The sequence below is a fragment of the Electrophorus electricus genome, chromosome 3, assembly GCF_013358815.1.
Source record: "Electrophorus electricus isolate fEleEle1 chromosome 3, fEleEle1.pri, whole genome shotgun sequence".
Taxonomy (NCBI): Eukaryota; Metazoa; Chordata; class Actinopteri; order Gymnotiformes; family Gymnotidae; genus Electrophorus; species Electrophorus electricus.
The window spans coordinates 8,917,418-9,055,665 of NC_049537.1; the positions used below are offsets into that span (position 1 = coordinate 8,917,418).

Genomic DNA, 138,248 nt, shown 5'->3' on the forward strand with positions numbered 1-138,248 from the left:
GTATATAGATTATTTTGTCAAAAGTAATTTATATCCATTTAGGTCAATTGTCAAAATTAAATTATTTCTTACTCCTCAGGATTTGGAGAAGGTTATACATGCCCTTATTTCATTTAATCTCACTTGGATTACTTCAAGATTCAAGATTCACGAGATTCAATATTCCAGATCTTTATGTGTCACGTGTGCATTTGTAGCTGGCACAAAAAGTGAAATGTGAAATGTACAGTGAAATGTAAGACAGCTGCTCCAAAGACAGTGTGAGAGGTAGATAAAGATAACAATCTTTTTGTAAGTACAAGTACATTTAAAATAAATTAAAAATAGGAATAGTACAGTATAAAAAAATATGGTTTTAAATGAACATGTGAACATTTTTAATGATTCACAGGTAGAGTGTAATTGTAAGACAACCATGTCTGCATTAGGACAATATTTTTTTCATATCCAATCTGTGTAAACTTGTAGCTTTTACAGCTCATGAATTAAAAACTTACCAAACAGCATTTTTCCACTAGTAATTTTTGTCACAGAATAGTTTATTACATAAAGTAAATAGCACTTTAAACGAATTTATGTGGAAGTTCAGGTTATTTAAAATAAAATATGATACAGCAAAAAAAAAAGAAGTAAATAAATAAATAAAATCAAAGTGCCATTTGTAATCCATCTAATTTTTTAAAGGGACTGCTATGTTTTAATCAAGGCAGTAGGTGGCAGTGGTGGCTTAATTGGCAACGCTGCAACTTATAGATACACAACCATAAGCCTTAAACTATAGGGTTTACATCTATGCTGAATTTTACACTCAAAGCTTTCTATTGTTCATGAACTAATTTTAGAGTGCATTTGAGCCCCATTTATACGGGTACATCAAATGATCATGATTTTTATTCACCAAAATCATAACCTCTATATTAATCAAGGATAAATAAATATGCAGATGATTCTTTTTTAAGAAGAAACTTTTAAACAACATTTAAACATTTAACAGCCATTTAATTGCACATCAAACTCTTTCGGCAGGGTATGTTTAAGACTCTCTTAGTCACATGAGAAAGACAATATGCTAATATTACCTTCTTTGTTTGGTGATTCAGGCTACTTTAATAGTTACAGCAGTTAGTCCAAATTAGGCTTGCAGTGTAAGGTAATCTAGTGGAAACATTTCTAAACAGGTAAGAGTACACCTGCCGAAGTGCAACGGAAAACAACCACAAAGACAGTGCTGAGGAGAAGAGGAGATGCCCTGTTTAGGTGAGCCTACCGAGTGCCATCTGAACAGAATTATTCAACAAAAATAGAAACAGTGTTTGCATTTCCAAGCCCTTACTCTCATCACAAAGGCACATGTTACTTGTTCCATATACACATAATGTATGCAGGCTGCATTTATTTTCAGGAATAGAAGAGTTGATCAAAAATTGGATTGCCTTAAAAAGGACTAGATGGATATGATTACTAAAATAAAATTCAATTGTATTTTAAAAAATTTGATAAATGAGTGCTTATCATTAATGTATCTACAAATGAGCCGTTGTGAATTATCTGGTCATGGCCAGTAAGATGGAAGGGAATTGCTTCATAAATAACCCGCATTTGAATTCAATATATTGTTAATTAAGAGGAAATCAATATCAGAAGCATTGCTTAGGGAATCTTTTATTTAAGGACACTGAACATAAAGAAATCAAAGCAACTTCTTGGGTAAAACATGAGAAAGTATGAATCCCAAGAGTTGAGGGATAATAGATTACCATAATTCTTATATCTAGATCAATTTTAAACTCAAACTATTTTTGGAGATTTGGAAAAAGAGCAAACATGAGAAAGTATGAATCCCAAGAGTTGAGGGATAATAGATTACCATAATTCTTATATCTAGATCAATTTTAAACTCAACTATTTTTGGAGATTTGGAAAAAGAGCAAAATTAAGATGAGTAGGCAGCATTTCCACGCACGCACGCACGCACGTACACACACAAGGAAGTCGAGGGTGTTGAGGATGCACCATGTGTATTTGGATAAAATGGTGCTGTAGTCACAGTTGTCCGTTTTCAGCAGAGAAGTACAAGCTCTGGTAAATTACAGGTGTAATATAAAAGGGTTGTTACTGAATATGCAGTTATTAGTCAAACAGAGTACACCGTACTTTAAGTTTGACGTTATCGACGCTTTACCTTTTGACCACGCGGAAACTGGGTTTTAATATCCAATTCCCTGATATGGAAAGCAGATTTCTGAAAAGCGCTGTAGTGAAATCGTTCTTTTGGGTTTCTTTAAAGCAAACGTGTGCCCTTTCACTGATGTTGACGAAGAAGGCGGAACAAATTTAAATTCGAAATATACTTTAACGCTAAGACGCTACGAATCCAAGGGATACCATTTAAGCCCTATAATGATGTATCGTGCTTTTTGGGATACGATATTTCTCATTGTTGGTAAGTGAATAGGCTACTTACTAGTTTGTCTACTCCGGTTTGAGGCATTTCAGTTGCATGTGATTTAACAATCCAAGTCTTGAGTGAGAGTCTTGAGTGGGGGAAGTTCAAGGCTTCTTGAATTTGTCCACTAGTGTATATGTTTTTATAACAATGTTCCATTTTAAACTAACTGTCATTAATGTTACTAAATGTTACAAACATTGCTAAATGTGTATGAAAAACCTTATTTATTTATTTATTTTTAATCTCAATGCTTACGTTCTCCTCAAAAAGCCTAAATGTCAATAGTTGCTTGACATTTTTGTTTTTCTAAGGGAAAAATTCTAAGGGGTTTATCGATTGTTTTAAATATATAAAACTAAATAAGGTGTACGCATGTGTTTTCGTCATACACATCTGATATGCAAGGTAAGGGTTTTGAGCACTTGGATGATCTCTGCTCCATGTGTGAAACCGAACCGTGTTACCATAACTCCTTTCTTGTGGTCAATGAATGTATGAACAAATTAATTAATTAATTAATTAATTTTCCAAACATTGGGCGTTATAAAACCCGAATGCTCTAATGCAGCTATCATACAAAACGCCTTCTCGTTTTATCACACTAAATATTATTTGGTTGGGAAGTAAAGGGACTCAACCTTACTGAGTCTTGTCTAAAGATTGCAATAGAGGTATGAAATAGTTTTTACCATGTCTAAACCAGTGTCTTGACCTAACATGATTCTATTGTGATAACCTTTCTGAGAATACGGATTCATAATTCTGCTCTCCCACGACGGATTTGGAAATGTTTTTTTTTCTTTCTTTCATCCTACATGCAAGGGTAGCACGACTGACAACTTTTTCTTGGCCTATCTATGAAATAACGCTGTGGTTAACTGGGCTAAGTGTTAAATTATACATTATACATGATATTGCTTATTCTGTATGATAAAACACTCTGACACTTAAGATTATTTGTGTCTTTGAGATGGTTACATGAACAATTCACATTCAGTCAGGTTTGCGTTCTCTATGCAAAATATAATGTCTAACATGTAAAAGTAGAACCCTAGGGTACAGTGTACCTAGAATAAACATGGTGCTTTATTAATTTAGCTACACTCTTAAGGGATCAATCCACTCAGTCATCAGAAAAGTTGAAGGTGCCTAATGAAGTATTTGTCCACTGGGGGATACAAATTAGCAGAATGTTTATATAATGCTTTTCTTGCACTTTTTCTCTGAATTCCATTGTGTTATAGTGAAAGGTTTAATGAACCCTAAAATTAACCAGACCAGTGAGCGCTCTCTGGTTGTTCACATATGAACCACCGCAACAAGCTCAAGAAGTATCACAGTTAGGCAAACTGAAAGCAGTGATTGGAAGAATTTCTGATTAACACTCATTCACCAGAACAGTTTGGACCTGCTGAGAGCTGGTTTGCATTGAATAAAATAAAATAAAGTCTAAAAAACGTAGGGGAGTGGAACCAAAGTCCCCCAAAAAACTGGATATAATATCACCATTGATTACTCTCAGCAATCCAAAAAGGCCTTTTCTACCACCCGCTGAAAAAATACAGGAACGTTATTGTCTCTGGCGCCATCTGCTGGATACTTGATTTGACAAACAAGTTAGCTGTAACCAGTATAGATGTGGTTCACAATCCAGAGTTAATGGGTAAAACTAAAGAAACAGTTTTGTTGGGTCCACTGTACAAAATCTGAAAATCTAGCTATTTACAGAGATTCTCTTCTGAACATTAGTACAGCCTTTTAGTCTTGGCTGAAATATTTTATCAGAAAATCTCATCTTTAGCATATTATATTAAGTTATATTGGACTGGAGCAGGTGCGTGTTCTTTAATCCCAAAAGGTGTTTGTCTAGCCATGCAATGAGTTGCTTTTGAGCTTCAGTACAGTGGATAAACTAACACTAGCTTCTGAAGAACAGCCCTGTAGAACTGCTCATAACATCTATAATTTTTATTAGTTTTTTTAGGATATCATCATTACCTCAGATTTGCAATTAGCACATGTTGTATTCTCCTACTGATTGATTTGAAACATGGAGTAACCTGGACTGATTCTGAGATCTCTTTTGGGTGTTTTATTTACCATGGATCTGTGTTTTGTATAAACATCTCCTTGGCCCCCTTCCTCTTTTAGACAATTTCTTAGCAAAGCCTACAAATATAAAGTAAAATTTCCAACATAACATTTGACAAAAGCCCTATCTGCCATTGGATCTTTTCTATTCTAACTTTAGATGGATTGTTTTTTCAAAAGCAATCTTCAAAAAATGGCATTCACTAATTTCATTCAGCCTTTATATCGACGGGGAAAATCGAGAACAAATAATTTATTAGCACTCTTTGGTGGGACAAGATTAGTGTGACTGTCTGAAATCCATAACACTGTCTTCCACTGTATATACTTACACATTTCTTAATTTACTTCTTGGGTAATGACAAAATCAAAGGTTATACAAAAACTAAACTGAAAATAACTCCAATCTAATTATTCATATTATATTAGGCAGGCAAACACCGAGTATTACTCCTATTATTTAGGACTACTTAATTCTTTCTTGTCTGGCTTGTAATGTTGATACTGACTACTAACTTTTTGTAATAGTTATAAACCTTTTATCTTAGTCCAGTAATGTTGTTGTTGTTGTTGTTGTTTTTTTTAAAGGCTCTTTACTTACATATGGGCAAGTACTAGAAAATTCTACCTCACTAACAACTATGGCATTGGCTCCCACAACCACCATCACCGCAGAAAGTGCTATCAGCAGCACAGCTAGAGCAAGCACTACCGCTGTTATCCAAAGTAAGCTCTGGCTTAGTACGCTAAGCCTTTATCCTTTATCTTTGTGATATCAGAAATATGGGAGGCATTGGGAGCATATGTGTATATAAATATGAGCATAATGTGGATGTGAATAGGAGTGCTTGTAATTAGCTGCTTCTTAGAGTTGCCTGATTTAATGTAACTGCCTCAATAGCAATAAGAAACAAATCAGTTTTTTTTTATCATTGCAGTAACTTTGGAAGACAAAGTGTGTAAAAATGAAGCAATTTTATTAAACCAAAGACTTTTTCTACTACCCATTTTTGTATACAGAGATGGTGGGGGGGTGGGGGGTGAGCATTTAGTTCCCATTGTACAATTCCCATTGTACAGTTGTCTAGTTAAACCTAGCAGGTTTTGGTTATAGTCTGACATTGGATATTTTGCTTTGCTGAAGTAAAATGCTAAACAAACCCAACTGTGCATAATCTGCAAACTACACTGTTTATCAACACCCACAAGAACATTTATTTTCAACTGTTTGAAAGTAGTGCATGGAGGTTATTCTCTCTCTCTCCTTGTCTTGGCTGTAGAGTTTGTGGCAGCTGCAGTCCACTCTCACTTTGCTGACTGCCCTGAGTCTCATAGCCACTTCTGCTTCCACGGTACATGCCGCTTTCTCATTGTGGAGGAGACGCCTGCTTGTGTGTGAGTGCACGTATGCACTAGAATAACACAGGGAATGTAAATAAGAAAATGAATGATCGTATTTCATTTAGCCTTTTGCAGACTATGTAAGACACTACTCTTGATGAGATATTTGAGAACTAAACCGAAAATTTATTCATTTTATTCTGTTTTTAAGAGTCTTTGAGGCTTATTTTATTCTAAGATGTAGGATGAAAATTAAACGGTACTAAGGTACATTAGGTAAGTGACATTTTCAGCGTAATTTGCAGGCAAGTTGGTTTAGCATACATATGTATGTGTAAGTGCAAAATGTGAATATGATCTAGATTCCCATTAAACCAAAATCATCAGAAGCACTTCAGAAAGGCCTTTGAAATGCAAGTTCTGAAACATCAGCACAAATCACTGAAAAAGTGTATTACATCACACTTTAGTGTAAAGTACAGATAGTATACATGTTTACAAGATTGGAAAAACACTGTAAATTTGTATTTGTATTAATGCAGCTTCACACTGAGTCACTCTAGAATTGAGGCTATGAGTAATTTGTAGAGTTCCATAGCAACTGTGACCCTAGCTATAGGTTTAACGTAATGCAGCCAAACTCACTGACTCATCTGGATAAATTCCAGTTCAGTTTCTGGAGTGAGCTGTCAAGGTGTAGACAAATGAACGTTGTTATTTACTAAATGCTTACTATTGACCTAATATAACACAATTATTCTATTTAAACCAACCTGTCACTTTTACAGCCATGTGAATAGTATTTAGAAGTGTTTGTGTTCTTACATCTGCATTAAAAAGAGACTAATTATCAATTGGGTCAGAATTGCACATGTAAATTGCCCTGGTCATTGAGGAAGTAAATAAAAGTAATTTCAGTAGTGGACTGTATTCATTGTTATTGTTGTTATTTGGTGACCTCTCTCAGAAAATCATTACCAGCTTCTTAACTACCATCGACATGATGTATGTATATTTTTGTATGTGCATTTTTGTACATGTAGATGCCAGCCAGGCTTCATCGGTATGCGTTGTGAACATGCAGATCTATTGGCCGTGGTGGCAACTAATCACACGCAACATACAGTGGCCACCATGTTGGTGTTGTGTGTTGTGGCCAGTGTCCTGCTCATTCTGTTATGCACTTTGCTAAAGTAAGTAACATACTTGGTCATATGAGCTACATTAAAACACTCAGCAGATTGAACATTTAGGAGTATAGTTTGGATTTAAATTGTTGTATAACGTGGATATGTAAGTGTGAAGTGTATGTAGTATACACTTCCAGCACTGTATTAAATTAGTTAACTTTAGTACAAGGATGAGCTAAAAACATTTTAAAGGTTTGGTGTTTCAATCAATATCCAATTTTCAAATAAAATCTACATCTCTAAATTTGAAAAATATGTACTTGCTTACTGTATTAATGGGGCATCTTAAATATAGTCATATGAGGGGAAAGGAGGTCAGGTAGGGACACAGACTAGGGATTAGGGGTTGGTAGGATTAAACTGATTAACTTCACATCTGATTTCTCTCTAGTTGTTGTTGGAGGCGGGGTGCTTGTAGGCAACGCCACAACCTTTCCCATTTCTCAGAAAAGCCAAATAGAATCATCAAGGGTGGGACATCCTTCTGTCACCCAGAGACAGGTAATTCAGATCAGTTTATTTCTTTTTTGATGACTACTTGTTTGAATTAGGCTTTTTTGGGGGGGAGGGGGCAAATGCATATTATCATTGTATGGATAATGACAAATTATGTATCATTGTATATATATATATATATATATATATATATGTATATATATATATATATATATATATATATATATATATATATATATATATATATATATATATATATATATATATACACACACACATATATATATTTCTGACGAGAATTGGTATTATTGGTATCGTTTATGGAATTTGTATTAGTGCAAGTACATGTACTACTACTACTGCATATCCTACTAAAATCTCACATGAAGTATCAAGTGCAGTATAAAGGCAGCACAACTTTCCATGTTTATTTTGGCAATTGACTAAAACATTGGATTCTATCTTTCTGAGGTTTAACTGTTTTTACTCAGGGCAGCTATGCTTTGTATGTGGCTTCACAGCTCTTTGAGAATGAAAAGCAACTATAACATGTTTGGCAGTTATGGGCAATCTATAGAAGCGATGTTGGATCTTTCTTGGTTTTAGTGTTTAGTAGACAGTTGTTGTGTCTGGGGAGGAAATTCCATTCTTCAGATAAAATTATACAATTACAAATGGAATTGCTGGAATTTTGGTCAGACAGAATTTGCAGTGATTACCAACATTCTGGACAGTGTGCGTCTTGTTGATGGACTAACAAATGTGTAATCAGATTTGTCAACAGCAGGGTTGCACATATTTCCCAGCATTATCAGACAATTGTTAAGGAAGACCAGGGGCAGGGCTGCCATATAGTAATGCAGTCCAGTGACGTAAATACAAATGTGCAATGTTTTAGTCTTTTTTTTTTTTCTTCTCCAAACTGTGCCTTCTCATTAGAAAATGTTCTCTCATTCAAAGCACCACTTGTCAGTTGTCTTATTGAGGTTAGTGAGACCAAACAAAATCATCTTATGCTTATTGTTACACTGATGAATTTCTGTTAAAATATAAAGAATACTGCATGATTTTAGAATGTTTTCTTCTTTTTTTTTGCAGTGGTTTGATATGGACTCTCCATAGTGTTCTTGGTGTGTCTTCTCTCTCCCCATTCTGCCACCTAAGACCCCCTAATCATCTAGATTATTTCTGGACTAATCCACAAATCAAATTATCTATCTACAACCATACTCAGTTGGTAAGAGAGAAAAACATATGGTGAACAAAACAAGAAATTTGGAGCTTTCATACTCGGAGGGACTAAACCAATCCATCCTTTTTTTTTTTTTTCCCTTGTGGAACATATGACTAAAAGGATGGAAGACCATCTCTTGAAATTCAGAACACAGAACACAGAACATGGTATCTAGGACTTACTTTTTGTCATGGTCTGTTGGTCCAGATGGAAGTGGATAAAACTAATCACAGTGAAGATCCAGTCAGGTTAAAAAGTCCCTAATTGCAGTGAACTGAACCAGTGCCCCTAGAACAGCTATAACCTGGATGTGCAAAGTACTCAGACTGATATGACAAGCTTTCAAAAATATTCTTAAAAAAGGTGAATTAATGGAACAATGGTACTTAAGCATTCTCCCAAGACAATAATTTGTATTCTTTTAGAAATGAGAAGTGGACTACCTAATATTCTCACCTGTTCTTGTCATTCTTACTCACAACTTGGAGCTTGAAAAATCGCTAACAGTATTTATGGGTTTTGACACATGCACCAAAAAGATACAACAGATGTCCTTTTAAAATTAACCTTTTTTAAAAGTATGTCACATGATTCCACTTCTTAAGAATGGGGGAATAATTTTAGATTAACAGTCTTGGTGTGCTATCTGAACACTGTGATTTGTCAAAAATATTTAATCTAGTATATGATATGATGGCTACTATGACAATATTGAAGTAACAGGTTTTCCAGTATTAATAACAATATTTCAGACACTTATTTCAAACTTGGAATCCAGATAATATTTTATACAGTTTCTATTTTTATTGCACTGAATGTTAAGCACAGATTCCTTTCCAAGACATTAGTAAACACCACACAAAAACACACACACAAACACACCTCATTAATTTGACATTTGTCATTTGTTGAGATCTTGACAATATAGAGAGCATTGTTGCAAGGTTTTTAATAACACTATACTCCTGTGTGAAAACACATGGTCTGAATGTAGTTTGGGAGCTGAGCTGTGGCAGTTGTATTCAACTGCAGTGTTAGGCCACAGTATTTATAAATGTTTCAATACACATTGCAGGTTAATTTTAATGTTGGGTTCACAGTATGTATGGTCACACATTTCACTGGGCACTGCTTCAATTCATTTGGTTAATATGATTTCAAAACTGCACTCTTTCTTTGTTGGCAATAGGCCATCAATAGAAATGTTAATGCATTTATCCAGACAATGCATCCAAAATTCACTTGAACTATGAACATGTTCAGTGCTTATTAAGGAGAGAGAGAGGCCTGGTTTCATTTATGGATGCAAGAACTGCACCAAAAAAATATTATCTCAAATGTTAGAGTGCAGATTTGATTTAACTAAATAGCCTACATAACCCATAAGAGAAACTGCACAAAATCACAAAATGTATATATGATGTACATAGTTTTCACTACTGCATGTTTTTAAAGTCCACACATGCTTGCACTCAACTATGTATTAGGTATAGATATGAAGAGCTGTATTGACGCTGTGATATGAGGATTATGATGATGACTCCAAATATGTTCGGAAGCTTTTAGACTTGGAGAGAGATTTTAAACCTTGTGTAACACTGTTCACGTGTTGTTTTATTCATCCCCAAGCCTTTTGTCATAACTCTTATGTAAATGAATGATAACTATACTGTACTCAAAGTAAGAATGTGGAGAGGACGACTGTAGCCCCAGAAAGCAAATTTGGTCATATTCAGTTAAAATTATTTTTTCTTTTGGACCCAGAAATGATCAACTCTAACAAAGGAAGTAAACAAATATGACTCTGTACACTAGCTCAAATTAACTAGCTAACTGGTACTAGCAGTCTTAAAGTTTGAGCACTTCTATGAGTTTTGTGGCACATTTGATTTAAATAGGACTACACCCACAGGAAAGGGCAGGAGAGATTTAGCTGTTGCTAAATGTCCCCCAAGTGGCTTTGATTGCAAATGAGGGAGAGGAATAAGTACCATGTAATTTATTTAACTAATTTGGGTAGTACTCAGCTATTCAAAATAAGTTAATTGTTACATTCAGGAAAGTTACTTAAATTGTTAAGAAGTATTTTCTGTCCACATGTGATCTAAGAATGTTTATTGATTATACTAAGAGATATGTGTTTGACATTGTGTGTCTTATAAACCTGTCACGTGAGATGCCAGATATTCTGTGTGTTTGATATGTGAGCATATGAAACATATTAAGAGTATGTATGCTATTCAAAATATTCATTGTAAAACAAAACAAAACAAAAAAAAACATTATTGGGTTGGGAAATCAATCTATAATTTTTATTAAAAATGTTAATTGTTGGAAATTCAAGATCATTTAACAAATACTTTGCTTTTTTCACACACAATGTTGTCAACTTGTCATCATAAAGCATGTTCCTGTGTGTGCAATTCAGTGGAAGCTACACAACAAAACTGGGAACCACCTTAACCTGTACCATTATGAAGCTGCATATCTATTTCATATCAGTGAAAACAGGTATTGTTAATAGTGTACACAATAAGACTGTGACTGGAGAATTAATTGTGCTTGTGATGTTCACTAACAGGGATCATCAGAGGTAAACAAATCTAGTTAAAATGTTTGTTCAGTGATCTATTGCATCGTGCTTTTGTGTTGTTGACCACTATGTAATCTATGAATGCATCTATATATATTTATTCAACATGTTGGATGACTTGATGTTTATTATGCTAAAAGCTTGCACATTGTTTCTACATATCTAGTTAATTTTTTTTCAACTTTTTTTTTTGCCATTTCATTCTTCTCAACCTCCTTCCCTTGTAGCTTAAGTCCTGTTTGCTCAGCTATTTCTGAATATTTTAAGAAAAAGCCAAATGAAAATATATAACAACAACAACCCCCCCCCCCCCCCCCCCCCCCCAAAGGAAAACCCCAGAAAGCTCACATAAAATTGAAAAAGTGTGCCTAGAAAGGATCATAAGTAAGCAAATTAACTTTGGCAAACATTTTCTTAAATGTGGTTTAAAAAACATTTTTACACTTTCAGTTACTCTCGTATTAGTATGTTTTACCACCATATATCACTGATCATTATACAATTATGTATATAATGGTTAGAGCAAATGATCTACAAACCATCTTATCTATTACCTTTTGTTTAAGGTAACTTTAACCCCTGTCCTCCCTGTACAGTACATGTTTTGGCTTGCTGGTTACTTTTGGGAGGTTATGGAGGAAGTCCACTATAGGTAAGGGCAATGAAAAGCTGTGAGGGACCTCACAGTACAAATACAGTTTGTGAGGAAGGTTTATTTGACTAGTAGTTTTCTTCTATTTTGGTAACTACCTTTTTTTCAAATCAACATTTTGATTATTCTCTTCAAAATGTTTGTGTGTTTTGGTTTTCTTTGCTAGATATCTCAGCCTTTGTGAACCTGCCTTATTCTAGGTTACTCCTATTGAGTCAGCCTGGCTGCTGAAATCTATGATTTTAGTTTCAGGTTACCCAACCCCCTATTTTCAGTCCTTCTACTCCAATCACCCACTGCTCTTTGCTCAAATCTCTGTTCCACTAGCCCCATGGACGCAGTCGCGTGCCAAACCCATTATGTTTGCAATAGGATTGGAACCTCTTGGATCTGCCTGGCTGAGCCTTTAATGCTGCTTGGCTGTAAAGCTCTCTGCTGCAGCCAGTCTCTAAAGATGCACAGCAGGCTTAGAGAACCTGGATACCGAAACACAAGCGAAATGGAGTGCTTCACTTCAAGCAGGAACTATTGTAATTTTGTTTAGGATATTGTCCGGTACATAAGTGTGCTGTAAATCAAAAGACAGGGCCAAATGTCACAAACCTCTATTCTGTATCTTCTGTGTTTAATGCATAAAACAGATTAATTGGGGGGTAGCCTGGGATTAAAATGTTTTATCTTTGTTTTTCAGATTCTCAGATCAAAAGAATAAAATCCATGTGACGTGAGCTGAGGCGTTGCTGGTATCTGTGCTGGGGCAGATGGGGAAAGAATGAGCTTATTGGGGTATTAGGGTTAAGTGGGCTCTCCCGGTTTACTATCTATATGGCCCTCTTACAGCTTCTATCACAGAAACCTGGTGGCATGGAAACACTCATATCGGCATACTGCAGATTCAGTATGGTCATGCTATGGATACCTCTGACAAACGTAGATTGCCTAATTTGGCAACATTTGTCTTCCCAAAATAGAAAAGTATTCAAATACCTGAGCAGTGGAAGTGTTTTAGTAGTGCAGACTATTTTTAGTGAAGGTCTACCTATAATTTATTACAGCACATTGAGATTTTTGGCCAATGCATGCTTTGATGCATTGGACCGTCCAGGCTGGCTGCAGCTGTTGTACTGACGCTGTGTATTTAATTGAACAGTTTGGAGGGATTTTCGGTCCATGAGGCCTGGGTCCTCTTTCCTTTTCTTCTTTTACCTTGGTATCAGGTGATGACAAAGTGGCCAATAAGTTACATTACCTGCTTTATTAACTACCAAAACTGTACTGGACTCTAGCACCCATCAGTAATTTGTCCAGTAGCCAGACATTACTCCAGAACCATGAGCAACTTCAGATAGTTCATGTCTTTGTTCCAGCCCCCCTCCTGGCACTCAGACCAGTTTGGTAGGTCTCAATTACTTTGCTTTAGTGCTTGGCAGTAGCAGCAACAGAAAAAAAGCTCTGCCAGAAAAATGATGTTGCACACACGTCCTTGTGTCATAAATGACATGGGCCACAGTGTTCAATTCAAAACAACTTTTTGAACTTACTGGCATTGTGATTGTTTTGGCAGTGATTAATATAGTTCTAGGATTTTTCAACACAGGCTTAAATGCTGTAATCATCTCTTCTGTATACTATTATGGATATTACAATTACTCCATTTTTCTTACACCAAAAAGCAGCTATTTATATCCAAACAGGATTTCAGACAGCTTTTTCCAATTTTTAGTCTGCATTCAGTAATATATTTTACACAAAAACTACTGAAAGTACTACTTACATAGTTGAGACTTTTAACATCTGCTTTGTTAGTTCATTCTTTTGTCTAATGCATGGAACTAATTTTACCATGAAAACAGGTCAATCATGAAATGTTTAGGAATTTTCTTTGTAATCTCACTAGGGTCACCAATGCTAACCCTTCATGGTAGGTCTTCAATTTAAGAATAATAAAGTAGGCATATTAACTTTTTGATATACTTTATTTCTGATACTTAAACAGGTAGCTGTACTATGTGACAGTAAGTTCCACCACCAATACTACACCAACATGCCTTTATGATTGGTAGAGCAAATGTGCACATCATCTTATTACTTGATTATATACCTTACAGAATTCAGATGTCACATTTGCAAGCAATTCTCAAGGTCTCCCAAGTACATAAAAAAAAAACTTCCCAGGTGTTGATTATGCTAAACTGCCATTGGTGGATTCTTTTTAGTCGAGGCTTAGGCTAGGTCTGGGAAAATCTTCCAAAAAGTGCAAAGAAGGGTATGAATGTCAATTCTGCTGCAGAGAGGAGATGCCTTTTCTAGTCAGTTTCCTGTTGCAGTCGAGTAGGTAGCTCATCTAGGCTTTGAAGTCTGTGCTGAGGAGGAACATCCAGATGTTCTTGGTGTCCCTGCCTATCAAGCAGATAACCACGTATACCTAGTGATCGAGAGGCAAGGTAGTCATTTATGTAGTTGTCCCCAACATGGGCTACATTTTTGGCTGGCACTGCACACTTTTTCAAGGCTTGTGTGAAAATGGCCTTGTCTGGCTTGGCCACACCTGCCCCTTCTGAGGTAAGCAGAAATGAGAAGTGGGTAAGTAGGCCACATCCTTGAAGAACCCCTTCTAGACGGCTGTCAAAGTTGGACACCACCCCCTGTTTCACTCCCAGGGCTGAGCAGGATTTCAAGACAGAATTTGAGTCTGGAAACACCTGATGGCATAAACTGAAATGAGTCCTGTGGGTCGTGGTTGAGATTTTTAGTTACATATACTGGTATTTAATGATAATTACATCTGTTAGGCAAAAAGAATGATTTACGTGCCTTGTTCTATTAAATGTGTGAATCATTCACAGCCATATCATCATACTGCTCCCATTTATATACTTCTAATATAAATAAAACAGCTAGTAAAAATTTAAGACATGTGCAATAGGAAATTATACTACAGGTATGAAAAACCACTAAGTGTGGGTTCAATCACAGCCCATTACCTCCCAGTTCTCTGGACCACAGAAGTTCTGGTAGAGATTACTGGCCAATGTGTCGAGCAATGCAGTATCCTGCACCCCACACTGGGAGAACGTGTTCTTCACCACTTGTGTCCACCACACCTGGCTGTTCATACCCTGCGTGATGCCATAGTTGGGGTAGAGCTGCACATGCTGAAGATAAGCTTGCCTGAATGCCGTCTCCAGCTGTGTAGGAAGTAACTTCAGTCCTGCACGCACAGACTCACAGTAGTACTGCTCACCTACAGATCGCCGGACCTTCAGTAATGTATCTTTTATGTCCCATAAAACCCAGCGAACCGGCCCACGCATGGTCCTGCAAAACAGAACTTATTATTTAAACATATGTTACTAATATTAACTATGGCCATGCTTAATCATAGTTGTACGTGAAAGTCTACATACACAGACCTGTCGTTTAGTTTCAAGCCAAATTTAAAACGCATGATACAGCTAATCAAAAAGTATGTTAGCTAGCGTTATCTAGCGAAGCATAGTGTGACAAAACGGCAAGTGCTGGACGTATGTAGCCAACTATATTTCATTTATTAGCCAAAAACACGTTCTAAATGCGTTACATTAGTGGCTTTCTTCCCTACATATTCATAAGAACATAAAATATCCAGACCAAACAGCTAAACCAAGGAGTTTTTCGCTACCTTGTTTTACCTCGTCTTACACACCCGTTTCAACTCAAGAAAAAGCACAGTAATTAAACAGTAGCCAAAGTACAAGGTTGGCATATCTTGGTTAATTTATCTTCCTGCAGGTGGGTTATAGCATTAAATTAGATATAATTTGAAGAGAGTCCACTCAGGTATGGCGAATTTAGGTTGGAAATATGCTTGCTAGGTTAGCTAGGTCGTGATTAATTATAGCTAGCTAGCGTAACCTAGCCAATACGCTTATTTATGGAAGTATAACAGGTGAATTTCTTGATAAATCCCACGGAATCGCTGACCTCTTTAAGACTACTTCGGCGAAACACAAATTCAGTGCCTTTATGTAGCGAAGATACGTAGCTACCTAGCTCAGAGTAATTGACTACTAGCACTTTTAGCTGTACAGAAAAGTCCCCGAGCAAGACTTTTTTTTTTTTCCAATGCTCTGCGCTAAACAGCAACATACGTTAATCGTTTTATAACACTGCCCCTCTGTGACAGTAAGGGGAAGTGCATCAGCAAAGACAAACGGGATAATTGTTTTAATAATGCATATTTCATGAATTATACACTATACATTTTATGCATTTGGCAGACACGCTTATCCAAAGGCTTACGATTTTCAGCCATGTTACAGAGGTGTGCGAGCGTAGTGTTTGAAAACTTACTCAACGTATAGCACAGAAGAGTTGTCCAGACGGGATTGAAACCTGGTCCCCCACAGGAGATAGCATTGTTACACACTACAATATACCAACTTGCGTAGTACTGAGCTTGGTTTCCTATGATTACTGTGCACGGTCATATAAGAAAGACCTATTAGGCCGTTTTATATAACAAAGGTGTACCTTATAGTGCATATGCTATTCCTATATTCCAAGATAAAAATGTCCCATGTTGAAAAAATTCACATTTCATGAACATCAGCATGAATTGAAGTCTTCCACACCCTCACTACTCAGTAATTTAAATATTTTAAAGTTAAACTCTTTCTGAAGTTGTACAGTGGTGTGAAGTATATTCAAAGAACTGGAGTCCTTTCATCTTGAATAATGGCACAATACCCTAACATACAGTTTAATATTTGTATGACAGCATTCTGTAAAAGACTAAATCTGTTCGGAAGGCAAAGAGTTCCTCTATCACTCCTAGATACTTATTAGATGGTTCCCTTATATTAACCACTTGTATGTGTACAAATATACACAGTTTTACTTAAATAATGATTTATTAGAAAATGGTATCCACTGCATACATTTCTGCATATATTCCTCAATTACTGGATTTTGAACTAAATCACTTTTGGCAAGATTCTGAAATACCCCAAATATATAAAATTGAATATATAGTAGTAAATACAGTACAATAAAGAGTTATTCAACAATGAAATGACAACAATGTAACAAATGTTCTCTATGGTAAGTAGAACCCAAAGTAATGATCTTGTTAAAACTTTAAACCTACTGTTTACTGTCCATAAGTGCTTCTGAAGCAAGGTTCTGTGATCCGGCTTTCTGGTGAGTACCAGGCTCTACATGAGTAGTGCGGTTACCAATTTGGTCTTGGGCCTCAGCCATGCCGTCCAACTGATTGACAGCTTTCCTGTCATTCTTCCGGATTTTCTGGGTAGTCCGGTGAAAGTAAGTGACTGACGGTATGATAGCATCAGCAGTCCAGTTGCGGTGGGTCAGGGCATCCTCGATTTTGAAAGGACCATCCCGTGTGCGACGTACCTTGTTGCAGACTGCAGTGCTGCGCAGTTCCAAACCCACCTCATGCAGCAGTTTCCGCAGATACTTCTGTGTCTCATTAACACACTGCACCTCTGATGAGGCAGACATGTAAGAATGTATGGTAAAGGCAAACACTCACTGTTTTTGTTAGTAGTGGCCAGAGGATTTACCCAGCTTGTATTTAACACACTTACCAAGCAACTAAATTTCAGTCTCTGTATTAGTGTGCTAAGTGGTGAGTGTACATCTAGTTGTATACATGTGACCTGTGATGTTCTTACCCAGCGTGAAGTGAGGTAGTTGAAAGTGAAGACATCTTAGGCCAGTTAAAATGGGAGGACTTTTATACTGTGGATGTAACATCCCTTTCACTGCTAGCTCATAAGCCTCCTGAGTGTGCAGGTCCACCTGAGAGTACCTGTGCAAGTGAACACATTCATTTCTGAGAGACAATGCGTGCACTGCTGAATGTAATAGGGTTTTAAACAACAATCATGGGAATTCATCATGGATAGCAGCACACCGACATTAACGTTACAGTATACTAAATGTAGTGACTTACATGATTAAAGCTTTCTGATTAGCTCCCTGGATCATGGCTAATACATGCTCCAGCTTGTCCTGTGTAATATGCTCTAAAAGATATGGTAAAAGAAAGTCAAGGGCTGGTTGTTAGCCTAGAGAACTGAAACAACTTAATGGACAGCATTACTACATCAAATATAATATTTTTCATAGCTTCATAAGGTGATCATAAAATATGGAATAAAGTTTATTACCATATGTGCTTCTCTCTATGATGCGTCCGGTGTGAGTGAAATCGTTAGTGGCCATTCCAAACTCACCCTCCAGTATGTAGTCCTGCAAAACACCACTTGTTGCTGTTAATAAACTAACCCAAATTGTCACAATTCTCTGTACTTCTTCGATTCTTGAGTGCCTTTCTGATATCTAAAGTTAATTTATAATAAATTGCATTAACTGAATAGAATAAAAACTACAATAGAGAAAAATGAGGGTGTTTTACCTCACATTTTTGTGTGCTTTTTTGGTGCATTTGGCTTTCCGAAGTGCAAAATTTAAAAAAATAAAGCATGGAGGCCCACACTTAAACAAAACCACTCAGAAGACCTGAGACACATGATGACATAAATGTTAACAAATACTCATGTTTACCCTGCTGACATGTGATCGGTACAGACTGTCCAAGGCAGTATTTCCATTTCCTAGTCCCAGAACTGACAATAAAAGAGAAGAGAAGCTCAGTGTCCACTTCCCAGTAGCTACATACATAACACACTATAGACGCAACAAAAATGATATAACAAGAAATGTCACAGATACAGGAATATAGAACCAAAATGAGAAAATTATAAGGGGTTTTCAACCAAGTGCTCACCTAACACGCCAGAAGAAAAAGCATCCAAACGATGTCCAACTCCAACACAGATGTTATTAAACTGCGGTCCTGCAACTAAATGAACGATAGGTATAGTCCTTTTTATCAGTTTACTGTATTGATATAGTATTATTGGAGTGTCTTATAGGAGCCGAACAAAGCCTAACCCAGATGGTGATCTGACAAAGTAGGGAGCTTGGACGCAGTTACTGTGAGGTTGGTGGAATTGCTGGTTTCTCCGCTGGGTAATACCTGAAACTGCACCATACACTGCGGCGCAGGTGGGGAAAAGGAATTAACGGCTTCGGGCACATAAAATAGGAGTGAGAAGGAAAAAGAAAGGCAGGAAGAATACAGATTACTACTCGATATAATCATGGCAAAACTATTAAAAATATTTGAATGTAGTATTTATCACACGAATACCAATAGAATATATACCAAAAGAACATTGTCAGATTAATTAAAAAATATATCATACCTTTTAATAGGTTTGTCTCAACTGTATCTCGGACAAGTTTCCAATGAACTCCTTGCGGTTTGTACACAGCAAAAAGACCATCTAGCTTACGAAAAAGCCGTACAGCTTGCGTAGCCATTGAAATCGCTATATTTATTAACTATTCGTATTGTACTGCTTGAACTGACAAAACTCTTCAACAGGGAAACATGATTCTACCGTTATTAAGTAAGACATACAACGCTAACTAAGCACAAGCTAATTTGATAATCTAGCCAACTAACACTCCGAGCTGTGACACAACGTTTCTACTTTTTCTGCAGTAAACGTGCTGCTGACGTGAATTCATTGTTGCCATCTAGTGGATGGGGGTATAGTGGACTGCAGGCGTGGAATACAGGTACACTGCGAAAGTTTCAGTAATAATACGTAAGGAATCTTTAACTAATAAGTGTTTTATTTTCTTACAGAATGATTATTTATTTACTTTATTTCTGTACTTACACGTCCCAAAACTAGCTAAAAGGACTTAAATTACTCCGAGTCTGGTTAGCACAGTGATGTTGGCATGCAGGCTACTGCAGATGTGCTGTAGCTAAGTGAATGTTACAGGTTGGGTGAATTCGGGTAATGTGGGACATTTGGGTATTGTAGGAAACCTACGCTCAAGTGTGTTTATTTCCTGCTTTAACAAAATCTAGTAAACAAGACTTCTAGTATAGATTTTGCATTGATGTCATGTAATTGAAATAACACGACTTCATGCAATAGATGTCACAGACATGGGTAGGACATATGTCAATCAGAAGTTCCCCTGGGGAAGTGCATGACATGGTCAGTGACATAGGCCTCTGACAGGATTCATGGATTAATTACAGGATAGAAATCTTTCATAAATCAGACACTGTTCCTAAATGTTTTCAAATGATGGTTGTGATCTATAAGTGTTAAAGTGTTAAAGTTTTGAAAATTATTTTTATTTTCAAATATTTATAGTTGTCCTACTTTATCAAAAATGTTTGACAATGTTGCATGCTTTTGGTAATTTGGGACAGTCAGTTAGTTATGTTCTTTAAAAATTAGGAAATTTAAATGTAGGGACTTCCTGAAGTTATATAATTCTGCTTTGTTCAAGTCTAAAATGTTAACCCAAAGAGATTTAGCATATGGCCTGCAGTTGTCAGACAGGAGTTTATAATACAGATACAGTCTGTCCCTGTCTGTTTAAACAGACTGTCTGGTTAGTGACCAAGATAGCTAGCTTGTTATCTGGTACTTCGCTAAATGTAGTGACCCAGCTAACCAGCACATAATCTGTACGATAACTAGCACACAAGAGTGAAGTGATTTAAGATAATAATAATACAAATGTCCCAGATTGCAAAGTGAATTGTCCCAGATTGTCATGCAGAAGGTTTTTTGTTTTTTTGTTTGGCACAAAGAACACTAATAGGTGTGGCATGTGTCCTCTGGGTATGATATATACATTTGTTTTCTACTGGTGTGCTTAGAAAACTAGTAATTACAGAAAGTTATAATGTGTTGATCTAAAGACAGATATTGGAAGAAATCACAGATTACCTGAATTCACTCTACATAGTTGTAACACAAACTATGTCTAGGTTACTTCAAAACATCTGAAATAAACATCAAAGATGGAGTTGAGTGCTGTAGAAGTCTAAAAAAACCCCCTAGGTACAAGGTATGGTGGTGAGATGCACTGGGGAGGGATTTCACTGTAATAACTAGGGAGGGACTCAAAACCCTTCTCTGAAGTATTTTATGACAGTTCCAGATTATTAATAATGAGGGATTGGTGTTAAGTACATGTAAAGTTATTTTGTATGTTAATTGGGCTATGATAATGTTCATAAAATGGGAAAGACCCAGATGTCAAATGGGTTTTGTTTAATCACATTTTATTACCTAACAGCTGCTCTGGTGTAAAACAGGATTAACAGGATTAGGTTTTTGTTGGAAAGATAGTGATGCACTAGCGATGAAAGTTCTGTCACATAAATGCAAAACAAAACAAAACAGCAACTTCTTCTTATGACAATGAAGTTAAAAACAATGGAACTGCCATAAAAGGTTTACCTCCTCTACCTGTTAATGTTTTTAATCTGACAAGATGCCGGTAGATGTCGTAAATAATTTGATGACAAATGCTGAACCATACAGCTGCTTCTAGTAGAGTACTTTATCGCACTTGTCAGTTTAATTTTACAGTGATTTCATTTAGTATTCCCTCTTGAAATTCCTTTCTGGTTATGCTACTGGTGGGATGATTATGCTTTGTGGTTGCTTGACTCCTGTACGACTTGCAAATCTCCTTCTGGGCATATACTTTATAGTAACTTATCATCAACAGATAAAGCAAAAAAAACCTCCTTTATGACAAGGCACTTCCTTATGATTCCTCTCACTTGCTACAGTCACTACTTTGGTCAGCAGATTTAGGTTTTTAGAATAACTAGTTGGCAGTTAGTTATAAGATTTACTAAATAGCATGGGATGTGGAGAGTAGATATGAAGTAATTCAGAAAGACTCAAGTCCAAGAGGGTTTGTTTTATGAATAATCAAAGCTTGTATGCCCATGTTTAATTTATCATTCTGCTGTGGAGATGGGCTCTCCTTACAGGGTAGAAACATTTGTGAGGATAGAAGTTCTACTTTAGCAGAATGTTCTAATTTTGAAAATGTAAGATATGTTTTAGTTGTAGAAATGTAAGCACCAGATTATTCATTTTGTGTCTTTGGTAATAATTAGGGTTAGGTGTAAATCCAGGATCAGGCTTCCAAGAAACTGTGTGTGTGTGTGTTTTGCAATGAGAGACATGATTGTGTCATGCAGAACCTCAATTAGCTAGACATGGCATTAGCGGGTACTCATATGGGAAATTTAATCTGATATGTTTTATGATACGTTTTGCACCATCCCCCTTTTTTCCAGGTTAATTTATAATTGAGCATGACGGTGAGTGATTACAGTTTTCTTTGTGTGGGAGATATTCAAGTAGGAGCAAAGCTTTTGTGGAATCCTAATCAGGATGTTGAAGTTCTGGTTGAAAGGACATATGAGATTGTTGTGCACAGGTGTTCCAAACTAAAGCTATCACTATAGAAATATTGTGAACATGTTCAGTAATGCTGATTAGTACAAGAATAAGAAGATTTGTCACTGTATGGGTAAATGCTGAATGCCTGATAAGATACATACACATAATTTAAATAAATCTTGTATTTTACAAGCATTGGACTACATCTGAATAAATACATCAAAGATACTCTACAATCAATATCAGAATAAAAAACAAAAGTGCATACATTTGTATGTGTAAAAGTTAAATATAAAACATGTTTAAATTTGTATGCTTAATGCTGTGTTTAGTTCTATCCAGAACAAAATTAAGCTAAAGACTTTTAAATATGTACAAAATGCCACAAACCTCTGTCATGTACCTGTATGTATGTGAACTTATATGTACTGTGAATGTTACAACATTTATACAAGGTTTTATACAATTTATACATTTATACAATGTTTTGTAATTACAATGTGTCCAATTATGATATTCTCAGAACATTAGAGGATTATCACAATTTGTTTCTGAGCAGAATTTTCAGATATTCCTATATTTGTTCTGATGGTAAAATAAGAAATTGTTCAGTTTCTGTAGTAAGAGTTGTGAAAACCTTCTATTAATGTTTCCTTACAGTTTTATGCATTTAATATATTTAAAGCATTTTATGCATTATGTTTGTTTGAGTGCCTTCAGTTTTTGGCCCCCAATTCATCAGGTGGGAGAAATTACATGCAACCTTTCAGTAGTATTACTTCTTAAAGCTCTTAAGTACAAATATTGTTTCATTACATTGTCAATATAACAGATACATGGTTTCAGTTTTGCAAAGACAAGAAAGTTTGTCATTCACATTGTTGCGTTTTGGAAATTGTCCAATAAAATTATCTCTTGAACTCAACTTTTTTGGACATGGTGCCTTCATATATGACAGTTATAGCAATAGTATAAATAATAAGATAACAAAAAAGTAAATGTTTTGCATTTGTGATTTAAAAATCCTTGCATTAAAGCAATAAGATACAGAACACAGCAGGGAACACCTTAGGGAAACCAGCAGGGTATGTGTGTGTGTGTGTGTGTGTGTGTGTGTAAGAAAGTGGTTGAGGGATATTGTCTGAGTCAGAGAGAAACAGAGTATATGCTCACTTGCCAGAGTGAAGCGGATGTGTGAACGGTATACTCCTCAGATTTGCTGAGTTTCTTCCAGTTTGCTGTGTGGAGTTCTGGTACTGCACTAACTCACAGAGTACTGCAAGACAACACAGGGTAAGTAAGGTAGACATTTTTTTTCAGGGGTCTGTCTCTACTTTGCCTTTCTGTCATCCTATCAGAACTTTAGCAACAAAGTTGTCTCGGAAAAGAAGTTAATGGTTAACTCATTGTGGAGTCCACATTTGTTAATATGTTACGTTACATGTAATATGTTATTAATGATTATCCACACAATAAAATGTTATATCTTCTAACTTTTCTTGTTATAAGCAGATCAGCAAACATTGTACATAGATACACCACATATTTAGAAATTTTAAATAAAAATACTTTAGTAGTAACTGTATGTCTTGCTGTCTTTTGTTTTGAATATTGCAAAAACTTTAACCAGACATTTCTGTATATTTGTGTGTGGCTGTGTGTTTATCTAGAGATAAGAGTGATGGACAAGCCATGCTTCAAACCTGTGCTACTGGGTATTACATTGTTAGCAATTGCATGCATGACTGTCATTGCTCTGGTCCTCACTGTTGCTAAACATCAGACAGTGGATTTGCCATACTCAACACAGGTGCTTTTCATACACAAGCCTCATTCCACTCCATTTGATCTGTGCTTGCTAATTATAGATGCCATGAGGTGAAAGTATTTCTTTTTGATAATGAGCAACAACCATGTAATCCAAACATCAAATTCACATAATGATTATGTAGCAATCTTTTATATCAACACATTTGTAAAAGTTGGACTACAGTTACTTCAGCAAGGGATCACAGCAAGGGATAATCAGTTTTAACCCAAAAAGGTCTATGGGTAAAAAAAAAAAAAAAAAAAAAAAAATCATGTTTCATAAAAGTAGCCTACAAGTTTAAAAGATATGGATCAGGTGTGATCATATGGGTGAATTACCCAAGCGTAATTGGCTGATTTTGCCAAATAGTGTAACCTAGTATAAAATTCAGTTTAAACTGGAAGTGTCCATTACAAGTCACCAACAACAATAAGTCTCCAACAACAATACATGATGAGCAATCAGAAGGTTACCAGTTCAAGCCCCACCACTGCCAGGTTGCCACTGTTGGGCCTCTGAGCAAGGCTCTTAACCCTCAGTTGCTCAAGTTGTGTTCAATCAGAATAGTAAGTTGCTTTGGATAAAAGTGTCAGCTAAATAATGTAAATGATACTTAAGTATTCTTACTACAAAACCATAATTAGGATCTTGACTAGTTGCACAGAAGAGTCTGAGGGCATGCTGAGCATTAGCTGTTTCTCATACATCAGCATTGTCAAAGCAAGTCCAGAAAGGAATGATCATTCGTTTCCTAGCATTTGAGAAAACGTGGATATATTGTTTTTGTTTGATTTCCTCAGTATGGGATTGTGTTTGATGCGGGTTCCACACACACTTCCCTCTTCCTGTATCAGTGGCCAGGGAACAAGGAAAACAACACTGGAATTGTTTCTCAGAAACTGACTTGTGATGTGAAAGGTAAGCTCTTTTTGGCTGGCAGTAAGATGAGTTTGGCATTAAAATCATTGTAAGTTATTTGTAACCTTTACTGATGAATGCAGAAATTATATTAGGGTTGAAAATGGCTCTCTGGTTTAGGTGATGGCATATCCAGTTATGTCACAAACCCTCCTGATGCAGGACAAAGCCTAAAAGAATGCATAGATGTTGCCATGACAGCAATACCACCCAGCCAGCTAAGCACAACACCTGTGTATCTGGGAGCCACAGCTGGCATGCGTCTTCTCATGTGAGTGGCCTCTTATTCTGCCTGGTCCATTACTTGGATATACAAGGACTATTTGGCCATGTATGATCAGGGCATTCTAGATATAGGCTAAACCAGTATGTGCACTACAGTAGCAGATTGTAACAGACACATTGTGTTAAGTCATCTGCACAGAAGTACCACTGTGTTTTTTTCATAAGGAAAAGGTGTCCTCTTATTTTTGGAATTCAGAGTGGCTTAAAATTCATTACACGTTCTGGTCCAAGATAAAATGCATTAGTGAATATGATTATATAGATTGAAATGTGAAAAACAGCAAAGAATAAGCGAAGAGGATAAAGACTTTTTTTGATAGAAATGTATCCTTGAAATTGTTGATGTAGCTGCAGTCACAACTATGTATGAATCTGGTATATGGCAATATGATTATATTCAATTCAATTCAGTTTTAATTAAATAGTTATTTATTTTACAATAGACAATATTTAATAATTTAATCTTGAATTACATGCTTTCAAAATTCTACAAATTTTATTACTAAAGTTCCCCTGCTGGGACATCTTTACAGGTAAATATTTATTTGTTTATTTTCACCACTGTTATTAAATTATAAAATAATAAAGTATAAACTAGATATAAAATATAATATAAATTAAACTAATATAAATTAAACTATATATAAAAGAAATAATAATATTAATATCATTTTATTTTTTATAAAAATAATATAAAATAAAAGCAAAAGTAAAAAAACAAAAAACAAACTAGAAGTAATTAGTGTTTTAATTACTTTGTTGCACAGGTTAGAAAACCAAACTCAGGCAGAAAGGATACTGGCTGAGGTGACCAAAGCTATCCAGAGTTATCCCTTTGATTTTCGTGGGGCCAGAATTCTCACTGGCATGGAGGAGGGGGCCTATGGATGGATCACCATCAACTATCTTTTGGAGGGCTTCATTAAGGTGCAGTAGGCCTGCATTTATGACAAGTACAACATTTTTGCTGACTGGATGGATTAATGATTCCTTATCATCATGATAATTGCAAACCAAAATGGAAATACTCCAATTTTGAAATTTGAAATCCTCTGTATGGTATGTTCACCACAATAGGGTCAGACCTATTCTTTTGTCTAATAATTTCAGATTTTTGTTTCCCCAAACAGTATGCATTTGATGGTAGATGGGTTCATCCAAAGTCAGGGAAGATTCAAGGAGCTCTGGACTTGGGTGGTGCATCTGCACAAATTTCCTTTACACCCAAGGATCCAGTTAAAGACCCAGGGTCTGCATTTGACCTCCAGCTCTATGGCTACAGGTACCAGCTGTACACATATAGTTACCTGTGCTACGGCAAAGACCAAGCCTTGAAGATGCTCCAGGCGTACCTGCACATGGTTAGTGCTCGAGATTTCAGAGGTTAGAAAGTAAGGGTGACAAAGATGGTAGAAGTGCTGCATAAAGAAAATTGGTAGTTACCTGTCACTGTCATTCTGTAATGACATGTTTCTGTCTTTATGCACGTTTCTGCCATCACACATTTGTTTCATACAGTGAATGATGGAGGCTGATTTTTATAGACAGTAAAATCTGTCCTGGTGTCACATTTGATATTCTGAAATCATTTATTCCATTTATTAGACAATGCTGCTGTTACTTGGTGCTTATATTGGTCTTATATTGCTATAGTTTTATGATATTCATATTACACTATTTTTGGAAGGTTCATTAATGGATTGTCCTGGCATGCTTGCAAAATCATTTTTCCAAAACATTTACTCTTTTACTGGTTTCAGGCTGCTAGACCTTCTTCTGTTGTCCAACATCCCTGCTATCACAGGAATTACAGTTTGACGCTAAAACTGGGTGAACTTTACAATTCTCCTTGTGTGGTCAAGCCATTGCCCTTTGACCCTGCATTAAAGGTTACTTTCCTAGGGACTGGTGATTCTCAGCTCTGCCTGTCATTGATGAAGAGCATCATAAACCTGACTGACTGCTCATTTTACCCAGACTGTGGCTTTAATGGAGTCTATCAGCCTCCAGTCAATGGAGAATTCTTTGTGAGTGTTTTCCCAAAATTAAAAAAGATGGCTTATGCAGAAAATATGCTTCTGTCTTACATTATTCAAATAATAAATTAAAATGCTACTTTAGCAGACTTGATATTCTACTTAAATGTCTACTTTTGGAGGAGTTATACCACTTAGGAATTAGTAGGATGCAAATGGACTAACAAGTAAATTGCTAAATGCTGTGTGTCTGCTAAATGCTGTAAATGTAGATATGGACAAAATGCATTTCTGGTATATTACCAGGCTTTGCCACTTTTTTTCTCACAGCATTGGTGTCTTTTGCTCTCAGGCCTTTTCTGCTTACTTCTACACCTTTAATTTCCTTGGTCTTGCTCCAAGGACTCCACTGCCTCGAGTCCTTGCCACAATTGAGTCCTACTGCAACAAAACCTGGGACACAGTGAGTCATCGTGTCCTGCCTCACACTTTCTGCCCACCATTAACTCTTTAGAATTACACACTTTCTAACATAGTTGTTATGTGTCATAAGTGAGTGCTATCATTCAGCTTCCACTGACAGCCACTTATTATTTGTGCTACCTTAAGCTACCTGACTACTTACTGTTTTATTTGTTTTCAGCTTGTGTTAGAATATCCAAAAGTGAAGGAAACATATCTTCGGGATTACTGTGGTTCAGCACATTATATCATGACTATTCTCCTCAAAGGATTTAAGTTCAATGATAGCTGGGATCAAATCTACTTTTATAAACAGGTGAGGGGCATACAATTTCTAAGCAAAAGCATAGCCAAATGGCATGCTCACCAACATAAATGGACTTTAACAGTATATGTGTAATAAGTGTTTTAGTGCTGATAGAGTTTGTAGGTTTTTATTATTTTAATGCCATGCACAAAATGCTACTATATCTAAAGATATGCAATTTACTGTGAAAGTTACAGAGACAAAACCTTATGTTTTATTATTATTTTTAGACATATATATACTTACACAACACAATTAAATAAAAACTTGAAGGTGGGTGCAATTGAACCTACACAGTTATCCTCACTATAAAGTATTAACCATAAGCATTCACCATTATAAAAAAGTATACATCTAAACAGTTTTCAAAGGATAGATGAAAAAGCAAACTATAGACTGAGTACAATATAAAAAGTTAATTTGTTCAGTAGCAAATTACTTAAAATCTTTGAAAAATGTATTTATTCCGTAAAAAAATAATTTCCCAAAAATTATTCTGTCAATACATTAAAAGAAATATAGAGAAATTCTCATTCTAGCATTTGCCTCCTTGATCAATGAAGTAAATTTGATTTTTTCAGTACTGGTAATTTTTACATTACAGGCGGAAGACAATGACATTGGTTGGACCCTGGGCTATATGCTTAACCTGACCAATCTAATTTCCTCTGACCGCCCTCTAGTGATTACAGGAGTACAACACAGCCAATGGGCAGCAGAGGTTTTCTTCATTGTATTTGTACTCTTTCTCAGCATATTAATTCTAATCGTCCTCTGTGCTTGGGGCCCAAAGCATTGAGAGAGACTCACTGTGTGTAATTATACACATTAATTTATATTGTGTGTATCCCACTAGAGGTGGCATCAATTCCATTTGTTCAGATAATTTCAGTTCAGCCAGTTTAAAATGTAAGATAAAGTTCAACATATAATTCATAAATGTGTTTTTGTACACACAAGTTTCATAAAATATGTGGAAAAATGTGTATATTTTTGTTTATATAAGGCAGGTGTGTTTTCAACAGCAACCTGACTTCTTCTGTGGTTGCTTTTGCTGTAATATTGTTTGTTCTTCCTCTTTCCTTACTCTTTGTTTCACCAATAGCCTAGAAGTAATGAGTCATCCCACACACACACACACACACACACACACACACACACACACACACACACACACACACACACACACACACACACACACACACACACACAAACTGAGCAATTTAAAGGGAAAAAAAGGTGAAAATAGTGTTTGTATGGGCCTTTTGACTTACCAAGCCAGAGCCTTCATAGATTCTGACACGTTCTCACCAGTTGCAGCACTGCACTCCATAAAATTAATCTTATATTCCTATATTGGGTTAAGAAGCCCAAAAGCACTACATTATATACTTAATATGTTAGTCAATCAACATTTTATGTAGACCAGAGAAATTAAATGGCAATGCTTTTTAAATTGGGTTGAAAATCAGTCAAGTTTCCATGCTGTCAGAAGCCAAGGTCAGTATTAATGTTGTTGTACCCTTGACAGATCCTCCCCTTCCCTGAGCTGCACTTTGCGGTCAGCGCAGTCCTTCTTGTTGCCAAGTAACATAATGATTACATCAGCAGGGGCCCTTTCCTGTGCAGGATTATATATGATTAATAGAGCTGGGAATAGGGAATAACATGAAGATAAATATTACTTTGAATTAAATGTATTGAATGATACTAATGACAGCAATAGGTGTTTTAAAGGTGAGTTTCAACGACAATGTCAATAGTCTCCATGTCATCATAATAACATTAGTGGTTAAACTAACCTGAATCTGGGAGATCCAGTCACGAACAGCAATGAAACTCTGGGAGCATGTGATGTCATACATCAGCAAAAGGCCCTGGGCCTTGTGAAACAACTGTGTTGTAATGCTGTGATACCTATTTTTGACATTTCCAGAAATTAACATTTCTACATGTCATAACTATCATAACAATTTTAAGTATTTTGTATAACTGCGGTATTGTTTGTCAGTTTTTTTTGTTACCTCTCCTGACCTGCAGTGTCCCATACACTCATCTTAATTGTTCTGTTACCCAGTGTAATGGTCTGGACAAAGGTGTCAACACCTAAATATATATACATAAATATAAACTCTCCCAATATTAGAAAACAATATAATATGAATGAATGAATTTACACTTATACAGCACCTTTCTCAAGACCCAAGGATGTTTTACAATCAACATACAGCTTTAAACTGATTTTTAAACTGAATCCTTAGACTCACCAACGGTAGAATAGAACTCTGGGCTAAAGTGTCCACTTTGAAAGCGTTTTATGAAGGATGTCTTCCCCACGTTGCAGTTCCCAACTATCACCACATTATACACAGCAACTCCAAAATCTGGGACTACACAATAAAGATTTAGTTTGCTATGGGTTTGAATTGCTTTTCTCTAAATTTCAGCTGAAATCATTCCCCACAGCACCCACACCCCACAGTTTGTTCCCTCCCAGTTAGTCCATTTCAACTCTTACCTTGTTTATTCCATTCCTCAAAATCTATCTTCACTCTTTTCCCACTGCTTCCATCATAGAGTGCAAACTTTCTGATGTCATCCAAGGAAACCAGGCCATCTTCTGTAGATACATCTACCTCTTTCACAAAAGGTTTTATACCTTGTTCATTACTTGGGCTGTAAAGGAGGAACAAGGCAAAGAGTTTATTGAATGAGTAAATTATTGAATGACTAAATTTTAAACAAATTGAGCAAAATAAGTTCATTTAAAAAGAAATTGATAATGGCAAAACCCTTATGAATAAACAGCCGAGAAGTTCCTCTTGCAAGCTGTTCATTGTATGCAATGCATGTTTTGCTTTAGCACATGATTAAGCTGATTGGGAAACAAATATTGTACATGAGACTGGCAGTGTATGAAATTATAGACAGGAGTCAAGACAAAATAAAGAATTAAATAATGTGATTCCCTACAAAACAAATAAGAGAATTTTCATGTATACCTTGTTTCCATTCTACTGGGGTCAGAGACTGCATGAGAGTTGGGTAAACTCCCTGGTTCTGAGATTAAACATGGCTTACAAACCTGTGCAATGTAGAGAATATTTAATGCCAGTTAAACACAAAATGTGCAGAGGTCTAATAAATAATTAGGCTGAAATGTAGAAATTAAAATGGGGGGAGGAGATACATACTGTTAAATCATCAGTGGGCACAAGGACATCTTTTGCAGATTCCTTCGTGTCTTCTGAGATTTTTGGGGTGACAATGTCCTGTTCAGTCTCTCTCTTCTTATCCCCAGTTTCTTCTATATGCTTGTTTCTAGAAGTTTTGCGTGTTGATCCCATTTTTCTCTTTCTTCCAGGGGAGGCAGGTTCAGTGTAAGCTTGAGAGAGAATTTTGAGAGACGCTGGTATCTGAAGAGTGCTCTGACTCTGCTCAGCCACTGGATCAGAGTTTCCAAATATGTTTTGTTGATTATCATATGTTTCCAATAGAGAATTTAATGAGCTACCCTTTTTTAGTTCATACTCTATCTCACTGAGAAGGGAGCCTTCTAATTGATTAGGTTTTTCACAAAGTTGTGGATGATTATCTTGTTCTGTTGCATCAACCTCACTACATCCACAAGCTGCGTCATGAAGTCCTGACACTGTATTGACTATACCATAATTTATTGCTGATTTTGCCTCTTCTCTGGCAATGTCTTCATCATCTTTTGGATTTATATCTTTCATTCTTTCCATTATTGGCTTCTTGTTCTCTACTCCCGGGAGATTCTTGCGAGTTGAACCCATCTTTCTTTTCTTCTTATCTATTTTTTCAATTACCTGATTTGAGGGATTTGAGTGGTGATCTCTGGATTGAGAAGATGATTCAGATGAAGATGTAGGAATAAAGACACTTGTTATAACCTGTAAATTATCTTTCCCAGTCACTGGTGTGCATTGATCTATTTTTTGTTGCTTAATGTTTTCCTCTTCTTTTATCCCTTGAATAGTGCATGTCTGGTCACTTTCAGGAAGTTGCCCTCGAAGACTCCTTCGTGTTGACCCCATCTTCCTCCTTTTCTCAGAGTTACTTTTCTCTGAAATCACTTTATCCTGAGTGCTGATTGAAAACTTTATGTGAATCTCTGGGTATATGCTATCAAGTGGCTCTGTTCCTAATTCTCTGCTGGTTGTGTGCTCTAAATGGTCTTCCACCAAGTTATCATCCCAATGCAACTGTCTTACTTGATCATTGTGCTCAATTGTTGTGCATGAAGGAGAACCATCAACTTGTTTGGAGCTTCCATTTTCAGTAGACTCTGAATCACAATCTTCAACTGTCATGGAAGCTTCCTGGGGAGAAGCATGATCTGTAAAATCATTCTGAATATCTCTGATGACTGGTGCCATTTTCTGCTCATTTGAAGATGTGAACTCATAATCCTGCTCATCATCTATCACTGACTCTCCATGCTTTGTACTTTCCAATGGTGCTTTTGCTTGGCTGACACCATCAAAGACAACTGGCTCACTTTGATGAACAACATCTAGCAAGTGAACAGGTGGTGTATCGATCTTTCCACACTCTCCTGTTACATCTTTTAATTCCCCTTCTTCTCGCTCAGTTGTCAAAGATTGGTCAAGTGACACCTTTCTCTCAACACTGTGTGGTTCTGTGAATAAGTGGTGAGTAGGCTCTAGATTTGTGATTTCTTCAGAACATCTCTCTTCCCTGTCATGTTCTGTTCCTTCTGTATCTTCCACCTTTTGCCACTGCCTTTCTTTTCTTTCTCTACCTTGCTGGTGTTCACCTTGAAGCCTCCGAGTTGATCCAAACCTCTTCTTTTTCTTTGTTTGGATTTTTGCACATAGTTCTGTGTTTCTTACTTCAGTATTCTCTTTTCTATTCCTGTCATCTTCCGTGGAGTCTGAATTTTCTAGCACTGTTGATGGTGGTGTTTTAGTAGATACATTTTGTTCATTAGTTTGAGAGAATAATTCAGAATGCATATATTGCTTTGAACATACCAGGCTAAAGTCCTCTCTGGTGGAATATTCTGTGGACCCAGCTTTTATTTCTTCTTTTACCTCATTTTTGTCATCTTTACTGAATTCATTTGTTGTGCTTGATAAGTCATATATATCTGCAAGAGGCATATTTTTCTCTTCTTGACAAACGTCACCATCTTCATCTTCCACGCCTCTTTTTCCTTCAAAAGTCCGAAGCGAGCCCATTTTTCTTCTGTGACCAGCTGCATTGATCTGTATATTTGCGTACTCTTGAAAAGGAGTGCTGGGCCCATGGCCAAGGAATTCTTTTGGTTCAGTAAGTTGATCATCATCTGCTACTTCTGCTTGCTCAACAGATGTCAAGATGTGATCAGTATCTGTTGTATCAGTAAAAAGTTCAGCACATTTTGATGCTTTCAACTCTCCTAATTTTGGGTCAGGAGGAGAATGGAGAGGATCTTCTAAAGATATGTGTTCATCATTCTTCTGTTTCTCCACTGCAGGTTCCTTCTTTTTCATTGCAGTTTCTACCATTTCTCCAGATATGTTTTGCATTTTGAGGACCTCAGTTTCATTACACATAGTGCTTTTTAAATCCTGTATGTGAATAACTGGACATGTATTTTCAGGTGGCTCCGTTTCTAATTCTCTGCTTGTTGTCTGCACTAAATGGTCTTCATCCGAGTTATCATCCCATGGCAACTGTGTTACTTGATCAGACAAAACTTCAAGAGTTATTTCTTTATTCACTGGCATGATTACACTGTCCTGTATTTCATAGATGTGCTCTATTGTTGCACATATAGGAGAACCATCGACTTGTTTGGAGCTTCCATTTTCAGTAGACTCTGAATCACAATCTTCAACTGTCATGGAAGCTTCCTGGGGAGAAGCATGATCTGTAAAATCATTCTGAATATCTCTGATGACTGGTGCCATTTTCTGCTCATTTGAAGATGTGAACTCATAATCCTGCTCATCGTCTATCACTGACTCTCCATGCTTTGTACTTTCCAATGGTGCTTTTGCTTGGCTGGCACCATCAAAGACAACTGGCTCACTTTGATGAACAACATCTAGCAAGTGAACAGGTGGTGTATCGATCTTTCCACACTCTCCTGTTACATCTTTTAATTCCCCTTCTTCTCGCTCAGTTGTCAAAGATTGGTCAAGTGACACCTTTCTCTCAACACTGTGTGGTTCTGTGAATAAGTGGTGAGTAGGCTCTAGATTTGTGATTTCTTCAGAACATCTCTCTTCCCTGTCATGTTCTGTTCCTTCTGTATCTTCCACCTTTTGCCACTGCCTTTCTTTTCTTTCTCTACCTTGCTGGTGTTCACCTTGAAGCCTCCGAGTTGATCCAAACCTCTTCTTTTTCTTTGTTTGGATTTTTGCACATAGTTCTGTGTTTCTTACTTCAGTATTCTCTTTTCTATTCCTGTCATCTTCCGTGGAGTCTGAATTTTCTAGCACTGTTGATGGTGGTGTTTTAGTAGATACATTTTGTTCATTAGTTTGAGAGAATAATTCAGAATGCATATATTGCTTTGAACATACCAGGCTAAAGTCCTCTCTGGTGGAATATTCTGTGGACCCAGCTTTTATTTCTTCTTTTACCTCATTTTTGTCATCTTTACGGAATTCATTTGTTGTGCTTGATAAGTCATATATATCTGCAAGAGGCATATTTTTCTCTTCTTGACAAACGTCACCATCTTCATCTTCCACGCCTCTTTTTCCTTCAAAAGTCCGAAGCGAGCCCATTTTTCTTCTGTGACCAGCTGCATTGATCTGTATATTTGCGTACTCTTGAAAAGGAGTGCTGGGCACATGGCCAAGGAATTCTTTTAGTTCAGTAAGTTGATCATCATCTGCTACTTCTGCTTGCTCAACAGATGTCAAGATGTGATCAGTATCTGTTGTATCAGTAAAAAGTTCAGCACATTTTGATGCTTTCAACTCTCCTAATTTTGGGTCAGGAGGAGAATGGAGAGGATCTTCTAAAGATATGTGTTCATCATTCTTCTGTTTCTCCACTGCAGGTTCCTTCTTTTTCATTGCAGTTTCTACCATTTCTCCAGATATGTTTTGCATTTTGAGGACCTCAGTTTCATTACACATAGTGCTTTTTAAATCCTGTATGTGAATAACTGGACATGTATTTTCAGGTGGCTCCGTTTCTAATTCTCTGCTTGTTGTCTGCACTAAATGGTGTTCATCCGAGTTATCATCCCATGGCAACTGTGTTACTTGATCAGACAAAACTTCAAGAGTTATTTCTTTATTCACTGGCATGATTACACTGTCCTGTATTTCATAGATGTGCTCTATTGTTGCACATATAGGAGAACCATCGACTTGTTTGGAGCTTCCATTTTCAGTAGACTCTGAATCACAATCTTCAACTGTCATGGAAGCTTCCTGGGGAGAAGCATGATCTGTAAAATCATTCTGAATATCTCTGATGACTGGTGCCATTTTCTGCTCATTTGAAGATGTGAACTCATAATCCTGTTCATCGTCTATCACTGACTCTCCATGCTTTGTACTTTCCAATGGTGCTTTTGCTTGGCTGGCACCATCAAAGACAACTGGCTCACTTTGATGAACAACATCTAGCAAGTGAACAGGTGGTGTATCGATCTTTCCACACTCTCCTGTTACATCTTTTAATTCCCCTTCTTCTCGCTCAGTTGTCAAAGATTGGTCAAGTGACACCTTTCTCTCAACACTGTGTGGTTCTGTGAATAAGTGGTGAGTAGGCTCTAGATTTGTGATTTCTTCAGAACATCTCTCTTCCCTGTCATGTTCTGTTCCTTCTGTATCTTCCACCTTTTGCCACTGCCTTTCTTTTCTTTCTCTACCTTGCTGGTGTTCACCTTGAAGCCTCCGAGTTGATCCAAACCTCTTCTTTTTCTTTGTTTGGATTTTTGCACATAGTTCTGTGTTTCTTACTTCAGTATTCTCTTTTCTATTCCTGTCATCTTCCGTGGAGTCTGAATTTTCTAGCACTGTTGATGGTGGTGTTTTAGTAGATACATTTTGTTCATTAGTTTGAGAGAATAATTCAGAATGCATATATTGCTTTGAACATACCAGGCTAAAGTCCTCTCTGGTGGAATATTCTGTGGACCCAGCTTTTATTTCTTCTTTTACCTCATTTTTGTCATCTTTACTGAATTCATTTGTTGTGCTTGATAAGTCATATATATCTGCAAGAGGCATATTTTTCTCTTCTTGACAAACGTCGCCATCTTCATCTTCCACGCCTCTTTTTCCTTCAAAAGTCCGAAGCGAGCCCATTTTTCTTCTGTGACCAGCTGCATTGATCTGTATATTTGCGTACTCTTGAAAAGGAGTGCTGGGCCCATGGCCAAGGAATTCTTTTGGTTCAGTAAGTTGATCATCATCTGCTACTTCTGCTTGCTCAACAGATGTCAAGATGTGATCAGTATCTGTTGTATCAGTAAAAAGTTCAGCACATTTTGATGCTTTCAACTCTCCTAATTTTGGGTCAGGAGGAGAATGGAGAGGATCTTCTAAAGATATGTGTTCATCATTCTTCTGTTTCTCCACTGCAGGTTCCTTCTTTTTCATTGCAGTTTCTACCATTTCTCCAGATATGTTTTGCATTTTGAGGACCTCAGTTTCATTACACATAGTGCTTTTTAAATCCTGTATGTGAATAACTGGACATGTATTTTCAGGTGGCTCCGTTTCTAATTCTCTGCTTGTTGTCTGCACTAAATGGTCTTCATCCGAGTTATCATCCCATGGCAACTGTGTTACTTGATCAGACAAAACTTCAAGAGTTATTTCTTTATTCACTGGCATGATTACACTGTCCTGTATTTCATAGATGTGCTCTATTGTTGCACATATAGGAGAACCATCGACTTGTTTGGAGCTTCCATTTTCAGTAGACTCTGAATCACAATCTTCAACTGTCATGGAAGCTTCCTGGGGAGAAGCATGATCTGTAAAATCATTCTGAATATCTCTGATGACTGGTGCCATTTTCTGCTCATTTGAAGATGTGAACTCATAATCCTGCTCATCGTCTATCACTGACTCTCCATGCTTTGTACTTTCCAATGGTGCTTTTGCTTGGCTGGCACCATCAAAGACAACTGGCTCACTTTGATGAACAACATCTAGCAAGTGAACAGGTGGTGTATCGATCTTTCCACACTCTCCTGTTACATCTTTTAATTCCCCTTCTTCTCGCTCAGTTGTCAAAGATTGGTCAAGTGACACCTTTCTCTCAACACTGTGTGGTTCTGTGAATAAGTGGTGAGTAGGCTCTAGATTTGTGATTTCTTCAGAACATCTCTCTTCCCTGTCATGTTCTGTTCCTTCTGTATCTTCCACCTTTTGCCACTGCCTTTCTTTTCTTTCTCTACCTTGCTGGTGTTCACCTTGAAGCCTCCGAGTTGATCCAAACCTCTTCTTTTTCTTTGTTTGGATTTTTGCACATAGTTCTGTGTTTCTTACTTCAGTATTCTCTTTTCTATTCCTGTCATCTTCCGTGGAGTCTGAATTTTCTAGCACTGTTGATGGTGGTGTTTTAGTAGATACATTTTGTTCATTAGTTTGAGAGAATAATTCAGAATGCATATATTGCTTTGAACATACCAGGCTAAAGTCCTCTCTGGTGGAATATTCTGTGGACCCAGCTTTTATTTCTTCTTTTACCTCATTTTTGTCATCTTTACGGAATTCATTTGTTGTGCTTGATAAGTCATATATATCTGCAAGAGGCATATTTTTCTCTTCTTGACAAACGTCACCATCTTCATCTTCCACGCCTCTTTTTCCTTCAAAAGTCCGAAGCGAGCCCATTTTTCTTCTGTGACCAGCTGCATTGATCTGTATATTTGCGTACTCTTGAAAAGGAGTGCTGGGCCCATGGCCAAGGAATTCTTTTGGTTCAGTAAGTTGATCATCATCTGCTACTTCTGCTTGCTCAACAGATGTCAAGATGTGATCAGTATCTGTTGTATCAGTAAAAAGTTCAGCACATTTTGATGCTTTCAACTCTCCTAATTTTGGGTCAGGAGGAGAATGGAGAGGATCTTCTAAAGATATGTGTTCATCATTCTTCTGTTTCTCCACTGCAGGTTCCTTCTTTTTCATTGCAGTTTCTACCATTTCTCCAGATATGTTTTGCATTTTGAGGACCTCAGTTTCATTACACATAGTGCTTTTTAAATCCTGTATGTGAATAACTGGACATGTATTTTCAGGTGGCTCCGTTTCTAATTCTCTGCTTGTTGTCTGCACTAAATGGTTTTCATCCGAGTTATCATCCCATGGCAACTGTGTTACTTGATCAGACAAAACTTCAAGAGTTATTTCTTTATTCACTGGCATGATTACACTGTCCTGTATTTCATAGATGTGCTCTATTGTTGCACATATAGGAGAACCATCGACTTGTTTGGAGCTTCCATTTTCAGTAGACTCTGAATCACAATCTTCAACTGTCATGGAAGCTTCCTGGGGAGAAGCATGATCTGTAAAATCATTCTGAATATCTCTGATGACTGGTGCCATTTTCTGCTCATTTGAAGATGTGAACTCATAATCCTGCTCATCGTCTATCACTGACTCTCCATGCTTTGTACTTTCCAATGGTGCTTTTGCTTGGCTGGCACCATCAAAGACAACTGGCTCACTTTGATGAACAACATCTAGCAAGTGAACAGGTGGTGTATCGATCTTTCCACACTCTCCTGTTACATCTTTTAATTCCCCTTCTTCTCGCTCAGTTGTCAAAGATTGGTCAAGTGATACCTTTCTCTCAACACTGTGTGGTTCTGTGAATAAGTGGTGAGTAGGCTCTAGATTTGTGATTTCTTCAGAACATCTCTCTTCCCTGTCATGTTCTGTTCCTTCTGTATCTTCCACCTTTTGCCACTGCCTTTCTTTTCTTTCTCTACCTTGCTGGTGTTCACCTTGAAGCCTCCGAGTTGATCCAAACCTCTTCTTTTTCTTTGTTTGGATTTTTGCACATAGTTCTGTGTTTCTTACTTCAGTATTCTCTTTTCTATTCCTGTCATTTTCCGTGGAGTCTGAATTTTCTAGCACTGTTGATGGTGGTGTTTTAGTAGATACATTTTGTTCATTAGTTTGAGAGAATAATTCAGAATGCATATATTGCTTTGAACATACCAGGGTAAAGTCCTCTCTGGTGGAATATTCTGTGGACCCAGCTTTTATTTCTTCTTTTACCTCATTTTTGTCATCTTTACTGAATTCATTGGTTGTTCTTGATAAGTCATATATATCTGCAAGAGGCATATTTTTCTCTTCTTGACAAACGTCACCATCTTCATCTTCCACGCCTCTTTTTCCTTTTTCTTTATCATCCCATGGCAACTGTGTTACTTGATCAGACAAAACTTCAAGAGTAATTTCTTTATTCACTGGTGTGATTACACTGTCCTGTATTTCATAGATGTGCTCTATTGTTGCACATATAGGAGAATCATCGACTTGTTTGGGGCTTCCATTTTCAGTAGACTCACAATCTTCAACTGTCATGGAGGTTTTGTGGGGAGAAGAATGATCTGTTAAATCATTCTGAATATCTCTGATGACTGGTGCCATTTTCTGCTCATTTGAAGATGTGAGCTCATAATCCTGCTTATCGTCTATCATTGACTCTCTATGCTTTGTACTTTCCAGTGGTGCTTCTGTTTGGCTGACACCAACAAACACAACTGGCTCACTCTGATGAACAACATCTAACAAAATAACAGGTTGTGTATCGATCTTTCCACACTCTTTTGTTACATCTTTTAATTCCCCATTTGATCTATCTGTTAGAGACACATCTTTCTCTTCTTCATAAAGGTTCCTATCTTCATCTTGGCTGATTATTTCATTTGGTTCAACTTCTTTTATACCCATATGCCCAATTGATGTTGAGATATGATCTGCATCTTTTGTGACAGTTACAATCTCAGTCCATTCTGATGCTTTGAACTCTTCTAATTTTGAATTATGAGAAATATTAAGGAAATTATCTAGTAAAGATAAGGGTTCACCATCCTTCTCTTCGTCCACTAACTCATCTTTTTGTACTGTAATTTCCTCCAATTCTGATTTGTTTTGTGTTTTGTGGATCTGAAGTTCTTCCATATCTGGTAATATTGTGGATGCTGTATCTATCCCTCTATATGTCTTACTGTTCATTTCCATAGCCTTATTCTTTGTGTCAAGGAACTCATACTCTGGATTTGAGCTGACAATATCTTCTGTTTCCTCATCTTTACTCACAAACAATATGATTGAGGTTTTATTATCCTCTTGTTTAGCAGAATTTGTCATGAGTACATCTGTAACCTCAACACAGACCACTGACTTTTGTGGTATGTTGTCTTTTTCAGGCGCACCATAGTCATGACCTATTAGTCCTGCATCACTCTCAACTATCTTGTCTTTGACCATAGGACTAAGACTCTGAAATATTTTTGCTTCTTGTCTTTCATGCTCTCCATGTGACTCATATCTCATGCCTTCCTCAAAGCATGTGCCCTGTCTTTGTAGTTCATCTGCTAAAGATAGCTGAAAATCATCAGCTTGCTTTATTATCTGACCTGTGGTCTGTGCTCGTTTTTCATGGTTTACTCTGTCTTCACTCACACAATCCACACTCCCATACACTAAAAGCCGTCCGTGTTCTGTACTTATATCTGTCCTCTCCAGGATATCTACCTCTCCAGGATATCTCTTTGTTAATTGAAATGTCTCATCAACTGCCAATGTAGTATCCCCACTATCCTCCTCTTTTCCTCTAGATAATACACTATGATAAACATTCTCTGTTGACTGTATTTGCTCAAAAAGCTTGTGATTCTTATCGTTGGTAATGTAATTTCCTCCCATCTCATCTTTATCTATTATGATGTGGTTTGATTGAAATGGAACCTCAGCATAGAGCCTAGTACCTTGATCAAGTTTATTGTCAGGCAATCGATGAGAACCTGAACATAGATCAACACCATCTCCTTCCACTGATTGCATCTCTAACTCAGGTGGGAGTTCTTGTGAATCACTATATGGAACATCATGTGCCTTGTTGCTAGTTTCAAGTTCCTCATTCGTTATCTCATACAGTGTTTCAGCATGAATCAGCGTAGTTTCATCAACTACGTCTGACACCTTTTTTGTATGGCATATTTTAGAAATAAGTAACTGACTTGAAGAAGTGAAGGCCATGGTGTTACTCTCTACCTCCTTCTTCTCTGTCTTGGTCTCACAACATTCGTCATTATTTAGTTTATTTAGGTTTCTGCCCTCTGCATTTTCCCTTAAATTGCTATCGCCATTTAAACATCTGGCAAAAGAAAAATCATACTGTTCATCTTTGTGACATTTAAATTCCAAGTCTGGGGAGTCACAATGGAATCCTATCTCATATGAAATTTTGTCTAATGAAGCTCCTACTTGATGTTCCTGTTCTAATGGTAAAATAATGCTATCTGACTGTATAGGTTGTGTAGGGTATGAAGCTTCAACCACTTCATTTGATTCACTGTCTACTCTATCACTTACTACACATAAATTGTTACATTCTTTCTTTTCCTCCCAACAATCCGTACTTTTTAACTCATAAGCACTCTCCAAATCCTGAGTTAGCTTTGAAGTGTCACCTTTATGCTTTAAGCAACTACTAACCAAGTCTTCATCAACAGTTTCTACTGTAGTACTAATATTTTCCAAAGTTATTGTACCATGAGACTCTTTGGTTCCATCTATACTGGAATAAAATCCGTTTTCAGATGTACCTGAACATTGCTGCTGATGTTCATTTATCAAAGAGGTTGTAATTGTATCTGCTCCTCTGGCTTCAGTGCTATAGTCATGAGATATGAATGTACTCTTTGTTTCCTTATCTCCTTTGACTTCACACATAAAATCTAATTTGGATTGCTCAAGCATTGTGTTCAGGGCAGTGCATGACTGAGAGGGAATAACCTGCATATCCTGGGACACCTGAAAATTCTCAACATTTCTGCTATCTTCATTGAACACAATTCCATATTGGTTAGCCATTTCATAAAAATGTTTTTTTGGACAAAGTTCTTCACTCAAGTTTTTCTCCACCTCATTTCCTGTAAGATGTGTCTGAGCTGTGTCCACCTTCCTCTTTTGGTCTGTAATGTTGTGTAAAAACTTTACTTGATCACTAAACATCTCCATTTGATTGTACATTTGCAAAGAATCATTATGGGATAGTTTACTTTCAGCTGGTGTGACAATTCTGCAATCTAATGAATGACTTATTGATTCTTGATTTAATGCTGCCTTCATGGATTGGTCGTGGTCATAACAAGAGAGGCCCATAGTTTGGCTTTGAAAGGTTATTTCTAAATTATGACCCATGTTATTTTCTGCAGCCTCTTCTGTATGTGTAATGCTACCAAGCAGCAAATGCTCCCCTTGTAGGGTAGATCTCTCAGGTTTTAAAAATTGACTGGGTGAACAGTCTGACAGATCTGGCTGGCCATATTCTTCTTTGCTTCCCTCCTCTATGACTGACACTACTTCAGTCACTCCATGCTGTTCAGTATTCTCTTCACTTACTTCCAGTCTGCACCGTGGTTCTTTTTCATTTTGTTCTGCAGCTTTAAGCCCTCTGTTGTTTTTGCGTGTTGATCCTATTTTTCTCTTTTTACTTGCAACCTCAGTAGGTACCAGTAAATCTTTGCAGTCCTGTGACTGTGAGTAGGGAGAAGGCTCTAAAGAAGAATTCTGCTGATCAGTGCAAGCTGTTGCCGCCCCACCAGCCTGAAGAAGTAAAGAAGCTGGTAGGATTTCATTAAGTGTGTCAGTCTTATTTTTCTCACATTCATGATCTTCATTGCCAGAATGTGGCGGCCCATCATAATTTTCCTTCTCTTGAGTACCTATGTTACTTTTTCTGTTAAGACTTTGCCGGGTGGATGCAAGCTTCTGGCTCTTTTTTGACTTTCTGCCTGACATGTTTCTTCACACTGCCCTGCAGTGACAAACACAACACAATACTCAATATTTAACCTAACCTTTAGAAATCTTTACAAAAATATGACTCAAATAGAAACCAGAGAGTCCTAAAGGTTAAGGCATGGGAATGACTAATTCTTCTGTAACTTAGATGTTTCAACATTTACAACATACTAGTAGCATAATAACATATGCAACTATTAATAAAGCTTTAAGAAAAACATTTTTTTCCCCTGTGCTTTTGGCTGAAGTGCCTTGTGTAGCTGAAAGACTCTATAATACTTGCAACATTCTGCAGCCCCTACATCAGCAGTTCATAACATTTAGTTGTTGCCAGACTTGATAGACATAAACAGTGATATTATTAAGACAATGTCACAACTAAAACCACCTAAAGGCAAACCACAGAATGCTTATTTGTCACTTTTAAAATCAGTTTGTTACTCACATTTTGACATTTCCTGGATGATAAAATGAAATGTTGCACAAATTCCCTGCAATAACGTTTCTCTGATATCTACACTGTAATATCCTATTTAGAAGTAGCAATAATGTGCTTAAAACTCAGATATGGTACAAGCAGGCGTATACACACAAGTACACACATATCCCTTAATATGTTAATATGTTGTCATATTCTTTAAAGCATCAAAAGTGTGCTTACTATGTGAACCTACTGCATATAACTTCAAAACTTGATATACAAATTAATTGCTTTATAGATCAAATGCTTTATTTGCATCTATAGATAAAATTAACTGGTTTGATACAATTATTCTAGCTTTCCGGGCAAAATTATATACAAACTATAAAGGCAACAGCATTCATAAAATCTCAATACTTTTTTCCATCTATTTGGTAAATATTAGACAAATTAAATGACATAACACACAATGGTAAATGCAGCCTCTTTTAAATCTCTTAAAAGACACAAGATGGAAACCTACCCCAAAGCTCAGCTAAAGTTCTTTATTCAGGAAACTGTTCACTTCTGAATGTCCTAGAGTAATGCACAGACAGTAGTTCCTGATGCGTCTTATCGTCGCCTTTTGGGTGATACATCTGTACATCAGTTTTTGCCCAACCATGTCACTTCCTCCTTTGCTGTACCCGGGTTTTGACTTCCTGTGCTGCTGACACTCTGCACTTTAACTAAATTGTGACCTGCATGCACTTTCACAGATGCATGAGAAGTGCAGGCCTTATTTCCTGTGTTAACAACACAGATGATTAATATTCAAGAACTCACAGAACACACTTATAACATTATCATCTAGCTACCTCTGTACTAAGCACAAGCTTTACACTGCCCATCTCATGATACTATTCTTTAATTGCTCAAAGTTCTCTACCACAAAGACTTAATAACTCCTCTTCATAAGTCACAAAGAAAAAGATAAAAGGACCCCATTCAGCCAAGTTAACAGCTTAAAAAGCAAAAAAGACGACATATGCTAAAATTGTTGTGTACTGTTTATTCATATTTTTCTGTTATAGGTATAACCTACTCATCTTTATCTACTTCAATCATTTACTTAGTCAAACCCAGACAGCATAAATCTTAACTGCATTTTTATGGGTTTCTGTACAATAAAATATGGAGAAGCAAAGTTTTTAAAAAAGTAGTTGCAGTTAAAATAATGCTAAATTGGCAATGAAAGGGAAAAAAAACATGAAATTCAGCTAAAAGTTTATTTGAAGTAAAAATGAAAAACAGGTGTAAAAAATGCAAGGCCAGTTTTACAGCTAATTATGAAAAGGGGGTTATCACTGCAGGTAAGAGGTTAGTGTAGACCGAGAAATAATTAAACTATACTTAAACATTTCTAAAAGTCTGAATCTTAATGACACACACACACAAAAAACCATCATGCATGCAAGCTGTGTCTGCAGGATACAGAGAACAACCTTCTTCAAAGCTTGACTGTAGGCATACCTTACCTCTAGTCATTAGATCGGGAGTGACTACAGAGATATACAAATTTAAAAAGAAAAATAAATGTAAAAAAACTAAAACAAATTCTTACTGTACATATATACATTGTCATTGTTCTTACATCTTCATGAGAGGAACAACCTATGTGAGTACAACCTTACCTGCGTGATCTTGAGAAAGCTTGTGAAGGTTTATGATTTCTATCCCTAGACAAAAGACCCATCCCTTCTGCTTTCTCTAGAAAGAGATCTATAACCAAGTGTAACCCCCCCCCCCTCTGCAAGTGCTATTAACCAATTCTCATTTAATGAGTGACAATGGCATACAAGGGGTGAAAACAAAACCCCATCATATTCACCTGCTATGACCGCAGCTAAAGCTCCTTCTCCTGGGGGACCTAATGAGAGGTGAAAAAGGGCAGTCAAAGGGCATGTCTCAGTCATTTTTTTTTGGGGGGGGGGGGGGGGGGGGCATTGGGATGGCTATAGCCATAGGGTAAGTGATGAAGCAGTGATCTCTACATTTATATCTGACTGTGCTACAATAGGATGCAGACACTGGATGACCCAAATGTGTAGGAACAAGTTTCTGGATGCATCATTTTCATTCCAACAACAAACAGTATATTGATACATTACTCAACGAAGAGAAAAAAAAAGGCAGGAGACATCCTCCTATTTCATCCTGATTCCTTCACCACTGGGTCAACCACAGTTTCTGTACTTTCCTAGCTCATATGCTAATCTAAAAAGCGCTTGGCAAGTTAACATCTAAAAAAAATAGAACATATCTGAATGTATGAATTTCATCTGCAAAAAAAGCCATTACATTGAAGTAAAAAAGCTATAACTTACTATAATTTGGTTTTCAACAAGCTAGTTGTGATGAAAAGAGGCTGAGTGTTGGTCAAGAGGGCAGAATTGGCAGGAAGTTGGTTTCTAGATGTTAACATTGCTGACTGCTATACATGGCTGAAGTTATCTGGGGATTGTTGAGGGTAGGCCGTTTGGTTGACATTAGGGAAGGAACAGAGCCATTGATTGGATGTACAAGAGGTTTGGGTAGATTTGTTGATCAGGTTAGTGCTGAAGGAACTCGAAGACCCCCAAGAAAGGCATGCTCAGGAGACAATGGGCCGGCGGCCATGCTTGAGACACTATATAACTGCTATGGAAGGAAATGGCAGACAAATTTGTGTATAAAAGCATAAAACGGTTCATTTATTTTGAATGGCAAATGTGGAACTGGGAATAAAATGCTAATTAGATCAACGATTGGTCAAGGATGTCAAGTGACACCTTACTCTCAACACTGTGTGGTTCTGTGAATAAGTGGTGAGTAGGTTCTAGATTTGTGATTTCTTCAGAACATCTCTCTTCCGTCATGTTCTGTTCCTTCTGTATCTTACACATTTTGCCATTGTCTTTCTTTTCTTTCACTACCTTGCTGGTGTTCACCTTGAAGCATCCGAGTTGATCAAAACCTCTTCTTTTTTTTGTTTGGATTTTTGCACATAGTTCTGTGTTTCTTACTTCAGTATTCTCTTTTCTATTCCTGTCATCTTCCGTGGAGTCTGAATTTTCTAGCACTGTTGATGGTGGTGTTTTAGTAGATACATTTTGTTCATTAGTTTGAGAGAATAATTCAGAATGCATATATTGCTTTGAACATACCAGGGTAAAGTCCTCTCTGGTGGAATATTTTGTGGACCCATCTTTAATTTTTTTTACCTCATTTTTGTCATCTTTACTGAATTCATTTGTTGTGCTTGATAAGTCATATATATCTGCAAGAGGCATATTTTTCTCTTCTTGACAAACGTCACCATCTTCATCTTCCACGCCTCTTTTTCCTTCAAAAGTCTGAAGCGAGCCCATTTTTCTTCTGTGACCAGCTGCATTGATCTGTATATTTGTGTACTCTTGAAAAGGAGTGCTGGGCACATGGCCAAGGAATTCTTTTGGTTCAGTAAGTTGATCATCTTCTGCTATTTCTGCTTGCTCAACAGATGTCAAGATGTGATCAGTATCTGTTGTATCAGTAAAATGTTCAGCACATTTTGATGCTTTCAACTCTCCTAATTTTGCATCAGGGGGAGAATGGAGAGGATCTTCTAAAGATATGTGTTCATCATTCTGTTTCTCCACTGTAGGTTCCTTCTTTTTCATTAGTTTCTACCATTTCTCCAGAGAGGCTTTCAGAAAAGCAAAATATACACTTAGATTCAGTTAATTACTGGGAGCATAACTGTGAAGATGTATAATACTTTAATTCATCTTACCTTCCATCTAGCTCACTGACAGCATCTGTAGCATCTCTTGGATCCTCAAACTCCACAAATGCAAAACCAGGGGGATGCCTGGCTACCCATACACTCCACAAAGGGCCATAATATCCAAAAGCCCTCTCCAACTCATTCTTGTTCCCAATATTACCCAAATTACACACATAAACCTTACAATCTAGTGGACAGTCTTAATTTAAAGAATCTGGAGTGGAGAAAAAAAATGTTTAGTTCTGCATGAGATAAATGAAATACTGAGATACAGCAGTTTTCCAGAAAGACACAGAAAATAAAAAAATACATCTGAAAAGTAAAGTCTGATTTTTCAAGGCTGCAAATAATTCCTGACACTGGCAGAATGGGGACAGATGACAATGAAAACCAGCCTCTCATTTTAAGTTAATGCACTTTCAACTTCAAAGAACAAACCTGCTGGGGGGAAAGGAACAAAACATAGCACGTCAGAAGAAATGATACAAGTTAGACGTTTTTTAGCTAACTACTATCTAATGCAACACAATCGAATATTGCTTGAAAGAAGGAACAAAGCGTCGTCTCCCCTTATATTAGGCTATACGATGAAAACAAAAGTCAATATAGTATGTAGTGGGAGGTAATCTGTAGTTCGTTACTTCGGCTGTTTTCACTACTCCGTTCGGCGAATATTCAATTTAACAAAAATAGCTAGCAAGCTAGTTAGCCAAGAACGGCAATTTAACGGAGATCATTCATTATCATTTATAAACACTTTATAAAGGCGAATAGATCCATTAAGTTAACCATTAAGTTAACCATTAAGTTAGTGGCACCGAAATACCGCTAACAAAGTTCTGAGGTTAGCGGACCAAATCAAAATAAGCAATTGGTGTTCGACAGTCCGACATTATTGAGACTCTATACACGATGAATATGATCAATAAATAGCTAGCTAGCTATTTCATTTTATCACGAGGTGCAACTCTATTTCATGAGGCCAAATGCAAAAGATTGTAAGGCGGAATACAGGCTAGTTGCTAGCTAGCTAGCTAGCAAGACAAATTCATTAGCTGTTTTGTCAGCTGATTTTCGGTAAGAACAAAATGTCAAATGAAAGGTCCGAAATCCACAGCCTACATTTTTAATAGGCTCTGATATCATTAAGCTAATTAAAATGTTAAAATATAGATATGCAACAACCTACATCTTTACTCTCTTATTTTGTTATTTTGCTGGGAGTGCGTTTAAACTTACATTTAGAAGTGAACTGGTTTGGTTTTGCAGTCAGTTAAATAAAATATAGGCTAGCTAAACCACCCCGATTCCATCAACCCTTTGGGAAAGAGTAGTGAGAGGGGTCAAAAATTCAGTCTTAGTAAGGTTTAAGCACATTAAGTGTGTTACATAACATGGGTACCTCATCCTCATCACAGGGCATCATGATGCCTCGCTTTATTTTTGTTTCATTAAGCATGTTCCTAACATTTTTAAAATTGTTTTAAAAATTAAATATTTCAGCCATAGATATTAGATATCATACTATAGCTACGTGAAACATGGATAGGCTATGTGTAACCACATGGGGTAGCTTCAGAGTATTTTCAAACAGATTAGTAGGTTACTGCACATTTCCTGATGGCTAGGCAACTGCCAAGATGCCACTGTTGGGCCCCTGAGAAATGCCCTTAACCCTCAATTACTTAAGATGTATTCAGACATAATTATAAGTCACTTTGGATAAAAGTGTCAGATAAAACCCTAATTAGACGTAAATATTTCAAACACACACGATTTATGCTTTTTGATAGTTGTTATGCCCATACTTTTATTCATGTATGTTATTATACATGGTTTCTATACATTCTATACATTACAGAACTGCCAACTCCAAGATTCGCATAACTAGGTAGATGCTTTTCTGACAGAAATGAACAGACTATGCAACTACAACAGTAAACGTTATATTCGTTTAATAGACAATTACTCGTAGACTATCATACATGACTTTTGCTGTAGCAATGCAATCTACCCAATGCATTGCTCTTATTATTATTTTTTGATTCTTAAGTACAATATTTAGTGTGAAACCCTAATTTTCAGTTAAGGGATACTTTAGAATTAGCTCAATATTTTAATCAGTAGGTATAGTCAGTGGACCTAGGAAGTGCACAAGCTAGGAAGTAAATCAAATCTCCCACTGTTCAGTTTGCTTACACAGGTGGGATAAACATATTAAATCAGTTAAGTGAGCTATAATGCCAATCATTACTGAGGCTGTGTGCACCTAAGGAATGTAGCCTGTTCAGGCTCGGACATTCAATAGCTACAGAACATGTGGATGCAGTGAGCTGGGTGGTGGGAGAGAGGGAGAGAGAGAGAGAGAGACCTAGTGTGCATTACAAATAAGTTATTTTCACAAAGACAGGACAATCAAACTTTTTATTTTGCAATAAAATACCTTTTCCTAAAGATAAATTATTACTTTTTCTGATTAATGATTGTAACATGGACCAACAGAGTCATTCCCAGATAAACCTTTTCACTGTTCTGATTAACAGAGCCTGCATTTTGTTAATTTTTGTTGGAACTTGAGTTTTATGCAAGGTTTTATTTACTCTATAAAGCACTTATTTCTTTTCTGCCTTGAAGTCCAAAGTGTGTAAAATATATTTAATGTATGAGCTTGGGGACTACAACATTAACAGGTTATTCCCGGATAGACTATATATTGGATCTTTGTTGACTATTTTCTCTATTTACTCTTTAGTTTAATGAACTCTGATACTAACTGATACCTAGCATGTCAAAATACAGTGTATGAACAAATCAATCATTACGCTTCAGTTTTGTTACTGTCACTGATAGACATATTAGCAGTTTATTTGCCTATAAAACCTTATTTTATGCATTAACAAAACATACTGTGTTTTCTTATTTGGAAATATTGTGAATATGTTCTAAGACAAATGTATTCTCTCTCTCTCTCTCTCTCTCTCTCTCTCTCTCTCTCACACACACACACGCATATATATATATATATATATATATATATATATATATATATATATATATATATATATATATATATATATATCTCCAGCAAACTTCTTTAAAAAAATAAAAAATAAATAAAAATTTGGAACCAATAAGTACCAAAGAAAAGAAAATGTGTGGAAGGTGAAGGCAACATTGGGTTCTAGAGTAATTGGAGAACTAGTGGCTGTGGCCCCAAACTAGGTGAGTGGCTACAGCCGATCCCTGGAACAAGATCCAAGATTTCCATTCAGAAAAGTGCAGGCAGGGGAATTCAGGAGAAATATATTATTTATGTACAGAGAGAGAGACACACACACAAATATTCAGAATTGTTGTGAAGTATATATATATATATATATATATATATATATATATATATATATACACCCACATGAATCTACAAGATAAAAAAGATAGTAAATGCTATATACATAAACAATAGAAAAAGACAATAGTGTATCCAGACTATTCCTTATGCAAGACTTTTGTAGATACAAATTGCCAAAAACTGACAATGTTAAGTATAGAAATACTGAAAGTAATTAGTGCATGACATTAATTACAAACATTAATACAAAAAAGGAAAAATGTATTCTTTACTTTAAAACATGTCTCTGTGTGTGTGTGTGTGTGTGTGTGCATTTTTCAGGATGATTTTTTCGAAGTGGCTCAGTATGTAGTTCTGTACCATTATGTAGTTCTATGTGGTACAACAGGGTTTTAACATAAAGATGCGCAAACATGATACATTAGAAGCCATAGGCCAGTGTGAGTTGTCATACAATCTTGTGGCTACAGATTTAAGGCAATTAACCACTACTATTACATACTATGGGTTTGTCTTTTTTAAAAATTATATTGTAATAGTTCTCTAAAATTGCAGCGTACAACTAATTCACAACCACTCCCAGATATTTTTGTTTGTTTTTAAATTGTTGCAACCCAAATCTTATAGCCCTTAAAATCCCAATTAAACAGCATAGCTAAGTTTTTGTTTCTTTACCTTCCTTTGACCCAAGAGTAAAGCAACACAGATGTTTTAAATTTGAGTGAAACAGCAAAATCCCCATTTGTAATAGGCCTACATAATACAATACCTTAGGTATGGAGGGATTTGAAGCCTTTACTTTAACTCAGTTAACTTTTCCTCAATGGATTTATTTTTGTTTTAAAGTTTTATAATAAATGTATAACTACAAAATGAAGAATAGTATTAAATATTTAATACTAACTAAGAACCACTCTTATTAGTTAAGTCAGATAGTTGTGCTAAACAGTTTTAAATAAGCAAATAATGAAGCAAATTTCAGTTTTAGCGGGAGACATTGTTTTGCTAACAATGCAAGGTGTTCTACATGATTTGATTACCAAACATCCAGAACACACATTTACCTTCCTGAGTGACAGTCTCTGTCACACTGCCCTCTTCTTCAGGGGGTGACAATCTCTGCCATACTGCCCTGTCCTTCAGCAGGCACACCCCTGCACTTCACATATTCAGTGTGTCCCTCATGCATCCACCTTTATCGATGGTCACACCCATGCCCTTCACCAGGGGTCCACACTGTCCACTTACAGCAGGGGGTTGAAGTTAATCATCAATGCACTCCCAATGACCTCACATTACCATCCCACTTCTGACTGCAGTGGGAGTAAAGGTTTATGGCAGAAACCACACCTCAGTCTATAAACATGTGCTCTGTTTAACAGACCAATGAGCTAGCTATTTGGCACAGCAGCTGGAACACACATTATCTTCCTCAGGGTCATCTGTCACACTACTTCTCCTTCAGGGGGTGACCGTCTCCATCATATGGAGTCTACCGTACAACAGTAATAAAAACATTTTAGCTGGCTCACACCAAATCTCTTCATAGACCTTACAGAGTATTTTTTATTGGACTAATGCTCACTTTATTTTTTATTTTGAATACTTTAAGTGGTGGTTGAGCTGTCCTTCCAAGATTTAGAGATTCAGATATCTCAGAAGAAACAGCAACTGATATTGCTTTCATCAAACAGTATAAAAATATCCTTTTTTAAAATAGTTTAAGGAATGGAATAATGTTCTCCAAAACCAGTGGTTATTTTATTTATTTATTAATTTTGCAAGAAGCATAACATAGAAGCACATTATAACATGCTAGCAGGGTATCAAACTGGGTTTGCTGCTTTGCTTGAAAGAGAGTTGACGCCATCTTTCTGTTTCATTAAAGTGGCTCCTTTTGTGAATCTTGCTGAATAACTGTCTTTCATTGTAAACAGTATCATTGTCCTATCTATGAAATTCAAATGATTAGGATTTTTAAATTTTTAAAAAAAAAAAAGTAGTTTTGAATGTTCTGGAGTAATTCTTAAACACACAGCAAGTGCTCTAAAAATGTTGTGCTATGCAAGTATAGGAATAGCCCCACTTGTAATGATCTTTTCTGAATCTGTGTCCTTAAATAGCCCCTGTTTGCTCATTCTTTGGTTCTTGTGCCATCCTCAATGAACAGTTTGCACTTTGCTGAACACCAACCGCTGCTTGCACATAAATTCTAGACAGTATTTAATTCTGTTATCCTCTAAAATGTTACTTGTAGTGGTTGTCTGTCCAAGAAGCAAAATGCAGTACTGGCAACTTGGTATTTCAAAACATGACGTATTGACAAACAACCACCAACATACACAAAATATGTATGTATGTGGTGGTTTTTGGCAAAACGTTATTGGCAAAAGTAAATTTTGCAAAGTTGTAATTATTACATTACTAAGCACATGCTTATTATGAAATAGGCACTCACTCTGTAACACCAATAATTAACTAATTAACTAACACTGCAAAGTATTTTTGTTTACTACAGTGAAACAGCCTTAGGTCTTGAGCTTTTGAGGGGTATAAAGATATAACTAAGAGGATCTAAAACCAGACAGGCCTTAGATTTCAGGATGATCAGAGAGGGGAACATGATGTCTCCTCTCACAAAGAGAACAAACATGTTGAAAATACTTAAGTAACAGCATGTTATTTTGGTTCTTATCCTCAAGGCCGCATCAAGTGTTGTACACAAAAACCGTGCCGTTATTAAACCTAGCTAACTCATTTGACAGAATTGCTCATTTATTCTTGTGTATCCTAACGTAGCTGGCCTTTAACTTATTTTAGTTCGGCCTAAAAACTAGAATTTTTTCACAATAGTCTTATTCACAATAATCTGGTTATTTTCTTGTAATCCATTTTCATTTTTTGTTGACATAATACTGTTGATTCCCTTTCATTTGAGTCGAACATTATAGCCTACTAGACTATTCCATTCAGTTTGTCGTCTTATTTACTCTATGAAGACAGTGTTAACCAACAGTCAGTCTTTAATATTTAATTTAATAAAGTGAAAAGACATTGCTGACGATATCGTTTGTTAAGGTTTTGCCAAGGATAAACTGAATAAATAGAATAACTGTTTAGAATTCAAATATCGCAAACGACCTTGTAATCAGCCATCAGAAAAAAAATAACCAAGGGCATTTTATCCTATGATAACAATTAAAAAATAACCAAGGGCATTTTATCCTATGATGACAATTAAAATGTATCATTGCATTTATCTAAACAATGTTCAGATTGTGTTCATACCACATATCAGGACGTCGACCGCACACAGTTGTACAGGCTGTTCCCACTCAAGCGGCAGCTCGGCACGTAATGGGTTACGGGTCAGGGTGTCTACTAGGACACTGTGTTCTCATCAGAGAAAGCTACAGTACAGCCGGAACATTGAGTTACTTTGTGGATAGTTTACAATACCTGCTCCTAATTTTTACTATAGGCTTCACTGCCCTCCCCTCATTCACGCCATCTCCTCTCTACGTCGTCTCTATCATTTCGCCAGTCCATGAGGCTATGGCAATCGCGTTGATAGTTGTTAGTATCGTGCAGCCTAAAATATTGCCGGTAGAACATTTAGTACTCTTGCTATGAGAGGGCGGGCTTCTTTACACCAGCACGCACAGCGCAGTTAACAAGCTCAGTAGGTACATGTTGCACTTGCCAGTAAGACTTGCTGAAGTTACATGAGGATATATGGGCACACATATCAGAGGGACGGGCGACAAAAGAAAAATATTGTAAGTATTTATTTCATGCTCTTTCACCTGACCATATCGTGACTTGATCTAATATAACGATGTGGCTGAAGAGTAAGAGCTCGCGATAGTCACGGAACAAAACGCTCCATGTTCTAGGGAAATAATAACATATTATCTCTCTTAAATCAAAATCAAAACATAATAAGAATAACTGAAGAACTCACGACGTGTTATTTTTAAAATTGGAAAACAATTGTCATTGTAACTGAGCTTGTTTACTAATTTCAATAAACTAATTTGAGCTTCCAAAACACATATTATAACATCGTGTTCATTTATTGGTTATGTGATGAGCAGTACCGACAGTATATTATATTTTAAACGCGTACAACCTGTACCACACGAGAAACAGGCGGGCCAAACCTTTGTCTTTTATACAGATGCAAGAGTTCGAACTCGCTGAACTCGAATTCGTAGATAAGTACTCCTGCAGGGACACGCTCGAGCAGTCTCATTAAAACCGATGTTTAAGCTACTATTTCGACCAACCACTTAGAGATGTAGCAGGGTATCAAAGAAATCAAAGATGCATAATAAAAATAGCCTAGTCAATCAAGAACGTAAATGTTCGTGTTAATGTGCTAACTTCTAAGTCCTGCTGTCATACCGAATAAATTCAGCGTTTAAGGTATTTCTAGATAAATGTTAGTGCATGCTTATTGCAATATTTCTGTTTTAAGACTGACTGCAACATTCAGAATGCAACTCCTAATTTGGAAATAATGCCTAAAAGGAAGACAGTAAACTCTCATCAGTGAAATGTTATTGCATAAATATGTTTATTACATTTTTGTTTCATAATAAAAAAGTGTGAGTTAAAGCTCAGAGGACTAGAAAGAACACAGAGAACGTGCTTGTGTTTGTGTGTTTTAGCTTGGAAAGTATATTTGCGGACTGATTAAAATGGACCTGCATTTTTAAAAATCTCTGTTAAAGAAGCTCTGGTGAGCTCACACCACACTGTTGAGCTGAGGTTTACTTCAATTATGGTACAAGTAATCAAGTAAAGACACATCAGCCTGTAAAAGAGTGGTAGGTGGAACACAGACAGGCTGATAGATTGTATCATAAATGATGGACAGATAAGTTATCAATAGGATAAAGATTTTAGGAACAGCTAGAGAAGTGACTGTGTATGCTCAACAAGATGCACACAGATGGACAAACAGATAAACAGGCTGTGTAAATGTGGTTTACAAATAGGCCAGATATTTTGTTAATTGTGCTGTAGCATTTTGTTTCAGGACCATCCAGAGACATAAATGAAATTCAGCTTGCTACATCTAGGTTTTTTGTTTTTTTTTAATAATTTTGTAATAACATCCACAAATCTTATTATAGTGTTAGTACTCAGATTTATTTTCCATATATGAGTATCTGCAATATCTGGATTAATGTGAGTATCTGCACTGTATAGATTAATCTCCTGCATGATGTTTTGGGGTGTGTGTGTATTTGCACCCACAAGTGTTTGGATTATTTTATGTCATTGTTACCAACCCATATATATAAGAATGTTTTGCTATATTTATGCTATATAAATCACAGTGCAACTGTTATGTTTTTCTGAGAGTGTCTGTGTCTTTGTGTAGATAAACATTACACTTAGTTCTTTGATTGAGAGCCATGTCCCACAGTGTGTATCATGCAGGACTGGACTGAATGTTCTCTTCTCTGATCTGTTTATGCTCCTGCACCTCTTCAGTCCATCTGCAGACGTAATACTCGTGAGACACCTGTCTTCTCCAAATTTATGACTTCAAACCATTCAGCCTAATTAAAAACCAAACAGCATCACGGTAGAAATAATGTCAGCAATTATGCTGCTAGCTTCTTTTGATTTAATTAGTTGTTTAGACTGATCAGTTAGACTGTACTGTACCTATAGTAGTGTAAAATTTGAACTTGCGGTCGCTTTCACATTTGGTAATGTTTGTTGTGAAATGCTAAACTGAATGGGAATAGAATGATAAGCTTGTTTATTTTAACACTTGGAGGTGAAATGGTAGAGCAATGTGTCTGAGCCATGATGTGAAGGCTGAAATTTGGTATACGGCATCAGATTGTGCCAGGAACTGTGAATAGAGGGAACATAGTGTTCCCCTGCACACTCATGAGCTTTAGTGTACACTCACACACATGCTTCCTCTCCTATACACGCACACACACATACACAGAGAGAGAGACAGAGAAAGAGAGAGCGAGACCAAGGTGACTATGGATAAGTTAAGAGACAAAGACCAGGTTAGAAAGAAAGACACAGAAACTCTCTCAGTCACCACAAGTGTAAGTGGTTATGGACAAGGGAGACTCTGCATTGTGTTTTTGTCATGAAGATTTTATTCTTATAACAGGAATAAACAGCCTTTTAGCATTGTTTAGGACAGCCTGTGTCTCTTCTCTCCTCTCCTCTATGATTTTATCTCTCCATATTGGACATATGTCAAAATGGAAGAGGCAGGGAAGAGGGGAGCAGATTTATGACGGGGAAAGAGGGAAGGGAATGTGCCAACATAGCTATGCTGTACGAATATAGGTTATTCTATGGGGTAGAATTTTGTGTAATTAGAATATTACAGCATATGTATATTTTAACTCTTTCACAGACTAGTAATTGTACAACTAGGGAATTCTAAGGAATTCTGTGGTATGTGAAGATATTTCATGAATCATCAAATACTAAATAAATAAATCCAGGATTAAAATAGCTGGTTTTCTGTAATAATACTAAAATATCACAGTTAGAAGCCACTAGAATCAGAAAGCACTGTTTAACATGTATTGTGAGACCAGATTATGGTGGCATGTCTCACTACCTCACTTTCTAATAGACTAAATTTGCAGCTATTTTGACCTTGTAATTACAAGATGTTAATGTGGCTAATTACCAGATGTGGGTGTGGGTATTTTGTAACTTGTCATAACAATCATTCAATTTATTTATTTATTAATTAATGAAAATTAATGGAAAGCTATAAAACATTCTATAGAGAGATGCAGTTCCCCACTGGCAATTTAAAAATGAATGTTTCCAACTGAGTGCAAGAGCTCCTACAATGTTAGAGGCTACTCTGGCCATATTTTAGAGGTTTATGAAGTTAACTTCACAAAGAAAGCTAGTAAGCATGGGGAGTGAACGTCCAACACATTCTGCTGAAACACAGAATGGCTTGTATATGCACAAATAATGATGCCAATCCAAATAAACTGTTAATTTGCTCAGATATCTTAGACTGCTCACTCAACAAATAAAGTCAGACCCAATAATGAAAGATGCAAATGAACAATATGGCACTTGGTTAAGTATTGTTAGTCTACTGATTGGAATTACTGTTCTAGGGCGTCATGACTTGAGCTCTGGAATGTGTTACAGTAGATCCTGGGTTTCTCAGATTAACTAAATTAACTAAAAAAAAATCACCACACCACTGGTCTTTATGTTATTTTTTTTTTTAATATATCTATTATAGGTATCTACATATCTATCTTACATGTCCGCACATTTTATAACCACATCTACTTTAATTTTTCTCAATTTTCATAAATTAAAATGCACGTTTATATTAGGAACCCACCAGGGACTTTGTATAAAGAACCATTTTACTGTATGATATGTGCATATGGTGAGCTGTGCATAACATTTCTGATTTGTTTGCATTTTAGGGGAACTAGAACATGTCTGAGTTCTGAGATGGCCACACTTGAGGATGAGTCTTTGACTAGCCAGTCCTGTATTCCACTGTTTGCCTCAGAGGGTATAGACATCACAGCAAACAAGGACAAGGGAGTCTGCAAGGTTAGTCAAATTGTCTCCTTAGTTCACCCTCTTTACATCTCAGTTATGATATCCTAATTTGCATATTGTTTTTATTATGCATTACTGATGTCTTAGCTTCTGGTCATCAAAATAATTGACAAAATAATTGATAAACATTTGATATATGGATTCAACATTGGATTCAAACATATTTGTCGCACCAAACACTATTATATATTATCTGGTCCTTGTTTTAATTAATTCATTAAATTAATGTATGTGACATTTGTTTCTTTACCATTGTGCAAGTGGTCATACTGTCAGATGGGTGGAATATGTTGAGTGGAACATGTTCAACTGTTTTAATGCAGATTAAACAAATACAGCTGTTGACATTTTTAGCAAGGGCCTAAAGAAACATTTTTGACTTGGAATAATAGTTTCATACAGACCACAAATAGTGTTCAACTGAAACACGAAATATAGGTCTATGAAAAGAAAATGAAAAAGTGATGGAACATGTCCTTACCCAAAATGTCTCTTTTCATTGAAACAGTCTTGATGTGATCTTGACACAAGCAGTTGCTTTTTTAGATACAAATGCAAAAGAGCTTCACCTTGATGTTTCACTTGGAATACTTTGGCTTATATTATTTGATTTCAGAAGAATTAAACTGCAGAATAACTGAACAATATGATGGATATTTGTTACTCTTTTCCTCCCCCTCGACAGATTGTGAAGAGTCATGGTACAGAAGGGGATAGGCCTATGATTGGGGACAAGGTGTATGTCCACTACACTGGCAAATTGCTTAATGGGAAGAAATTTGACTCCAGTTATGACCGCAAGGAGCCTTTTGTCTTCAATGTGGGCAAAGGTAATGATGTTTGATTTTTATCTTTACATTCAACTGACCTCACCAGCTTCTGGTTGTGATTTAATCATCCCATCTTATATCTTTTTTCACAGCGCTAAAGATTCAAATGATCCTGAACATGCTATCACTGTTTATCTGATCACAAATCATGAACATAAAGCCTGGGATATGATGTGTATAAGAAGTCATATAAAAAAACTTTTAAGTTGGTAAGAGAGGAAGCATTTGTTCTGTATAACTTTAGCAGATAAAGCTCAAGATCAAGGTGTTTTACACTTTGGGGGGGGGGGGACGACAAATAATATAGTGAAGTCTCCCAATTCATAGCTTTACAGTCATAAACTAACTGATTTCTATATATTATGTAGAGTAAATATATTTTAAAACCTTTTTAATTAATACTTGAAATGTTACTACAATGCATATACATTAGCTTTAAGAAGAGGTTTATAAATAGCAGCATGCACCCATCCAAGTCTACTTATGCACTGCATGATAGCTTCAATTCAAAAATTGTTAGTGTTATAGATGAGATTGCACCAGTTATAACCATGTCATGCCAACAAAAAGCACTACCGAGAAATAATAATTCTGTTGAAATTCATAGGAAAGAATGTAGGAAAGATGAACACAGATGTGAAACAAAATTTCTGAATCACAAAGAAGTCTTCAACAATAGACTGCATGATTATAATAGAATGTTAGACAAAGCTAGATCATCCTTGTTCTCCAAAATGATCAACAGTAACATTACAAGTAGGAAATTACTTTTGCTATAGTTTACAAACTAGCATTCTACTAGCATTCTACTTCTTTGTGAATCAGAAATTCTACTACATGTATGTCTCCTGAATTAGTATCAACTGAGTGATGTAATGAGTTTGCTTCCTAAAATCAACAATATCAGACAAGCCGTTAATACTTCAATATACACTACTTAGTCCATGTCCTTTCCATCAGAATGTAAAGATGTAATGGTTCAAATTTCCCAGTTTAGTGTTATTAACAGTGAAAATGTAAACAATATGGTGAGTTACCTCAAATAATCTACTTGCAGCCTTGACACTTTACCAAGCATATTTTTAAATAATGTGTTTCACACAATGGCAGATAACATAGTTTGTTCAGACAGTAAACACCTCACTCACATCAGGTATCTTTTCCTAAAATACTGAAAACTGCTGCTGTGACGCTTCTCCTAAAAAAGAAAAATCTGGAAACAACTCTGTTAAGTAATTACAGACCAATTTCCAATATACCATTTACTGGAAAACTGTTCACTGAGTAAAATGTCTTTAAGCAAACGATTGGTTTTCTGTTCTAAACTAGCTGACTAGTCAAAATTCAATCAGGATATTGGCCTCCTCATAGTACTAATTGAAATGCTCTAATTAAAGTAATTAATGACATTTTGTATAAATACAGATGCTGGGAAAGTATCGTTCCACTACTGCTCTATCTCACCATAGCCTTTGATGAGATCCTGGTAAGATGGATTAGTGAGTTGATGTCTCGTTCACATATGACATCCAGCTTGATGTCATCCATGTAGATGAGGTGTCTGATGGTTGCTACATTCCATAGATGGTATCCATAACCACTCTTGGTGGTGATATCACTGAAGGGATTCAGGCCTATGCATTACAACTGTGGGTACAGGGCATCTCCTTGGTAAATCCTGTACTTGATGTTGACTCATGCAGTTGGCTTGAAGTTGGCCTCTATGGTTGTCTTCCACAGCCCTATTGAGTTCTTTTTGAAGGCTCTCGGAGTCTCGTTGATGCATTCTAAGATCCATGTGTAGGGTAATGCACCATAGACTTTCTTGTAGTTAATCCAGGCAGTGCACAGGTCTTATCTTACACTCTCGAGTGACTGTTTTATTCACCAGTAGTGGGTACTCGGCTCCTTTGGTGTTCTTGCTAATACCATTTACCTACTTAACTCAGCCGCAATGATGCCTGACATGAGCTTCCATGTTGTGCAGAGGCAGGTTATCGGCTGGTAATTGGTTTTTGGCTGGTAGACTATTATCGGTTGGTAGACTATTCAGGGTGGGTTCCATCCATTAGCACCTGGTTCCTCTGCTAAAGTGATGGTTACTAGATTCTGTTCAGGGAGGTTGCTATAGTCTACTCTCAGGTTCAGTAACCACTGGGCATTGTTGTTGTGTAATGTCTCCCATATGCCTTTTCAGTATTGTTCATTATCTGAGTCTTTTCTCATGCTGTTACCCTGCTGAGAGTACACATTGGATGGCTCATGGAGAACATCCTGCTTATTCTCCTGGCTTCTACTTCTCTTGTGTTCCTATTCAGCTGGGCAGCCATTGCTGTTAATCTTTGCTTGGTAGTCTCCAAGACCACAGGTATGGACAGCTTGTACTTCTCAGGTACCTTCATCATGCTTTTCTGCATTTCTGATAGCTGGCTAACTTCTCACAATGTTGCCCTTATCTTGGCCTACAATCTCCTTCTCTGTGGATTACACTGCTCCTTGATGATGTTCATCTTGTAGCCAAGCAAATCAAGTATCACTGTTGCTGTGGCGTATATCAGCTAGTTGGTCTGGGTGATGGTCACAGTAGTGATCGTCCATGGCGCTGCATTCACACCTTTCAGCAGTATTACAGGTACTTCACTTGGTCTTGGTAGTCTGCTACGAGTAGTGCCCAGCCTAGCCATGATCTTCAATCTCAGATCAGCAGCTCTGGTGTTGAGCTTAGTGCATGGGTTCATTGGATCTTGGTTCCCAATTTTAAAGTTTGAGGGTGATGATGACTCCCCTCTGACTGGTCGGCCTGGCTCCCCCTTGCCATAGCATTTGTGCTGTATCTCATCGATCTCTAATTGTGACAGCATCGTTGTAGAAAGAGGGCCTTCATCACCCATGCAAGCAAAGTGCTTCAGATACACAGTTGCTCACTGAAATCTGAAATCACTGGAAAGTGTGTGTGTGTGTGATATATATATATATATATATATATATATATACACACACACACACACACACACACACACACACACACAAACTTCCGCAGTGATGCATGAGGAGGGATGTGCCAGTTATTTTAGCGGCTATGTTAATAAATTTACATGTAGCACATCTAGAGCAGTTCCAGGCTACAGTACTACAGCCATTATTTTAATGATCGTTTAACTCAATCTTGACAAGCATGTCTTTTTATTTAAAGAGGACATTTTGTATTACTGTCAGCATACATTCTACACATTCAGCACACTTGTTCTGCCGGTTTCCAGTGAATTCAATGCACTGCCCAATAATAATTCCTATTAAATTGCAAGTTTATTTTACATTCTCATGATCTCAGTTACACACAATTACAAGAATGTTTGTGAGCTACTATTGTCCAATATCAGGTCATGCCACCTCATTATAGTGGTCAGTGAGACTATGTCTTGGTCTTGGAAGGTGTGACTTCATCATTGTAAAATACAGAATTTCTTCTGTTTGAGGCACTCTATTGTTTATTCCTGTGATATTGACAAACAAGCATTCATAGACAGACACTCCAATGTTCTGTGGCGGAATTTCTTAATATATTTTGGACCTATTTGGTTTCTCAGTAATAGCAAGCCATCCAGCCCCTGAGGTAGCAGAACAACCATCACGCAACACTGGGATAAGGTTTTGATGTTTTCTGATATGTAGGATTCTATACGAAGTGTATCCAAATATAATGCTGTGTAAATTTGCCCAAAGGTTTTGTCTCATGTGTCTATCAAACACTGATCTACTAGTAATGTGTAACATCTAAGTTGTTTAGCAGACTTGAAAGGGGCAACAGTGGCTATCTGGAGGCCAGAGGGTTCTTCTCATTGAATGTTCCTCTTGTTCAGTGTCTTGTATAGTAAATGTATGCATATTAAACCTTTTCATACTGATGAAAAATGTTCTGATGTTCTGAGGTGCAGGAGAGGCCTGTATATCCCTAGTTGTCACCATAGGGTCACATGATTGAGGACTCTACAAGACACACCTGCACTGAGTTTTGCAGGATGCACAATCCAATTCAGAGGAGCAATCCTGTTGAACTTCTGCAAACTATCTGCTTGATAAACTAATGGGCTTGGTAGCCCAAATCTTTAGAAACCCTTTCCTTATTAATTAAGCTTATTTATTCAGAAAAATTTATTCTAAGGTCATCTGATAATTTTTATTTATATGGGCACATGCTGCAGTAGAAATCTTGTGAAGAGCTATAATTATACTTGTGTTTTTTATATATATTTTGGTGTGTTTTTGTCAAATAAGTCTTTCTTTGTTTATGATTATGACTTTGAAGAAGATCAGATCTCATTTTAGGGTTCGGAAGCTTTTTCTTGCAGCAGTGCAACTCGTGCACTAGTGGTAGTCTGGAACGTCTTTATTACTTTTTTAGGATGACATTAACATAACTGGTACAATTATGTAGCATTACACATTCATAATCTTCTCTGTTTCCTTCTCATAGGCCAAGTGATCAAAGCATGGGATATTGGTGTGTGCTCCATGCAGAAAGGAGAGGTGTGTTTGCTGCTATGTAAGCCTGAATATGGTTATGGGTCTGCTGGCAGTCCCCCAAAGGTCCCTCCTAACTCCACTTTATTGTTTGAGGTAAACACCAAGAGCACCCCAGACAATTTGTTTGCACAAAAATACATGCTTCCAGTATGATTTTGTGTCTGACTAGGTAGGAAGAATTTGTTTTGTAACACCAGGACAGTAAATGAAAAAAGTTTTTAAAGTTTCCTTGAAGTTAGTTTAACTCAATTTCAAATTTAAATTTCAACTTTATTATCCAAGTAGGAAATTCAGCTGGTCAGTTGTGCAAAAGGACATGTAAACATAACATAATTACCAGCACACTTTTCCCTCAACCCCCTCCCCTCAGCTACCCTCAGCTATTTCAATTATATGTACAGTATATAAAAACAAAGAGAGGCAGCTTATCACATTAGGTTCCAAATCTGTACACTTTGCTGAATTTATATATAGCAGCAGGAACAAAGTTGTATTCATTCTCCCCCAGAGTCTATAGTCTTGCTTTGAGTGTTTCATAATACATTGAAGATTTTATAAGACCAGGTCAGTGTAGATCTGAGTAAGTGGCAACTGCTCAGTTCCTATAGTCTTACTCATTTTCTTATTTAATCTCAGGAGTATGACACACACATTTACAAACATATATGTCGGACCAAAACATTAAAACACTCTACACACTAATACAGATCAATAGAAAGGTTGCAGAACAGAACCATTAACACTACAGCAGCTCAAATGGTATAAAAAAGTAGTTTGTTACACTTGAATAATGTTTTAACAATATAGCAGTAATCAGGTGATATTATTTCTCTCGCCTTCTTCTTCAGGTAGAGCTACTCAGCTTTAGAGGGGAGGAGCTTACAGAGGATGGTGGAATATTGAGGAGAATAAAGGTCAAAGGTGAAGGCTACAACAATCCCAATGAAGGGGCCACAGTCCATGGTACATCTAACTATCCTTCAGAGGTCTTACATAAAGTCTGATGTTTCACAGTATAGTTATTACATGGATATTATACTCTTGCCCTTATTGCTTTGAGCATAAACATAACTTATACAAACCTGCTGTTTTACCTGTGTGACATAGTGCACTTGGAAGGAAGGTGTGATGGTTGTTTGTTTGAGAAACGAGATGTTACCTTTGTGGTGGGTGAGAGTGAAGATAAGAGTATTCCCCTGGGAGTTGACCGGGCCATGGAGAAGATGCAGAAAGGGGAATGCTGTCTATTATACTTAAAGCCAAAGTAAGTTCAGGGATTGGCCAATCATTGCATTTATTGCAATAAAATTGTCAAAATAACATTTGTGCAATATACATCTTAAGTATAAAAGTACACGTTCCAATATACATTTCACATAGCCATATGTAAATATATGAAAAATAGGATACTGCATAAGCCCATTTTAAATTTGTTTTAAAACATTTTACAAGTTCCACTGTTAATGTATTATACTCTGTTTTTACAGATATGGCTACGGAAAAGAAGGAAAGCCAGAATATAACATTGGTCCAAATGCAGAGCTGTTGTATGAGGTCACCCTCAAAGATTTTCAGAAGGTACAGCCTTGTACTGAGAACCAAAGTTTATAATTAGTTCAGAATATAATGTAGTGTTAACCGATATGAAGATCTGTATAGTCTTGTATTTACATAACTTGGAATAGACCAAAAGAAATGTAGACAAGTCTACTTCAAATGGTTTTTCTTGTAAGCATATATTTATTTCAAATATAACTGAAAGAGCTGGATTCCTCAACAACAATGAAAAAATGGTCAGATCAATATTTAATGTAGAGTCATGATTAGGAATAGTTTATATCAGGAAAACAGAAAGACAAAAAACTCCCTCTAGTGCTCAGACAGGGAACAATGCACAAGCTGATTTTCATGTTCCACAGGCCAAAGAATCCTGGGAAATGGACTTGAATGATAAATTAGACCAGGCAGTTCTGGTTAAACAGAAAGGGACCCATTACTTCAAGGTGAGAACAATTTTTCAACTTGGCTCCCCTTAGGAAAAAATTATATATGGACCATATTCATGTGTCAGTTGTAATGATAACTATAAAACTAATTTGAAAGCACATACTTCTTTACTTAAAGATCAAATTACTAGAATGTAAACATAATTGTTATACTGTTAAATTATTCCATTAATGTATCTTGGAGTAATGGATTCACAATATTAGTTGGGATGTCTGTGAGGGATTGTTTTTTTTTTTTTTTGCACAAAGCTGTTGTACAGAGGTGTTTGATAATATGTATGGGCATTCTTTTTAGGCTGGGCGGTACCACCATGCCATCATCCAGTACCAGCGGATAATATCATGGTTGGAGATGGAGTGTGGAGTTGGCAAGGAGCAGCAGCAGGCCATCCAGGCCATCCTGTTGGTGGCGCATCTGAACTTGGCTCTGTGCTACCTACGCCTACGAGAGTACTCTCAAACAGTTGAAAACTGCAACAAGGTAGAGTACCTGAGTGATGGGTGAACCCCCACAGCTGTAGCTCTGCAGTGAAGACTGAATCAGTGTAACGTGTGCATGTATCTTGTTGGATCATTTTGCTCTGGTCACATCACTACAGGTGATGGAGCTGGACTCTGAGAACGAGAAAGCTTTGTATAGACGAGGAGAGGCTCGTCTCTTGCAGAATGAATTCAGTCTTGCCCTGGTGGACTTCCAGCAAGTTCTGCAGGTGAACCCCTCAAACCGTGCTGCCCGTTGCCAGATTGCTGCCTGCCAGCGCAAAATGCGGGAACACCATGAGCGTGATAAAAAGATTTATGCCAACATGTTCCAGAGGTTCGCTGAACATGATGCCAAGGTATGTACATTGTCATGATCTCTATAACTCTAAAATATTAAAGAGTTTTTATAATTTTGTATAAAGGTTGTATAATTTAGTTACCTTTATACAGTAGCTTTGGTGAACCTTACCCAGCTGAAAGCTAAAATGTTATGGGGCCAACCATCTTCTTCAGCGGGACATACTTTCTCCTTAACACACAATTTGGTATTCTGAGCCTTAGCCTCCTAATGTTTGAAGAGGGAATTGTATTAGAAAGCTTGATTTCATTCAAATGACATTACAGTTCTTATTAAAGTTGTAAATGTAGACTACACCTCATATTTACTTTTTAAAAATAGCCTATGTCATTTTAAGCAGGTTTATGAAGATTTGAGCATGCCAAGAAGTATTTGTGGTGGCAACGGGTTCTTGTCATAATCACTAAACAACTCTGGTCACTGCATGTGTCTGAATATGACAAAGGGTGCATAATTTAGAGTTGCTTAGTATGTTTTTAGCATTGCTTATGTGTGCAAAACCTCAAAAGATGTATTCAAATGCTGAATGTTTCAAACAAGAGAGAAGGCAACAAGAAAAGCCTTACCTCCAATGTGTAGAACCAGTCAATAAAACTCTATGTGATTAATTCTTACAACGAAAACGGTCCTGCAGCTCTGAGTATGGTTAGCTAACTGTACTGTACAAGGCTTATAAGTGTTCTATGCCAAACCGTGTTTATGTGTAAATGAGATTGGAACAGTTACTGTCTATACTCAGAACTGCTCAGCCCTATAGCAGAAAAGAGGCTATTGTCTTGGCTGGTTCATAACTATTTGGAGTAAAAAGACAATTTTGTAAGTTGTAAACCTTTCATTTCGATTCACTGGAAAGAATATTACTACAGAACATTTTTATATTACAATTTTCATGTCTTTCTAGCGCACAGCACTGATAAATTGCAGAGGCCCAAAGCTGTACTGGGACTAGAATTATGTTCTGAATTTCCAAGAGGCTTTGTTTTTTTAAAGAAATTTCACTAAACTGTTTTGGCTGCAGGTGGGCGTATTGAAAAGGAAGAAGGAGGAGAGCGTTGGAGTGTTGGATCATAGTAGTTTAGTTGTGAAAAGGCCTTGCCAAAGTCAGGATGGCTCATAAAGCCACACATCCCAACAGCCAGTGCCTGTGATTGGGTGAAGCAGATGAGTTGGGGCAGCGATGAGAGGCATGGATCAACCCCAGCCTTCACATGCCTTCACTACCAACCACATGATGTAACTGCTGTGATATGTCATGATGTGATTGCTACCACTTGGGACTTAAAGGGGATGATGCTAGGATAAATTGTGAATAAGAGCGTTGAACACTGAAGAGGCTGTAAACCTACATCACATTCCTACAAATAAACAAAAAAACAACAAATAAACCTCGCGCAATCCGCACAACCACTGGGATTTAACACTCAACCTTTGTCATATGCACCCCATCTCTGCAAGGTATATGTAATAAAATTGAGTTTTATGATGTGGCAAACAGAATTCAGTCTAATACTGTATACAGGATATGGGCATATTTTATTCTGTAGGGAACAATTTATTGGTGAGTTACTAATTGGCAGAACTTGTTTGCAGTGTTGTGGTGTATAGAAGATGTGTTGGGATATTTCATGATGCTTAGATAATTGACCACAATGGACAGCTGGACTCCAAAATACTGTAATGTCCCCATTAGCCAGTTTTGTCTTTGCTATTGACACAATGCAATATTCCCTATGGGAACACAGATTGGTGATTGTCTGCTTGACTGAAAGGCTGTGGCTGTCATGCATACTCACAGAGGGTCAAAAAAGGTCTCAGAAGAGCTGTCTCTTGAATCTCCATGTCTACACAAAACGTCTGCATGTACATGCATACAAACACATACTCGTACATAGGCATGTGCGCATGCACTCATGTGCATGCACATGCACACACACGTAAACTTATTTAAAGAGACTGCTGTTGCATGCTTTGGTGGAGGTTTCTGGGTCTGTCTTAGACTTGGGAGCATAATTTAAAGGAACAACAAGCTTTAAACCTGTTAAACAGGATATGTTCTTGACTCCAGTCCATTGTCTGTTACTTAGTATTTTGCATTTTACTGTGTAAAAAACATTTGTGCTAGGGTCATTCAACCACATATCTGAAAAAATTACTACCACCTTTCATCTAGAATCATTTTCCAAAACATTGCAGCAAGGATTAATTAGAATACGCTGCCAATAAAATTATGATATCAGTGTGAATCTTTTGGAAAATGCATGTTAACTGTTGGATGTCGATTTCCAAAATATTTGCATTGCATTTTACTTTTAAGTCCCTTCCCATTTCAGATTGTTGAGATTATCATCATATTCCTGTATGAAATCACAAATATTTCATGTTGGTTGTTAAATCTTTTTGTTTACAGTTTTGATGCATTAAGAGACAGGCCTATATATCTACAAAAAAATAGAAGAAGTGAATTAAGTTTTTGCATTTGTGTTTTTGTGCTTAAGGCATAATGTTAATGTTTTTGTGCTTATTGATTAGAAATCTAATGTCGACTGATTGCATATCTTGACCAATCACAACTAACAGGTATTTTACAAGACTGTCAGTTTAATCCATTAGATCCATTCAGATGAATATGTTAATATGGAAGAAAATGTGATATTTAGCCAACAAGGTGGCAGCTACATATCAAATGTTAGCCCATACACCTAACAGAAGAATGAAAAATTGTGTGTGTGTGTGTGTGTGTGTGTGTGTGTGTGTGTGTGTATGTATGTATATATATATATATATATATATATATATATATATATATATATATATATATATATATATATATATATAAAAATAAAAGTAGGCTGTCCATTTCTGATTTTGCAGGGTTATAATTTATATTCAATTCCATTATATTCTATGCTACTCTGTTCTAATTTTCAAATGTTTTAATGAAGATTTAGTAGGAAATAGTTTAGAGTATGGAAATTTTAGTATGTACTCAATAAACATGCATCATCAAATATTTCACTTCAGAAACCACAAAACAAGGTACAACCATAGAACATGATGAGCATCACTGAATAAACCTGTCTTGCACTCACTTCAGACAACTTTCAGCAATTCCCCTCCTTTACTCATATAAATATGAACATTCTGATGATTTTAAAAATGTGGATAAAAACAGGATATATTTTAATTTTGCATATTTGTAACAGAGAAATCTCTGTCACTTTGGAAGGTTTAATGGGTGCTCTGGCTGCAGGTTGATGAATCCTCCCCTGCTGTGATGGTGTAGCCCAGTGTGAGGAACCTTGATCATGGGCATGGCTCTGATGGAAAGGGCAGTTGTATGTGTAGAGATATGTGGACAGTGTCATGTGGAGTGGACACTCCCGAGAGGTGAAGGCATTGTGATGAAGACTGAAGGGGAGGCTGGTGTGATGGAGACAGTCATTTAGGACGGTCAAATTGGTGCACTGGCTACCATGCCAGAGAGCTGGCTCTTTGGTCCAGTGGTCGTAGCACAGAGCACTTCCTGTCAGATGTGGGAGTCCCAGGTAGGGTGTCTGCCTTCAGCCTTCATTATGGCATTATTCTTTATTACTTCTGATTAAGAGTAATCATGAAAATTCTCATTTTACACTTGATTTTACAGTTGATAAGTGCAGATAGGCTTGAGAAATCTCCATCCTGTACTGCAAAACATTTAGAAATACTTTTTTTTTTTTTTCAACTTTTGGACTGATTCTCAGAAGACTACTAGATCTTCTTTGAGCTATTGAGAAACTGGAAAGGACAGTAAACATTACAATTATGTAGGACTAACAGTCTACAATGCAGGAATAAGAAATCAATTCCAGGTCCCCAAGGACAATAATTTAAAATCCACACTGAGTCACAAATGGAAGCTTATTTCAGTTTATTAAAGAATAGAAAAAAAAGTTCCAGTAATTATCCAATGCCATAGCCATATTATGTCCACAATATCAGCATAGTTAACAAAACTGTGTTAAATCTAATGACACAGAATAGACATACAATACAAAAATAGAGACAGAAATTTCCAAAGGCATTCCCTAAAACAGCACTCTTATATTCTTATATCTTAGTCTGTAATAGTTATATTACAGACTAAGAGACCAACAGATTTGGTCTAAACTGGCTCATGTGTCAGCAAACTGTGTGTGCATGTAGAATACATTTTAGGTGCACCTAGTGGAGATAAACCTAAAGAAAATGGAGTATGTCAAAAAAGTCCAAATGGAGTAGATATTTGTGGATGAACCAGAAAGAGCAACAACAAATTATTACAACAGTTTGTAGTGTTGACAGGGTCATGGTTGGAGATGAGTTGGACCAGCAGGGTCCTGTAGTCGTGCATTTTGAAACTTAACTCATTTTGTGAAAAATACCCCTTCATCCTAAATAAATAATGCCAACATGACAAACTTCAGAAGAGAGTACACAAGTTCTTTTAAAACTGAATTATAATCTAGTTAGCCTAAATACAACTAATGGCTAATTTTACTTTAAGTGAATCCACTGTTACTTATGATTTAATTTACTAATGATTACAAAGGACACTTTGGGTCTCTTGCATGATTTTCACACAATTAAAGGAAAGCCATGTCAGAGCCATATAAAAAAAACAAACAAAAAAAACCAAACAAACAAAAAAAACCCCGACACATTCACTTATACATCCCGTAATGTCACTTTTCTGATCCTTTTAATCTCTGCCATCATAAACCTTTAATCTCTAAATCTATTTTCTTGATTCTATTTAAGGCCAATATGTTGAATATATTCAGGTCATTCAATAGCTGAAGGTCTCGTAAAATTGAGGAATACGTCTTTTAACAAATCACTACAATATTATCTTATCTTATTTATAAGCAGCTGTTATTGGCCTTTGTTAAAAATCACTCAATCATTCTTGACCTCCATGTTCTTAGAACCTACAGACTCAGCCTTCCACTTTCCATTTCTTGGCAAAATAATTGAGAAAGTAGGCTAGTCCACCTAAATTCTCAGTGACCATGAAACAGTTGAATATGTAATTTTATTTGATCAGCTAGAGAACAAGTTTTGGCTATGAATACTGTTGCACTGCGAACTTGTGTTTCCAAAAGTCATGCAGCATCCAGTTCTCAATTCTGGGTCCTTCATTATTAAACCTGTGTAAACTCCCACTATAACATTTTCTTCCATCATACTGCAGAGGCCACATACATCTTGAGCACTGACAGTTTGACTGCACAGAGAAAATTCCCTTCTCAATGTCTGAATTTTCTGCAATTAAACAGATTGTTACTGAAAAATAAACAGAAAAAACAAACACAAGACATTTATATTCCTTGTCTCTGAAGGCCAAAAACTATGTCAAATGTATATAGATTTAATAACATCACAAATGTCTGTAAAACAACCATCAACTCCATATCTCTGAGGTGCAAGACAGACATTCTCTTCACTGTTGACAGTAAGAACCTTGTACTTACTTTTGTGTTGGTTACGTGAGATTATAAGGCTCTCATATCTGATCCTACCCAAGAACTTTCTGTTAAATAAAAGTTCAGAATGTTGCTGCTACAATACTGACAACAGAATGAGGGTTTACACCTTAAACTTCTTCAATGGATACTGGTATTTTTTTTTTAAGAACTATTAAATAACAAAAATTTTAATTCATCACCATCACTACTACTACTACTACTACTATTATTACTAATACTACTAATACTACCACTGCCACTGCCACCTTCAGTGACAAAGTTGAATGATTTATTTCAGGTAAACTCACCATTTCTTGCTACTGTAAATAGTATTTTTCAGTAAGACCCAAAGGCAAAATCAGAGTGAATATAACATACAACATTGCTGTAACATTTTAACAAAGTTGCAGTTACTGGCTGTTGTAAGTAAAATTGTGTTTTCAGATATAAATGGCACACTTCCTCTTCTTTCTTCTCTGAAATACAGCCCATATCCTTGTGTATTACACTAATTTGTTTAAGCTTATTTTACTAATCCTCAACCTGTTTCCATGCTCAGATGAAAATTTCTCTCTAAACCCAGCATCAGACTTTTGACCAGGAGCAAAAGTCAGCAGTGTACATCCATGTGTTAGTCAGTGGAAGGTTATTAGCCCATCATGCATGAAGTTAAAAAAAAGAACAACTAGGCAAGCTTTGATTTGCTGGACCACCAATTCCCACCCAGTATCTTTCTTACAAGTGTCAAAACACAACATCTGAAATGCTTGGAAATCACAGAAGGAAACAATTAAAAAGTGTTTTACTTTCAGAAAAACATGCCACAGTTAACAGAGCCCTGCCATCTTGATAGCCAACCTGCTACAAAGTGTGCAGGAATTAGTCCACTTTGTACTCCCTGCAGTTGTTAGTTATAGCCACAGCTAACAATGTTAAACATTCAGTCCCTTGGATCTTGTATTAGGATGGAATGTTAATTATCCCTAAAAGAAGGACATCAGACCCCCAAAAGGAGGTCATCGGTCTGGAAAACCAGACTGTCCAGATCAAAACCATCATCTGGCCATTCTCTTATTTATGCGCATTTCAGCAATGGGGAGGTAGCAAGTCACCCATATATAAATACCCCAATGTTACATTTCTGAAGGTAAGTAGGTAAAATATTGGCTTGCTAATAGAATAAAATATGACTAGATACCTGGCTACCTAGCAAGCTAAGTGTAGAACACCCGCTTAGTCATATAGATAGCTAATGAAGTAAAAAACATAACAATTGTAATGTATGACTGAAATGCAGACCATTAACACTTCATGTTAATCAGCAGTCACTTCCAAGCCATTTCTTAGTATCTGCTCTGTACCGCCATTTTATTTATTTATTTATTTATTTATTTTAAACTTTGTCAAATTTCATGATTATAAAAATGTTAAATCACCATACAAATAATTTAAAAAGGACAATGGCTCTACTGTAATTTTGGCCATAAAGAATTACTTAGAGAGAAAGCTAAAAGCAGAGGAATCTCATTTTTCCTCACAGTACACAGAATGGTCAAAATGATCAAATTAAAATTGTTTATAGTAAAACAATGAGCGAAAAATACAGATTAGTGATTGGTCCTTTGCATCAATGTTTGCAAATTCATTCACATCTATGCAGATGCTGTGTAGACTGAATGTGTTGCTCTGCTAAGGTATGGCCCAAAAGTCAATTAGATTTGGCACTAGGTGCTTTTTTGTCATCAAGTGGCTCTGAAAAGTCACTAAATCCAGCAAGAAAGTCACCAAGGAGACAACACTGGCTAAGGGCAGAAAATGCATACATGTAGTTACAAAGTGTATGCTGAGGGTATTTATAATTACAAATGCATTCATGCCTCAATAAATCATTGCAACCCTTCATTCAACTTTATTTATTGCAACAATATTTCAAGTAAGGACACATACCACATGAAATGGCATAACCTTAGCTCTTCTTTCTGCAAAATGACCTAGAGGTGGGTTAGCAGATGCATGTGTATCTCCAAATATCCCTGGTGTCACTCACTACTTGCTAGCTAATGCTAGCTAAACTTAAATGTAGTTAGCTAGATTTATTGTGCATGTTTGAATAAAGGGAACAAAAATGCAGGTTCCCTAGGTGGTCCAGCAAAAACAAACACCCCCAACACCCCCCCCCAAAAAACCAAACCAAACCAAAACAAAAACATGCATGAATTACAGTACCCTTTGCTACCATTTTGCTACTATGGGAACAGCAACAAGTAGCTTGAAATATAATCTACATTTTTAACAGTGTTTTTGTACCACATTCTATGGTAAGATTAATCATTTAATACTTAGAGCAGCACACTTTCCATCATCAATAATATCACCTGATGGTTGCGTCATGCTGCACTACCACAACACGGAGTTGAGGGAAAGCTAATCTGAATGTGTGCTTTTTGGGATCTGTGGTTTACATAACCGTTATCCTATGTGCTTCTAGGATGTCCTTGCTTATGTTTATAGAAGTATCGCCTCTGCAGTTTTTAGTTTCACAGCATTTCCCTTTGTCTTGAGGTCAAAGGAAGGTCAGTTGATGGGGTACACAGAACATGTAATCTCTAAGGAAGTAAAAGATTACAAGGTGCAACATTCAGTTGCTATAAATAATTCATTTTATAAGATCACAAGATCAATTGTTTCATGGCAAATGAACAAAACAGACTGCTTAAGTTTTAGTTACAAACCTTTTGGCAAGCACATTATCATCAAGTAGGGAATTTGCCATTCCATCTGGAAGGGTACATACCTGTTTGAGTGAACCACTAGAGTTGAGGAGGGCGTAGATCATCCAAAGAGGAACCAACAGAGTTGAAGACAGGGTGAACCACCAACCAATAGCATAGCCCCACCAGGGATATTCAAATGTATTGTTAAACTTCAGAGGAGTGAATTTGACCAGCGAGAAGACAAATGTAGCCTAAAGATGGGAAAATTCATGATCCATTCAGGAATATATTATGGTATCTGACATACATTTTGTTCACCAACTACAGACATCAGATTATGCTCTTCGATTCACAGGTACGCACTGTGCAGACCACAGGTGTAATGTACTTCCAGCAGTACTGTGTTATGGTCAAGGGCCGATACCCAATCATGTCCACAATATTGTCATAAAGACGATGAGAACCTAAGAACAATAGATTATGTTATCATGATTCATTGATTATTTGCCCAAAACATACAGACATCAAAGTCATAGACAGTACTCCCACATTAGCACACTACTATAGACATACTGTATCTATAGAACACTGATGTATATCTATATTGATAAATGATATACAACTACAAAACCTGATGACAATTATTAATGAATTATTCATTAATTCATCTATCATCATCATCAATTTTAAATTTTAGGTTGGGTATTTAAGAATATATCCAAAGCTGACAGGCTTAAACTGCATTGGTTCCTGGACAGCCAATCCAGTCACAAAAACACAACCTACTCAGAATATAAATGCTTAATTTGGAGTACTCACCATACACCCACCCTACACACACTGACTGTAGAATGGCAAAAAGTAGAAGGGTCATCCCACTGCAAGCATAGTAATCAAACAACTGGAAGATATACAAGCCACCCTGTAGGACAAAACCAACTTTCAGAAAGCTGGCCCTTCAGAAGCAAAAAGATTTTGGCAAAGAACAAGTGTTTAGAGCATGCCAAGTTAAATTTATAATTATGGGAAGTTAAATTTCTACTATTCATCCCTAGCAAAGCTTGCAGATGACTTCTCATGGACAGCTAGCACATATGTTTAACAAGATTCCTGTAGTGGTAGATGACTTCTTAGCTGAAGGTGGAGCAGTCTAAGCATCATCACCTCTGTTACCATCAGCAGGCCAATGAAGAAGCTCCCAGCACAGATCAGTAACAGGAAGAGCTTGCGGCGGTGACCCATGAGGAAAAAGGAGGGGTACATGTCAGTTATGGCCGTTACCATTGACTCCAAACACACAAACTGAAAAGAGGACAGAGAAAAGCTTAAGTGAATTTACAGTCAGATCACTTGCCTAATATAATTATATACATAAACTGTAGGTAGTCAAATAAGTTTTTTTTAAAAAAGAAAACTGACCTCACTGTCCAGGCCAAGTAGAATGATCATAAGGAAGAAACATATGGCCCATAGTTGGGGAATAGGCATCATTGCAACTGCTTTGGGGTATGCAATGAAGGCCAACCCTGGACCTGTGAAAACAATCAAGAAAGACTATTTATGGATAATGTACTCTTGAAAACTTTCCAACTACATAGATGTGTAGTGCTATGAAGAATTTGGCTGAAAGGCTATAGTTCTATTCACCTGATTCTGCCACAGTTGATATGTCTGTCCTCTGTTCATAGGCCATGAAGCCCAGCACAGAGAAGATGGCAAAGCCAGCCACAAAGCTGGTGCCACTGTTCAAGAGGCACAGATACACACAGTCTCTGTAAAGTAGAGATCCATCATGCCAATCTCTCAGTTATGTTAGTTATGTTTTCCGTTCATCAATATTTCTTCCACTGATAGGATAACCATTGCACAAACCATTGAACTTAACATAAAAAAGGCTGATCTTAGATTTGAAAAGTAATGTCAATCCAGTCTAAGGCATCCAAATCCTCAGCATAAAAATGATTACCAACCACAGTATGTAAAATATACATGTAAAATCATGTGAATCCATGTCAAATTTACTGAACCTATTCACTGAATATTATTACTGTATAAGAAAACTTCACAATGTTATTACTTTTGTTTTATATTACTATGTAGCCCATTAATTTAGCCATAGTAGTATAGGCCTTCTCTCTGATTTTAAACTGTAAACAGAAAGATGAAGACAAAACATGCATATGTTAAAATTATACACATCATGTAAAGCCGTGTCAAAATTATGGTAGACATATGTGCATCCTGATTTAGTATGAGCTTAGTCTGCTCACTTGTAGCAATTATTGTTGTACTTGTTGTAGCTTCCCATAGCAGTGAGGCATCCAATGCAGAGGGCATAAGAGTAGAAAATCTGTGTTCCAGCATCCATCCACACCTACATGGTGAAAAACAAAAATACAAGTGAATATAAATTTACAGGTGAAACCCATACCACCCTTTTGTGTCACAATTTCATACATCACAAACAATGCTCTTTCATGAATAGTTAACAGACGACAATGAAAGAAAGAATATGCTATATTTCTTGCCCCAGGGCGAGTTGGCATGAATCATATATGAATGGTTTTCAGTGTCACATTTCCCTGCTTCCACCTGTGGGTCTGTGAGGCGTGTAGGATCCGGATAGAGGTAGAAAATGATGCCATTTACAGCTCCAGGTAGTGTGAGTCCACGCACCAAGAGCACCACCAACATCACATAAGGGAAGGTAGCAGTGAAATAGACGACCTGAGAGTAAAATCAAATACCAATAAAACTGTCAAATGCAATGAAAAAACTTGAATAAACTAATGTTTTATGTAAGAGTTTGTAATTCCACCACTAAGACCTTCTGAGCAGCATGAAGCTCCCACCTTGCCGGTAGACTTCACTCCCTTCCACACACAGAAGTAGCAGATGATCCAGGCCAACAGGAGACACAAAGCCAGCTCCCACCTCATGTTACCCAGCTCATACACAGTGCCTGTGATATTTAGCACTCTCCTCCTGGAGAGCAAAAACATTTGGCCTAGTGCATTCCCTCTTGGAGGATGGAATGTAATAATACAATCATTTTATCATAATCACACAACAAAGACAACTCACTCCCAGAACTCTTTGACGGGTGAAGTTGCATTATGCAGTATGCTCAAGTTGCTAAAACTGCCCAAACTGTCAAACTCAACACATGTTTCTGTGAAGGAGAAATAAGATAGGTATTTGCTCTAATATCATACATTTGCATTTGGGTCTTTGTTCCAATACAGTACATTTAAATAAAGTTACAGTACATGTGGAGCCTTTGACATGAAACATAAGGGGTACATATTAATATAATAAAATACCTGTGTTCCAGTTGTTAGTGCAGCTAGCCCATGGTAGCTCCGCACTAAAGGAGGAAAAGAGATAGAAGAAAGCCCATGCCAGAATGATGATGTAGTAGATGCTGGAATACAGCACAACTACCTGATTCCCGTAGCCCAGTCCTGGGGAGGGGAAAAAAGAATTCTAACATAATTTTCCAACTTCCTCATCTCTCTCTCAAAACACAGGCACATACAACTACCTACCCACATCTAGCTTTTCTGCTACTGAGTGCTCATTAGCTGGTGAGCTGACATAGCAGAAATGCACCCTACTGCCCAAAATCTGTTTACTGCAGAAAAAAGGAAACATGTACTCCAAAACTGCTTTGCCATTTTGCTGTAATACATACTTCTGCTTTCCAAAATTAAAGGAAGAGCCTGGTCAAGTAGTAAGAAATTTTTCATTCTAAGACGTTTAGTTCCATTCACCCCTATTCACTGTAGACTCACTCAAGGGCACCTCTAGCTTCTGACAAACTGAGAAGACAGTAGAGTGGTAATTCTCTCCACAGGTTCTCTAGATATAGTATATCCAAGCCACTAGGTGTCAGTGTAATGGCTGTTTCATAATATGAATATTTTTTGGGAAGACTTATTGCTCCTAAAATATTGGTGTGAGATCACATTCTTTAGCACATTCCATTGCTAACTAAACATATTACATCTTTCCTGTCAAGCCACATGTTAATATTCATAAACATTTCTGCAGATACATATTTTATATATTCCTTTATTTCTTTAATTTCAAACTGCCTATGTAATTTTTCTACTACCTGTGTCTCAACAATGCTGAGCAATGCTTTCCATATACACATGCTTTCACATTGTAAATGACAAAATTTAAGTGAAATTGAAGAAATTCTTTTTTTCCTGTATGCTTCAAAACACTCATTCCAAAATAAGCTTGTTTTAGAAAATATACAGTAATTTTGTTGTGGAATAGATTTTTATATATATATATATATATATATATATATATATATATATATATATATATATATATATATATATATATATATATAGTGCACAAAGAATACAGCCACCTAACAGAATAAAATAAAAACCTTATGTAACTGTGCACTGTATTGTACCTTGTTACTTTTTACTTTGTATTTAAAATGAACACTTGGACACCAAGACCTTTTTTGACAGTCTTCTTCTCCAGGGTCAACTTTGTACATTAAGGTTCACCTTCAAAGAGAGGACAGATCTTCCTCCAGCAAGTGATGCTTCCCTGGCTGGTGTATTGACCCAATGATGTCTCCAAAAGAAAGAGTGGAATGCCACAGGCAAACAGGAACACCACATAAGGAATTAAAAAAACTCCTAAAGGACAAAGTCACAATTTTAGAACTGTGTGGCGCCAAAATGATTTAGGATCATTTCATTTCAGGCCTAAAGCAGTGCAGTGTTTTCATTGTTCCAAAAGCTCAGATGCTCTGATGCAAGGCTAATTTAGAAGACATTTATTAGTCAAATAAATAAAGAACACAACTTTCTGCTTCTAGGTCATCTGTACACAACTAAAAAGAACTGTACTATTCATTCTCTTCACTCACCTCCACCATTCTTGTAGCACAGGTATGGGAACCTCCACACATTTCCTAGACCGATGATTTGTCCGGCAACAGCCAAGAGAAATTCTGTTTTACTTGACCACTGGCCCCTTTCCTGAGATTGATGCTTTGTACCAACTCTTCCTGAGTCTGGATAAGACAACTTAAACTGCATCTCTGGACCATAATTTACTGCCATTTCACTGCAAAGAGGCAAAATGTTTTAGGTGTCTGCATTACTATAACTATATAGAGGCACAAATAAAAGCCAGATACAGAGTAAAATATAGCACAGTAAAATATAAACGCAGTCACTGAGTCACTTTTAAGAAAATAGTTATTCAAAGCTTAAGTGCACACAGTAAAATGCCAGGTTTAATATTAACCATGTAGTTCTAAAGGAATTCACAGTATGCTGGTAATTAAACATGATCTAAATGTGTGTCTATGTAAGTATTCACCAACAAATTAATAAGTACATTATACCAGGCCAATCTGAACAGCAATAAAATTAAAGCAGTCAGCAACTTGTGGATTCACACAAGGTCTCTGAAGAAAGGTCTTTGACCCTAGACCTGAATATTTCCACCAAAAACTCTTATTTAATAAAGGGTCAATTTAATAGCACATTACATGGCAACCATGTCCAAATACGACACCCAGCCACATATCCATACACATTAGCCGAGTAGTCTGTGAACCCTGCTATTTTTTAACCTCCAATCCATCTTTATACCATAGTAGTCCAAGAGCTATAGAGGGCATATTCAGTGAACAAACAGTATACTGTACAAACAGTATACTGTCTATCAAGGTACTGCAAACTGGACAGTATTATCTCAGTACCACATTATTTTCATGCAAACAGCACATGAAAGACAAGGCCCAAGATTAGCCTAAAAAAAATCCTTAAACCTTTTTGATATTACAAGTGGATGTGGCTTTTAGTGTCCACTGTACTTTTGTAATAGTACATGTGTGGCCATTGTGCATACATTTTGCAACATCCATTTTCTGCTTAAATACAAAAAACTCCACACACAAAGTAACTTCTCATACCAAGAAAATTGATTGATGACAATACGTTTTGTTTGTCCTTACACATTTTAGTGAAATTCCACATATAAATAGGCATAAATTTTAATAAATATTTTGCAGTGATCACAACCACAGACTATTTTAAATACATCTAGAACTGGACCAAACTGACACATCAAGCAATGATTCAGGGACATTTTGATAACATTCCTCTGATACCAGCACAGCATGAGAACTGTATAAAATATAGTTTGCCATATTAAGCATTACTTTAACTGTACTTTTAAAAGATGTATTTCAGCATTTTGTTGTTTTTTTCCAGTTATCAAATAATTTTTTCAAGCACTTCCTCTAACAATTTTTGCATTGGACGAGAAGAGCTGAATAGACCTTTATGGAATTCCAGTTCAGTAAGTCCCTGATTTGGCTTAACGCTTGGGATTCTAATATAAACGACACACAGCATAATGATTAAAGGGTTGTCATGCAAATGAATTTAGATTACAGGTCAATTTATTTTTAAACCCGTCTTTTTTTGTCGCGCTGACAGTATAAAACAAAAATAATTACAACAAAACGTTGAACGTAACCCGAAAGGACAGTGAACACACTACTCAAAACAACAAATTAAGACATTACATCCACTTGATAATGGTCTACGGATGATTAAAGACAATATATGGATCAAAAGTACTGAATGTGCGAAGCTGAGATTCGATTAACATTAACTATTAATAAGGAACTCAAAATTCATGTAATGAGTAAGCGAACTCTTGGTGCATATTTAACAGCACCTATCAAGAACAGGAAGAAAAGCATGAAGTACGACGCCTTCCCCGTGCCCTTTGGCCCACATTCATCTCATCTACAGAGAACGATACAAAACAGTGGGCTGTTTTGTTTGCTGGCTTACCCGGCACAAACGAGGGCTAAATGTTCTCCGAACTTTCCCGTGCACTTATTTTTCATAGGATTACACGGAGAATTGCGAAACAACGACAAAAGGAGTGTGACTAAATAGGGAAAGCGATAAATAGTACAGGCTACTTGATGGATGATGTTGTTCAGAAGTTTAACAAGCACCTCTCGAAAGAGTTTGAGAGAGTCTGACATAAAGCTACGGTGAATAGTACGTACTGTTCAGTCTCCGTGGTACATTAATAATCTTGTTAATCACACCTGCCTCTTTTCCCTCGGGCCACAAGTAAGTCGACCATAGACAAATTTGAGCGTGTAGACGCATGTCTATATAAGGAGGCGTGTGCATGCGTGCGTGTCTGTGTATGTAACAGTATGAGGCGGAGTTTAATAGAAGTAGTCCCTCCTTCCTCCATGAGTGGCAGAGAAAGGCGGGGGCGAGAGCATGTGTACTGCGAGACACAAGTAGCATTTTGATTATGTAACCCACCCATAAGTGTGTTTATTTGTTTTATTTGTACATAACTTTGAATTTATATTCAGATCCATTGCCCAGACAAATAGTCTGTTCCCCTCGTAGACTGTAGGCTTGAGAACTGTATTGCAGCGCCCATATGCGGTCATATGCGTGTGCAGTTTAGGGCCACAAAATGAGAAAGGTCTGTTGCTAGAAGGAACTCGCGTCCAGTGTGGATACTGTTTTACTTCACACACACACACACACACACACACACACACACACACACACACACACACACACACACACACACACATATATATATATATATATATATATATATATATATATATATATATATATATATATATATATATATATATATATATATATATATATATTATATATATATATATATATATATATATATATATATATATATATATATATATATATATATATATATATATATATATATTCGGCATGGCATCCTGTATTAAGTAATCTTAAATTATGCTGTCTTGCAAAATGCACGTCGTATGTGTGTGCAGTTTAGTGCCCTGAGAGAAGAAATGTGGGGTCTGCTTGTAGGAACTGGCATCCATTGTGGATACTACATTCACTGTTCTACTGCATAAAGACCAACCTATTGTGTCTGAGATATATATATATATATATATATATATATATATATATATATATATATATATATATATATATATATATATATATATATATATATATATATATATAATGTTAGTATATACTAATATATTTATTATAGTATATATTACTCGGTGCCTGACGCATTACTTCTTCATGTTAGTCGGTACTTGACTAGCGACCGAGAGAGAAGCACCGAGAGCGGGTGAGTGGAAGCTATCATGAATCCGTCACGAACCGAGCATTACTGGACACGCCCTTACAGCGTCATTGTCACTCAACACAAGAATCTTTGCTAACCAGCGCCAGCAGAGTAAGACTGTTCCAACGGAACTCTAGCATATGAAGATCAAACAGTCGTGCACAACAATACTAGAACTCGAGCAAGAGCTATTTTTTGTTATTTTCATGAGTAGCAATTCACGATTTTTTCTTTGACATCTGCACATTTGAAATTTGTATTAATCTGTTGGATAACAGTTACCAAACTGAAAATATTTCTGTACGTGTGTAGTTTGGTAACAAAGAGTACTCCACACCCGTCAAAAGACGAGCGATATAAAATTGTTTTGTCAGAACCCAGGACATTCCCTAGTTAATGGGTAGTGATCCTAGACCCTGCAGATGACTTTTTCAGCAGCCGTATTCATAAATTTCACCACTGAGTTTCAGTTACACAAACGATGCCTTGTCTTTTTGTAATTCTAAATCTCAAGTGTGTGGGTGTGAATGGGCGATTAGTGGTTATTTTTTTCATATTGTAGTTGGCTAGCTATCAAGCGATTTTTCCTAACTATGATCTCATATCTTTGGGGTGTAACGTTCAGAATTTGATCGAGCTTTATTAAGGGCAAATCCATATTCAGAGTCGTTAGAACAGTCCAGGGTCAGTGAGCCAACATTAAGAGTTCGGGAATATATCGCAAACACATGACAACAGAAAAGGGAAGCCGATTATAACAAGCAGGCTAGGAATCACACAGAGGCTAGAATTAACGCAAGGCTAGGAAACAAGAACAACTAGGATTTACAAGCAGTAGCTAGAATTACAGTAACTAGCAAAAACACAGGCAGGGTTTAAATACATGAACTAAAAAACACAGAATGTAGGGCGGAGAAAACGAAACACGGAACCAAAGCAAATACATGAGACAGGGTAACCACGACAATAAGGACACTAGGCGCGACCAAACGTGACACTGGGCTCTTGTCAGTCACAGGCCCTTAGAATCGTCCTAACGTCACGTCTCTCTGAAGTATTTTATATTTTTCAGCTCAGTCATCACTACACAGGAAAACGTCATACTCTAAAGCTGCATTCCTGGAGGTACAATAGTTACTCATTTAACACTTAAGTCTAGGTGGGCTTGTCAAAATTAGAAAAACAAATTAGAATTTGGACACAGGAAATGCCCCAAGCACAACCAAAGCAATGTGAGATAAGGAATATGTATTAACTGGAAATATAAATTAAGATAATGGGTTTGTGCAATTAATTAGTACAGGAACAATTTAGAATACTGGGGGTCGGAGCGTTGGTGTCTTAGGATTTTTATTTTGTGAGAAACAATATTTCTGGGGTCATTACTGAGGTATTACTGCTGCCTTGTTAGCTTTTTTGTTTGGACTTTGTTTGAGTTGATTTGTTATAGAGAATAAAAATTCTCTCGAGGTTCACTCGCCTCTCGCTCCCTCATTGTTGCCAATGTCTGCATCATCCTGGAGGATTCTGAAGTGTTTAAGCATAATATCAGCTACTGTTTTATTTGTAGGACGATATGTCAACACCAATGGAATTCTTGTAAGTCTTAACAGCAGATTGTTTAGTGGTTAGTATGTCTATTCTTTGAATAGGTAAAACACGAGCAAATCACCTATGACTTCCTTAGGGAACCCACAGTTTTGAAGATATTCACACATTTCCATGCTTTTCTGAAGGACGTCTTCATTTTCACTGCAAATGTGTTTAAGTCTAAGTAGCTGTGATGGATGGATTTTTTACAAGCTTTGGGATGTGAAGAATTGTACTGCAAATAGGAATGAGAGTCTGTAGGTTTATAATAGGTGGTGGTATTTAAACAATTTGCAAATTTCACTGAAGCATCCAAAAAAGTTATCCTCATGCCAGGATGTGCTATACTCCATGTATATTCAAGAGCTGGGTGGAACATGGAGAATGAAGAAATGAATAGTTGGATGTATTTAATCTTGATTTTAATATGATCTATTTCTTCATTAAGTTTATGGATTCTTTGAATGTAGCTACTAACTGTTTGTCTCATAATTCTCCTGCTGCATTTAAATAAAGTAGATTGCACTAACCTGTAGTAGTGTCTGTTATTTTTGTTGGGATTAAAGTTTAGTTGGAACCCTTTAGGATATATGTCTCTCAAACATCTTTGAATAAAGTGGATATGGCTGGTACGTTTGGACTTAGTCCAAGTACATTTGGCCAATTTAATGACTAAACTGGAGATGGTGCAGTCCAATTGATTAGAAAAAATTACAATCCTCCTTAAGCACTGAGATTGTACAATTTTACAAATAATATTACAAATATTACAAAAAAATAAAATATTACAAATCTGAAGAAAATTCCATGTGTATCTTTTTATAAGTTTCATTCTGATCACCAGAAGCAATCAGTATTCAGTTCTAGTGAGAGTATGACTTATGGAGCAATAATTGGTGGCGTGAAAAGAGTTTTGATGTTCACATTACTAAAGATTTATTTTGAAACCAATGCAGCATTCCCTGGCAACCACAGTGAAAATCACTGAGCAGTTAAAATCAGATGTGCTCTGGCTTGGCTGAAAAGAAAACCAGCAGCCACACCAGCCCTTTACAGATAAGATTGTCCACCTCTGTTTAAAAAAACAAGTCTACATTTGACAGGCACACTTGATTGTGATCAATTGATAGGTGCAAATACATTACATACTGCTTGCTGTTGACAAATTACTGATTACAGTGATTAATATATGCTTTATTGGTATATTAGATGTCTAGAATATTCTCCTCCAGCTCCCTAAAACAAACCCAGACTATACTACTTCAGTTTTATGGGTAAGGGATTTCATGCTAGGCTGCTCAAATAAATTAGCTGAATGAAGTTGTTAAACAATGTTTACAAATTTATTTGGTAATCAATAGTGGTACAAGTGTGTGAGTTAATCCACTGCTTAAAACAGCAACAATAGTAAAAATTGCTCAGGCCATAAAGAGTAGTCCAGAAGATACAAGTACTCATTGCACCCTTATGTCTGTGCATACACAATATACAAAAATAAAACAAATAGTACTGCAGCGCATCAAAGAAAAACTTTTTTCCTTTGGCAAGGTTAAGTATCAAGAACACCACATAGTGGTTGCACATCTAGCCACAATGCGAACAGCACAACTAGAAAACACTGGCTAGATATTTTACATGATGATGACAATACGTGATGATAGAGACACATACACGAACATGGGAAGGAGTCTGGGGGCTGGGGTGGGGGGGTGCGTGCTGCGACAGAACCCCCTTCTGATGGCCTGACTTTCCCTTTTTTTTTAATTTTTTGAAGGCATGGGAGAGTCAAGTCCTTCCCTCTTAGGGCTGTTGAGGGAGGTGCTAGTGGGAAGCTTTGGGTCACAATGAGGAGCTTCTAATGGGGCTTCACCTGCCTCCTCTTCTTGGATGAGCCTCTCCAAGTCTGTACTGTTGCAGGTCAGCCTTACATTCCCCAAACTAGTAGTGTCCCTCCTGAGGTATGCGTCTAGCATGTTGGCAAACATGTGATCCGCACGTCACTTGTCCTCGTGCCTGCTCAGTTTCCTCGGGGAGCAACGGCAAGTACTCAGCCCCCGCTAGAAGACCTTGTAATGAAAAGGAGGCTCGCTGCATCTCTTGGTGGTTTGTGTGTGATGAGACGTGAGGAGGAAGTGGGATGCCTAGGCAAATCTCTGTAATAAAAAACGTGTATATAAACGTGTATATCTCTGTAATAAAAACGTGTTTTATTAACAACACAAAGAAAACCTAAACCAAAACATGAGGAACAAATCAAAAACACACTAAAACTTATCAATGTAGCGAACAGCACAACTAGAAAACAGCGGCTAGATACTATACGTGTGGTGCACACAGGGTTGAACACCGACAAGAAACAACAGTACAACAGGGGTTTAAATACATGTGCTAACCACGAACATGATCAATTTACAATGTAGGGGCATGCCGATAGACACACACACACGGACATGGGGAGGAGTCTTGGAGGGGAGAGCCATGCCGTTACATACACAACATCTTGGGAATCCTAGGCATGCCCTCTCCACCTCTCTCCTGGAGCAGGTGGCGGATACCATAATACACAAATAGTTCCTAATGAACCTATTAACCTCTATGTACTTTATAAAGTGCACATACATGCAAACCAGGGTTACATGCTGATACATAAAAAAAAAAATAAAACATACGAAGCTGGTCAAGCGCACACACTAGTTGCAGATTGCTGTATGAAAATGGGCCAAATTTTGATCATGCAAATAGTGTGAGTGAGATTCATCCATCACATGTTTAACTGGCATTATAGCTGTCAACAAAGTGAGTATGATGTGCGATGTGCTTGCATATCTTCCTGTTCATTATGACCATTTGTTTAGTTTAGTTACCTTTTAGCTATTCAAACTTCTTTTTTTTTTGGCAATGCAAATGTAGTTATACACCAAGTGACCCTCTTTGCATTTGTTTGTCCTTTTGGATTTCTAGTGTTTTTACCGGCACTATGTTCAAAAACTGCCTGCTCTTTCAACTGATTGTCCTTGTCTCACATCTAATTAAACACAACTGGATCACCACCATACTCTGAGTGAACACAGTTGCAGAAGAAGACTACACTATATAGATCCAGTCAAAATACACAAAGTACTCAAAGTGCTAGCAAACTAGGGGGAGCAACTCTGCAATTATAAGCACCAACTTCAAATGGAAATGGTGACCTTGCGGGAGCTCACATCAGCTGTTTGACAGGAACCTGCTCAGCCCGTACCCCTTCCTCACAGGCACATCACAGCCAGCCTCAGGCCTCAAACCTGTAATCTCTCCCTCCCTGAAAATATGTCACCATGCAAATGAAAGAGGCAAAACTCTATCATGTTCACAACAGCACCTGTAACTTGTGCCTGTGACCTGGATAAAATGTCCTTTGTTCCCTCCAATGTCTCAGAAACACATTTGCCTGGGCACCCACAGTTTAGCAAGAAATTAATCACACAGCCACAGAATATGCTTTAATGTTCTTTGGCAGGTGACACATGTCCCTCTTATGTGGCAAAATACACTTGGGAAAATGAGCCCTCTACATGCAAAAGCATAACTGAGTATGTGCAATCCATTCAAACATAGATCGAAAAGGTCATGCCAACTGTGAAGCATAGTACTGAGCACAGCGAGCACAGCAGACGGCAAATAACTGCCCTGCACAGCCCCTTGCATTCCAGTCGCAAGACAGGGTGTTAGTTTTTGTCCTATGTTAAACTGCAAATTCCTGGAGAAATGGCAAGTACCATACACCGATATGCGGCGAGTTGGAAAGGTAAACTGCTACATGTAACAACCAGGGGCACCACCAAACAGGTGTATCACATTAATCTGTTAAAAACATGGATGGAACCCTTACTCCTGCTCTAAGCCTTTGCAGACTGAAAGCCACTGCTCCCTGGGCCTCACTACACATCGGGAAAGAATTCACCTCTAACAGAAACAGGAACTGGAATAGTTTGCAGATTTTTGTCTTACTCAAGCCTGAAAATGGATGAAACAGCTTCTAAGAAGAAATACACTTCCAAATTTCAGTCCACTTCAGTGTAACATCTTCCCCTTCCCCTAACCACAGCAGCAAATACCACGTTTTGCAAGATATCTTGGGTCAACTTTATCATAGAACATGGTCAGAAAAACATTACCAAACATGCTAGCATAGCTCAGCTACCTAACACAGACAAGCTGTGGAGGCATTTTACTATAAGCTATAAATTTAAGACTAAATAAATGTAATTTTACGTTCAGATTCTTGTATTTATTCTGTTAATCTGTGATGTAGGGGGTGGGGGCATTGAGAGTAGGCTGTTTGCCAATAACCTGTAAAATCTCACAGTCCAAAATCTCACATATTCACAGTCCAATGTTGACTGGTATAAATGTGTTTAAAGTTTAAAAAAACAAACCAAAAAACAACAAAAGCATGCCTTCTGTCAGACATTACTCAACATTAAGAGTGCCAACAAACTCAAGTTGTTATCATATAACAGTTAATGTAGTTTGAGCAAGGAAGTGCATAATTTTCTAAAGATGAGCTGTCTATGTTATTTTTAACTACATTGGTTATGGTCTGAATCAATCAGGTTTGCTGGCTTTTGTTTAATTTTGATTAGAACATTTATGATTAGAACAGTTTTGATTGGTGATTTTGCCCACAAGCAGTTTTCAGCAGGTGCTTAAAAGTAACTTGACGTGTATTGCGTAATATGCCAAGCAGGCTCATTTTCTCATCATGCTCTGTCAAAATAGAAGCATCCAATTTTTCCAGTTCCACGCATCACTGAACACATTGTATTCACACTGTGAAATGCAAGCATTTTGCTCACACTGTAAAACCCTGCCAAGGAACAGTTTAATTGCCCAGCTGTCAAACAACAACAACAAAAAGGCATAATGTGTCTTGCAATGACGTTGCAGGACATTCAGAATTAAGTGATTAAATCAACTGAAGTTCCCTTTACGTGCATCATGTAGAGAAAACATGTAGGGAAAACAAGGGCACTGTTCAGGGATCCTGTAAAATGGTATGCAGCTATTTTTGTATTCTAGTCACTTACCACCTGTTCTTATAGACACAAGTGTGGTAGGCACCATTGATTGGTGGTGGTCCAACAACTTGAAATCCTGTGTTACTCTTACCCCATCTTTCTCTCCAAAGAGGGAACAGTAAACCGCTAGGGTCTGGCTGCGTAGTCCAAAGTACCAATTCTGTTAATATGACTATGGGTGTGCTACATTCTTAGTCTCGTTCCATCCTGGTCACCTGCCTTGCCAACAAACCTATTACTCTTGGTTATACCAGTTAACCTGGTATAACCCCAAAATTAGCTGGGAGAGTATTGTTACAAAACATGTAGAGACAGACAATCGTCTTCTCAAACAATCAGGAGTCATGTAATTTTTTTACAATCTTGTTACAGATGACAGACATTTAAAAAACACTGGAGATATTTTGATATCTAAAATATTAGACACTTTCACATTTAAACTACATGATATTATCAGAATTAGGGAATGGCTATGTTTATGCAAATAATCTGAAACAAGCTGTGTAAGATTAAGCGAGATCAACAAAATAAAAAAAAATCATTAATTGAAAATAAAATCATTAGTAATAGGATTTAAAAGCTTATAAAGGTGAATATTATAGTCTCTCAGTGTTAGTAAATAGTTAAAAATGCAGGACAGTAGTTCATCAAATATTTCAAGAAAACTTGGATAGTGATTGGCAAGGTGATATCTATCTATCTATCTATCTATCTATCTATCTATCTATCTATCTATCTATCTATCTATCTATCTATCTATCTATCTATCTATCTATCTATCTATCTATCTATCTATCTATCTATCTATCTATCTATCTATCTATCTCTCTCTCTCTATATATATATATATAAACTAACATTAGAGATTTTTTTTGAGATTCATTTCAAGATATTCAAAGGTATATAATTCTACAAAACCTTTTTTTTTGCATGCAGACAAATGTGTAGTGATAGACAGATAGTGGGGAGAGGGGAGAGGGGCTGTTTATTAAAGGAGATATCTTTATTACCAAGATAGTTTATGTTTAAAACATCTACTGGCTATTGCATACAATTGGGATTTAAAAAATAGCATAATTTCCAGATCAGCAACTCTTGAGGAGCAGAAGTTGAAAAAGTTTATTATTTTAGTTTCTTTGAATGTGGCAAGTCAATCTGATCAAATACTTGGGGCTCCTTCATAAATGGAGTTATTATGTTGTGAAGCAGACACACTGTTAGCATTTTAATCCCAGTGAAATTAGGATGAAGCCCAACTCTTCTTTTGTACATTTCTAATAATAAAGTCTCAAATTAATAGTATACTGGGCTCAGATGAAAGAATCAGATGATCTGTTTGTTTTCATTGTGGGGCCCTGTAATTCAGGGGTGCTGTGTTGTGATATGAATGTATAGTGCTTGCATGTGTGCCAGTATTTATAGTTGCGTAAATTTTCCTTCGTTCAAATACTTATGACAGCCCGAGTGCCGCAGGGCAAAGAGCAGGATACACAAACGTCTCCCGACACAGACGGACATTCAGTTACACAAAATACGAAGGATAAACAATATGGCACTCACACATATCAATCAGTGCAGCATGATATGAATGATGAACGATAATGGGTACAAAAGCATAAACACAAACAGGAACAGCGCGCATGCACTGTGAGCATGCATACCAACACTAACTCCTACAATGACCAACAACATGCTACATAACACAGGTGTTAAAATACAGACATAAACAATATGAACAACAAGCTTCAGGTGTGTGACTAACAAGGGGTGTGGTAACAAACAAGGGGGCAGTCACCAAGATAACAGTCAACAATAAACTCCCACTGTACGTGGTGGGCCATACCACGTAATAAGTGGGAAGTGGAGCATACTGTTACAATACTGATGAATAGCAGAAAATTAAAGTTAACTCTAGACCTTTGTTGAAGTTTGTATTAAAAACAGGTTTATATTGTAAAAATATAGCCTAGGCTAACTATTTTTTGTTTGATTGTTGGTCTAGATTGTATGATATAGCAAGAATACTTTATTTTGTAATGTTTCTAGGTAGAAACCTCTGGATTGCTATGCACGGCAAGCAGCAAAAATAGACCTGAAGCATTTTTTTTTTTCTATTTGGCATGACTGTTAGCACTAGGGTGTCACGTGCCACAGGCAGCTGGCCCATTACCATGGTGAATCGTATCCAGTGTGAAATAGCACCAATCACAGAGTTGCATTCTGCACTTGCTACGCTGTTTTGGGGGTACAATGGGCCAGAGAGTAAAACTCACACAGCCTGGAAGCAAAGCAGAAGTCCTTAAATGTATTAGTTTAGAGGAATGATTCAGGTTCTGAATGGGTCATGACATGGTTACAACCCTATTGCCAAGCCCAGCTTGCATATATTGTAGTTCTTCAGCTGGTAATGGTGTCATATCCATTTGGTTTGGAAGCTGCAACAAGTTAAAATCAATGTGTTTCTACAGTTTGACAATCTTTAATGCTGTTAGAAATTTCAGTTCAAGAATGATAATTTGACTCCAGAAAACATTATTAGAACAAGTTATTCATTACATAAAGTGTAATGTTAGTATAAATGTGCTTACTAGCCCTTATGAGCCCTTCCTATCTCATCAGTAGCCCTAGTCCTCTGTTCTCTGCTCAGTTGAAATAGGTAAATTTGTAGTAACCAGCAATGTGAGTTTTTGAAAATATCCAATCGAACAAATCACACCTCTTTCCTTTCAAAGCTGCTTGACTACAAATGGAGGAGTCCATGAGAGAGCGCATGGAGCACAATGCATCATTTTCATAACTATATCCCATCTCTTATTCACAAGAAAGAGAGCATCTAACATTATTATATTGGATGTGTTGAACATGGTTATTGTTAGTACTCACATCTGTCAAGTTGCTATGTTAGCATTGGGAAGTTCTGTTGAAAATTACTGACTTATTGTTGGCTAGCTTGCAACAGGTACATTTACAGGATTTAGCTGATGCTTTTATCCAAAGCAACTTACAATCATGACTGAGTACACCTTGAGCAATTGAGGGTTAAGGGCCTTGCTCAGGGGCCCCAACAGTGGCAGCAGTTGGGTTGAACCAGCAACCTTCCAATTATAAGTCAAGTAACTAAACCACTGAGCTACCACTGCCCAGATAGGTGTGTTAATGTTAAATATCAGGAAAGCTAAAAACATCAACGAAAAACTATACAGCCAAAGCTAGTTTACAATGTTTATTTTTAAATTTCATCTAATTTCATACATAATGTTTGCTGATGAAACATCTACAGTACCGAGATATCTAACCAGTTTGTTTACATTCACATTTAGAGCATTTGGCAGACGTCCTTGTCCAGAGTGAATTATGGAATGAAATAATAATTGATAACATTAATTAGCAAGAGGATTGGGTACTACCTTTATCCAACCTAATTTTTGTCCCAGCCTTTTCTACTTCTGCCCTACTTTTCTTTCTTGGTTTAGCAATGCAAGCTGTTATAGGTATCAGTGTAATTTTCTCGCTAGCTTTCAGCAAAGTTTGTTGTGAGCAGAGAAGTGGGAAGAGAGCAACAAACAACAAACAGCAATCCAATCCCCAGAGTTTTGGGTGCATTTATTTTAACAGAGTGATAGAAGGCTTTATTTGGAGCTAGCAATTCCATGCCAAGGTCATCCCTCTCTAGAGATCTGCTAAATTACAGAGAGGAAGAGAAGCAGAGGAAGAAAGCAGAGAGATGCTGAGTCTCTCCAGAAGGAGAAGGAAATCAGCTTTCCTCCTTGTAACATTACCTCTAATAGACATCTTCTGTTTCCTCAGTGTCTGCCTGGTAACAAAATGTTAATCATGTAAAATACATATGCACAGGAATACATTCAACATAATTATACATCACAACTGACCAAAAGATCAAGACTACTTTTCTTACAACTTCATGCTGCTCATAGAATGTTATGTTCAGTACAGTAGAATGCTTATGTTATGTTTCTATGTTCTCCTTTGTTTTATCATACAGCTTGCCAATCATATTTAAATATTTAAATCTGAAAATCACACGAGTTGATACAGTTATTTTGTATGGCTCTAAAAGAACTTAATTATAGAAATCCAGCTGGTCCAGATAATCTTGAGTCTTTCTATGCATCATAATTTGTTGCTGATCCAGTTATTTTAATTGTCACATTTTATCCTTTTTTATCTTGTCATATTTTAATTGTACTTCATGGACAAAAAAATACCTAAAGATGGGAAAGCTAAAGTACTCATGGGCAGGGGCTACTTTGATACAGGCATCTGCTCAGACACATGACCGGTGATCTCCAAGATTCGCTTCCTGGACCACTTTTATTTAGTGTATAGATGATTCTCCTTGGCCAAAGATTATTGAATAAGTTACCCCAGCTATGTAAATGATACTCAATTTTGCTATGGTCCTGTTGACTTAGTCTGTGACTGTCATAAACATATCACAAATCTGGAGTGCCAAACCCTCATGCACTTAAATAAAAATGAAATGAGAATTTTAATTTATTTAGGAACAAAGATGAGATATGTAAACTTGCATTTTCTCTTGACAGTAAAAACAAGACCTGGAGAAGCTAATCCATGTATTTATTTCTAAATAGATTACTGTAATAGTCTCCAAATACTCAAACCAATAGCTGTTTTTGAGCTGCTGATCTGCCATGCATGTCAAATGAGCATGTCTGGCTTTACAGCTGGTATGATTCCCTCCCTGTACAATGACTAAGCAGGTCTAGAGCCCTTGCTTTGTCTTCACCTCTTAAAATTCACAACTCTGCAACCTCCATTCTGATTACTATTTTCCCAGTGCCATATCGGTTATTGTGGTTGTAGACTAAATTCCTATAGAACTGTTCACTGTCCAGAGAGTACAAACATATGCTTATTCTGAACCAGTATGTGAGTGGAACGGCAGAAAATTTGTGCCTTGCTCAAAGCATTGTGTAAACTCTGCTTCAGCTTTTCTGTACTCCCGCTCCTGTGCTTAGAGTGCTCTGCAGTTCCTCTGCTCCAAATCTGCTCTTTCCCACTCTTCATTCCCCACTCAAGCCAGAAAAATAAGAAAGCTAGCATACTTTATTGAACTGAAGAAAAACCAGCAGTAGACTGTAAAAGTTTTTTTCATCTAAAATTATTTTAACAAAACAAACAATCAGAAAACTCCCCAATAATATTGTTCACAGAAAACTAAGTAATGTGTCACACCTCAGACACCAATCAGTCAACCATCAACCAATGATTTCCCACATTTACTCATCCATTCACAATCTGCTGAGTATTAATTTCCTTCACCTGTTTCATTTTTCATTTACCTAATTAAGTCCCACAGGTGCCTCATTCCAGTGCTTCGGGTTTGAGCTTGTAAGTCATCTGCCAAGTCTGCTTATCAAGCATCCCCTTTTGTGCTCGCGCTTGTGTTTTTTGAAATATCTCTTAAAATCTGTTCCTTTTTGGAACGCTCGTGTCTTGCTCTGTGTCTATCAAAATGTCACATAATGTTTTCAAGACAGATGTTTTTAGACTACACAATGAATCCTTTGAGGTAGAGATAACCTCACTGTAGTTTTGTTTGCTGAAAAGGACACTTGTATTTTTGATCTTTTTCTTACATAATCAATTACCTAGATAAGTCCAAGCTTGTAAAAATATACAGTGTAATTTAAATATGGGATTTTGTCACGTTTCCCATTGGAGTGGTACAGAAACTAACTTGGAGCAAGGAAAAACAACACAGCTGACATTGATAAGTCACTTCCCTTATGTTTCATTTATTGTTATAGCAATAATAAGCAGAACAGTTTTCTGTGTGCAGATTTCATGGGGAGACCATTATTGCTGCTGCTCGCCATACAGAGCATATCGCCATACATGCTTTCCACCGACTCTTCTTTCTCTGTATTCCATTACTTATTGCTTCAAGTTTTGTTAAATAAATATTAAGAAAAAGTAAAAAAGATAATGGGAACTACGATGTTCATTTAGCTACTTCATTGTTACGCTTTCAAATACTCTAATGAGGAAGGTTGTCTCTATCTAGGTGATTAGGAGAAGTAATGAAACTAAATGTTTCCCTCTTACTTTACATGCAGTCAATGATGTTTGTTTAATAAATGCTTTGGTTGCATTTTACTATTTGTGTTTAGCTTACAAGCATGTTGTTTAGTTAACAGATGAATGTATTAGGGAATTTTGCCTGTGTGAGTGTTGTGGATGAACCAAAGGTTGAGCTTTATATGCATTTATAGATTAGAGTGGATATTTTTAAGTATGACGTGCATGATTCTATGCTGCTATTATTTACAGAAAACAAGGAAGAATTTTTATAAGACAATTGTACTTATTTGTATTTATTTTTCTTTGTAGTTCTCTTGATGGGAATTATTTGTAAATTATTACTTACATACTCTGTTCTAGACTAACTCCTATGGACCTGACTCATTCCTCCAGTGCCACGCCCACATCTACTTCGCACCAATAAATCCAAACTCACTCACCAAAATGCTAACAAGCCTCACCTGCTCCTTATTTCTCCCCTTCCTTTTAGACTTCCTATTTATTCAACCCTTAGTCTCAACCCCCCTGCGAAATGTTGCTTACTGAGCCAGTGTTCTGTCTGTTTGTTTTGCTAGCTATCAAACTCTGCCTGTCTTCTAGACCCTGCCTCTCGCCTGAACCTTGGATACTTCCCCGAATCTGCCCTCCTGGTGTCACTTTGGATTGAATTGACCACGATTCGGGAAATGCTCTCACTATATATAGAGGAACCCACCTCTGAACTGAGCTCACAGCTATTTAGTACCCTGCTTGCTGAAAATAATAAAAACCTCTAGCAATTTGAATATATCTCTCTCAAGTGCTCATTTGCATTACGCCAGCCCATTCTCTGTGATGTAATGGCAGTCTTAGTAACCTGCATGCTCTGTACTACTCCTAGGACCTTTCTGTGCCATAAACCAGGCTAGCACATAATAACATTTGTAAACCTGGTTTTAATGGACAATTTATTGGCATTGCTGTAATTTGCAACAACAAAATGAACATTTCTGAACTTCACATCTGTTTCATCCTTTGAACACCTTGCTCATAAATTACCATTCTATAACAGCAGTGTTATTACCATTCTATAACTGCAATGTTATTCAACTGCCCACCAACACTGCTTCTTTCTGAACTATCAGAACTGCTCACTCTTTCTATTTTGAGCTCCCTATACTTGATATATATTAGTAATCTTATTATCCATGTAAATGTTCCTGACTGTAAATTTGCAAACTCTTGACTCTTTTTATCTCATCTCCCACCCATCTCAAGGCTAAAGTCTTGACTTGGTCTATTCCTCTTTTTTGATTATTCTTCACCCTCTACTATCTCCACCCTCTAATCTTCCTGCTGTCTGATCATGTACTCATTTTGTTTGCAGTCCCTCTGCCTACATCTCATTACTCCACTAGTGTAAAGCTTGGCCACCCTCCTAGCATCCCTGTTTTATGATTTCACTGTCGTGCCTTTGTTTTCCTTTACTTCCTTGTTCCTTTCCTTGCTTTCATTTTCTCAGTCCCTCGTCTGTTCCACAGTTCCAGTCTGTGTTTTGTTTTTTGTTTTGTTTTGTCCCTGTTACATTCATCTGCGTCTGTTTAATCCCTGCTTGTTCAGGTTATTTAAGCCCTGGGTTTTGTCTTCAAGTTTGTTGGTTATTTTGATAAGTTATGTTCCTTCCGTCAGGTTTATATTATGTTCATTGTACTGTCGTTGCCATTGCTTTTCCGTTTGCTCCGTTCGTGTATTATTTTACCCTCAGTGTTTCCCTCTTGCCTCTGTTTATTTTGCACTTCATGTTTGTATTTCCCTTGTTAATAAAGGCCTTCTGCATTTGCATTCTGTTTCTTCCTCTTACATTTCTGCTGGAATCGTAACAGAATAACCGACCACTAACGAGAATGCAGCAGGAGGGCCACGTTAAGTCACATTGCGTTCCATCCAGCCCCCCCCTTACTGCCCCAGAGTCTGCTCTTAATGTTCCCTCAGTTCCTGTTTTGCCTGCTCCTGTTCCCAGTTTTGTCTGTGTTCCTGTCCATACATCCCTGCCTGTTTGTTACCCTGGTGAAACCTGTTACCCTGCCTGTGGCATTAGTGTTCCCTTGCCCTTCCCACTACCTGTATCCATGCCAATTGTGTATTTTGTTCCTGTTCCTGTTTCTGTTGTGCTGAATATATTTACCTCTGTCCTTGCTTAGGTTCCTGTCCCTGTTCCCACAACTGTGCCCACTACCAACATGTCTCCTCTCCTTTCCTCTCCTGACTCTGCGCCCGCCTCCTTGTTCCAGCCGTGTTGCCGGGCCAACTCAATTTCCCCGTCCTACCTCCATCCCTCAATCTGCCCCAACTCCTACACCTGTCCAGGGTTTGGCCTTGTATCCCGTGTCATGCCACGATCCCTGTCTGTAGTCCTGCTCCTAGCCCGGCTTCCACTTCTTTGTTTGCTCCGCGTGTGTCCACATCTGTCTCCTGTCCTGTCTCGTCGTCCTTGTCTCCTCCTTTTGGCCCTGTCTCTGCCCTTTTGTTCCCGCTCGATGTCTTTCCTGATCTCCTGCCTCTGTTTCTGGGTCTTGTTCCCATTCCACGTCTTACCCGTTCCGCTTGCCTGTGTCTCGTCCTTGTCCTGTTTTGTGTTGTGCGCTTCGGTAGGGGGTTCTGTAACAATTGGCCACCCTCCTAGCATCCCTATTTTATGATTTCACTGTCATGCCTTTGTTTTCCTTTACTTTCTTGTTCCTTTCCTTGCTTTAATTTTCTCAGTCCCTTGTCTGTTCCTCATTTCCAGTCCGTGTTTTGATTTTTGTTTTGTTTTGTCCCTGTTATGTTCACCTGCGTCTGTTTAATCCTTGATTGTCCAGGTTATTTAAGCCCTGGGTTTTGTCTTCAAGTTTGTTGGTTATTTTGATAAGTTATGTTCCTTCCGTCAGATTTATATTATGTTCATTGTACTGTTGTCACCATTGCTTTTCCGTTTGCTCCGTTCGTTTATTATTTTACCCTCAGTGTTTCCCCCTTGCCTCTGTTTATTTTGCCCTTCATGTTTGTATTTCCCTCGTTAATAAACCCCTCCTGCATTTGCGTTCTGCTTCTTGCCTCGCTCTTGCTGGAATTGTATCAACTAGAAGACTAACTTGGTGAGTCTATTTCTACTGCTTTTGTTTCTTTTCCCTCCTCACCTGAAGTATATGCTGCCATGCTTAATGCTATTTCAGATGCTAATAGATAACCAGAGTCCCTTGATAAGTTGGCCCTTATGAAAACACAAACTTTTTCCCTCACCATATCCTCTCCCAGGTATATTACTGAGCTCTGTATTGTGAAGCAGATTGTTCATCAACTGCAAACATTTATAAGAAATCTAAACTCTGCCTGCTGAAACTTATAAATATCAGTCTATAGAGATGCTTTTTGTACCACTAAATCAGACTACCTTTCTAGTCTTATTACCATTTCAAATATGAACTACCACCATCTCTTTTCGCCAGCTGCCAATGTATTGAAAACCCCTGAAAGTAATGTAACTATGGATGCCCCAAAGGGTAATATAAAAAAAAAAAAAGGTTTGCTCTGGAGTCAGTGTAATGGCTAACCAAAGCAATCCATTTGTTTAGCTATGCTCAGTAGTTCAACAGAGGTAGATCATATTTATTTATTATTGGAGAACAAAATTGAGTGAGTGTCATGATTGGTCCCTCCTAGCATCTGTCACCATGTTTTGCCTATCTCGTGTCATTGTTTCATTTTCTCTGTTTCTGTTCCAGTCCTTGTTTTGGTTTTTACTGTCTCATTTAAATAACCTGTTTGTGTAAGTCTTATTTGTTGTAGCCTGCTTACCTTGTCATTGTGTTTCCTTTGTTTTACAATGTACCTTGCAGCTCTTGTTGGTAATTTGACCCTGGACTGTCCTAACGACTCTTATGGATTTGCCCATAATTAATCTCACTCTTCTCAGTGAATGTGTCCGCCTCATGATCGCTCCATGTTACAGTGAGAACTTTGACTCTAGAATACATTAAATTGTTACCCCTTGGGGCATCTAGAATAGGGACAAAGAAATTGCTTATTTTTTCTTTACCCTTCAGGGCTTCTGTGTGTAGCTGTGTCCTCTTAATATTGTGAATCTTTTCTACACTTTGAAAGTAAAATTGAATCAATAGCTCCTTGTCTTTGCTAACCCACCCTGCCCCCATTCATTCACACTCTATCCAGTAATTCATCCTCTACCTGCCTTTCAGCTTTTACTGCTTTTGATTCTACTTACTGATATCATTACTGCTTGTCAAAATCAAAATCATTACTGCTTGATCAAACACCAGCTTTCAATTTCCTCTCTACTGTCTATTACTGTACTCACTCTGCTTTGTATTGATTTGCCTCTATGATTGACAGAAAGCAGTTTATCACCCTCTCATGTAACATGTTCTACTGCTGTTCATAGAGTCCTTGGTCTTCTTTTGATTATTTACATACTTCCCTTGACATGGATAACATCCACATTTTGTCCCTCATACAACTGGCAACCTGATTAGCAATTAAATGCTGTAACAAAACTCATGTCAAATAGTAGTGGCATGCTTGTATGGGTTGAGCAATATGTTAGTGAATGCTCTATTATCAAAATAAGATCCAGTAAGGTATGTTATTGTGGTCAGAAAGTGATCTTTAAGTGGCAGAGAGTGTATAAATGATGTAAATCTGTGAAGTATGCCAATTACTGTAGACATGTGCATCATGATTTCTTATGAGTTTAGTTTGTTCACTTGTAGCAGTTGTTGTACTTGTAGCTTCTTAGAGTAGTGAGGCACACCATGCAGAAAGCATATGAGAATAAAATCTGTGTCCCAGCATCCCTCCACACCTACATGGCAAGAGAGAAAACGTGTCCTCACAACTCAGTGGCTGCCTTACTGAAAAGTTACCCTATAAAAACAAATGATTGTTATTTTACAGCTGGAACCCATTACATTCTTTTAGATAAACGTTTCCACAACAATGCCTTTTCATAAAACTAACAAAGTCAATGAGACAACAGAGAATATACTATATTTCTCACCACACAGGGCACAGTGCTAGTACTCAAATGTGAACAATGTGTCAATATTTCCACCTGTGGGTCTGTGAGGCGTGTAGTATCCAGATAGAGGTAGAAAACGATGCCATTTACAGCTCCAGGTAGTGTGAGTCCACGCACCAAGAGCACCACCAATATCACGTAAGGGAAGGTAGCAGTGAAATAGATGACCTGAGAGTAAAAGGGAATCAAATGCCAAACAAACTGTCAAATGCAATGAAAACTTGAGTAAATGAGAGATTCATGTACGAGTTTGTAAATCCACCACTAAGACCTTCTGAATAGCATGAAGCTCCCACCTTGACGATAGACTACACTCCATTCCACACACAGAAGTATCAGATCATCCAGGCCAACAGGAAACACAGAGCCAGCTCCCACTTCACGTTACCTAGCTCATACACACTGCCTGTGATATTTAGCACTCTCCTCCTGGAGAGCAAACACCACATTTGGCCTAGTGCATTCCCTCTTGGAGGATGGAATTTAACGATACAGTCATTTTATCATTGTCAAACAATAAAAATGACTCACTCAGAATATCTTTTGCAATATTTTGAAATTGCTAAAACTGGCCAACCTGTCAAACTCAACACATGTTTCTATGATGGAGATATGCGCATATTTCTTTTATAGTATATTGAAATAAAATGAAAGTAATTGATGAGCCTTTTAAAATGAAGCATAAGTGGTACATAATGTTATAAAATACTTGTGTTCCAATGGTTAGTGCAGCTAGTCCATGGCATCTCAGTATTAAAGGAGTAAAAGAGAGAGAAGAAAGCCCATGCCAGAATGATGTAGTAGATGCTGGAGTACAGTACAACTACCTGAGTCCCTAAACCTAATCCTGTGAATTAAATAAGAATGAGGAATAGTTGAAGGTCAAAGTACTATCAATCTCAAAATAGAATGTACTTAAATCACAGGCATGCATCATAATTTATTTAATTTCATAGATTCATTAGGTTAGTCTCAGAGACAAGGTGAATTTGAACTGGTGAATCTGGGGAATTTTTTAGCACACGGTCTTCATAAAAGTATAGTCCACCTTCAAAAAAAGGGCAGATCTTCCTCCAGCAGGTGATGCTTCCCTGGCTGGTGTATTGACCCAACGATGTCTCCAGGAAAGAGTGGAATACCACAGGCAATGAGGAAGACCACATAAGAAATGAAAAATGCTCCTGAAAGACTTGTGATTTAGTGATTTAGATGCCTCTTAGAAATGCAGTGCTTTATTTGTTACAAGATCTCAAATTTTAAGAAAGCTTCAAAGTAAGTTGTACAATATGATATTCAGCAAAACCTCGGAATAACAGGAGGCAATGCTAGTTCATGACTTGTTTGTTAGTCAGACCAATTTGACTGATGTATGATAGTCAACTCTGTATTATGCACAAAGGCATTAGTGGACTGCTTCCAGTACAAAATTTCTACATACAAATTTTTGGAAAAAAAAGTATGATCCCCCATTCTTGTAGCACAGGTATGGGAACCTCCACACATTTTCTAGACCAATGATTTGTCCAGCAACAGTCAAGAGAAATTCTGTTTTACTTGACCATTATCCCCTCTTCTGAGTTTTGAGTCTTGTATTAATTCTTTCTGAGTCTGGGTAAGTCCTTAATCACTGCAGGGTGATGAATGATTTTATGCATTTGCATATTACTCATATATATTTAGGTATAAGCATATTACACAGGTGGAAAAATAAAAGCCAAAGAGAGTAATGAGGGATACCTCTTGACTTTAATGCATATGTCCATAGTTTAAGACTTGGACACAGTATGCTAGAGTATACCACAAATTCTCTAGGATACCACATAGTCAAAGCATCAAATAAATGACTTGCTCTACCAAACCAAGTCAGTTGGTGCATTCTTGCAATTGTTTTTGTGGGAAAATATACTCATATGTACAATCAGATATACATCTGAACTTGGTCAAGTACAGTGGTGTGTGTTTGCCCCTTCCTGATATCTTATTTTTTGGCATGTTTGTCACACTTAAATGTTTCAGATCATTAAACAAATTTAAATATTAGACAAAGATGCAAGTAAACACAAACGCAGTTTTTAAATGAAGGCTTTTATTAAGGGAAAAAAAATCCAAACCTACATGGCCCTGTGTGAAAAAGTGATTGCACTCTAAACCTAATAACTGGTTGGGCCACTCCAAAGTCTTCATTTTGTTTTTCTTAAGCCATTCAGGGGTGGACTTGCTGGTCTGTTTTGGATCATTGTCCTGCTGCAGAACCCAAGTGCGCTTCATCTTGAGGTCACAAACAGATTGCCAGACATTCTTCTTGAGGATTTTTTGGTAGACAGCAGAATTTATGATTCCATTTACCACAGCCAGTCTTCCAGGTCCTGAAGCAGCAAAACAGACCCAGACCATCATACTGCACCACCTTATTTTACTGTTGGTATGATGTTCCTTTTCTGAAATGCTGTGTTACTTTTATGCCAGATGTAATGGGACATACACCTTCCAAAAGGTTCTTATCAGTCCAGAGTATTTTCCCCAAAAGTCTTGGGGATCATCATGATGTTTTCTGTCAAAACTGAGATGAGCGTTTATGTTCTTTTTGCTCAGCAGTGGGTTTTGTCTTGGAACTCTGCCATGCAGGCCATTTTTGCCCAGTTTCTTTCTTATAGTGGAGTCATAAACACTGACCTTAACTGAAGCAAGTGAGGCCTACAGTTCTTTGGATGTTGTTGTGGAGTCTTTTGTGACCTCTTGGAGGTTGCATGGGGTAATTTTGGTCGGTCGCCCAGGGAAGAAAAGAAGACAAAATCTGATGTAGTAGTCCCATGGAAAACAAGCCAGCATTAGGAGCAGGCAGAGGGCTCAGGTGCACTGTACTCCCTTATGGAGCAATTTGTTAGCCAATTTTCAGTCTCTGGAAAATAAGCTCAATTTTCCAGAGAGCCAGGGTTAAATTCCAGAGAGACATCTGGGACTGCAACATCCTCTGCTTTGCTTCAAGGCTGTGGCCAACTTTGCTAACAGTACTAGCGGTGCTATCAGTGCTATCATAGTCTATAATTCCCCCTTTAAATCTATAGAAGAGGTCCACTTCCATCAGATGGATACTGATAGTGAGACAGATGGTCCAAAGCCAATGACTTCCATGGGGAACAGCCTCCCCTTAGCATGGGCCAATGCTTCAGGGTACTTGGTCCACAGGACCTGTCTTTCTCCCATTGGCACCACTGTGGCCATGCTTACTTGACCTTCGGTCATTAGCTATCTTCTCAGAAGGACTCTGCTACACTTCTAGCTGTTTCCCAAAAGCAGCTGGTGGATAAATCTTCCCAGGCCTCATTGCTGTGCTATTAAAGACTTCATCTCTTGTTTATCCCATTGGTGCAGCATGCTCAGTTCTTGTGACTGAGAAAATCCTTTTAGGTGGGCCCATTCCTCATCTCATGCTTTGTGGTCTTTGCTTCTATTCATGACCCCTGAAAGGTAAGTTCTTTCACACCTTCCGCTGGGGCACTTGTACTGAACAGGTTATAGCCCAGACACCAACTAGCCCCTCTTGCTGGCTACTCGCCCCTCCCTGGCATTGTTGTTCCTACAGCGACACTATCTGTTTTGTTTACTTCCTGATTGTGTGTCCTAATGCTTTCTTGTTTTGGTGTCATTCGGTTCTGCCCCCTTGTCTGTATCTCCATCTGTTATTGTAATCACCTGTGTCTTGTTAGCCTAATTAGTCTCAGTATATAAGTGCTGTGTTTTGTCTTCCTGGTTGTTGGTTATTTTGTCTATCTGGATTGGTTTCACTCCTTTATTTTTGCTCATGTGTTCATGTCACTTGCTTGGTTTGTTTGTGTTTGTGCCCTTTAATATTAAATCCCTCTGTGCTTGCATATGTCACCTCGCTTCACTTCGTGCTTGTCTGCAAGCTGTTGCATCTCCCAGCTGTTCTGTGGGAAAATATAATTTGACCCAGCTGAGCTAAAATCAGATGTACTTGACAACGTTGATGGCACATCGAGGTGCAATATCCCCCATGGCATAATCCGGCTGTAACTACCGATCCCTAGCCATACCACTCCAGCCATTCAGTGATGACATGGAAATCCTCAACTGGTGAAAGTTTGCAGCTACATTACTTGGCACTAGCCTTCCATATTCAATCTAGCAATGGAAAGGAAATGTAGTTTTCAGCTAACCAAAACAGAAAGTTAACTACAGACTTCTCTGCATCTTTACAGCCAGCAAGTGTTGAATACATCCCCAGCTTCTTATAGCACTTATGAGGTCATTGCATTCTGGAGATCATTCTGGGAATCATTTAGAATCTGCTCTCCAGGTGTCCAGAAGTTCAGCTCCAATCAGTCAGTTCCTAACCAAATGTGTTATCCCCTTGATGCCGCCTTCATCTTGTGAGTGTGCCATTTTGTGGCAAATGTGATGTTACAGGATAGAGGGGAAGCAAAGGTCTATTATTGTTATGCTGTTGTTTATTAATGTTAATGTTGGTATTATCAACAATAAGAGTGCATTCTTTTATACCTCAGTTATACCTCAGAAAAAAGATCAAGCATTCATACAGTTTCTGATGATAAGTTTAGAAAAAAATGGCTTGGACTCATACATATAGAATACTGTAGCAAGACTTCACAACCAGAAGACAAGCACATTGAACTTGTGTAGACAAGTTTAGTTACAGGGGAAGGAACAAATGAGGTACAGGGTGCTAATCAACCTAATTTTCATGTTTGCCCTGCGATCATGTTTTATTCCCTGTGTTTATTGTTCTGCATTTAGCCTTCATGTTTCTGTTCTCAAATTAGTTATGGTTTTGTTTCTATGTCCGTTTCTGCTTTCTTTTTTACTATGGACCATGTCATTGGCTCTCCAAATGGTGGCCCTCCAAATGGTGGCCTTCATCATGTGGTCCGTAGTGTTTTTGTTTTCTCTCCATCCCTCTGTTAGCTTGTCTCCATGCCCATGTTTCTTTTGGGTTGCCACCCCCCACTCATTGTTTCCCTGTTATGGCAGGGCAGTTGCAGCTCAGTGGTTGAGATACTTGACTTGTAATCAGAAAGTTGCTTGCTCAAGCCCCACCACTGCCAAGTTGCCACTATTAGGGCCCTGATCAAGGCCCTTAACCCTCAATTGCTCAAGTCATACTCACTCATAATTGTAAGTTGATTTGGATAAAAGTGTAAGGTAAATGTTATTTTGGTATTGTGACATAATTATATTTCCAGGTAAATAATAAGATGTGTATTTTGACGAGGGCAAGATGGGCATGATATCCTTTAAGGACACCCATATATGATGTCGTTCCTCATGACGTCTGGCCATGAATGAATGGTGGTGGGGACAAAATCAGCTATTTCACAAAGTGGTAGGGTCATGTCCTAGCATCCCCGTGTAAATTATACCACTGAATATGATGCTCCATTTGTCCAAAGCCATTGTTTATTCTTTCTTTTTCCAATGTGTGTGATGGTGCCATCGATCTCAAGAATACTGCTTCACTGTAAAAATGCAAAATGTAACACTAAGGCCAGTGTTTGGTTTGTCAGTTCTAGGCTACTGTAGAAACGTGGCCGCGCAACATGTAGATATGAAGGGCACTTCTCATGTAGATATAAAGGGCACATTCTAAGATAATGAAAACACAATTTGTAATTACATGTGATCACACATTAATGATCGCATACATCATTTTGTATACTATTATTCAGTTTTCTCTAATAGATCCCCCTAGATCCCACACTGCTCCTTTAAATGAACAGCATGGAGAAGCAGTCATTTTATTGCTGCTTTTCACACCAGATTTATGTTTATATTGCATGGGGAAATTGGCATGTAAATGCATAAGTTCTAAGATTTGGCCTAAATAATTTGAGTGTATGTAAACCACTTTAAGATGTTGGACCTAAAATGGAAAGTATTGCATACATAATATATTATAAATGCAATTAATAAATATATTTATTTAATAATAAATATTAATAAATACATGGGATTACTGCATTATATAGCTCTATGAAATACTCCATTCAGTTTTATTATCGGAGGCATTCAGAGATCTTTTGTTTCTGAATAACAAATCTACAGTGTATAATGGTTCTTTATTATAAGTAACCATTATGCTATACTGTATAGTTAGACTGTTTGTCTTAATGGAAAGAACTGTAAATGGTTAATAAAATAATATTCAAAGTAGTATTTAGTAATAATGAATAATAATTATTAATTCTGATAAAATCCCTTCAGGGAGATTTTTTTTTAATGTCTGAGTTCTGATTGCCAGGTTGAGGTTTATTATACAATAATAACTGTTTGCTTAAACCATATTGCATACATCATTTATAAAAAATGTATTAAGGAATAAAGAATGTTACTCACAATTCATTATTTTGTGCAGTTATGCTGCAGCTTCCAAATATATATTTTGTGGGACTCATCCACCATGACTGCATTAGAATGTGTTGGCTCCTCTCATGCTGTCAAATGTTTTCCTACTGTCTATACCAGAGTTTTCATTGAACTTAGCTAATGGTGTACAGTTCAAACAAGCTAAAAACATTAAGCTGACTAAATATTAACAGATCACCTTTTTTAGAATATGTTTTCTCTAACAAAGTCACACTGTAGCCCAGACAGCAATGTCCTAACTGAGTCATTTGTTACACAAATTGGGCAACTCGTTACCTACCATGGCTAGGCACTTGATTCATTGCATTCAGTAACAAATCACATTAAAATGCATAAAAGCATAACTTGTTTATAATACATTTAGAAAACATTAAAAACGCACATGTGAAACAGTTGTTCTGCTTCATGGTTCATCTTCAGTCAAACTGTATGTCCTTATAATGGGACTTCTGGGTGCTAAATTTGTTAGCCACTCTTTGCATAGAATGACCAAGCTATTACAGTGCTTCTCAACTACTAAGAGGCAATAAAAAAAAGCACAAAACTGCTCAGTTTTTCTAAAACATTGCACATAAACTCTAAAAAATACAGTAATTCATAAAAATATATACATTTCTGTGATACAATCCTCTGTGACCCCATCAAGCAGTTCAATCAAAATCATAATTTCCCTCATCTAAATCAGAATTTGGCTTCAGATGTCATACAGTCCTAAAAAGAGTGCACAATGTACTCTGGCTATGCTTACACATATCATGATGCTACCCCCCTGCTGACAGCTAATGGCCTTCAGCAGCGTACATATTGTTCATGGTAATATTGATAAATGTGTACTGGGTCACATGTCTTGTTTATGTTTGTCAACACCTCCTTCAGATGGTATGAATTCACTATTAGTAGCCATGCTGCTTGTGGTGCTATTAGGTTATTATGTTTAGCCTTATTTAAGCCCATTTAATTTACATGCCCATTGACTTTATTGATCCTGATTAGTCAGTTAAGCCTATTACTGACTGTATTGAATTAATGTAAAACTAATGTTTACTTTTCAAACTATTTATAGGAATCTGTAAAAATTAAGACATTTTTCAGAATAAATGTACATGATTCAGTTGAGGCCTCATATTTGAAAATTATCATTACCATAGTTAATTACCATTAATTTTACTCTATTACATTAGTATGTAAAGAGCTCAGAAAAATTAATTCTATGTTGCCTCCTCTTTCATAAGATGCAAGAGTCAGTTTGGTTTGAATTATTCTTTTATGCATTTTAATGAGATATGTTACTGAATACAGTAAACACAGAGACTTGCCATGGTAGCTAATGAGTAGCCAAATGTGTATACCTAGAGGGAACATTGCGGTCTGGGCTACGATGTAAAGACTTGACTTTATTTTAGAAAACATGCTCTAAAAAAGTTGATTTAGTAATACTTAGCTTAATACTGACTTGTATGCCGTTAGCAAAATTTAATCCAAGCTCTGACGTAAAACAGTACGGAAACATTTACCAGCGTGAGAGGAGACAACACTAATGCAGTCATGGTGGCTGCATATCTAGCCAGCATGGTGAGTCGAGTACCATGTTTTATTGCTTAATTAATTGTGTTCTAAATAATGGTTTGAAAGTATTTTATTAGCCTGTTGCAAGTTTTATTTAAGACTAGAAGTCTTATACTGGTCATTCTTATTTTGCAGAGATCTGTAATGTCTTGCCTTTTGTGTTTGTATGTTTTGTCTAGAGGTGTTTTAATGGTGTCTTCAAAAACTATTATTTCTCCTCAAAATTGTCAAAGTTCCCCCCTTATGTGTGCGATGCACACATATCCCCCCCGGGATATGTGTGCATCGCATACCTGGAGAAAAGATGGCTGGATGCAATTGATGCACTGAGTGAGTTCCTGCTGATATAACTTGGGGCCTGGTATTCATGGAGGTTACTTTGTATCACTTACCTTAACATTGTTCACTTACATGTATCACTTACCTTAACATTGTTGCAGACCAAGTACACCAAGTTCATGGCAAATGTACTCCGTAAAGGCAGTGGACTCTTTCAGCAGAATAATGTATCCTGCTATGATGCAAAAATTGTTGAGAAACAGTTTGAGGCACATGACAGAGTTCAAAGTGTTGAATTAATGGGAACCGATTACTTGGCAGAAAAATGTGAAGGAATTACCTAACCAACCTGAAAATAATTAAGGTAACCAATGGCATCAACTTCGCATATGGAAGGAGATATTATGCCTTAGGTAGACTGATGGGTCCTCAAATTCAAACTTGCCATCCATGTTTGGACTAGGCCAAAATTGCACTTGCTGGCTAAACCCAAAGCTTACTTTGGATGGTCAGAATTACACTGCAAGAATTCTGTCTTTCAATAAATCTTCCAGGAGAAGGGAGATTGTCTTCCTGCCATCTTCAAATCTAGCCCCTTTCAGGAGTGCTCTGCCCGTGTTGATTTTGTCCGCAAACTACTGAGATGAGGTATGTCTCATATGCTGAGTAATTTGGAAACTAAGCCAATAGCCTCTTTGTTTTGTCTACTTAATTTCTTATATTTCAGTTTGTGTTTGTCAGAATTTGCACTTCACAACTGATATCAAGCATATCCTTGCTGTGTTGATTGTGATTGAAGTTTCATCGTATGGCTTGTGATAAACCATTTTGATAAACCATTATTAAAAGGAAAGAAAAAAAAACACATGACTCCAAGAGTGCTTTGTCTTTCATTCACCTTTTTTCTTTTTTCTTTTGTTAAATTCTGCCCTCATTTCACAAGACCACTTTGCAATATCTCACATACACCTTGCTCCTTTGTTCAAAATGTTGCAGAATTCAAAGCCAGACTCATCACTCATCAATCATCACTGCTATGGTACACTTATCCCAGGTTTATCCAGCAGCTGAGGGTGGATTATGGCATGTCATGGAGCCCTGCTGCTCTATGCTGTGGAGTATTCCCTTGAGTTGTGCCCATTGACTGCTGCCTGTTGTTGGAATGAGGAGGCACTGGTTGAGATTTTTGTGGAGAGTTTGAGGTGATGACCAAGTTGAGCTCACTTGCAGGGAAGAGGCCCAGAATCTTGATGAGTCGGTCAAACAAGCTATCTCTCTTGACTTCCTATAGGAAAAATGCCTCTCTTGGGTGTCTTCTCGCCTCAACAAAGTGAACATCACCTGTACACGACCAGCTACCCTAGGCTGAGCCCATGCAGGCAAAACAGGAAAGTGTGACTACATCTCTGCCTCTACTGTAGATGAGAGGACCATGAGCTCTCTGCCTGTCCTTGCTGCCCTTCTTCAGCAAAACAAGGTCTGGCTGGATGTAAGGTTTGCAGCACTCCCATCTCCCTATTTTCATTCTCATTCCTGTGCTGTAAGATGTACAAGGGCCACTGTCTCTCCATTCCAGCACTCAGCGATTTAGGAGTGGTGGGGAACCTAATGGATCGAGGCCTGGCTGAGGAGATGGAAATCAAGATGCTGCCACTTCCATCCTGTCTGCCTGCACGAGCCTTAAATGGGGTCCCTGTGGGGACAGATGGCAACAGGGAAACCTTCAGTACCGGGTCTGGCCACTGCTAGTACCTGGTTTTGCCATATGGCCTAGCCACAGCAGCTTCCATCTTTCAGGTATTCATCAATGAGATCTTACAGGAATTTTTGGGTAGATTCTTTGTCACTTACCTTGCACATCTCGATCTCTTCCACCTCCCTCAACCAACAAATCTGTGACATATGCAGTGTCCTGCGCACCTTTCTCCAGAACCACCTATACTGCAAACTGGAGAAGTGTAAATTCCACCTGTTAGCTTTCTGGGTTACCTCATGGACTCCTGCATATGAAAACAGAGTAATAAGGTGGAGGTGGAGGAGCAGGTGTGACTCTTTCCCAGCACTCTGAAACTAATCCCAAGATAAAGCCTATTGCATTATTTTCTTGGAAATTGTCACCCACTGAGAGAAACCACTGTGTTGGAGATGCACAAGAACCTCAATAAATGCCATTTATTTTGCCTTAAAACTATACACATTGCAGTGATAAAAAGGACAAGACAAAAAATGATCAAGTGATGAAGGCATTGCTTGCTGATCACCAAAAAATGCCAACGCTGATACTGAGTATATCTGATTTTGTAAAAAGAAAGGAGAGAGTGGAGAGATTGGTCATCTCATAGAAGAGCTGAAACTTTATAATGAGTGCTTTCACAGATACCTACGGATGTCAGTAACCCAATTTGAATCTCTGTAAGACTTTCTCGCTAAAGGTCAAAGTCAAAATCAAATGTCCTTCCTACAGAGATACATATATCTATAACATACTATGTTGTTATTTACTGTTACATAACTATTTTAAGGTTTTAAATACTTTAATTATGTATCAAGTGACAATCATCTTGCATCGCATTGCATTTCAATGATTCATGAGGACAGGGGACTCCTTTAAAACCATAGGTATAATGTTTCCAGTAGGAAAGAGGTGAGAGGCAGAATGCAATTGCAGGAGGCTATTTAATGAGTGAGGGTAACAAAAACATGGAGGGCTAAATAAACAGAGGCAAAGGACAAACACTGAGGCAAAATAACACACGAATGGAGCAAATGGAAAAGCAAGGGTGATGACAGTATAGTGAACATAATTTAGACACAATGGAACAAACCTGACTTACCAAAATAACCAACAACATGAGAAAACACAGTGCTTAAATGAGCAAAGAAATAAGGACTAACCAGACACAGGTGAGCATATGAACAGGGAAAACCAAAACAAGGACTTGAATTGAGGAACAGATGAGGGGCAGAGAAAACAAAACCAAGGATCTTCAAGAGGACATGCACGTGTTCAATTACCACCTTTCCAGAGCATGTCATGTTTTGGAGAATGCCTTTGGCATCCTCAGTCAGAGATGTTGAATGTTGCCCTGCAACAACAGACATTGTCTTCAAGGCCAGCTGCATTTTTTGTATCTACTTGCAGCCTGGAGAGGAGCCTGTGTTTGTTCAGCCATCTTACTAGTCATTGTGATTCCAAGGCTCTGTTTTTTATCCATGCCTTTTTAGTTCGCTTGTGTTTATTGCTTGTGTTCATATCGCTGCTTGTATTCATGTTGTATGTTATAGCCTGTTCCCTTTTTCTGTTTGTGTGTTTGTATTAACTATGTATTCCTGTTCTATTTGTATTGGCTCTATGACCCTGGACTGTGACTGCTACTCTGGGTATGGATTTGCCCTTAATAAATCTCGTTCTTCTCAGCATATGAATCGGTCTCGTGATCGCTCAACATTACACTGTGAATAAAAAAAATCTTTGTTTTTGTCAGTGTTTGAGTCTGTTCAAATCAATATATCAGCACAATTAAGCTACATAACATTATTAGCTTAATATTTATATAATCATTCTGTAATAAATATATTGTAATTACTATTAGTAGTACCATTAAATGTCATGCTATCACAGTAATAAGAATTAATGTATTACACAAAACTTAATAAAAAAATTTTCTTGGTGCTATTATATCATGCCATCATATAATAATAATAATAATAATAATAATAATAATAATAATAATAATAATAATAATAATAATAATAATAATAATAAGAAGAAGAAGAAGAAGAAGAAGAAGAAAAACAACAACAACAAAAATCACATCTAATCATTACTATGATAAAATTAATCATAAATACAATTTTATCATTTATTTATTGCCACTTAGCCTTTACTCATATATAATTTATTTTAATTATTAATAGTGTTAATATTATTTTTATTAACATTGTCATGGACCTGAATATTGTATTAGAAAGTAAAATTGCTCTGTGGTTCCAGTGAGGCCCAAAGTGCACTTCATGAAGCAGCTCTTGTATTTTCAGTTTATTCATGCTTGGCACAAGACTGAATAAAACCGCGGTGTTTTCGTCTTCACACTCATCTGACCTCTGTTATTTTCTCTAATCCTTTCTTTCTAAATACTCTCTAAGTAGCTTCCCACTGTCCCTTTTCTTATTCTTGTTAAAAGGGATGCTGATATGAGACTTGGAAGCGTTGGTCACCATCACTCTTTCCCTCGCTCTTTCCTGCTTTCTCACCGTGATCTTGTTTCTCATTGTTGTCATTCTCTAAATTACTGTAGACCCTGTGCCAAGCAGAGCAATGAGGCAGCTGATTACGGGGAACAACTTTGTTTGTCCGGCTCTATACGTTAAGCAGTAGAATACATTTCTAAGCAAACATAACAACAGTTCAGCATACTGCGTTCTGTATGCAGTTGTCTCCTCCAGAAAAGACATCTATATATTTCAATTTTCTTATATTATTGGCTGGTGTCCGCTTCTCACGTCCATCTCCTCTCTATTTTTCCTAAAGTATATGTCTCTAAGGTTTTTCCATAGCCTTTTTATTTATCAACTATAGAATATTAACAATGTTCAACATCAAAAACAATTATAGGTTAGATGGTTACAGGGGTAAACAGTTTTCATTTTAGCGCGATATATAACAGCTAACTCAGTAATATGTTGTTTGCTTATCTTGTTGGATGAAAACAGATCAGAGACTGACGTTACCATCTTTATTATAAGCTATGCTTTCCCAAATCATGTTTTATAATCTTTTTGACATTTGTCAAAATGAAGTGGCTGCTGAGACACAAATACAATAATCCGATCGGCCATCTTCGTTGTTGCTATGCCAAAACCAGAAGCGACGGGGACTGGCCAGTGAGCTTTTGTCGCTGGCGAAAGTTCGCAAAAATGAACAGAGGCCGAATAAACGTATGTCATATTTTAGCTGATGTGGAAGATTCCGTCATTATACACGCGCTCGAATTAATTTACTTGTCTGAATAAATCGCACAAAAAACGGCCTTGACCGTGAAGTGAAGGAAATTCAGGGTCGGGGAAAGGTGAGCGCAGCAGAAACCCGACAGAAACAGAGACGGAGAGGAGGAATAATAACAAAGCTAACACGATGTACTCGCCTTCTCTAAATTAACAAACTTAATGACATTAAACAACGCGGTTTTCATTAGCTTGCCAAGTTTTAAGGTAGACTTGATATATCGAATAAGAACCTGGATAATAACTTCAACTAACTGTACATTGATATTCTCCTTTTTCTTGGCTAGAAAGAATAACCTTCTTGGAAACATCTTGGAACATATCAGATTACGTTTCTATTGGTTTTATGTTTCTCTCCTCTGATTTTTCGTCTCGCAAGCCCGAAGTATTCCAAAACTTCCGTTCGCCTTTTTTCTATTCTATTTTGCTCTTAGTTCATTCCTCTATTTGTCTACTCGTTACTTTCTTCATGAAAGACAATTTTACTATATCTCGCTCCTTCGCTCAAAATGTCAGACAGGGCTTCTTATTATGTCATTTTAATACATATTCTTGCGTCATAGAAATAAATAAATACTTTTTTTTCCTACTCATCATAACCTTCGTGTTATTGGTGTCTGCGACATCGCACACTGCAAGATACTAGCAGAACGCTAGATGTTAGAATGCAGTGCTGATCTGACACCAGGCATCATTATCTGCGGATCTAAGTAATATCAATACATCTGGAAATTGCTGAGTGAGCTTAAATGGAATTGCACACAATTTGTGCAATTTTAGCCTGTCCCTCTTTAATGCACCCAAAACAGCAAGATAGACATATGACCGGACAGTTCACATCAGGGACTGTAAATTCTAAAACCCCGAATACATGCTACAGCTGCTCTATCCAACAAGGTACTGAAGAGGAAAGAGAATAGTCTAGATTCAGGTTTTTCAGGTTCATTTCAGTGCCTTGGCAATGCCTGTGGTGTCCAATTTCGACCAGTTCAATAGATGAAAATTTTGAAAAACCTGAATGTGAATTTTTACTTTTCCAAGAACTAAAAGAGAAAAATTACAGGTGAGAAAAGAACTGTTGTTAGATCGCAGCCTTTGGTAATCCCTCTTTTGGTAGATCTGACAATAACCTGAAAAGAGTTTCATGCAGAAGTTGACATATGATCAAGTATAGGAAGTATAACGTTGTGGTGAAACAGCTAATCTGAGAGAAACTGATCTGAATGAGAGAGTCCTTTTCATCTGTCAGGTGTATAACCTATAAGACATATCTTACATATCTCTGAAAATACACAAAAAAACAATGTGTGCATCTTGCCTTCACAGTTCATGCTTACATCCCATGGTTGCTTTACCTTTACTATGGTGTGGAGAAAAGGCAGGACATTTTCAGATTCATGACTCAACACAACCTGTGTCAGGGCCTCTTGGCTCCACCTCAATTCCTCTCATTCCTGTCAAAACACAACACTCTGAGCTGCTGCTTCTAATGGACACAGACATAGGCAGAGACTGTGTGCGATACAAGAAACGTAAGACACAAATATCTGCAAAAACCCAGGTAAAATCTGACAACACTTTTCTTTTTCCTGTTTAGTTACTCTAGTAGATGAACTGATCAAACAGACAGTTAGTTGTTCTGTCCATCAGTGTGTGCCATAGGGATCTGTGATATTAATGTCACTGGTGGTCTAACAGTGATATTAACTTTAACTAATACAATGTCTTCTATTAATCTGTCCTTCCTATTCTAAATAATTGTTTGTGTACTTTAATATACCAGCTAAAGTAGGGCTATTGATTTGTTAAATATTTAGTGATTTCATTAATTTACTTAAAGTAATGCCTCTTTTAGTGGAGCTGATAGTCTGAGGTATGCTAATTAGGTTTTGTATTGAGTGGAATCTAATGTTGAGCCTGACATTGTGAGTCCAGGATTGGTATATAGTTAATCAAACGTATGAGTGACTTTTCTGAATCGGTTAAGTAATTTTATGGCGTAAGATGTAATAAAGGGTAGGGTGCAACTGCTAATGTATTACAGTAGTTTTCCACTCACAAATTTAGGGGCAGTATTCTAAGTGGGTGTGTCCTCTTGAAGCAGAGGCTCTCAGTTAAATTCCAGAATATATTCAGCCCTGGTCTTATGAGATGTGGATACAAACATCTGAGCCACAATAGAATCACTATAGCATCTTTAAAATTAATTGCCCAGAATTATTTTATTTATTGTACTACAATCTATTGTACCACAATTCCATTCAGTAAACTATAGTAAAGTTAGAATTTACAGATTTTACATTAAACTTTACAAAAGGTAAGGATGAATAATTAACTCAAAGACAGCACAATTATTATACTCATATTTTCAGGTTTTGGGCCAAACACCCACCTTGGTTAATTTTTTTATTGTCATAATTTTTTTTTAGTATAGAACTGACTGAAATATATAAGTGCAACATTTCTAGTAACTTCCATTTGTAACGAAAGTTTTTCAAATGTACTGTGTGAGGATCCATGTAGAGAGTCTATGTAAACTTAGTGGCACTATTCAAATCAAATAATAAAACGAGTGGTAAACATTATATTGTATTATGTTGTGAATAATGCAGCAATATTACTTTTTATAGTAACAACTTAGTGAAGCTCAGTTCCAAAACAAGTTACACTTCTGTGACTACACAGAATATTTGCATTTAATAAATAAAATAGAGACTCCTGCCTAAGCCTGTTTAACCCCCCAGTAGCACTATGGATTGCAGATTGGAGCCAGTCGTGAAATTAAAGATGCAGAATAGTCCAGCCTCCCCAGCACAACCACAGGTCCAAAGTGAGCAGAGAGAGAAGTGGGCCAGTAAGCTACAATTTCTCCTGGCTGTGGCAGGCCACATTATTGGTCTGGGAAATGTATGGAGGTTCCCTTATCTGTGTTACAAGAATGGAGGTGGTAAGTTTTTTTGCTTATACCTATGGAATGACCAGTGTGAACTAGTTAAAACATTAAGGCCTAACAACATTTCATAGCAATTAAATGGTCTTAGGATGTTTTCTTGTTGAAGTCTTGTTTCAGACGAAAATATGACATAAAAATCTTGTACATTTCACAGGGCATAATTTTAAGATTGCAAAATGCTTTTGAAACTATTGTAATACTAATCCAGTAACATAATATTTACAGTGGTTGGTTCCATTTTGTATTGAGACCTCAATATGAAGATAGATAGATAGATACTTTATTGATCCTGAAGGAAATTTAGCAACCAGTAGCATGACACACAACAATACAGTATAGACAAGGAGTACACCAAGTTAGACACAAATATAACAGAATGATATGGAATACCCTCAGGTACCCTAATCCCCATTCCCCAAGAATGCAACACTTGACTTTTTGTTGTGGGTACTGATGCATTTCTGTACTATTTCTGTACTATTTCTGCCTATTTGCAGACCCCTATGTACATATCAAAACTATGGATCCAATAATAATAATACCATTAAATCAGCAATTCTGAGTCCACAGATCTATTTTAAGTCAGACATCTATGTTAAATCAGACAAGTGAGACAAATGTAAGGCTATGTTTGTCAGTTCTGAAAACAACAGTTCTGTGCATTAAAATCATAAATATTGATTATCCCTGAATATTAGTATTAGTGGCACAGCTTTATATCCTCTGCCTAACCTAAGAGCAGTGAAGGCCTGGGGAAAGCTTGGTTCTGGTGCTGAAGAAAGGAATAAATTGCCTACTCTATGTGGTGCTGTTTCTCTAGGGCAGGGGCCGCATGAGGCGGTGGGTGAAGTTGTATAACTACAAACTCAGTTTTGTGGTAAGACATGCAAGCGTGCCTAAATACATGAGTAGGATTGTCTAACAGAATCCTTAAGCTTCCCTCTTTCTCAAGCAATATGAGGTGCATTATGCTTAAAGAAAGCAAGGTTATGCATGTAAAAAATTAAAAAATTCCATAGACTGATTAAACATTGTTAGTAAATACAGAGCTGTGAAAAAGTGTTTGCCCTCATCTGACATCCTAAACATGTGCACATCTTTCACATTATATTTAGATTTTTAGTGGCTTATAGGAATAGAAATACAAAAGTTTGGTACATAACTTTTATGTGCAAGGTATCAATTATGCAGTCTTCAGGTGTGAAAAGTTGGAATGCCCCCACCCCTAATTATTATAGGTGGGGGTAACAAGTTAAGATCGGGAATAATAACCAGTGTGAGTGCTTCAGTTAAATGACAAGTCTTGATTTTGGCCAACTGTCCATTCAAAATCTAACTTTGGGTCTTTAAATCAGTTTTCAAAGTAAGAACCTAATACCAGCTGTAAAGCATGGTGGTGGTACTGTGATGATAAAGGGTTGCTTTGCAGTGTCAGAACCTCAACACCTTGTTATCATTGAGATAACTATGAATTTTACTGTGTCAGTGAATTCTCCAAGAGAATTTCAGGCCACCTGTCTGTAAACTGAAGCACAGTTGGTTCTTGCTAAAAGACAATGATCCAAAATATACAAGCAAGTCTACCTTACAGTGGTTAAAAATGCAAAATTTAAATATTTGTGATGGCCTAGTCAAAGTCCAGACCAAAACCTTATTGAAATGTCCTTATTGACGTTGCAGTCCTTGCTCTAAGGGCTACCAACATCACTGAGGTGATGCAATTCTGCAAGGAGAAGCAGATACCACCCTTTTCTCCTTTGTGAATACTAATTAACAAATATAGAAAATGCTTGGTTGCAGTTATTGCTAGTAAGGGTGATGTAACCATCTACTGAAAGGAAGGGGGTAATCACTTCTCACATACAGAGATTGAGTGTTGAATATCTTTTTCTTTTCTTAATAAATACATATGTCTAGAACACTTTTCTTATGTCAGCATCTCTTTTATGCATTTAAGATGTAATTTCTTTAAGTGCTTTAATGTGCACAAATTCAGGAAATCAGATGGGGCAAAAACCTATTCATGGCACCGTACATAAGAGGACAGATATGAGTTGATGTATTATGTATTGAATGAAATTTTCTGTCCCAAAGGTGCTTTCTTTGTGCCATATGTGTTGTTCCTGTTCTCCTGTGGGATACCTCTCTTCTTCTTGGAGACATCCTTGGGCCAGTTTACCAGCCAGGGTGGGATTACCTGCTGGAGGAAAATTTGTCCCCTTTTTGAAGGTGAGCACGAAAAATATCTCGCCACCAATGACAAGTATTCTAAAACTAGTAGCTGTAGACATGTGCAAAACAGTGACAAGCTAATGAACAGGAAGCTAATTGTTATTTTTCAGTGAGAGTACCTCGGGATATAAATGGGAAACGTTGTGCTCTTACGTTCCTTCTCAGGACTGGGCTATGGTAGTCAGGTGGTGGTCCTGTACACTGGAATCTACTACATTGTCATTCTAGCCTGGGCGTTTCTCTACTTGTTCTCCTGCTTCACCTCAGAACTACCATGGGCTAGTTGCAAGAATACTTGGAACACAGGTAACACTGCTTATGCTGTAATTACTAACGGCACCACTTAGATTACTTAGATTATCTCATGTTCTCTCAAATTATTACAGTCAGCTCAGCTGAAGTTCAGCTTTAATGACAAGTTTTGCACAAATATTTGTCTGTGGAAGAACTCATTGTCCCTGCCAAAGCTCAAGTATTTAATGCCAAACATTTGTACTCCTTCATTTGTGTGAATTCAGCTTCATTACCCCTTAGCACACAGCTGTAAAATTTGAACCCCGATAGGGGCATGATTATTATTTAACAAAGACTGCAAAACTCTATAAGAAGTTTGTTTCTGTTTGTTTCAGCATTTCTTTTTGTGTGTGTTGTAGAGTTCTGTGTGGAGTTCAGTAAGAGCAATGGTACTGAGACCTATCCAGAAAAAATTAGTTCTCCAGTTGTTGAATTCTGGGAGTGAGTATTCAGGAATGGCACCCAGTACTTCATATAATTATGTGTTCACCCTGCCTTGGTTTATTCAAGAAAATCAGTATCATAAACAAATGTATCAGTTAGAAGAATGCTTGGTTTATAAGTGACATAAGGACATGCTGACACCAAATCCTCACAGGAGGAGGATTTTGGGTTTGTCTGGTGGGATTGAAGAGCTGGGCAATGTGAGGTGGGAGCTGGCTCTTTGTCTGCTGCTGACCTGGATCATCTGCTACTTCTGTGTGTGGAAGGGAGTGAAGTCTACCGGCAAGGTTTGTACTGAGACTTTATGATGTTGTGGTCCATGTTGCCAAGGACCATCTAATGAATGCTAAAGAGAATATTTAGTGGGAGTGGGAATCAGAGTTGTTGTTTCCTAGTCTGAAATGCACAATGTCATTATTTCTTGTAGGTAGTGTATTTCACTGCTACCTTTCCTTATCTGATGTTGACTGTGCTACTGCTGCGTGGACTTACACTGCCTGGAGCCACCAATGGCATCAAATTCTATCTCTACCCAGATATTACCCGCCTCGCAGACCCTCAGGTGCTGACCTGCACAAAATGTCTAAAAATCTTTATTCCGAGCACTTGTTAACTGTTACTTCTTCATCAGACTGCATATTTATCTGTAAGAAATGCTCATGTTAAAAAGAGGTGATTGCTAAAACATTTTGTAAAAAAAAACATTTCAAAGTGTTTTAAAGTAGACATCTAAAGCATTTTTGTAAGTCACTCTGGACAAGAATGTCTGCTAAGTGCCATAAATGTAAATTTCAAAGTAATATGTTCTATTTTAGGTATGGATGGATGCAGGCAGCCAGATATTTTACTCCTATGGAGTTTGCACAGGAGTTTTGACAGCTTTGGGAAGCTACAATAAATATGAAAACGACTGCTACAGGTAGTTTAAGTTGTATTTTAAAAGCCTAATACTCTAATTTAGTACATATACTCACCACCAACTTTATTAGAAACACCAGCACCTGTAACCACTGACCACTATTATATACACCTTGTGCATTATCTGCATTTTATACATTTTATACATATAACTTTTTGGACGCCATATGTGGATTTCAGCCCACAATTGTTTGTCTGCGATTTGTCGCCTTTTGACCTATTATTATTATAATTATTATTATTTACATTTATATAGCACCTTTCTCAAACTCAAGGAAGCACTTGTCAGTATGTAGTGTTGGTACAATGGCTGACTAGTTATAATTTGGCAGGTGAAATATTACCAACATAGCAGTGGTACTGATATGGAAATGACATGATAGTGGGTGTTGAACTAGCATGAGTGTATCATGAATAGTAGCTGTGTAACACTGCTGTGTTAAGAAATATTCTCCACCCAAAAAATATCCAGCAAACAGTGGTCCTGTGGTCACAAACTGACCACTGATGAAGAGTAACAAATAGGCTACAGTGTGTAACAGTATACCTACCAGTTGCTTCTGATGCATAAATGTAGATGATGAGTTTAAATATGTTGAGTTTGGAAAGACCTATTCCTTCCATGCAAGAGTTTTAAAATAATTTCTTGTCATCTTTTCCATATTCTGCAGAGACTGTATGTATTTGTGCCTACTAAACAGTATGACCAGCTTTGTGGCTGGCTTTGCCATCTTCTCTGTATTGGGCTTCATGGCAGATGAACAGGGAGTGGACATTTCAGTGGTGGCAGAGTCAGGTATGAGATCAATGAACCAAAAGTCAGCCAAACCCAGATCTGAACATAATTCCTCTCTTTTCCTTAAGAAAATGCAGAGAGAAATCATGCCTTTTTCAAATGATTTTGAAAATAAGATGTGAGGGAGGCATGGGATGGAAAACTTCACTACATCTGTCTCTTGTTATGTACTCTCAGAAAAACATATCATTTTGCATGACTAGCCTTTACCAACCTATATGACTCCTGGTCCAAAGTAATAATGGGAAGAATAAGATTTATTGTGATTTTTGCATACTCGCTGCTGATTTTTGTATACTTTCATTCTTTAGGTCCTGGTCTGGCATTCATTGCTTACCCACGTGCAGTTTCCTTAATGCCTGTGCCTCAGTTATGGGCTATTTTCTTCTTCATTATGATTATATTCCTGGGACTAGACAGTGAGGTAATACTGCTAGTGTCATATAGAAGCCCTCCTTGAGCAGTTTAGGGTTAAGCTCATACTGTGGGTTCTCTGGAATTGCTAATAGAGGAGCGCTTTTGTTTGGATGCAGTTTGTGTATTTTGAAGCCTTGGTCACAGCAGTCTCAGACATGTTCCCAGCCTTCTTCCAAATCGGACACCGGCGTAAAATCCTGCTCCTCCTGCTCTGTATTGCCAGCTTTCTTCTTGGCTTGTCGATGGTAACAGAGGTGAGAGGTCATCCAGTACAGAAATATGGGATGAAAATTCTGAGTTCTCCTTTTCATCACATTGAAAAGTTTTCATGTACAAATACATGCTTAGCCAAAGGTCAAGTACAGCCATGAACCAAAACTCTTGCTTATATCCTTCACACAGAAGGTTTTAAGAACTTTATCTCTCTCTGTCTGTTTATCTCCTAAAGGGTGGCCTCTATATCTTCCAGTTGTTTGACTATTATGCTTGCAGCGGAATGACTCTCTTGGCCTTTGCCATCCTTCAGTCCATCTGTGTTGGCTGGGTTTATGGTAGAAACCTTTATTACATAATTTTATGTGTTTGGGTTGATAAACAATAATTGTATTGTAAACAATAAGCATCCATGTACGTAGCGCTGTCAAAGTGATCTTGAACTTAGGTAATAGTTGAAAAACAATTAATGTAATCTGTGCAGATTTTTAAGAATTTTTTGTGTTTCAGGTGCAGACCGTTTATATGACAATATCGAGGACATGATCAACCATCGCCCTGGGCCATATATGAAGTACTGCTGGAAATATGTCACCCCTGTAGTTTGTTTGGTGAGTTATATGCATAGAAATAGTTCACTTACATAAGGGTAAAATTAAAATCTTAACTGTTGTTTGTTTGGTTACATTTGTATATATTGACAACTTAGAGTCTATGGAACATAGCAAAAGGTAAGGTCAGAGCCAGACGCAAAGGGTTGAAATTTGTGTGGTGTATAATGCTGTATTATGTGAAATGTATCACTCTGCTCTCATAAAATACAAGAAGGCAATACAAGGTCATCCTTGCCTGGCATAGAACCAGGCACTTTGTATTTTCAGTCTCAGTCACTTGAAAGTGTGGTTGAGACACCTGCCACTAGTATATCTAGAAGAGACAGATTGTCACCTCAGTAGGTCATGTGAGGGCAAAGGACAAAGTCTGCCTGGCTAACCTACCAATCTTACTCATCATCCTCATCACCCCCCCCCCCCCCTTTTTTTTTTCCCCAGGGTACTTTTGTCTTCTCCTTGGTTAAGTACACCCCTCTAAAGTTCAATAACACATATGAGTACCCCTGGTGGGGTTATGCTATTGGAGGCTTTTTCACACTCTCCTCCACCCTCATAATTCCTTTATGGATGGTGTATAAAATTAGTAACACCTCTGGATCTATGCGTCAGGTAAACCTCCAAAATGTGCATGCAACCAAAACAAATTTTAACCATGCAGTCACTTCAAATGTATATGAAGCATACCTGTTCTTTCTCAAATCACAAAGCTATCACACTTTCTATAGCCTAGTGTTTCTTTTTATTCCTTGGAAATTCAATGTTATAATAAATAATTTTTTGTTCCTAAAAATCATCTGCAATAATGTTTGTCTACCATGGTATATATCCAAACCCTCTCACTAAATTCAGTGTTTCATATTGCATCCTATTTTGCTTTTTTGTATTTAGTAGTTCTTACTAAATAGTATTTAGAAGTTCTTAATATGATTGTTCTTGACTGCTTTGGGGAAATGCTTTACTAAGAGCAGGCTGTAACATGTCTTTCTGAATCAGAGAGTCAAAGTCCTGTGCACCCCTGCTGCAGACCTGCATATTCGGAAATCTCCAGAAAAGCTCCTGTCATCTTGCACGTTTGACACCTTCACAGACTTCCAGACCTTACGCACTGTTCGCAGTCAGTCCACCACAAATTTACAAACAAATACACACACACTCTAACAGACTTCCTGTCATGCAATGTACAAGGCACCCAGATGATTGTTTTCATCATGATGATTATCATCCTCTTCTGTCATTAGAAATGTGTTATTTTCTAGTTACTAAGCGTTTATTGCACATTTATTTATTACATTTCCATTTTAACCAACATGATTTTTGTGGTTACAGTACCGTAATAGGATGAAAAAGTTAACTGAACATAACAAATCAGATGAGCTGACAGCATATAAAGTTGATGTATCATAGTTAATGTTGGTAACTATTTTAAAAGATAAGTAGTTATGAATAACATACAAATATAGGTTAATTTTGTTTGTTATTTTTCATTAATTATTTTTCATCAGTGTATAGTGACTGATTATTTATCGGTGTTCTCTGAATGTATGACCTTGTGTGGATTTGTATAGATTATTGTGCTGCATTTGGAGTTTTTGTTGTCAGTTCATACTTTTACTTTAAACAAACAGTGCATATAATTACACATACACTGGTTCATTTTAAATGCACAGTCTGGCCAGAAAAAGTCTTTACAATTGTTAATGCCTTTACTACTGTTATTTCAAAACTTGGAATTCAGTTCACTATAAAGCAATCTAGGTAAAGTTACTAATAAACATATTTCAGAATTAATAGTTGGCTGCTACCTGACTGCTTTACTGTGACATGAGCTTCCATACTGGAAGCAAGAGGCAGGGTAGTGAAGAACTGCTCTTTATTCTTCATAGGGAAATGAACAATAGAAGCACTCATGAAATGAAACAAAAGTAATCCTCTTTGTGAGTGATAGACTGAGAGTCAACCCGCTCCGGTGCTATGTTAGGCTAATGTGTAGCATCATCATCTGGGGCCTGTGGGCTTAAATAGGTGAAACTGAAAATAAGGAACAGGTGAAAATCAGTACCCCGGGGATTGAGAGCGGTATGGGTGTGTGGTATGATCCCTAACAAGAGTGGGCGTGACTGCTGGATGACCAGCCAACCGTGACAGAACCCCCCCAAAGACCCCGCCAGCCTCCTGTAGCATGGTCGGCTCAGCCGACGTGGAGCCGGCTTCAGTGGATGCTCCCTATGAAAGGAGATAGTGAGGTCGGGGGTCCAATATCTGGGAGGCCGGTATCCAGCCCCATTCCCCTGGGCTTTCTTGTGGAGCCTGTTTGGCCATCCTTCGTGGACACCCATACTCGTTGCCCTAGTTCATACTGAGGGGTGTCTGTGTTTCCAATCTGCCTTGTATTTCACGATCGCTCTACCAAGTCTCTGATGTGTCTCCTCCCAGACTTGTTCGCTGTGTTGACACCAGGTCTCCACCGCTGGCTGGTCAGAGGTAGGTGGGTTCCACAGATATAGCGGTGGTTGATACCCTAAAACACACTGAAAGGGAGTTAGTCCAGTCCCTGCATAGCGCAGTGAGTTCTGGGCATATTCTGCCCAGGGGAGGTATACTGGTTTCAGGGTATATAGGCGTAAGCATTTGCCCAGCTCTTGATTTACCCTCTCAGCTTGACCGTTGGCCTGGGGGTGATATCCAGACGTCAGACTGACCATGATATTCAGCTTACTGAGCAGTTCTCTCCAGATCCGGGATGTAAACTGAGGACTCCTGTCAGAGACAATGTGAGCTGATCAGCCGTCTCTAAGGCAGTAGGTAAACCTTTTAGCGGTATGAACCTCACCATTTTCGAAAAATTGGTCAACCATCACTAATATTGTGGTGTTACTCTCAGAGATAGATAGATCCGTTATGAAGTCTATAGCGATGTGAGACCAAGGACGCAGAGAAAAAGGTAGGGGGAGCAGCTTACCTGCAGCTGGTGTGTGTGGTGTTTTGCTGCAAGCACAATTCACGCACGACTCCACATACCTCACGATCTCTTTGTGCATGGCAGGCCTCCAATAGACAGCACTTAGCAATTGCGCTATGCGTGTAGACCCTGGATGGCCCATTTCCACCGATTCGTGCCCATGTGATAAGGGCTCTGCGGTGCTTGGGTGGCACAAAGATGATTAGGTGGGCAGTGTGGCTTTGGATTGGCTGCCTCGATCTCTCTATCCAGGTCCCATTTAAGCGTCACCAAGAACATGGAGAAGAGCGATCAACGGACTTGCCTGGAGTTTAACCTCTTAGCGGACTGGAGGTACTCCAAATTCTTATGGTAGGTGGAGACCTTAAAGCGGTCTTGTGCTCCCTCCAGCTGATGTCTCCACTCTTCGAGTGCTAGTTTCATCACCAGCAATTCCCTATTGCCCACCCCATAGTTCTTCTCAGCAGGGCTCAGCTTTTTCAAAAAGTAGGTGATGGGTTTAAATTGTCCCACCTATCCCTTGTGCTGGGACAATACAGCACACACTCCCACATCCGATGCATCCACCTCAACCACAAAAGGCCTCTCAGGATCTGTTTGCTGCAGAACTGGTGCGGTAGAGAATGCTGTTTTTAACTCCTCAAAGGCTCTCTCCGCCTCGGAGTTCCATCTCAATTTCTTGGCTGTTCCTCGGAGCAGGTCAGTGAGAGGCCTGACCAGCGTACTGAACGACCTAATAAACCTACGATAAAAGTTTGCGAACCCTAGGAAACGCTGCAGTTCCCTGCGTGTCTGCAGTCTTGGCACCTCCACCTTGCAAGGTTGCATATGCATGCTATCCTCACGTAGGTTACATCTAAAAAACTCACCTCCCTGTGGTGGAACTCACATTTCCCCAGCTTACAGTAGAGGTGGTTCTGCAAAAGGTCACAGAGGACAGCTCGAATATCCTGCACATGTTGGTCCCAGGAGCGAGAATAGATCAAGATATGGTCAATGTAAGTGACAACAGATCTCCCAGAAACTCCTGCAGGAACTCATTTATGTAGGCTTGAAAGATAGAGGGAGCCCTGGCTAGACCGTATGGCAGAGCTAGGTACTCATAATGCCCAGAGGATGTACTGAAGGCCGTTTTCCATTTGTCGCCCTCCCTAATCCTTATAAGCACTACGTAGGTCTAACTTGGTAAAAAACCTGGCTCCCCTTAACTGTTAAAGCGTGGCTGGAACTAAGGGTAGAGGGTAGGGATATTGCACCAACAGTTCGTTGAGCCCTCTCTAGTCTACACAGGGCCTTATAATCCTCCATCCTTTGTGTGGTATGATCTCTAGCAGGAGTGCACGTGTCCCTCCTGCTGGATAACTGGCCAAACGTGAGGCATACCTTTTGGAGCATGGCACATATACCATGACCTTAAGTTTATAATTCACGTAATTGGTAGGGTTGGATACTTGTGAGTAATACATTTTTCCATGTAAAAAGAGGCTTTCCAACAAAACAGACATTAATTGGACATGTTGAAAAAAATAATTATAGGCTATGAAGCCATGTATATGGCCCTGCTTAGCTAGAATGCAGACATTGTATGAGCTTTCTTAAAAACTGAAACATTGATTTACTAAAACTATTGGTGCAGTTTCCAAGTTACTGATAGAACCTGGAAATCACTGTATGATCTTTTCAGATGGATAGTTGCCATTGCTTTGACATAGAAGATGCATTTTATTGCATACATCATACTGTAACTTCTCCACTGTCAGCCAGAGAGGAATACTTCCACCTACTGGGCAAATCACATTATTGCCACTCTCACAAAGTTTAACCACAATATATAGACATTCATGTGATCAATTCTCTTTTCATCCAAGTTGAGATATTATATGACCTCTCTTTGTCTACATACAAACATTGAGTTTTTGTGTAATGTACTGGACCAGTTTATATAGTTTATATGGTATAGTACCAGTCATTTTAATGGCCAACCTTTATTGTGCAACCTTTATAAGAGATTGTCTAGTTCAGTCCACCACATAACATAACATCAAAACATCACATAACATAGCATAACATCAAAGCGGAATCTAAGATACAGGAGCAACCTTTGAAATTAAATATCCAAAGTGTTGGTGCACCTAGAAGAGTTTTTAATAAGCATAAAATGATAGTATTTATGGTATGGTCTGGTTTTTGTAGCTGATGACAGTCACAAGATGACTGTGAAATTCACAGGTGTCTTACTTTCCGCAGTTTGTTTCAAATACAGTTGAACAAATGATACTCAGCAGTATATTTTAGGTAACATTGCTTAGTGTTTAAATTCTTGAGGACTGATTTTTGTATATTCCTCTTATTTTTTGGATATGTAATTTAACTTGATAATTGTAAAGGATATCATAGTATTAGTACTTACCACTGCTGTGTCACACCTTTAACATTACAATTTAAAGTAACAGAGGTATGCAAGTTACCACTGTGTGAGAATGATGATAATTTAAAACCTTGTTTGTGTATGTGTGTGTATGGTTTTTGTTGTTGTTGTTGTTGTTGTTGTGTTTTTTTTGTTGTTTTTTTTGGCAGGGGTAAGTTTTAGTATGAACCAGAGCTAGCAGGTGTCATGAACAGCAATGCATACACTTGGCTTCACTCAGTCAAATTAATATGGTCAAAACTTTTCTATTTCGTATGTGGTGCCAATCCAATCAGGGAGGATTTGTATAGGACGATAAGCAAACTTTACAAGGGAGCATTAGGATAGGGCAATAACTACATTTTACAAATGACAGTAGCTTGGTAGTACTTATGTGCCACTAATGGCATAAATTCAACCTACTGCAGCAGGAAATCCTCCTTGAAGATGGTGACATACTTAAAAAAAGAGATGTTAATATAACAGATGGGACACATTCCATCCCATTGTTATAAACTAAATATCCATCTTAAGCAGTGTTTGGCAGATTAGACATCTTAATCTTAAAAAAAAAAAAAAAAGATTCTACTAGCTTCCCTCATGTTTCATACTGCATATAACAATTATTATAAATATCACTTGAGAAAATCTTCCATTTTTGCTTTGCTTTGCAGAGATAATTTGTCGTTTTTAAATGGGTTTACAATTTTCATTCTTTTCATAATTGTTTAATTAAAACATACTGTAATGATGCTTTCTGAGAATAAATGAAGTGTACTCTAAATAATGGCACACGAAAATCACAGTGTGTAAAGAATATGGATTTTTCAGTACATGACCATTCCGTACATCTATAGAACATGTGTCACGCCAAGGTGTAGATGTCTTCTGGTATATTCATGTCACACACTGGCAGTCACTGTTTCATGGCCGTTCTTTTTTCGGGTCTGGGAAACATGTTTTAGGAGCAGTAGTGAGCTTTGTTTGCAGCCAGCACTACAGGCTCACCTTTCTTTTTGTATTCTTCACTGGACTACAACTGACTCATTGATCTGTTCTTCCTATGCTAAACATCAATGTTTACCTTAAATTAGTAAGTAAACTAAATACCAGTAATTTATAAGGCAAGCCTCATAAAAAAATAAACCAGCATCATTTTCATTCTGCTCTGTGCGTCTCAGTCCAGGTTTATTCGTCAAACTGGTTTACAAGCATGGCCTGTCTGGTCACGCTGGCTAGCCAGCATGGTTATGGTCCTGGTATTGTCAGCATAATAGAACATATAAAAGTTAACAACAAATACTACAGAACAAAATATATGCAGCTCACCACTGAAAATAATATAAACTAAAGTTGTTTTAATCATTATTTCAATTTTCCATCAAGGAGAGAACACCATTGCAGAGCAAAATAGCCAATTGTTAATCCTTATTATTGAGTGCAATCATATAATAACTGAAATATAATTGTTTTAATTATTAGATGGGTTTTTTTGCCTTCTATGTAATACTATCCACCCATGTGTCTGCGTGTGTTTATGCAGGAGATCATGATATAGCTATATTCCAAATCATTATTTTTAAATGAAACTGTACATTTTGTGTATTTAAGTTAAATGCAGAAAAAGAAAGTTTTCTAAAACCCAAGTCAGGAAAAGTTTGAACTATATCACATATATAATGTTATGACACAATTAACATTTTTTTTCAGTAAATGCTATCAATTAAGACAAAACTCTTACCGTGAATATACAGTAGAGAGCACAGACCTGGTTTTGTTGGAGCAAAATCAACAAACTGTCCTGGACTACTGCCCCCATACCAGACTTCCCTGTCCAAAACACAAAAAGTGGGTTTTAATTTTCCTTTGTTCATAGAGCCAAAAGACAGTTTTATTCAATATTTCATCCACTAATTTCAGCAATATTATCAGTGATGAGAATAACCAGTTGAACTAATTGGATGTGGGGAGTTAACGAGAGAATCATGCAAATCCATTATCTATCTGATAGAGCAGTTCAGAAGAATGTGAATAGCTCTTTACTCCAGCGTATAGGTTCTGAAGTAATGTTCAAATTCAAATTCAAGCACAACACATATACAGGAGAGCTTAGTGGTACAGAATGTAACTGCAGATATACATTCATAGTTTCTCATTTCTTAAAGATGACAAGATTAAAACAATTAAGGAAGTAGCAAGTAGTTTTTATAGTTATTAATGTGCAATACATTATTATAGTACATGTGGATTGTTTAAATTTTGCAGGGACACAGGCATCAATTTTCTCTTCCAAGCATTCTCGACAGCGGAAGGAGCCTGCCTGCTGAGTAACGTTACACCCATGACAGGTCAGACAAGCAGAGCAGAATCCACCAGCAGTAACATATTGTTGCACTGCGTGCCTTTGACACTGTATATGCAATCTCTCAATTCATTAAAAAAGACATTTCTTGTGAAGAAATGAATATCTGTTAATGGTTTATGGTTCATTTGTGGCAGCCAATAGATGTTTTATAAAATGTTGATTATGTTATTGTAAAACAAAATTGTAAATCTACAATTATATGGCACATGTAGGGAATAAGTAAATAAATAAAAATGACAGGAACAAGCATAATAGTCCATTTTTATCAATGATAACTGGCATGATTATGGCATACACTATTACACATACAAGACATTAAACACGATTAGTCTAGTGTAGGTCAATGATTAGGGTGTAATCTGTCTGTTTTTCTTCTTCGCCTTCCTGATCACATTTGCTCTCTTTTCATTAATCTCAGCAGATTAATTGTTTCCCCTAATCCAGAAACTATAAGATAATTTTACAGCCCCAGGGGACTGAGACTCATCAAGCATCTAGCAAAATGTTTCAGTCTTGCATTTATGGCAATAAATTTGATAACAAGATGGGAGAAAAAAAGCCATTCAGCTTTATTCTGCTCAATTTGGCAGTGACACAAATGTTTATGATCTGCACTGTATTTACTATAACATTTTCAACTTTCAATAGTTATGTCAGTTTACAACCAACAGAATGTGCTATTGATGACAACGCTTGGGGTGAAAAATACACTTTAATATGATATTGCAAGACAAATGATTCATTCGATATTGTAATAATAATGGATTTTGCTAATATATTGTTAAAATGTTGTGCATTTGTGGATTTTAAACATAAAGCTTTTATTTATATACATTTATATGACTTTCTCCAACACTTACTTTTCCTTTAAGTCAAGTTTCTTTGTGGTGCTTGATGGTGCTGGCCACTGAGAGGCACACAGTGACGTCCTATTGCTTTAGGAAGCATTGGCTTAACCTGCACACAAACTTGTCACAGAATGCTCCCCTCTCACTCTCACATGGTATGGCCCGCCACGTGCAGTGGGAGTTTCTTGTTTGTAATCACACCTACCTGTCTACACACACCTGCACCTAGTTAGTGTTCTGTGTTTATATATTTAAACCCCTGTCAGTGTGTGCATCATCGTCAGTCATTGCTCTTGTTCACATTGCCTTTGTTTGTGTCTGTATTCAAAATGTCAATGCTGCGTTTGTGTTAATTGTTTACATTGTATTGCAAGTGCCAATGTCGTAAGTGTCTGTCGATAAACATTTGTCACTATCGAGTGAGTCTGTGCGTCCTACACCTCGCCCTGCGGTACAGGAGAATGGTACAAATTAAGGCAGGTTCATCTTGACTTGTATAACTTTATTAAATAAGATCAAAAGCCAACATCTTCTTTCCTCTTATTTGCTTACCTGCATTCTGACCACTCTGTTACGTGACAAGAATCCTCTGTGATGAGTCCTCTGCAACGTCAAGTAAAACAGAGGTGTCCTCGATGTCCCCAGCATAGAAGCAGCTCATTACCTGTTCTACAACTTCACCTCCACATGGACCATCCTGAGATCATTGCTTCATGATTTGACCATCTGATTAATGCATTGTTTATGGATCCTCCTCTGGCTGTTTTATATATCCCACAATTGTTCTCAATCACTCCTTAGTTTCCTTAGCATCTCAAACCTGAAAAACTGTCATACATACAGACAACTGGCACCAATATCAGGATTTAAAGATTAGATTCTGAAAATGCAGCACAGAATTGTGTCTGTGATTCACTGAGGTAAATATCGACATAAGGTAGAAACATTCAGTTAGCTTGGTCCCTTCCTTCTACTGGGAAGCAAGCTTTGACATCTGTTCTATGGCGGTTCATCAGATTTACTAAACTCAGGATTTTACTGTATATATTTTGTGTAGAACTAAAAAAGATCATTAGACTACACTATTGGGCAATCAGGTAAACAGGAAAACGTATTTTGACATGCCACTGCCATGCCAAGGTGCTTCAGTCATAAGTACAAAGATATATTAATAATATTAAAATAAGATGAATACAATAAAACAAAATGAGACCAATAAAAGTACAAAAAAGATTAATAAAAAGTAGTTAAAAATAAAATAAGTAATACTAGGAAATAAAACCAAATTATAATCTTCTTATTGTAAAATGCACCACAAAAAGAAATGTCTTACATGATACTTTAATGTGTGAAATAGTCCTAGAAAATCATCAAAAAATTTTAAAATACACTATTTATGAATGTACCTCCTCTATAACTTCTCATTGAGTTAAATAGTTGGTAACAGGGCAATCATTTATGCTTTCAAAAAAAGCTTAAGCCTCACCCTCTCCTTTTTTAAAATATGAAACTGGCTGTAGTGGCATGTGTGTTTTGAGTACAAGAAAGCTTTAATATCACATTTTATTTTGGAACCATTATCAGTTGCTACATTATGCCCCAAACATTTTTGTAAATGTCAGTGCAAAGTCAACAACGTGGTTAGAATAACATTTTTCAATGCAGTGACCAGCTGCAGATGAGGAATAAGGTCCTCAATGCTGTCAGCGAGCTTGTGCTATGCACAGGAGAGAGTGAATTGCTTTCAACTACAGGACTGAGTGTACTGCATTAACCTATTGAAGTGAGTGAATTGTCTCCTTAGCTCACACCACCCGCCATCTCATACATTCCTCTAATTCCACTCATTTAAAAATAATTATAACTTGAAAGTTAATTATATTGATGCAAAATGTAACTTCAACAATGTGGTCATAACACTACTACAGTCACAGTGCCCTAGACTCCCTGTGCAAGGGACACGCCCACTCACACACACACACACGCACACACACACACACACACACACACACACACACACTGTTCCTGCACCACTCCCAATCATACTATTATTAATCATGAGCACCTGTGCCTTGTGATCCTCGTTTGATTTCTCTCCTATTTAAAACGCACAGGTACTCTCCTCCAGTGCTGTGCACTACTCACCTGTGATGCTTTGAATTTGATTATGTGCTCCTGTGTCTCTGTGCTTCCAGAGTTTTCCTGCCAGTGAGTTTTTGTACTTTTTGGCTAGCTTGATGCTGTACTCTTTTGTTGCTTTATTCTGTTACTGAAGAATAGACACTCCTTCTTTGAACTTGCGTCTTGCTCCCTCCCTATCAGCGTCACAACTATATCATGTCTGCTAAAGCAGAGCAGCTCAGTGTGCTTTGAGTAGAGCTTGTTACCAAATACTCAGTTCTGTTCATGAATGGAAAACAGGCTCTGTTTCTGGCTGGTACTGCTGCAAACAAATAAAAAACACTCACATATCACAGCATCCTGGTGTGTCAAATAAATTCTTCAAGTAAATAAGATAGCTTTGATTTAGGCCAATACATGTGCTGCTGCAATAATGGAAACACTTGCAAAAGTGCTCAAAGGAGTGCATAAGCAAAAAATATAATGGGTGCTACAAAACAACAGATATTCCTGAGTTCCTGTTCCTGCTCTTCTGCTTTTTAAAAAAGTTACATTCATTGTTCACCTGGCTCTAACACATACACTTTAAACTCTGGTTAAGGTGTGTTGGGAGCAAGGAAGACTGGGATATGCTAATATTAATTTGAAAGTCAGCTAATTAGGCTTTTTGTGATTACAGCTAGTCTACTTTACTCATTGCTGTAACACAATGACTTATGCACTTCACAGTAAACATGCTATTACTGAACTACATGCTCTTTAGGGTGAGACGCTAGCATTGTGAGCTACTGGGTGCAGAGTTTGGGAAATGTTTTTATAATTGTATTGTCAGCAAGTGACAACTTGCTTTCCATTTAGGTTGAATAAACATTTGAAAACAACAGAGGGCAGCAGCTTCTATAAACTGCTTGATTTTACCCACTAGATAAGACTCCACTGAATGATCAGTAAGAACATAGGCAAGACCTGCTTTTTGCTTTTAAGTTCTCAAACAGTTAAGCATTTCTGCTTGAAAATCTCTCAGCCATCCAATGCACCATCAGACATGTTTGACCTTGATGTGGAAACAGGGAAAAGACAATAAGGAGAATGTTTGGGCTTCTTTGCTTGGAGAATGAGGGATATCTTCTGTTTGGGGCTCTTTCCTTGGAAGATTAGGGACATCTTCTGTTTAGTAAGAGTTGGAGAGAAACAGTGTCCTTTGGTCCTGCTTGTAATAATCCAGTCTGTCATAGCAGACATATTTTCTTTTAAAAAACAATAACAACCAACAAATAATTTTAAGATTTGTAATCTACATGTTCACAAGTAATCTCATATCCACACTGTATGTGTTCATGCTTATCTCACTTTATATTAATGTTTCATCTATTGCAGGATAAGAGGAAATGCACTTTGCATTGCTTTCTGAATATTTAGACAATGAGTAATTGTCATGAGGAAGGAGTTGTCAAATAAAATGCTTTGTTCTTATCTTGTTACACACACTTGTTCTGAAACATCAGCAGTGATTTGTTAACCACAGCTGCAGCAAGACATAAAATCACATCTTTACTGCACAAAGTAAACTATTATTCTCAGGAGAAGACTGGCAATTAAAATATATCTATCGTCTTCCTTTTGTTGTACATTGTTATAAAATTTCTACCAAAATGTATTTGTGGTTAGCAAGAATTTATATGAAAAGAATTATTAAAGAATTACTTTTATGATTGTATAAAGCCTTGCTTTAATCTTCAAGATCAATGTCTTAAAGGTACAAGAAGTAATATTTAAAATTTTCTTGTAAATCAAATATTATAGGCTGCTTTTTAATTGCATAGGCACACATTTACATTTACATTTACGGCATTTAGCAGACACTCTTATCCAGAGCGACTTACAAAAGTGCTTTGTCATTTACTCATAGAATATATCCAAGTACAGTATAGTAGGTTAGAATTAAACATACCAATGAACTAGAATACAGGGATGAATGCTGATACCTAGAAGTGCAAAATACATAAGGTCTATCTTAAACAATGATAAGTGCTATAAACAATAAGTGCTAGAGTTTGTTAAAAACCATAAACAATACCCTACAATAAGTACTAAATTAGTCAGTCAATAAGGGAGCAGTGTCAGTTGTCCTTTAAATATTCTGCAAATAGCTGGGTCTTCAGTCTGCGTTTGAAGACTGCAAGGGACTCTGCTGTCCGGACAGCAAGTGGGAGTTCATTCCACCATCTTGGAGCCAGGACAGAAAATAGTCTCGCTGCTTGTCACCCATGAGACCTGAAGCAAGGTATTTCAAGCCGAGCCGTACTTCGGGTTCGAAGTACTTGAGGTACGGATCGGGCTTTGACCATTGACCTCATGTATGAAGGGGCTGGTCCATTTTTGGCTTTGTAGGCAAGCATCAAGGTTTTAAATCTGATGCGTGCAGCTACAGGGAGCCAATGAAGGGAGCGCAGCAGTGGAGTAATGTGTGAACTTTGGAAGATTGAAGACCAGTCATGCTGCTGCATTCTGGACAAGTTGTAGAGGTTTGATGGCACTTACAGGAAGACCAGCAAGTAGCGAGTTGCAGTAGTCTAGCTTTGAGATCACAAGAGACTGCACAAGCACCTGGGTAGCTTCCTGCAAAAGAAAGGGTCGAATCCTTTGTATGTTACAAAGGAGGAATCTGTAAGACCGGGTTAGATTAGAAACATGAGTTCAGAACGACAACTGGTTGTCCAAAGTTACGACCAGGCTACAAGCAGCTTCGGATGGTGATACCAGGGAGTTCTCAAAGGAAACGACCAGGTCATGGTAAGGGTTGGGAGTACCTGGGATGAACAGAAGCTCAGTTGAGCTTCAAGTGGTGGGCTGTCATCCATGAGGCAATGTCAGTCAAGTATCGGCAAGTATCAGATACGTCTGGAGACCTGCGTGTCAGAGGGTGGAAAAGAAAGAAATAATTGAGTGTCCTTGGCATAGCAGTTGTAGGAGAAACCATGAGAAGATTTTATATCACCAAGAGAATGAGTATACAAAGAGAAGAGAAGGGGGCCCAATACTGAGCCTTGTGGAACACCAGTGGAGAGTCTACATGGTTTGGATGTGGATCCTCTCCATGTCACCTGATAAGACTGTCCATCCAGATAGGACTGAAACCATCTCCAAGCAGAGCCAGTCACACCAAGCCTGGAAAGAACAAAGAGAAGAATGTTGTGGTTCACTGTGTCAAAGGCTACTGAAAGGTCTAGAAGAATCAAAACACATGACTGTTTGGCAGCTTTAGTGGCATGAAGTTTCTCAGTCACCGCTATGAGGGCTGTTTCTGTAAAATGTGCCGGTTTGTAGCCAGACTCATTGGGATCATGCAGTTGGTTCTGGGTGAGAAAAAGAGACAATTGATTATAAACTGCTCATTCAAGGGCTTTTGAGAGGAAAGAGAGAAGTGATACCGGTCTGTAGTTGGTAACGCTGGAGCTGTCAAGTGTGGCCTTCTTGAGGATTGGTACCACCTTGGCGGATTTGAATGCAGTAGGCACTTATCCAGAAGATAAGGAGTTGTTGATGATGACAGAGATGAAAGGAAGCAGATCTCTTGCGATTGTCTGGAACAGAGCAGAAGGAATCGGATCCAGTGGAAATGTAGTCGGATTGCTGGAAGTCAGGAGTTGAAGAATTTCATCTGTGGAGAAAAAGAAGTCAGAGAGTTGGATGTTGGGGAATGCACGTTGGTTGGAGGGGTGGGAACAGAGGAAAAGGACTGGCGGATTGCTGCAACCTTCTCCCCAAAGAAGGTGATAAAATCCTCTGGAGTAAGAGATGAGGCAGGAGGGGGAGGGGGAGGATTAAGGAGAGAAGAAAAAATAGTGAAGAGCTTGCATGGATCAGATGATGATGATTCGAATTTCTCTCTGTAGTAGGATGACTTTGCAGATGTTACTTCCAGTGAGAACTTGGAAAGGAGAGACTTGTATGAGCTAAGGTCTTAATCTATGCGGGATTTCCTCCACTGCCTCTCTGCAGTCCTTAGTTCTCTCCTGTGGCAGCGAAGTGTTTCTGTTAGCCAGGGGGCAGGTGGGGAGGATTTAGCGGGTCTAGAGGAGAGAGGGCACAGAAGATTCATTGATGAGGAGAGTGTAGAATTGAAAGTATTTGTAACTGTATCCAAAGAGAGAAAGGATAGAGAGTCAGGGTGAGGAAGGGCGGACAAAATAGTAGAAGTAAGGGAAGAGGGAGTTATGGAGTGCAGATTGCGAGGGAGGAAGGAGGAACATGTTGGAGAGGACTGGATGGAAAGAGAAGGAAGGGAGAGAGAGAAGGATAGAAAGTGATGGTCCGAGAGGTGGAGGGGGGTGACTGTGATGTCCGATGTTGTGGTGGTATGGGTGAAGATCAGGTCCAGAACATTGCCCGCTTTGTGAGTCGGAGGGGAGTGGTTGAGGGTGAGGTCAAATGCTGTCAACCGTGGAAGGATGCAGGAGGAATGCAGCTTGTCTGATGGAAGGTTGAAGTCACCAAGAAGAATGAGTGGATTTCCTTCAGTGGGGAATTGACTCAGAAGGATGTCGAGCTCATCAATGAAGTGATCTAGGGAACCAGGAGGGTGGCAGATGACAATGATAAGAAGTTTGATGGGGAAAGACACTGTAATGGCATGAAATTCAAACGAGGAGATGGAAAGTGTAGAGAAGGAAAGTGGAGTGAAACGCCACTCTCGAGACATTAGTAAACCTGTGCCACCACCCCTGCCAAGACACCTCAGAGAATGGGTAAACAAAAAGGCAGAGCACAGGGCAGCAGGAGTCGCTGAGTTCTCAAGGGTGATCCATGTTTCTGTAAGAGCCAGGAAGT

At 37.5% G+C, this 138,248-nt stretch overlaps 10 protein-coding genes and 1 pseudogene across 16 annotated transcripts; 4 read left to right on the plus strand and 7 right to left on the minus strand.

Annotated features, from left to right (window-relative positions):
• Positions 1–2,403: 2,403 nt before the first annotated feature.
• tgfa (transforming growth factor, alpha) lies at positions 2,404–8,056 on the plus strand. The gene is made up of 6 exons (XM_035524063.1): positions 2,404–2,443; positions 5,129–5,266; positions 5,821–5,935; positions 6,925–7,074; positions 7,463–7,572; positions 8,019–8,056. The coding sequence occupies exons 1-6, from the start codon at positions 2,404–2,406 to the stop codon at positions 8,054–8,056; spliced, it is 591 nt and encodes a 196-aa protein (XP_035379956.1).
• A 5,907-nt stretch (positions 8,057–13,963) lies between these two features.
• Positions 13,964–16,102, minus strand: hdhd3 (haloacid dehalogenase-like hydrolase domain containing 3). Of its 3 annotated transcripts, XM_027007787.2 has the most exons (4): positions 15,970–16,102; positions 14,991–15,324; positions 14,555–14,708; positions 13,964–14,431 (listed from the first exon to the last, which is right to left on the minus strand). In XM_027007787.2, exons 2-4 carry the CDS (start codon positions 15,318–15,320, stop codon positions 14,313–14,315), a joined length of 603 nt encoding a protein of 200 aa, XP_026863588.2. In that variant the 5' UTR covers positions 15,321–15,324; positions 15,970–16,102; the 3' UTR covers positions 13,964–14,312. The 3 variants fall into 3 exon arrangements, with proteins under 3 accessions (XP_026863588.2, XP_026863586.2, XP_026863587.2); XM_027007785.2 differs by having other exon boundaries at positions 13,964–14,708; XM_027007786.2 differs by having other exon boundaries at positions 13,964–14,708; positions 15,668–16,102.
• A 772-nt stretch (positions 16,103–16,874) lies between these two features.
• Positions 16,875–19,561, minus strand: trub2 (TruB pseudouridine (psi) synthase family member 2). The gene is made up of 8 exons (XM_027007854.2): positions 19,284–19,561; positions 18,970–19,104; positions 18,803–18,877; positions 18,580–18,641; positions 18,183–18,264; positions 17,966–18,038; positions 17,685–17,821; positions 16,875–17,495 (listed from the first exon to the last, which is right to left on the minus strand). Exons 1-8 carry the CDS (start codon positions 19,399–19,401, stop codon positions 17,131–17,133), a joined length of 1,047 nt encoding a protein of 348 aa, XP_026863655.2. The 5' UTR covers positions 19,402–19,561; the 3' UTR covers positions 16,875–17,130.
• A 4,442-nt stretch (positions 19,562–24,003) lies between these two features.
• Positions 24,004–28,894, plus strand: entpd8 (ectonucleoside triphosphate diphosphohydrolase 8). The gene is made up of 9 exons (XM_027007797.2): positions 24,004–24,132; positions 24,933–25,050; positions 25,171–25,321; positions 26,103–26,262; positions 26,466–26,696; positions 27,096–27,362; positions 27,664–27,774; positions 27,955–28,089; positions 28,685–28,894. Exons 1-9 carry the CDS (start codon positions 24,004–24,006, stop codon positions 28,877–28,879), a joined length of 1,497 nt encoding a protein of 498 aa, XP_026863598.2. The 3' UTR covers positions 28,880–28,894.
• rab44 (RAB44, member RAS oncogene family) lies at positions 28,131–38,374 on the minus strand. 3 transcript variants are annotated; one of them, XM_027007851.2, is made up of 9 exons: positions 31,275–38,374; positions 31,083–31,165; positions 30,599–30,756; positions 30,348–30,470; positions 30,105–30,186; positions 29,883–29,997; positions 29,603–29,701; positions 29,355–29,431; positions 28,131–29,186 (listed from the first exon to the last, which is right to left on the minus strand). In XM_027007851.2, exons 1-9 carry the CDS (start codon positions 38,277–38,279, stop codon positions 29,099–29,101), a joined length of 7,830 nt encoding a protein of 2,609 aa, XP_026863652.2. In that variant the 5' UTR covers positions 38,280–38,374; the 3' UTR covers positions 28,131–29,098. The 3 variants fall into 3 exon arrangements, 2 of the variants coding, with proteins under 2 accessions (XP_026863652.2, XP_035380700.1); XR_004775848.1 differs by lacking the exon at positions 28,131–29,186 and having other exon boundaries at positions 29,356–29,431; positions 29,883–29,921; XM_035524807.1 differs by lacking the exons at positions 28,131–29,186; positions 29,355–29,431; positions 29,603–29,701; ... (2 more) ...; positions 30,348–30,470; positions 30,599–30,756 and adding an exon at positions 30,808–30,955.
• Positions 38,288–44,123, minus strand: LOC118241029. Its single transcript, XM_035524085.1, has 3 exons — positions 44,021–44,123; positions 38,364–43,089; positions 38,288–38,308 (listed from the first exon to the last, which is right to left on the minus strand). Exons 2-3 carry the CDS (start codon positions 43,071–43,073, stop codon positions 38,288–38,290), a joined length of 4,731 nt encoding a protein of 1,576 aa, XP_035379978.1. The 5' UTR covers positions 43,074–43,089; positions 44,021–44,123.
• A 1,386-nt stretch (positions 44,124–45,509) lies between these two features.
• On the minus strand, positions 45,510–48,341 carry LOC118241082. The gene is made up of 2 exons (XM_035524808.1): positions 47,291–48,341; positions 45,510–47,203 (listed from the first exon to the last, which is right to left on the minus strand). Exon 2 carries the CDS (start codon positions 47,175–47,177, stop codon positions 46,272–46,274), a length of 906 nt encoding a protein of 301 aa, XP_035380701.1. The 5' UTR covers positions 47,178–47,203; positions 47,291–48,341; the 3' UTR covers positions 45,510–46,271.
• A 5,779-nt stretch (positions 48,342–54,120) lies between these two features.
• fkbp5 (FKBP prolyl isomerase 5) lies at positions 54,121–68,905 on the plus strand. Its single transcript, XM_027007816.2, has 11 exons — positions 54,121–54,412; positions 58,097–58,229; positions 58,924–59,068; positions 63,543–63,685; positions 64,441–64,555; positions 64,700–64,856; positions 65,080–65,170; positions 65,512–65,595; positions 65,894–66,079; positions 66,198–66,437; positions 67,458–68,905. The coding sequence occupies exons 1-11, from the start codon at positions 54,369–54,371 to the stop codon at positions 67,554–67,556; spliced, it is 1,437 nt and encodes a 478-aa protein (XP_026863617.1). The 5' UTR covers positions 54,121–54,368; the 3' UTR covers positions 67,557–68,905.
• Positions 68,906–70,331: 1,426 nt separating this feature from the next.
• LOC113575961 (sodium- and chloride-dependent GABA transporter 2-like) lies at positions 70,332–81,832 on the minus strand. Of its 3 annotated transcripts, none has more exons than XM_027007810.2 (15): positions 81,712–81,832; positions 79,540–79,739; positions 79,172–79,306; positions 77,960–78,100; positions 77,721–77,808; positions 77,489–77,621; positions 77,229–77,363; positions 76,907–77,010; positions 76,284–76,408; positions 76,056–76,168; positions 75,801–75,938; positions 75,456–75,558; positions 75,000–75,100; positions 74,717–74,887; positions 70,332–74,528 (listed from the first exon to the last, which is right to left on the minus strand). In XM_027007810.2, exons 2-15 carry the CDS (start codon positions 79,733–79,735, stop codon positions 74,460–74,462), a joined length of 1,752 nt encoding a protein of 583 aa, XP_026863611.2. In that variant the 5' UTR covers positions 79,736–79,739; positions 81,712–81,832; the 3' UTR covers positions 70,332–74,459. The 3 variants fall into 3 exon arrangements, with proteins under 3 accessions (XP_026863611.2, XP_035380041.1, XP_035380040.1); XM_035524148.1 differs by having other exon boundaries at positions 75,801–75,860; positions 77,226–77,363; XM_035524147.1 differs by having other exon boundaries at positions 77,226–77,363.
• An 18,436-nt stretch (positions 81,833–100,268) lies between these two features.
• On the minus strand, positions 100,269–103,808 carry LOC113575947 (annotated as a pseudogene).
• An 11,575-nt stretch (positions 103,809–115,383) lies between these two features.
• Positions 115,384–124,408, plus strand: LOC113575962 (sodium- and chloride-dependent GABA transporter 2-like). The gene is made up of 15 exons (XM_027007811.2): positions 115,384–115,398; positions 116,600–116,784; positions 118,885–119,019; positions 119,188–119,328; positions 119,676–119,757; positions 119,915–120,047; positions 120,188–120,322; positions 120,576–120,679; positions 121,350–121,474; positions 121,786–121,898; positions 122,008–122,145; positions 122,340–122,442; positions 122,615–122,715; positions 123,157–123,327; positions 123,712–124,408. Exons 2-15 carry the CDS (start codon positions 116,625–116,627, stop codon positions 123,874–123,876), a joined length of 1,806 nt encoding a protein of 601 aa, XP_026863612.2. The 5' UTR covers positions 115,384–115,398; positions 116,600–116,624; the 3' UTR covers positions 123,877–124,408.
• The last annotated feature ends 13,840 nt before the right edge of the window (positions 124,409–138,248 follow it).

Coding starts and splice junctions, on each gene's coding strand:
- LOC118241082 (XM_035524808.1), bottom strand. CDS start 47,177: ATGAAAAAGAAGGAACCTACAGTGGAGAAACAGAATGATGAACACATA.
- LOC118241029 (XM_035524085.1), bottom strand. CDS start 43,073: ATGTCAGGCAGAAAGTCAAAAAAGAGCCAGAAGCTTGCATCCACCCGG. Junction 38,309..38,363: donor ACTCGGATGAAAACCATTTA/GTGCAGACAACA, acceptor ATACATGTCCAG/TTATTCACATACAGGATTTA.
- LOC113575961 (XM_035524147.1), bottom strand. CDS start 79,735: ATGGCAGTAAATTATGGTCCAGAGATGCAGTTTAAGTTGTCTTATCCA. Junction 77,011..77,225: donor GCCTCACAGACCCACAGGTG/GAAGCAGGGAAA, acceptor TTCACCATGTAG/GTGTGGATGGATGCTGGAAC. Junction 74,529..74,716: donor CTAGTGGTTCACTCAAACAG/GTATGTACCCTT, acceptor TTACTTCCTTAG/AGATTACATGTTCTGTGTAC.
- rab44 (XM_027007851.2), bottom strand. CDS start 38,279: ATGTGTAATGAAACTGAGGTCCTCAAAATGCAAAACATATCTGGAGAA. Junction 30,757..31,082: donor CCCAGTAGAATGGAAACAAG/GTATACATGAAA, acceptor CCTCCTTTACAG/CCCAAGTAATGAACAAGGTA. Junction 30,187..30,347: donor AGAGTTCTATTCTACCGTTG/GTGAGTCTAAGG, acceptor ATATATATTTAG/GTGTTGACACCTTTGTCCAG.
- trub2 (XM_027007854.2), bottom strand. CDS start 19,401: ATGGCTACGCAAGCTGTACGGCTTTTTCGTAAGCTAGATGGTCTTTTT. Junction 18,265..18,579: donor ACCGATCACATGTCAGCAGG/GTAAACATGAGT, acceptor GGTGTTTTGCAG/GACTACATACTGGAGGGTGA. Junction 17,822..17,965: donor AATCAGAAAGCTTTAATCAT/GTAAGTCACTAC, acceptor TCACTTGCACAG/GTACTCTCAGGTGGACCTGC.
- entpd8 (XM_027007797.2), top strand. CDS start 24,004: ATGGACAAGCCATGCTTCAAACCTGTGCTACTGGGTATTACATTGTTA. Junction 25,322..26,102: donor GCTGGCATGCGTCTTCTCAT/GTGAGTGGCCTC, acceptor TTTGTTGCACAG/GTTAGAAAACCAAACTCAGG. Junction 27,775..27,954: donor GCAACAAAACCTGGGACACA/GTGAGTCATCGT, acceptor ATTTGTTTTCAG/CTTGTGTTAGAATATCCAAA.
- hdhd3 (XM_027007785.2), bottom strand. CDS start 15,320: ATGCGTGGGCCGGTTCGCTGGGTTTTATGGGACATAAAAGATACATTA. Junction 14,709..14,990: donor GTGGTCCAGAGAACTGGGAG/GTAATGGGCTGT, acceptor TTATGCCATCAG/GTGTTTCCAGACTCAAATTC.
- tgfa (XM_035524063.1), top strand. CDS start 2,404: ATGTATCGTGCTTTTTGGGATACGATATTTCTCATTGTTG. Junction 5,267..5,820: donor CACTACCGCTGTTATCCAAA/GTAAGCTCTGGC, acceptor TCTTGGCTGTAG/AGTTTGTGGCAGCTGCAGTC. Junction 7,075..7,462: donor CTGTTATGCACTTTGCTAAA/GTAAGTAACATA, acceptor ATTTCTCTCTAG/TTGTTGTTGGAGGCGGGGTG.
- fkbp5 (XM_027007816.2), top strand. CDS start 54,369: ATGGGCACACATATCAGAGGGACGGGCGACAAAAGAAAAATATT. Junction 59,069..63,542: donor TGTCTTCAATGTGGGCAAAG/GTAATGATGTTT, acceptor TCCTTCTCATAG/GCCAAGTGATCAAAGCATGG. Junction 65,171..65,511: donor CCCTCAAAGATTTTCAGAAG/GTACAGCCTTGT, acceptor CATGTTCCACAG/GCCAAAGAATCCTGGGAAAT.
- LOC113575962 (XM_027007811.2), top strand. CDS start 116,625: ATGCAGAATAGTCCAGCCTCCCCAGCACAACCACAGGTCCAAAGTGAG. Junction 119,329..119,675: donor CAAGAATACTTGGAACACAG/GTAACACTGCTT, acceptor TGTGTGTTGTAG/AGTTCTGTGTGGAGTTCAGT. Junction 122,443..122,614: donor CTGTGTTGGCTGGGTTTATG/GTAGAAACCTTT, acceptor TTTGTGTTTCAG/GTGCAGACCGTTTATATGAC.